The sequence below is a fragment of the Oryctolagus cuniculus genome, chromosome 17 (assembly GCF_964237555.1).
Source record: "Oryctolagus cuniculus chromosome 17, mOryCun1.1, whole genome shotgun sequence".
Lineage (NCBI taxonomy): Eukaryota > Metazoa > Chordata > Mammalia > Lagomorpha > Leporidae > Oryctolagus > Oryctolagus cuniculus.
The window spans coordinates 32,586,016-32,728,759 of NC_091448.1; the positions used below are offsets into that span (position 1 = coordinate 32,586,016).

The window sequence follows — 142,744 nt, forward strand, 5'->3', positions numbered from 1 at the left end:
GCCTAACGGTTACTCCAAACACCTACCTCTACCCAAAGCATTGCCACATTTTAAGATTAATGTTTAGGACTTTTTTTTTTTTTAAAGGCTTTATAATTTTTTTTTAATATGAGAGACAGAGAGGGGGCTACCATTCATTAGTTTACTCCCCAAATGCCCACAATGACCACTGCCTTGATACTGGGAGCCAGGAACTCAGTCCAGCTCTCCGATGTGGGTGGCAGGGTCCCAAGTACTTGAGCTCTCACCTGCTGCCCCCAGGTTGTACGTTAGCAGGAGGCTGGAATCGGGAGCAGAGCCAGGACTGGAACCCAGGCACTTTGATATCCCAAGCAGTATCTTATCCACGAAACAAAACACTGCCCCTGCAGTCAGTCCTGGTAAATCACCAAATCAAGCCCTGAATTCCAGCACAAACTGGATTCCCAGGTGCACTGGGAGCGCTCTCTTCTGTTGGGAGGAAATGTGATTCTGGGCATTGAGATGGGTCATAAGGGCAGTCTGCAGTGAAGCTGGGGACCGCAAACCCTTCTGGCCACCGGAAGCAGCCCTTTCATCCTGCCTGAGGTCAGTCTTGCCCCAACACCCTATGATTGATTCTTGGACTTGCTCATGAACTCTGTCCCTGCTGTAAGACACTGTCAACCTACACTCATGCCTTCATGGGGAAGATCACTCTTGGGCTTGGCCTACTCTGCACAATGTGCATGTATGTTTCGAGAGTACTCAACTATGGCCCCCAATTCCCACTCTGGGACAGTCCTGAAAGAGGTGAGGGGAAATTCTGTTAGTAAACAGAACCTAGAGCAATGGCTGTTCATTTGGCCTGGAATGGGAGATGGCCAGAATGGGTTTTCACCAAATCATGGTTTGACTGGGTAGTCAGAATTGGGAGAAATATGACTGGGAAATTGAGGACAAAAGTATAAGGATAGACTGCTCTGAAAAGCAGAATACGAACATATTTGCATCTCATGTGAATGCTCACCAAAGGATAAAGGGAGATTTTTTTAAAAAGTTTATTTTATATATTTGAAAGGCAGAATGATAGATCTTCCAATTGCTGGTTCATCCTCCAAAAGCCCTGGCTAGGCCAGGGTGAAGCCAGGAGCTGGGAACTCCATTTGAGTCTCCCACATGCGTGGGCCAGCATTGGCTGCCTCCCAAGTGCGTTAGCAGGAAGCTGGATGGAAGCAGAGTAGCTGGGACTTGAACCGGCTCTTTGAAACGGGATGTGAATGATACAAACAAGGGTCCAATATTAATAATCAGGTGGATAGGATGAACTATCTTTGGACATCAGTCCCTTCCAGCCACTCGTATGGACTCCTGAGCCTTGGAAGCAGGGATGGAGGTTGTGCGTGGGCTCAGCAACATAGATGTCCGCTCTTCAAGACTTACTTAATTCCTCAGTGTGGCTGTGTTGGGAGGTGGTGCCTAGTGGGAGGAGTTTGGGTCATGGGGGAGGAGCCCTCATGAATGGATTAATGTTGTCTGGTAGTATTGAGTGAGGGGTCATTCTGGGACCGGATTAGCTCCACCAGAGGGCGCTACAATAAAGGGAGTGTGGCTTCCAGGGCTTTCTCTCGGGTCTTTCACCATAGGATGCCTGGCACAATGCCCTCACCAGAAGCTGAACAGGTATCAGCACCATGTTCTTGCACCTCCAGAATTATGAGCCAAAAATAGACCTCTTTTCTTTGTAATTGCCCACACTCAGGTATTTTGTTACAACAACAAAAAATAAACTAAGGTAGTTAACAAATACTAGCTGTGATCCCACGCCTTGTCGAAACAAGGACTGTTTCTTCCTGATTTTGATGTGAATCTATTTCAGAAAATATTAACCAAGCATTTTTGCTTTCCTCTCCTTTCCTATTCTGTAATAATCTAAGATGGGCTAAGAGCATACAATTTTCTGTGTAAGCATTCATTTTACAAAATGTCAAGGAGGGATTGTCAATGAATCAAGAAAAGAGTGATCATTGTCCAAAGACGAAAAAAGGAATTCTGGTGCTCTTTTAGGGAGAAGGATAGTTTTAAGAGGGATAGTGGTGGTGCTGGCATTGTGGCAAAGAGAGTTCTGGCTGCTCTGCTTTTGGTCCAGTTCCCTGCTGATGTGCCTGGGACACAGCAGATGATGATTCAAGTAGTTGAGTTCCCTCCACTCATGTGGGAAACCTGCATGGAGCTACAGGCTCTTGGCTTCGGCCTTATCGAGTCCTGACCATTGTGGCTATTTGGGGAGAGAGTCAGCAGATAAAAAGAGCTCTCTCTGTCACTCTGCCTTTCAAATAAATGGGAAAAAATGTATAAAAGGGACAGTAGTATCATGTTAAACAGAAGTGTGACTCTGCTCATAAAATGTGGAGATAAAGTATGGTTTAAGGGGACAGGGATGGTAGCGCATTGACAAGGGGTGAATTGTGGGGTCTTTATCACGTTTCTACTTGCCTCAGCTGAATTACACAGTCCACAATCACCTTTCCTGTATGCTTCTGACTCGGGTGACCCACAGAGGGGTTCCTGTGGGGATGCGGAAGATGGAAGGGAATAGCCCTTTTTAGCTCAGATGAGTTGTCATCTTTCTGCTGGCTCAGCTTGTCAGCAGCCAGGTCTGCACCTGCTCCCTGTTCCCTTGGCTCCTCCTGGGCCAGGTGAGCGTGCTTAGCGCTGTGAAGCAGCGCCAAGACCTGGCACTCGCTTCTGCTTCGTGGACGGTCCCAGGGACTCCGCTCGTGCATGAGAGTCACACTGCACTTGCTCCTTTCCACGTTACATTCACGGTCCCGCCTAACTGCTGGCTCTGTGGACTTCAAGCTCCCACATCTGATTCGGAGATGCCAGCTGTACAAAGACTGCCTAACAGCTTCCACACAGTCAAGTCCCTGTAACACAAACAGCACACATGTGCACACACACACACACACACATTCACTTACAACTTAATTCTACTTCTCTGATCGAATCCTGGTTGATCTCACTATTAAAACCTAATCATTGGCTGGCGCCGCGGCTCACTAGGCTAATCCTCTGCCTTGCGGCGCCAGCACACCAGGTTCTAGTCCTGGTCAGGGCGCCAGATTCTGTCCTGGTTGCCCCTCTTCCAGGCCAGCTCTCTGCTGTGGCCCAGGAAGGCAGTGGAGGATGGCCCAAGTCCTTGGGCCCTGCACCCCATGGGAGACCAGGAGAAGCACCGGGCTCCTGCCATCGGATCAGCGCGGTGCGCTGGCCACGGCGGCCATTGGAGGGTGAACCAACGGCAAAGGAAGACCTTTCTCTCTGTCTCTCTCACTGTCCACTCTGTCAAAAAAAAAAAAAAAAAAAAAAAACCCTAATCATTATTAACAGATTCAAAATTCCCCCCAGATGGAACCTGCTTATTGGGTCGTGCCCTGCTGCTGCCTGCACGCATGAGCAACAACTTGACCTGATCTGGAACCCCGCAGCCACAGCTTTCCTCATGGCTGCATCAAGTGTTGCTGAGAAATTTGAAACCAGCTCGCCTTCCTTTTTGTTTTGTAAACAATCAGTTTATTTTAATATCTGGAAGTTGGGAACGTCTGTGTTTAATCTTGTCACGTGATAACTTCAGGTGGGCACACTGGCGGTTGCAGTTTTTAATTAACTTCGCCTAATATGTGTGAGGTTTTGCTGCTCAGGTTGGCGCTTCGGTTCAGCGATGTTTTCCAGTATACAGACTCAAATGTTGTTTCAGATTGTTCCCCCACTTTTTTGTCTTGCTGCTTTCATTCTGGATAGCTTTTCTCAAGACTGCCAACAACACAGCTATTTCATGTTCAGTAATGTCACGGCCATGCTTTGAGTTTCTCCGGTGCTTTTAAATTCTATAATTACTTTTCTCCTTCATTTATTTTCTCTAGTTACCCCAGCTGCTGTTTCATCTCATCTCCTTTTGTTATTTTATCAACTCCATATTTGCTTTAATTTCCTTGACAGGGAGTAAAGTATTTACTGTTTGCTAGTGCAAATCATCCAAACAATGTTCCTCAACCATTTTTTTTAAAGATTTATTTATTTGAAAGAGTTACAGAGAGAGAGAGGGAGAGAATTTTTCATCCACTGGTTCACTCCCCAAATGGCTGCAATGGCCGAAGCTAGGTCAGTCCGAAGCCAGGAGCCAGGGACTTCTTCTGGGTCTCCCATGTGGGTGCAAGAGCCCTAGCACTTTGGAAATCTTCCACTGCTTTCCCAGGAGCATTAATAGGGAGCTGGATCAGAAGTGGAGCAGCCAGGATTCGAACTGATTCCCATATAGGATGTCTGTGCTGCAGGTGGTGCTTTACCTGTTATGCCACAGTGCTGGCCCCTCAACTAATTCTTTTCAAGATTTATTTATTTACTTGAAAGGTAGAGTTACAGAGAGGCAGAGACAGAAGCAGAGAGAGAGAGAGAGACAGAGGTCTTCCATCCATTGGTTCACTCCCCAAATGACCACAATGGCCAGAATTGGGCCAATCTGAAGCCAGGAACCAGGAGCTTCTGCATGGTCTCCCACACAGGTGCAGGAAGGGGCCCAAGCACTTGGGCCATCTTCTACTGCTTTCCCAGACCATAAGCAGAGAACTGGGTTGGAAGTGGAGCAGCTGGGTCTTGAACCAGCACCAATATGGGATGCTGGCAGTGCAGATGGGGGCCTTACCCACTATGCCACAGCGCTGGCCCCTCACCCGAGGCTCTTGACATGAGCTGCCAAGACTATAGAAGCCTTTTGAGTCCACAAACTCCATCAGTATTTAGACAGGGCCATAAGCAAAGTGGAAATTCTCTCCTCCCTTCAAAGAAAAGTACATCCTTCTTTGATGCCCCCATCTTTCCACTGGGGTCTCACTCACAGACATCCTTCATGTAGATCATTTTTTGCCGCAGTGTCTTGGCTTTCCATGCCTGAAAGCAGCTGGGTCTTGAACCAGTGCCCGTATGGGATGCTGGCACTGCAGGCAGTGGCCTTACCTGCTACACCACACACACAGCGCTGGCCCCTCAACTGTTCTTTCATACCTTGTGTTAATTTCCTCTGTTTTAGATGCAGGTTTTTCTATTTTCATGTTAATGTGTTTGCTTATTTATTTAATTTTTTTACAGGCAGAGTGGATAGTGAGAGAGAGAGAGAGAGACAGAGAGAAAGGTCTTCCTTTTCCGTTGATTCACCCTCCGATGGCCGCTGCGGCCGGGTGTGCTTCGGCCGGCGCACCGCGCTGATCTGAAGCCAGGAGCCCGGTGCTTCTCCTGGTCTCCCATGGGGTGCAGGGCCCAAGCACTTGGGCCATCCTCCACTGCCTTCCTGGGCCACAGCAGAGAGCTGGACTGGAAGAGGGGCAACCAGCACAGAATCCGGCACCCCGATCGGGACTAGAACCTGGTGTGCCAGCGCTGCAAGGTGGAGGATTAGCCTATTGAGCCGTGGCACCGGCCAATGTGTTTACTTTTTAAGGATACTTTTTTTTCAGTTTTAAAAATATTTCATTAGATAGACAGAGACAGAGACAGAGAAAGGTTCTCCCATCCACTGGTTCACTCCCCCAGATGCCCACAATGGCAGGAGGACTGAAACCAGAGTTGGTCTCCCACATTGGAGATAGGAACCCAATCACTTAAGCCATCAGTACTGCCTCCCACAGTCTGCTTTAGCAAGAAGCTAAAGTCAAGAGCAGAACCAGGTATCAAACCCAGGCACAAACCCAGATTCAGAGAGTTTCCAGGTTGGTGAGTACATGGAGGCACTGGGCAGGGGCATATGGAGAAGGCAGGGATGCTCCACACGCTTTCTCCTGTACTTGGTCTGTGCATCTCTTTCATCTGGCTGTCCCTGAGTTGTATGCTTTCATAACCAACTGGTAATTTAGTTAATGAACTCTTTTATTTGTAAAAGTTTATTTATTTATTTATTTGAGTTACAGAGAGGGAGAGAGATAGCTTTTAACCACTGATACACTCCCCAAATGGCTGCAACAGCCAGGGCTGGGCCAAAGCCAGGAGCCAAGAGCTTCAACTGGGGTCTCCTTCATGGGTGACAGGAGCCCAAGCACTTGGGACATCTTCTTCTGCTTTCCAAGGTGCATTAGCAGGGAGCTAGATCAGAAGTGGACCAGCCTGGACTCAAACTGGTGCCCGAATGAGATGGCGGCACTGCAGGCAGTATCTTAACCTGCTGTGCCATAGTGCTAGGCCTATAGTTGCGCACTTTTCCAAAGTTCTGTGAGCTGTTCTAGCAAATGATTGAACACAAGAAGGAGGCCATGGGACCCTCCAGAAATACACATGACCACCTGGACTTTAGAATGGTGCCTCCATGGTCTACTTTATTAGAGACCAGGAAAATGAGGAGCAAGCTAGCAGCAGAGGATAGGCAACAGACCAATCAATGGCTGCTTTACACGGTGATTGCCATCAAGGAGACCCAGCAAGGCCAGTGCACCCCAAACGGCACCTGTTGCTAATATAAGGAGCCAGGGCATTGGGCAAGCAGCTGTCGTGACAGCAAATGCCTTCTGTCAGCCCTGCCAAGAGCACGGCCACTGGACACGGAACTGCCCTGGGTGTCGAAGGACTCCTGGTTCAGAACCACTGACCCTGTGGCCCCGAGCTAAAAAGCCTTTGGCTCTGCCCAGCCTCTGCCCAGCTTCCAGTTCCAGCCACTGCTATTGAGGGGATGGCCTAGGGTCAGTGAAACGCAAGTTGCCTATTTCCATCAGCCTCCTATTCAGCTCTCCTCCTAGTCCATCCATGTAATGCAAGTCAACAGGGTGCCTCCCTTAAAGGAGATTTGCATCTCTTTCAATTCTCTTCCAGCACCCCATGGATAGGTCTGGGCCTCTCACACCCAGCCAGGCCTTCAAAGTCTATCCAATAACATTAAGCTTAGAAAGCCCTCCCTGCCAGTTCCTAAAAACAGGGCTTTCGGTAACAGCTAACTCACATAGCCCTACACCGATTTGGACAGGTCCTCACTGAGAACTTAAAGGGCCTATCTCTTGAGGGGGGGGGGGGTGCACAATAATCCATAATATAAATGGTTAAATGTAAATAATTCATTAGTCTGTCCTTTTCCCAGCCTGAGACTCTAGTCTTGTACATTGGCTTAACTTCCTAGTAAAACTGGCTACTAAAAACCAAAAAAAAAAAAAAAAAAAAAAAAAAATTGTCTCTGGGTCAATCAGACTAGACAGGCACAAACCCAAATTTGTACTTTTCCTGGAAAAAGCCAAACAGCTCCAGGACCAGGCCAAGCAGGGCTGGGATTTCTGGCCTGCCATCTGGTCACGGAAATCCTGACTATTTCCTCTCCTTGGCCCACTAACTTCTGCAATCTTGATGCTTCTCTTTGCACCGTGTGTTTTTAATGCCCTTGTTCGTTTTGTCTCTAACAGACTAAAAACTGTTGAACTCCAAATGGTCATCAGGCAAGACTTCCAGCCCATTCCACTGGACGACTTGAGCAGCCCTCTGGACCGAGCAGCACAGTCTTTCCAAGGCCACTGTTGCACACCATAAGACAGGTAGCAAGAGGAAATACCCAAATCCCCCTTGACACCCACATGCCAGCTTCGAAGAAGTTACAGAAAACGGAACTCCATCCATAATCCCAAAGAAGAATTTTGGGTATTACCTCTTGAGGGGAAAATATTAGGCAGAAAGTCAGTTATGAGCTTATGTGTGTGTGACATAAAGGCCTAATGTGTCCAGCATATGCATCTGCATCTCAGTCATCCTGACAATGTTTCACGGGCAGCCTGGCCTTCACATCCTGCCTTGCCCCTTCTACCTGATAACCTGCCAGGTGGAGGTCCCCGCCCCTTCTGCCTGAGAAATCTTCCACAATCTCCCAGATGCAGCCCAGTATCTGCATTTCAGTATTACAGAACAGGTGGGGGTTAAATCTCATTTTCATGGTGGGGGGGGGGGTTATGCACGGCCCTAAAAAAAAAAATTGTTGTCTTTATGCCGACTAAACTGGGGTGGTTAAAAACTTCATGGCCAAACTCAGAAAATGACTGAAAAAAATGGCAACGGGAGAGGGGAACTCAACAGGGATGATTTGAGTCATGGTTCGGCCAATCCCCATGGCTTACTACTCTACTGTCAGCCCTAACAGGACCCTTAATTGTTCTACTCCTAATTGTAACCATAGGACCTTGTGTGTTAAATAGACTCATCACCTTCGTGCAGGAACAAGTTAAAAATGTTAAACTCATGGTCATAAGACAACAATATGTCACATTAAAAAAAAAAAACAAATAATCTCTAAGATTAGAGATCCTCACAACAAGGAGTGGGGAATGAAGAGTTAAAATTGTATATGTGTGGGTGTAAAAAGTTAAGCTTAAGCTTACAGGTTTAAACCTTCCTGGTGCAGCTGTGAAAATAAAACAGAGTGAAGTAGCACCTTGACAGTAGGGACTCCATTTTGGAGCACTTGAGACTGCATTCTGGGAAAGCAACCCCCCCACCGTGAGACTCTGGTCTGAAACTATGATCTCAAATAGTCGGACAATAGCAGTGCACTACATCACCCTTGGCAACGCACAAAACCCCCCTAGCATGATTGCTCAAGCTTAAAAGTAGAAAGGTTGCACCTGGGTTACCTGGGCTAATAATGAAGATGTGATTTGTCTATGTCTTAAGATCATAATTGCTGATTGTAAGATATTAGCAACTGCTTAGCAACTGTGTATTCTCTCCCCCCTCCCGATTTTGCAGTTTTTGTCTTTATAAACCCTAACCTTTAGTTATTCGGGGCTGCTCTGCTCATGATGATCAGACAGCCCCAGCATGCTGGATAATCAATAAAACTTCCCCGTGCTGTTTGCATAAGAGACGTGTCTCTTGGTGACGTTTTTCGGGCGGTCGACTCTAACAGGGTCAGTTTTGTGGGACTAAGCACTTTATCTGTGGGGTCTGTACTAACTCCATGTAGAGAATGTCAGAATTGAACTGGATTAATTGTAGCACACCCAGCTGATGTCTACAGAGGACTGGAATAATTGCTTTGTATGGTAAACAAAACCCCACACATCTGGTGCCAGAAGCATTGAATGTTTTTCTTTTGTTGGTGTACAGGAGGAAATAATTTTTTCTATATACTTTCTGTTGGCTGTTGTTGAAAAAAACATAGGAATCTGATCAGTTCATCAAAAAATACTTTCAGTTTTTTATAAAGCTAAAAATATTATTTTTTTTATAAGAGAGTTTTATCTTGAAACAGTTTATTCAATCCAGGTCTCACACAGGTCTCAGCAGTTACCTGAACCCAGGCACATTTCTCCCCACCCCCGCCTTCTGCCAATCAGGTAAACAAGCCAATTAAGCCCACCTGGGAAGCTATGTGACCTTGAAGCTGATTGGATAGGCATATTGGCACCAGTGTCCATTCTGCCCTATGGTCAGCGTTCTCCAGAACTGGTTACGCCCCTTTTTCCTGCCCTTTATAATGTACGTGCTTGTGAATAAACATGGACGTGTTCACAGAAGCCTGTCCTCAGTGACTTTGTGGAGGAAAAGACACCGCTGCCTAGCAGGACTAAACAGCAACACATGGATGACAGGAACCCAACTATGTGAGCCATCCCTGCTGCCTCCCAGGGTGTGCATTAGCACGAAGCTGGAATCATACCCATGCCAGGTCTGAAACTCAGGCACTCCCATATGGGATGTGGTGTCCCTAGTGACCTCTTTAACTGCTGCCCCAAATGCTCAGCCCAAGAAAAGGTATTTTTGAGAATCAAAAAGATCTTGAGGGACCAGGTTGTGGTGCAGTGGGTTAACCCTCTGCCTGCCACACTGGCATCCCATTTGAGCACCAGTTTGAGTCCTGGCTGCTCTGCTTCTGATCCAACTTCCTGCTAATGCACCTGGGAAAGCAGTGGATGATGGTCCAAATACTTGGACTTCTGTCACCCATGTGGGAGAGCAGGGGGGTAGTTCCAGGCTCCTGGCTTTGAACTGGCCCAGCCCCAGCCACTGAAGCTATTTGGGGAATGAAGCAATGAACGGAAGATCTCTCACTCTGTCTCTTTCCCCCACTCTATGTAATTCTATTTTCAAATAAATGAAATAAATCTTTTTTTAAAAAAAAAAAGCCATGAAAGAAAAGGGCAGTGGATGTATTATTTATTTTTTAAAAAAGATTTATTTATTTATTATTTGAAAGGCAGAGCTATAGAGAGGCAGAGGCAGAGAGAAAGAGAGAGAGGCAGAGAAAGAAAGAGAGGCAGAGAGAGAGAGAGAGCAAGATCTTCAATCCGCTAGTTCACTCCTCAAATGTTCCCAATGGCCAGAGCTGGGTCGATCCAAAGCCAGGAGCCAGGAGCTTCTTCCAGGTCTCCCACACAGGTGCAGGGGCCCAAGAACTTGAGCCATCCTCTACTGCTCTCCCAGGCCATAGCAGAGAGCTGGATCAGAAGTGGAGCAGCCAGGACTCAAACCAGGGCCCATAAGTGATGCCAGCACTGCAGGCGGCTTTACCCACCACACCACAGTGCCAGCCCCTGGATGTATTTTTTAACGATCACTGATGTCAACAATAAACAAAGCTGAGCAGTAACATGGTGAGGATCGATCCAATTCAGTAATACTATTGCAATATGGAAAAGAAATTTTTCCTAGCCGGAAATGAACTGAAGTTTGATTTGTCCAGAGATGACAGGGAATTTTGACAAGAGAATGAGGGACTTGGAAGGGAAAATAATGGCAGAGGTTTGAGCAGAGCCAGGCAATCTGAAATTCACAAAAAGAGGGAAGAGGGGGTTGACTGGCACATAACCGGGGAAGTGACAAACTTCTTGGATTCTTATGACAAGAGACAGAGCTCACACAAAGTAGGATAAGACCTGCCCACCAGCTGGGAGCCAGAGCCAAAGCCAGAGCGGGAACCTTGGAAGTTTACATTTCACAGAGACAGCTCTGGGCAGTAAAATTACATCTTCAGGGGGCAGAGAAGGGATTTATAACAAGCTCTCTAAAGGAACTGCTCTAAGAGGGCATTTGGGGCCTCTCACCAGGTTTGGTCAGGAGCAAACAGTGAATCTGTAACAGAGGCGACCTCTATACCATTTTGAGGGTTCAAAGGCCTGAGTGACGAGATCTGACCCAGGACTCTCTACCCACTCTTTGGCTGATGATTCTGTCTGCATTTCCCTGAAACCTGGGCACTGATGACCTCATCACAAGGTAAGGACTGGAATGTCCTGATCACAAGGACCCAGCTAGTAATGGAATTATGGCAGACGTCACCCCTACACAGCTCTTACTTTTGTAGTCATTTAGCTAAATTTGTGTTTCCCTACCCAAACCCTGTTTTCCACTTTCCTTTGGTTGACAGGTTAAACGTTAAGGCATGGGCCTGCCACCTTCCTGGTTGTCAGCTTCCTAAATAAACTTCCTCCCTTCCTTTTCCTGAAATCCTTGTCCTGAGTCATTTGCTTCTCTAGCAATGAGTGTCTGATTTCAGATTCAGTAACAAATTCCCAGGTAGGCACTTATAAGGGGGCTGAGATCATCCGAGGGATATGACTTTAAGCTTTTGGAAACTTCCAGTGTTTATTCAAGTCTCAGTGCATATGTTGGGATGGGTGGAAGGGAGGGATGGAGAATGGAGGAAGGCAGAAGTGTAGAGTCTGCTCTCTGCTTATGGCAGTGGAAGATAGCCCAAGTACTGGGGCCCCTTGCACCCTTGTGGGAGACCTGGAGGAAGCTCTTGGCTCCTGGCTCCTGGCTTCAGATCCACGCAGCTCTGGCCATTGGGACCATTTGGAGAGTGAACCAGTGGATGGAAGACCTCTCTCTCTCTCTCTCTCTCTCTCTCCCTCTCTCTGTCTCTAATTCTACCTGTCAAATAAATAAAGATTTAAAAAAAAAAGATATAGGGAATAACAAATTTCATTTAAAAAAAAAAAAAGAAGAAGAGTCTTTGTCAGTAGGAAAGAGCATGATGGAGACTCAGGCTGTACGGCCCCAGAACCAATCAATGAGGCCAACTGGGATGGGGGAAGCTGGTTGGCACATGACCTTGAGGGATGTTAGTGTGGCTTAGCATTAAGACAGACTCTGGAAGGCTCCTGGGAGGAGGCTCGAAGTCAGTACTGAGGAGCCACCATGCATCTTCAGTTGAGCCCCAGCAGGGTGAAGCCCTATGGGAGCAAACCCATTGCCCCTCAACCAGTGTCTGTTCTCTGTGCCCTGGGGCCATGAATGTTCCCATAACTCTATGGTGGGGGTCCTCTACTGACTGCTGCTTGTGATGTGCTGGCACTGGGGAGATGACATCAACTGACAGACAAGATCTGATGCCTACCACCACGGTGAGTACACAGAGAGATAGCACACATCCAGGAGTACACTTACAACCGAGATGAACATCATGAATATCTGCATAGGGGGCATGATGCCACCAGAGCACTGAGAGGGGGACCATGGGAAGAAGATGGTGCTGGAGGCAAAGAGTGCAACAGCATAAAATTATATAGAATTTGCATTGGAGTCACTAGAGGGAATGGCAAGTAAGCAGTTAGATACACAAATGTGGAGCTTGGAGATATTTGAGATGAGATACAGTTACAAACGTGGGATCAATAGTGTGTAAACAGGATGTTGATTGCTCATGCAATAGCTCTCTTCTATCAGAGCGTTACATTTGTTCCAGGAGGGCAAGGTGCCAGCAGAAGGTACCTTCCTTAACTCCCTGAGTGCTAGGAGGGACCAGTTCCAGCTGATGAGCAGTTAAGTAGAAGTAGGAGTTCCAGGAACTTTTATTTTATTTTATATTACTTTATTTTATTTTATTTTATTTTATTTATTTTTTGACAGGCAGAGTGGACAGTGAGAGAGAGAGACAGAGAGAAAGGTCTTCCTTTGCCATTGGTTCACTCTCCAATGGCCGCTGTGGCTGGTGCGCTACGGCCAGCGCACCACGCTGATCCGATGGCAGGAGCCAGGTACTTCTCCTGGTCTTCTGGTCTCCCATGGGGTGCAGGGCCCAAGGACTTGGGCCATCCTCCACTGCACTCCCGGGCCACAGCAGAGAGCTGGCCTGGAAGAGGGGCAACCGGGACAGAATCTGGCGCCCCGACCGGGACTAGAACCCGGTGTGCCGGCGCTGCAAGGCAGAGGATTAGCCTATTGAGCCGCGGCGCCGGCTCCAGGAACTTTTAAAAACAGATAGATTAGGCTCACATGCATTTTTCTTATTACTCAGCTTCTTGCCTGCAATATGAACTTGAGGCTAGAGAAGAACCATCCAACATGTTACATGAAGTTAAAACAAAGCCCGAGAACGAAAACTACACACACAGGCTGGTGGTGAGGGATACACCAGGGGTCCTAGGATGGTGATGACTGAAGAGTTGCTGTGCCAGCAACAGACCACATATTTTTCATCTTGCTAGAAAAATAAGCACCTGTTTGGCTAGGCTAGCACAGTCACTTTTTTTCTGGCGTATGTATTCCAGTGCAATCCTGATAACTGATAGCAGCGGAACCCAAGGGCCCTATGAAATTGCCTTGGGAGAGTCTAGACTGAGAGAAGAAAGGAGGGCCTAGGGCAAATCCCATGGGAACTTGTAATTCTTAATGGCCAGGTGGAGGAGTTTCCAGAAGGAAGAAATCTGAAACCAGAGTTGGAGGAGAAAAACTTGGAAACAGCTTCATGAAGCAGAGAGTTTAAAAGGACCAACTCTGTAGCCAGATTCCTTGGGGGCAATCAATCCTGGCTCAGGTCACTACTAGCCAGGTGGCCCTCGGCAACTGACTTAACTGTTTTGTGCTTCAGCTTACTCTTTGTTAAGTGGAGAGGGATAATAATGGGGTTATTGTGCTAATTAATTTTTTTTTGACAGGCAGAGTGGACAGTGAGAGAGAGAGACAGAGAGAAAGGTCTTCCTTTGCCGTTGGTTCACCCTCCAATGGCCACCGCAGCCGGTGCGCTGCACCGCGCTGATCCGAAGGCAGGAGCCAGGTGCTTATCCTGGTCTCCCATGGGGTGCAGGGCCCAAGGACTTGGGCCATCCTCCACTGCACTCCCGGGCCACAGCAGAGAGCTGGCCTGGAAGAGGGGCAACTGGGACAGAATCTGGCACCCCGACCAGGACTAGAACCCGGTGTGTCGGCACCGCAAGGTGGAGGATTAGCCTAGTGAGCCGCGGCGCCGGCCTTATTGTGCTAATTAATATGAAGGACTCCCTCAGTCAAAGTTTGCTGTTTGTTTGTTGTTGTGGGTTTTTTTGGTAGGTTTGTTTTTTTTTTTGTTTTTTTTTTTTTTTTTTTTGTAAAGGCTAATCCTTTGGGAAGCTGGCAAATGGTTTTATCCTCCATGGGATGAGAGATGTTAGTCACCAGATGGGCTAATGAAAGACAGTCCTCCCTGGGGTATCACAGCTCCTCTGAGCCTGGCTGGCTGGTCTTGTAGTCTTGCACCTGTAAGTGTTTCCCATTCAAAGAAGTATTCATTGAACCCAATGCACGTGCAAGGACTGTGTTGACTGATGGTAGAATAAAAAGATGAAAACAAAATGGGCAATAGTGTGTGTGTATGTGTGTGTGTTACAAAGAGAGAGAGACAGAGACAGAGTGAGACAAAGAGAGAGAAATCAAACTCCCCTGAGGCACCAAACAGCAACTGCTACCCTCTTGTATCTGCTGAGCTTGAAATCAAAAATTTTAAAATAACTTTTAGAAAATAACCATACTATCATTATCACCCTCCACCTTCATCCAAAATTATAAAAAATTCCTTAATATCTTTAAACATCTAAAGCTCAAGAAACTCTGCAAAACTGCTCCCTCCACCCTTAGTCCAGGCCCTGAGCAGGTGCGTTTGCCTTTGCAGTGGGTCTCAGCCACAGACCTGTACAGTGCCTTCCAAGGAGCACTGAGAAGTAAGGGCTAACTCTCTTACAGAGGATTCCCCTGGATACTGGCAAGCAAAGGGGTGACTTTCTGTAACAGGAGGTATTGACAGTAATGGGGGAGAGAGGACAGGATAAACTATTGGACAGAAGGTGCAAACTGAGCCTTATGAGATGAGTAGGATATCTTTTTATTTTTAAAAATCATCTTTATTTACTTGAGAAGCAGGGAGACAGATGAAGAAAGATAGTGAGACAGAGAGAGAACAAATTCTTATCCATTGGTTCACTACCCAAAATGCCCACAATAGCTGGAACTGGGCTGAGGCCAGAGTCAGGAGTCAGGAATGCAATCCCAGGTCTCCCACTTGGGTGGCAGGAACCATATTATTTGAACCATCACTATTGCCTCCCAAGGTCTGCATTAGCAGGAAGCTAGAGTTAGGAGAGGAACTGAGTGTGGAACCCAGGTACTTCAATAATATGGGATGCAGGTATACTAAGACTAAGAGAGGCCAAACTCCACCTCATGTTTCTATTTCTAATAAAAATAGTAAGTGTAGGGGCCAGTGTTTTGGTATACTTGGTGAAGCTGCCGCCTGCAATGTCTGCATCCCATATGGGTGCTGGTTAGGGTCCCAGCTGCTCCACTTCTAATCCAGCTCCCTGCTAACGGCCTGAGAGAAGCAGAGGAGGATGTTGCAAGTGCTTGGGCCCTGCTACCCATGTGGGAGACCTGGATGAAGTTCCTGGCTACTGATTCCAGCCTGGCCTAGCCTTACCCAGTTGTGGCCATCTGGGGAGTGAACCAGGGGATGGAAGATCTCTCTGTCTCTCTCTCTCTCTCTCTGTATATGTCTCTATCTCTGTATCTCCCTCTCTGTAACTCTGACTTTCAAATAAAATAAAGACATCTTTAAAAAATTAGTAAGTGTGGGGCCAGTGCTGTGGTGTAGTTGGTAAAGCCACTGCCTGCAGCGCTAGCAATCCCATATGGGTTCTGGTTTCAGTCCCAGTGCTCTACTTCTCATTCAACTCTCTACTAATGTGCCTGGGAAAGCAGTGGAGGATGGCCTAAGTGTTTGGGCCCCTGTACCCACATTGGAAGCCTGGAAGAAGCTCCTGGCTCCTGGCTTTGGCCTGGCCCAGCCACAGCTGTTGTGGCCATTTGGAGAGGGGCCAGTGGAAGGAAGATCAATCTCTGTCTCTCCCTCTCTCTGTGTAACTCTGTCTTTCAAATAAATAAAATAAATATTTAAAAAAGTGTAATGGTAAAAATATTTAGGAAATGAAGAAGTCTAGAAAATTAAAATTAAAACTGTCATTATCCAAAAAAAAAATGTCATTGAGGTTTACTTTGCAGTGCTATTTCTCTTTCTCCCCTATATTCCTATATTTTAACTTAACAGAAAATTATAAGAACTTATCTATGTTCCTGTGGACATTTATTAACAGATGCATAATATTCCAATAAGAAAATGTCTGACAGTTTATTTGACCAGTTCCCCATATTTTAAAATTTATTCTGAGGCCGGCACCGTGGCTCAATAGGCTAATCCTCCGCCTTGTGGCACTGGCACACCGGGTTCTAGTCCCGGTCGGGGCGCCGGATTCTGTCCCAGTTGCCCCTCTTCCAGGCCAGCTCTCTGCTGTGGCCAGGGAGTGCAGTGGAGGATGGCCCAAGTGCTTGGGCCCTGCACCCCACGGGAGACCAGGATAAGCACCTGGCTCCTGCCTTTGGATCAGCGCGGTGCGCCAGCCGCAGCGTGCCAGGGGCAGCGGCCATTGGAGGGTGAACCAACAGTAAAGGAAGACCTTTCTCCCTGTCTCTCTCTCTCACTGTCCACTCTGCCTGTAAAAAAAAAATTTTATTCTGGTTCTCTTTTCTCCGATTAAAAAATGACTATACCTTTTTTCTGATTTTAGAGTTATTTAATTAGTATGGACTATCAAAAGCAAAATTATTGGTAATAATTTTGAATATTATAAAGGATGAGACATTTCCAATTTCTTATTTTATACTACCTTATACTGTTATTCAATAATAGCAAGAGATGCTTTAAAAGTCTCAAGGTAAAATTGATAAAAATTGGTGAACTTTAGGGGGCCAGTGTTGGGGCATAGCAGATACAGCAACCACCTGCAGTGCCAGCATCCCATATAAACACCAGTTCGAGTCCAGGCTGCTCCACTTCTGATCCAACTCCCTGCTAATGTGCCTGGGAGAAGCACGGGAAGATGGCCCAAGTGTGTGGGGCCCTGCACCTACATGGGAGACCTGGAAGAAGCTCCTGGCTCCTGCCTCCAACCGGGCCCACCCCTGGCCATTGTGGCCATTTGGGGAACCAGCAGATGGGTGATCTTTTTCTCTCTCTCTCCATCTCTCCTTCTCTCTCTTTCTTTGTAACTCTGCCCTTCACATAAATGAATCTTCAAAAAAAGAAAATGGTGAATTCTAAGAACATAGGCCATAGAGTATATGGCATGGAATAGAATTTTTTAAAACAAAGATTGATTTGAAAGGCAGAGTAACAGATCGAGAGAGAGAGAAAGGGAGAGAGAGAGAATTTCCATCTGTTGGTTCATTCCCCAAATGGCCACAATGGCCAACGCTGGGATAAGCCGAAGCCAGGAGCCTGGAATTCCACCTGGGTCTCCCATGTGGGTGGAAGGGGCCCAAGCACTTGGGCCATCCTCTCTTGCTTTCCCAAACACATTAGCCAGGAGCTGGATCAGAAGCAGAGTAGCCAGGACTCAAACCAGTGCTCCAATAGGGATGCTCGCATCCCAAGTGGCAGCTTAACCTGCTGGACCACAACGCCTGTTCCATAGCTAGAATACACAGCAAAGAAAACATACTACATTGTCCAACCTCCTAGCAGTTATGTGTGACCACGTGCCAAATGCTGACCCAGCTGATATGAGCAGAAATGTCTTCCTGGTAGCAGCTGGAAGGCCTCCCCAGTGCGTGTCTTCTAACTTCTCTTCTCCCTCCTTTCCTTCATTTTATGAGCTAGACTGTGGATGTATCATCAGGGACCCTGAGCGGATCACAAGACCATATCATTGCGGTAGGGGTTGGGAGATCTGCTGAGGATTTCAGCACCCTCATTGTACCTTTTCACCACTTTCCTCTCTGTTCTTAGGAGAGAAGTAACTGCCTATCTTAATGCCACAGTTGCTTTGGGTTTTTAACATTTACAGCCAAGCCTAATTCTATCTAAATACAATGTGGTTTAGAAACTAGGGAAGGTGTGGCCACATTGTTATACATTGTTACATTCTTCTTTAACTCAGAGAAGTGGAGAATTACTGCCTTGGGAATAAATGGATTTGGAGACTGGGTCAGGTGGTTTGATGCTATCAAAAAAGAAAATAGTAATGGTAGTAGCAGGAAATTACAAGTAAAACTACAGGATTCATTACATTCAACTTCCAATTTAGATGCCTCGAGTGTAAAGGAATAAAAGGGAGTTGGGGGGAGCCAATCCTCTCAGTTTGTCTTGATTCCAAGGATTATGGCCCCTATTCCAGGAGCTAGTAAAAGGCCCTCTTGAGAGAACTGCAACCAAAAATAAAGTAGTGCTGGCCTCTCTCTGGGAACATGTTTAACTCTGCTCCTAGATGCATAACCTGTTTTAATTTGCTAAAGCCCAAGTCAAGTCCTGTTTTCATTTGGACTAGGAATAAGAAACCACTGAAAAGACATTCTTAAAATTAAAAAATGCTCATCTAAAAAAAGAAAAGCAAAACCAACCAAACAAAAGCTCCTCAAATCCAAAGAAGTTGTGTTAGAGTGAACTTGGTCACAGTCAACCCAGTGTGATGAAAACGCGGACGCTCTGGTGCTCAGATCTGCCCCATGTTAGGATTGCAGAATCAGGTTCTTTTGTTCTTCAAAAAATGTGGTCACTTGGGGGCAGTCAAGGGAATGCAATATTTTGCTGAGCTATTTGCAAGCAACCTTGACATCTGACCTTGTCTGTCATTAGAAGTTGCTAGCAGTGCCAGCGCCACAGCTCACTAGGCTAACCCTCTGCCTTGCGGCGCCAGCACACCGGGTGCTAGTCCCTGTCGGGGCACCAGATTCTGTCCCGGTTGCTCCTCTTCCAGCCCAGCTCTCTGCTGTGGCCCGGGAGGGCAGTGGAGGATGGCCCAAGTCCTTGGGCCCTGTACCCGCATGGGAGACCAGGAGGAAGCACCTGGCTCCTGGCTTTGGATCGGTGCAGCACCGGCCGAAGCGGCCATTTGGGGGGTGAACCAACAGAAGGAAGACCTTTCTCTCTGTCTCTCTCTCTCTCACTGTCTAACTCTGTCTGTCAAAAAAAGAGAATTTGTCAGCAGTGAAAATCAGATTCAAACTCAAAAGCAAGAAGAGCCCCCAGTAAATGCTCTCCAGAATCAAACCATGTCATCAGCGACAGTATTTAGTTTGGTGTTCTCTGGTGTGCAGAGTTCACTCTAGACCAGGCTGCCCCTCCCATGCTCCCCCCTTTCAAGCCACACTGGGTGTGTCTGGTCATTTTCTGTAAGATTCCCTCTTTCCCCAAACTGCCTCTGGATTGAAGCATCAGGTCTTGTATGGTCACCTTCCAACCCGGCAGAAGAGGAGCCATCCGCTTTGTGGTGACAAGCCAGCTTCCTCCTGCCGGCCTACACACCTTGGAATATTTCAGTCAGTTGCTTTTCACCTGGGGAAAGCAGACAAAGTTGAGTGTTGTTTTGGGCAAAACCTAAGAGAGGCTGTACCTCTGTTTCCAAAGAAATGGAAATCGCATAATGCATCTGACGCCAACGTGACAAGAAAGACGCATGCAACCATCATTGGCTGTTTTGCTCCAGCAGTGATTAACCTGCAGCTGGTTGAATGAGCCATTTAAGCACAGACTTCAGAGGCCGGCGCTGTGCCACAGTGTGTTAAGCCTCCATCTGCAGCATTGGCATCCCCCATAGGTGCTGGTTCAAGTCCCAGTTGCTCTACTTCCACTGTAGTTCCCTGCTAATGCAGCTGGGAAAAGAGAAAATGGCCCAAGGGCTTGGGTCCCTGCAACCCAGAAGAAATGCTTGGCTCCTGGCTTCAGCCTGGCCCAGCTCTGGCTGTTGTGGCCATTTGGGGAGTGAACCAGCAGATGGAAGCTCGCTCTCTCTCTCTCTCTCTCTGTTTCTCCTCTCTCTCTCTCTCTCTCTCTCTCTGTAACTCTTTCAAATAAATAAATACATCTTTTAAAAAATAACTACAGACTTCAGGATGTTTCTGATGTAAGTTGTTTTTGGTTGTAGAACTTGGCAATGAAATCTATACTGTCTTGGGGGGCAAGGGTGTGGGGAGAGTCCTATATTTAATCAGTGATCTGTGTTTCTACAATGGACTCTACATGATATTCCTGTGGGTTCCACCGGGGCAGCACCTAGCACAGCTTCTTTGTAAGCCACCTGGCTGCTGCCACAGCTCCTGAAGGCACCCCGTTCCTTGCTTGTGGTCCCTTTAAGAGTGGTGAGTGTTTTAGCTGGTGAAGCTCCAAGTGCCCTCTGGACTCATTGGCACAACGTGGGAATTTTCCAACTTGGATGAGAAACAGCCTGTTCTCCAGGGAAGGCTCTTCAAGGTGATTGCTCTCTGAGAGGTTCCTGCCACTACCTCTGGCAACCTTCAGAGACCAATCCCTCTTGCTCTTAGGAGGAGCTAGAAAGCCACAGAGTCGTGTGCACAGACTGTCTCAGGACAGACGTGCCGAGACCTCTGAGACCAGTGACATTTGGAAACAGAGAAAGTGGGACAGAGGCAGCTGGCCTGGACCTTCCCTTCTGAGATCAGCGCCATGGCTCTGGCTGTAACGGGCATTTCTGTTGTCTTCGTTTTCCAAAGGACTTCAGTGAAGGGTGATTGGCTGAGGAAGCTCTTTGCAGGGGAGACGGCCACTTATTTGGAAGAAACACTTCAACAAACCACCTGGGTCGGAGGGAGGCAGCCTGGGGTGTGCTGCACAAGGAAAGAAGATAGCAAGGCACCCAGACGAACTGGTGTGTGTTCCAGGGTGGGGCACAGACCTGGGGGACGAGGTGACAAGCAAATGTGTGTACACTGGAGAGAAGCAAAACTAACGATGAAATTGCTGTTTCCAGCAGGACACTTTAAAAGCCTCCGTCAGGAGTAGGTTGTTCACTGTTGGTGTAAGGATGGGTGGGAGCGTCCTTTCCAGGGAAACTGAGGAGCGGCTGTAGCTGTTGGGCAGGAAGAGGAAGGAGGAGAGCCCCAGTGGGGTTGTGGCATGTTTGTTCCGCTGCATATTCATGTCACAATCCTGGCAGATGGCAGAAAAGAGAGAACAGCACTGGTGTTTTGTCTGGAGGCTGAGCTGAGGGGCAGCCATCATCATGAGGTTGCCAGGCTAGGTGTGAATCAAGGGGTACCTGACTCCAGAGCTTGTGCCTTAATTGTCTGGGCAGGCACCTCCCTCCTTCTGCCACTGGACAGGGCTTTAGCACAGCGGGATGAGTGCCCAAGAGCAGCTGCGTCTTATTTCTAGTAGGAGCAGCACAGCACAGGGCACAAATACATGGTGTTTGGTGCAAGACTCCGGGTTTGAGTCCTAGCTCTGCCATTTACTAGTGGTGTGACCTTGGACATGCTCTTCAGATTCTCTGTACCCTGAGCTCCTCAGCTGCAACACAAGACAATAGGGGCAGGTGTTGTGGCGCAGTGGGTTAAGCTGCCATCTGGGACATCCACATCCCATATCAGAATGTAAGCTTTGTGTTCCAGCTACCCTGCTTCTGATCCAGCTCCTCCTTGCCCTTGTACCTGAGAAGGCAGCAGATGATGGCCCAAGAACCTGGGCTCCTGCCACCCACGTGGGAGACTAGGATGGAGTTCCAGGCTCCTGGCTTCAACCTGTCCCCTTCTCCCACCCACAGCTATCGCAGGGGAGAGAGCCAGAGGATGGAAGATCCCTTTCTGTGTGTCTTTTCCTCTCTCTGTGTCACTCTGTCTTTCCAATAAAACATTTCTTTAAAGCAAGACAATACCAGTACCTTCTTTGTATGGTTATTAGGGGGGAGAAAATGAAATGGTACACATGGTTTTTAAAAAATTATTTATTTATTTATTTATTTATTTGAAAGGCAGAGTCAGGCACAGGGTTCTAGTCCCAGTTGCTCCTCTTCCAGTCCAGCTCTCTGCTGTGGCCCAGGAGGGCAGTGGAGGATGCCCCAAGTCCTTGGGTCCCTGCACCCACATGGAAGACCAGGAAGAAGCACCTGGCTCCTGGCTTCGGATCGGCACAGCTCCAGCCATAGCGGCCATTTGCGGGGTGAACCAATGGAAGGAAGACCTTTCTCTCTCTCTCTCTCTCTCTCTCTCTCAGTCTAACTCTGTCAAAAAAAAAAAAAAGAGCAGAGTGACACGGAGGGAGGGAGACAGACACAGAGAGAGACAGGTACAGAGAAAGAGAGAGAGAGAATCTTCCATCTGTTGGTTCACTCCCCAAATGGACAGAACAGCAGAGGCTGGACAAGGCTAAGCCAGGAGCCTGGAAATCCATCTTGGTCTCCCACATGGGTGGCAGAGGCCCATATACTTGGGCCATCTTCCACTGCTTTCCCAGGTGCATTAGCCATGATGCTGGCCCATACACATAGGTATTTGAGCATGGTACAATGTTAGTATTCTTATTTGATATCAGCAGCACGAAGCTGTGCAATGCGCAGCCCTGTAGCTCAGCAGTGCTGCTGTTTCTGTTTGTCCATCTTTCTGATCTCCAGAGACTTCAGGCCCTGGAAGTCAGACTCCGTTCCCACTGCAGCTCTGCCTTTTCCTGTCTGTGTGGCTCTGGGAAGATTATTTAGCCTCTTTGTGAAAGAAGTATCTAACACCTCACCAGTGGGGTTGAGAGAGCGAATGAACAGCGCAAGTGCCTGGTGGAGTCCTGTCCACTAGGCCTGACCATGAGATGGCCTGGTGGCTCCCCTGCCCTGCGCCACTAGATGCATTTGTATTCTGAACAGTTTTCGGGTCTCCTAGGAACACTGGTCTTTTCCCACATTCAGTGAAGTTTGGCTGAATTAAATGAAGTCGGTGGGAAGTGTTCCCTGTGTTACCTGGTAGCTGGGTGACCTCACCATGGCTACAATGGAATAAACAATGTCAAATTTATTTATTATGAACTCAAGGTTTCCCTTTTCTCTCTAGCATTGGGTGGATCTCCATGTGAGCAGACCCTCCCCATCCCCAGGGGCCTGCCCAAGACTTTTGCCACTGATGCTGTCATGTGTAACATTCCTCCTTCTGGGATGCCAAACCCCATTTCAGACCCTCCAGGAGTCCCAGTCACTGTCACACCCTCTCTCATCCCTATGACAGATATGGGCACAGCTGCCAGAAGGAAACACAGTGACAGAGCAGGTGTGGGTTCTTGCCTGTTCAACTGCCATAGGAAAGTCGTAGTGAGAGGACAGCAGTGCTCACTACCATGGCAAGGTTAATGGCAGCTGTCCTGATTCTGTGCATGCCAAATGCCACACTGTTCAGAGTGCTTTGTGGTTGTCCATTTACTTAATCATCCATCTACAAGCTGGGACTGTTATTATACCATTTTACAGATGGGAAACGTGAGGCAAAACAAGTTTAAATAATTTTCCCAAGATGACACAGTTAAACAGTGGCAGTTATGAGATCTGAACCTGTGTAGTCTGTGGCCAGGGCCCGCATTCTTGCCCATTAAGTGCAAAATGGAGCACATATGTGAAATTACCTTAAAAATTCTAAAGTGCTTTGGAAACAGATCAGAGTATATGTTTCATCAACAATAGACAGTAGCATTATATTTTCGAAATCACTACAGGGGACATTTGGCCTAGAGGTTAAGCCACTGATTAGTATGCCTGCGTCCTATAGCCAAGTGCTTAGATTTACATCCTGGGTTTGTCTCGCAAGTCCAGCTGTTTCTTAAGGCAGACTCTGGGAGACAGCAGAGGATTGCTCAAGTAGTTGGGTCCCTGCCACTCAGGAGGAAGGCTTGGACTGAGTTTCCAGCTCTCACCATTGGCCTGGCCCAGTCCTGGCTGTTGTGAGCATTTGGGGAGTGACCACTGGATGAAAGCTCTCTCTGCATCTCTTTCTTTGCCTTTCAGGTAAGTAAAGAAATACAATTGAAAAACAAAATAAAGTCACTACAATTTTTTTAGAGTCACTTCACCCACTGGCTCTGAAAAATTCTATCCTCTTGGATGTCTCAGAAACTCAGTATTTCTAAAAATGCTTAACTATTCTTCCCATAGTATCTTCCAATCTGTTCCTTTTCTTTTGAACCACAGGGTCGCCATGGCTCTGTCCAGGCACCCACGTCACGAACCTAAGGATCTGCTTAGGCTGGATGTCCCCCTGCCCCTTCCTCCTGCAGTCAACCAATCACCAAATCCTATTGATTGCAGGCTCTCAGTTTGTCTGCCCCCTCCCTGGGCTCCTTCCGTGGCTGTGTGTTCCCTCAGATCTGCCCTGGATCCCTCTAACTCCCAAAGCTGGCGGCTCTCCTTCCAGGCTTGCCCTCCCAGCCATGGTCTGTGCTGAGGCCACAGAGGTCGATCTGGAGCGAGTCTATTCCTGATGCTCCCCTTACAGCCATGCACAGCGCCCGAGCACTGCTCCTCCCTTCCCAACTCTCAGTACCCAGAAGGCAGCAGCTCTCAGTGCTGACCTCTGTCTCACCCCTCCCTCTCTGCCTATGCTCTTGACCTTTCTGAAGGGCGGACTTCTCCCACAGGCCCAGTGGGTTCAGTGCCTAGGGCCCCAGCTTGGCCCAATCCCAAACATGTCTTAATTCGTAGAGCTCCCCAAACAGGTTTTAATTTCTTTAAAGTCAGAAAGAAACAACAGATTTTAAATCAAGGACAGTTGTGTAATCTATAATAGTAATACATATGTCTATACAATGCAGTCATAAATACTAGTTTTAATATATTCTTTTAAAGGAAGGATCCTGCAAAGGGTCCACTCTGATGTTTTGATTTCATTTCTGCTGTCTCCTCTCTCCTGCCATCTCTCTTCTCTACCAGTCCTGGTCTTCATTTATAAATCTCAGCCACCCAGGAAATTTTTTTTTTTTTGGTGGAGGGGAAGTGTTTACTTTCTTTTACTATTTATTTTATTTTGTTATGTATTTGAAAGAGAGAGAAAACGCCCCCATCTACTGACTCACTCTTGCAAATGCCTTTAACAGCCGGGATTGGGCCAAAGCTGGGGGCCGGGAACTCAGTCCAGGTCTCCCACACCAGTGAGTGGCAGGAACCCAAACCCTTGAGCCACCACCTCTGCCTCCCATGGTCTGCACCAGCAGGATGCTGTAGTCAGGAGCTGGAGGTAGGCGTCAAACCCAGGCTCTCCAGTATGGGACAGGGACACCTTAACCATTAGACCTAATGCCTGCCCCAGAAGTCTTGTTTAACCCACAAATTGGACTAAGCATGACTATAACTGCTCCCAGGATCCCCACAGCACGTATGGCCAAGGATGGTGCTTATCCTTGTTATTAGAAACTCCTTGACAGCAGGCTTGTGTCTGGCTCATCCGCAAGGTGTATACAGTAACTGCTGAGTGAATACACAGCTGGCAGAAGCTTAATACGGATGACAACCTTCCCGAGGGCAACTTGGCCATGGGTTTGAAACCTTCCAGTATACATACTCCTCACAATTTTACCTGTAAGGAAAGGCAGTGTAGCAAAGGTAGACAATGGCCTCCAGGAGGGCTGCCAGCCTTTTGGGGGGGGGGGGATCTCTGCCAACTGTACCTACACAACCTGGAGCAAATTACTGACTTTCCCTCCAGTTTTCTTAGGTGTAATGTAGGGGTAGTCATGGTGCCTAACCTCATAGGACCCAAGAAAAATGAAATGAGTTAATATTTTCAAGGTCCTTAGAACAATGCCCAATACATAGTGAGTGCTTATAGAATGACTGAAAATTTGCCATAAGGAGATATTGAGGGGTCTGGATTATGTTTAAGTTCTTTGGCCAACTGACTTCTCCAAATGTCCAGAGACAACTTTTCCAAGTGTTCCTCCACTTTTCCTGCTCCCTCACTGTAATCTAAGGTTGGTTTGCTCTCCTCTCTCCTTGTGAAGAGCAGTTGCTGGGCCAACAGTTAGTAGGGTCTAGAGACTTCCCCTTCTACCTCCAAGGGGAGACATCTGTTCTGGGGAATGATGGGGAGAGAGGAGAGATGATAGAGGCAGGAGAGAATGAGGAGGAGGAATCCAAGCCCCAAAGGACTCTACGGAGGAGCAACTTCCATTGCATGATGGAGCAGTGAGAAAAGAGTGAGAAAAGCACCCAGCTCCCCACTGCTGCCTTGTCTGTTGGCAGCCCAACAAGCTCAGGACTTTTGCAAGTCCCCCTGTCTGGAACACTAGACTTAGCCTGAGGGAAGCTTCCACCACCTTCATGAGGTAAACTGGGACAGAAATACCTGGGAGTTTCTTTCTGAGTCATAACAGCTCTGGGCATGTCACTACAACTCTCATTACAAGGATGTTTGTTAAAGTATTATTTATTACAGTTAAAAAAATGAAAGCAAGTTAATGTCTAATAATATGGGATCAGTTAAATAGATAATGGTATTTTCCTACAATAATAGAATATTAAGCAAGCATCTAAAATAAAGGAAGAGAAAAATATATAAGGATATTTAGATGAAAAGGGGCAAATAGCATATACCATTAAAACATTAAAATATTTTATATATATGTTAATATATATAAATACATGGATATTTTTTAAAAATCACAAAAATGAAATCAAAAGATGTTTATTTGGGAGGCAGGCATTTAGCCTCATGGTTAAATGCTGGCTGAGACTCTTACATCCCATATGGGGGTGCCTGGGCTCTCCTCCTGATCCTAGCTTCCTCTGAATGAGCACCCTCAGAGGCAATAGGGATGGCTTAAGCAGTTGAATCTCTGGGGTTGGCATTGTGGTGCAGTAGATTAAGCCACTGCCTGCAATGCGGGCATCCCACATGCACATCAGTTCAACTGCCAACTGTCCACTTCCAATCCAAGTCCCTGCTAATGGACCTGGGAAAGCAGCAGATGATGACCTGAGAGCTTGGGCTCTGCCCTGCCACACACATAGGAGTTCCCAAGCTCCTAGCTTTGGCTTGGCCCAGCCTTGGCCATTGAGGCCATTTGGGGAGTGAACCAAATAGTGCATGGAAGATCTTTCTCTCTCTCTCTCTTTTTTTTTTTTTTTTTTTTTTTTTTTTTTTTTTTTTTTTGACAGGCAGAGTGAACAGTGAGAGAGAGAGACAGAGAGAAAGGTCTTCCTTTGCCATTGGTTCATCCTCCAATGGCAGCCGCGGCCAGCGCGCTGCGGCCGGCGCACCGCGCTGATCCAATGGCAGGAGCCAGGTACTTATCCTGGTCTCCCATGGGGTGCAGGGCCCAAGCACTTGGGCCATCCTCCACTGCACTCCCTGGCCATAGCAGAGAGCTGGCCTGGAAGAGGAGCAACCAGGACAGAATCTGGCGCCCTGACCGGGACTAGAACCCGGTGTGCCGGCGCCGCAAGGCGGAGGATTAGCCAAGTGAGCCACGGTGCCGGCCTCTCTCTCTCTAACTCTGCCTTTCAAACAAATAAAATATAATCTTTAAATAAATAACAACAACAACAAAAACCCAGTTAAATGAAACCTTTGGAAAAACAAAAAAACAAGTAGTTGGATTCCTGTCACCCACACAGGAGTCCTGGATTGGTCATTGTAGGCATCTGCCGAGTGAGCCAGCAAATGGAAGCTCTCAAAAGATATTTGTTTTGATGCAAAAACAAAAACAAAAAAAATGGAATATATGCAGTTTTTAAAAAAGATTTATTTATTTATTTATTTATTTGAAAGGCAGAGTGACAGAGAGGGAGAGGGACACACAAACACACACACAGACACAGACACAGACACAGACACAGACACAGAAACAGAGAGAGAGAGAGAGAGAGAGAGATTTTCCATATGCTGGTTCACTCCCTAAATGGCGTTGACAGCTAGGGTTGGGCCAGACTGAACTCCATCCAGGTCTCCCACATGGGTGGCAGGACCCAAGTACTTGATCCATTATCTGCTGCCTTCCCAGTGTGTTAACAAGAAGCTGGGTTGAAAACAGCAGCCAGGACGGATACACAGCACTCCAATAAGGGATGCTGGTGTAGCAAGTGGCAGCTTAACCTCCTATGCCATAATGCTGGCTCCTATGCAGCTTTTCATAACACATTTCCCATGCATAGTTTTTTCTTTTTTCTATTTTTTTTTTTTTTTGACAGGCAGAGTGGACAGTGAGAGAGAGAAAGGTCTTCCTTTTCCATTGGTTCACCCTGCAATGGCCGCTGCGGCCGGCGCGCTGCAGCTGGTGCACTGCAGCCGGCGCACCGCCCTGATCCAAAGCCAGGAGCCAGGTGCTTCTCCTGGTCTCCCATGGGGTGCAGGGCCCAAGCACTTGGGCCATCCTCCACTGAACTCCCGGGCCACAGCAGAGAGCTGGCCTGGAAGAGGAGCAACCGGGACAGAATCCGGCGCCCCGACCGGGACTAGAACCCGGTGTGCCGGCGCCGCAGGTGGAGGATTAGCCTATTGAGCCACGGCACCGGCCCCATGCATAGTTTTTTCATAATAGACATTTTCCTTGAATTTTTTGTACACATGGATATCAAAGTTTTTAATACCAGAATAAATTTATCTTCTAGTTCCATTTTCCATGACTGTTTGAAATGTTCCTGTATATTTACATGTATGCTCTGTATCTATAGATAGATATAGATATAATATCCTCTGAACCATTTGAATTTGCTCTGGATTGCAGGGGAGGGAAGGAAGAATATAGTTTTACTGCCCTGCCTTCTCATTACTGGGTAAATAAACTCTTCTTCACATATTTAGTCTGGAGAACCTAGAGAAGAACTAGTATCAAGCTCTGATTTTAAATCACAGCTGAGTGTGCGTTTGTTTCTTTGTGTTCAGTGGGAGGTTAACTCAGCAAGTTAGAGGTGTTCAACTCTGCAGATTTCAAAGTTCTGGCCCTGGAAAGGTTGCTATGAGACATCCTCCGAGCCCCCGGAATACGCTGCCTGATCCAAGCATCTTTGTGGATCTGGGTCCTGCTCACCTGATGGGTTATGCTAACAATGGGATTTGTAGCAGGGACCCTAGGCCAGGCTGTATTGGTCTGAACTCTGGAGGGGCTGGGGACTGTGTGAACACCCAGGTGAGCTGGCAGGTTGACAATGCATCATTTGGGCTGTTACACACTCTTGCTGGGAACATCATGCAAGGCCTGCACAAAGCACTGGGAAAGTGCAGGAGGGGCCTGATGATCCTGGCCGTGCCCTAGGTACCCTTTGCCTCTGCTGATTTTAATCTGATTCCTTTTGATAAGAGAAAAATTCTACAATGTTCTTAATTTAATTATGCCCTGGAGGATGGAAGGGAGAAGAAGGGAAGTTAATCAGTGAACACTTCCTGAGCAAACCAACAGGAGACATTCCTGAATGCATGCTGAAACCTTGACTCAAAACCTCAGGTGACCAACTCCCTGGGCGCTGTTGTCTGCACCAAGTGCTACCTGTGGACTGTCCAAATTGTACCCTGCTTTCTTCTGATCTGGCCTCTTATCTCTAGTCAATGTAGATTCAATGTAAACAACTCTTGCATTACTTCTCCAAACACCTGTAATGAAAATGTTGTTAGCTCTACAGCCAGCAGACATATTTCCAACTGCTCTCTGGAGTTAGGATGGGGTCTCCTTCCATAAGCCCACACTCCAGTAAAGAATCTGTTGCCCATTTTGTGTTGGTGGGCCTTGGGTTAGAGGACTTCTGGGGATGAAGGAGAGAAAGACAAAGTAGAAGATGCAGGCAGAATGCAAAGAGAGAAGACAGCATCTTTGGGAAGTGAATGTGGCAATTCAGATGCACTAGAATTGGAAAGCTACCAGGAGGCCAGTGCTGCAGCTCACTAGGCTAATCCTCCACCTAGCGGCGCCGGCACACCGGGTTCTAGTCCCAGTCGGGGCGCCAGATTCTTTCCCGGTTGCCCCTCTTCCAGGCCAGCTCTCTGCTGTGGCCCAGGAAGGCGGTGGAGGATGGCCCAAGTGCTTGGGCCCTGCACGCCATGGGAGACCAGGAGAAGCACCTGGCTCCTGGCTTTGGATCAGCGCGGTGTGCCGGCCACAGCGCGCCAGCCGTGGCGGCCATTGGAGGGTGAACCAACAGCAAAAGGAAGACCTTTCTCTCTCTCTCTCACTGTCCACTCTGCCTGTCAAAAAAAAAAAAAAAAAAAAAAAAAAGGAAAGCTATCAGGAGAAAGCAAGACCCAGTGAGAATGCAAGGAGATGCCAGACAGGACATATGATGTCCCAAGCATGTTGCACGGAGACCAAGACATTTTATTTGTCTGTTACAGAGAGGGCAACCACAGAGAGTTGCAGGACTTTGGGTGTACATGTCCTAACATCTATGTGGAGAGAGATGCATTGAAATCACGTTAGAAAAATATGTCTGAATGCAAATGGAGGCTATCTCTAAATGTGGAATGGGAGCCGCAGTTGTGGTTCAGCAGGTTAAGCTACCTGCCACCTGTGATACCATCATCCCATACGAGCATTGGTTCAGGTACTGGCTGCTCCACTTCTGCTCCAGCTCCTGGCTAATGTGCTGGAAAAGCAACTGAAGATAACCCAAGTGGTTGGGCCTCAGTCAACCACGTGGGAGACCTGCATGAAGTTCTAGGCCTGTGGCTTTGGCCTGGCCAGCTCTGGCCATTGCGGCCATTTGGCAAGTGAACCAGAAGGTGATGATATCTCTCCCTCTCTCTATGTAACTCAGCCTTTTCAAAAAAATAAATATCTTTTTTTAAGATTTTTTTTTTATTTGAAAGGCAGAGTTACAGAGAGGCAGAGGCAGAGAGAGAGAGAGTTCTTCCATCTACTGGTTTACTCCCTAAATGGCCTCAACAGCCAGAGCTGAGCCAATCTCAAGCCAGGAGCTTCCTCCAGGTCTCCCATACAGGTGCAGGGGCCCAAGGACTTCGGCCATGCTCTACTGTTTCCCAGGCCACAGCAGAGAGCTGGATCAGAAGTGGAGCAGCCAGGTCTTGAACTGGTGCCCATATGGGATGCCAGCACTGCAGGTAGTGGCTTCACCCACTACACCACAGTGCTAGCCCCAGTAAATCTTTATTTAAAAAAATAGTTTAATTAATTTTAATTTTTTATTTATAATTGTGTATCTAATATTTTCTACAATGACAATGTATGGCTTCTGCAGTAGGAAAAAATAACAATGATAAAAGTAATATTCTCAGCTAGAACATTCATTAGGCAGATATTAAACAAGGAGGCCAATATTAGGGTTGGCACTGGAGGAGGAAGAGATAAGACCCCTGCACTCAAAGGAACCATAGCAACCTAAGGGGAGCCATCACTAAGCTAACTGACATGCAAGGGAGGCAGAGAAGTCTGAAACTAATGGGAGGCTGCTTGTGAAGGAACCTGTAGGAGGAGAGGGTTAGCAAAGGCCTCCCTGTGGAGGGGATGCTTATTCTCAGACCTGAAAGAGAAAAGGAGTGGGAGCAGGAGGGTTCCAGCAGCCCAAGGCAAGAGTGAGGTTGGGGGGTGTGTGTGTGCGGAGGAGACCTGGGGAGGCGCAGAAGCCAGTGTGGGGCCTCAGCAGTTCAGATGAAGAGGGTAGCCTTCACTCCACATGCAAGGAGAAGCTGCCAGAGAGTTTTGAATTGTGCAAGCCCACACTCTTGTTTGCTTAATTGATTGATTTAATTCATATTTTGTTCAAGAGGTTGAAAGAGAGCTTCCACCCGCTAGCTCACATGGGGCCAAAGCTGGGAGCCAGGAGTTCAACCCAGGTATCTTACATGGATGGCAGGGAACCAATCACTTGAGCCCCATCACCTACTGCCTCCCAGGTCTACACTGGCAGGAAGTTAGAAACAGGAGCTGGAAATAGGAGTCAAACCCAGGCTCTCCAATGCAGGACATGATGTGGGATACAGGCATCATAGTTGGTATCCCAACTGCTAGGCAAAACACCCACCACTCATTTACATTTTATTTTATTTTTAAATATTCATTTATTTATTTGAAAGAGTTACACACAGAGAGAAGGAGAGGCGGGGTGGGGGATCTTCCATCCATTGGTTCACTCCCCAGTTGGCCTCAACAATCCAAAGCCAGGAGTCAGAAGCTTCTTCCAGGTCTCCCACTTGGGTGCAGAGGCCCAAGAACTTGGGCCATCTTCTGCTTTCCCAGGCCATAGCAGAGAGCTGGATTGGAAGTGGAGCAGCCAGGAATCGAAGGGGCACCCATATGGGATTCCGGCACTACAGGTGGCAGTTTTACCCACAGTGTGGGCCCCCATTAGCATTTTAAAAAGATCTCTCTAGCTGGTCTGTAGGGACCAGAAGGAGGGTCAGTTGGGAAACTCTTAAAGGAAGAGAGCCTGGGGAGGTACTGGGGATGAAAAGAGGTGAAGGATTCAAGGTGTTTGAAGGGAGAACAGGTCAGATGCTGAGCTGGACTGGAGATGGTTGGGGATGAAAGCGAGAGCAACCTACCATAGGTGGCTCTCCATTTTCTGGGGCTTGAAATTATCCACCAAGGAGAGGCAGACCATGAGAGGAGCAGGTTTGGATCTGTTCAGTTCCCCACATCTGTGTTTATTAAAAAGGTAGCTCAGTCTTCTCAAGTGATCAAGTCCAAGGCACACAAAAGAAACAGTTCACCAAGCTGCTTTAGCGTGATGCCAGCCACCCTAATTTTAACAGCTTTATAAAGGTTTTGGTCCTTATGTATAGAGCTGTCAAGGACCTAAAGGAGTCACGTGAAATCCTGAGTTGTACTTTATTCATTTTATGGGTAACAACATGAGCTATGGTGGTGTTTGGAGGCTTGAAGTTTCACAGAGGTAACGGAGAATCCACCTGAGTGTCAAAGACCGATAATCAACATAATAGACAATGTATTGAGCAAATTTCCAATAAAAATTGGGACATGACAAGGGGTTAATTGCTGTGTTGCCCTGGATACTTAATGATTGTCCTTTAGAACTTACTGTGTGCTGGGCTTTCTGTTATGCATTTGATAAATATCTCATTTCAGTTCCAACATCATTTGCTATCTATTTTACATGGGAGGAAAGTAAGGCTCAGAAGAGTTAAGTAACTTGCTCAGGGTCATAGGACCAGCCACGTGGAGTGTGTACTTGGATTCAGATCTGGGCTAACTAGAAAGCTTGGGTTTCTTCTTCTTCTTCTTCTTCTTCTTCTCCTTCTCTTTCTCTTTCTCTTCTCCTTCTTCCTCATCCTCTTGTTCTTCTTTTTCCTCCTCTTCTTCTTTTTCCTCTTCCTCTTCTTCTTCTTCCTCCTCCTTTTCTTCTTCTTCCTCTTTTTAAAGATTTATTGATTTATTTGAAAGGCAGAGTTAAAGAGAGGCAGAGGCAGAGACAGAGAGAGAGGTCTTCCATGCACTGGTTTACTCACCAGATGGCTGCAACAGCGAGAGCTGTGCTGATCCAAAGCCAGGAGCCATGGGGCTGGCGCCGTGGCTCACTTGGTTAATCTCCCACCTGTGGTGCCAGCACCCCATATGGGTGCCAGGTTCTAGTCCTGGTTGCTCCTCTTCTAGTCCAGCTCTCTGCTATGGCCTGGGAGGGCAGTGGAGGATGACCCAGGTGCTTGGGCCCCTGCACCTGCGTGGGAGACCAGGAAGAAGCACCTGACTCCTGGCTTCAGATCAATGCAGTGCTGGCCATTGCGGCCATTTGGGGAGTGAACCAATGGAAGGAATATCTTTTTCTAGTCTCTCTCTCTCTCACTAGCTATAACTCTACCTGTCAAATAATAATAATAATAACACAAATCCAGAAGCCAGGAGCTTCTTCTGGGTCTCTCACGTGGGTGCAGGGGCCCAAGGACTTGGGCCATCTCCTACTGTTTTCCTAGGCCATAGCAAAAAGCTGGATTGGAAGTAGAGCAGCCAGGACTCAAACCAGGGTCCTTATGGGATGCCAGCACTGCAGGCAGCAGGTTCACTGGCTATGCCACTCCACTGGCCCCTTCTTCTGTTTTTAAAGATTTATTTATTTGAAAGGTAGAGTGACAGAGAGAGAGAGAGAGAATATCTTTCACCTTCTGATTTACTCCCTGAATGGCTGCTACCATCAGGTACAATCAGGGCTGGGCCAGGCTGAAATCAGGAGCCAGGAATTCCATTCAGGTCTCCCATGTGGGTGGCAGAGGCCCAAGTGCTTGGGCCATCTTCTGCTGCCTTCTTAGGTGTGTTAGCAAGGAGCTGTATTGGAAGCAGAGCAGCCAGGACTGGAACTGACACTCATATTAGATCATGGTGTTGCAAGCCGTCCCTCAACTGCTGGACCACAACATCGGCCCTGAAAGCAGATGATGTGGTCTTCACTTGCAGAATGGGTTCTCTAGGAAGCAGAGGCCAGGATGGGGCTTGAAATGAGAAAGACTTATTAGGGAGCAACACTCACAGAAGAAAACCCCAAGGCAGACCTGACCAAGTCTGCCAGCCTACCACAGAGCTCTGAAGCAAAGACTACACACAGATGGAGTCCAGCGTGTGGCAGAGATGGTCAGGCCCTCACACTACTACCTTGCTCAGCACTGGCTAGGGAGAGTGCCCCAAGAAGAGCATTAGCTCAACTTGAAAGCTGATGTGGACCCTGGAGGCTGTCACTTAGCTGAGCTCCTTGCAGTTGGGCAGTGAGTCCATCCTTAAGTGGGGATCTGAACAATGCATCTCCGTGTCTGACACATTCTCTAAAGACTGCCAGCACTCTTCACCCAAGGGGAGGCAGCTACTTGGTTATCTATGGCTGTTTTACAAATTGCCCCAAAATGTAGCAGCTCAAAGCAGACGTAGGCATTTGGTGCAGTGGTTAGGGTGTCACTTGCAATGCTGTGTCCCATGTTGGAGTGCCTGGGTTTGAGTCTTGGCTTCATTTCTGACCCAGCTTCCTGCTGGTGTGACTATTTGGGAGGTGAATCTGGGGTCAAGCATTTGGAGCTCTACCTCCCATGTGGGAGACCTGGATGGAGTTCTGGTCTCTGGGCTTCAGTCTGGCTATTGCAGCCATTTGAGAAGTAAACCAGCTGATGGAAAAGCCTCTGTTTCCATCACCCTGTCTTTCAAATAAAATTGAAAACAACACCAATATTAGTCATCTCACAGTTTCTGTGGTCAGGAACCTTGGCATGGCTGGGCTGAGTGTCACCAGCTGCAGGTCTCCCATGAGGTCACAGTCAAGCTGTCAGCTGGGACTGCATTAGGAGGCTCAACAAGATGGAGAATCGACTTCCAGACTCCCTTATGTGCGTGTTGGCAGGCCTTAGCCCTTCATCTCATGGGCCTCTCCAGGCAGCTGGCTTCCTCCAAGGGGAGCAATCCAAAAAATAGCAAGAGGACCCCAGATGGGTGCTACAGTCTTTTTACGCAATCTTGGAAATCACATCCTATGCTGTTGTCTGAAAGCGTCCCCCAGATTTATGTGTTGAAGACTTGATCTCCCATGCAGTGAGCTGAGAGGCATTTAGGTCTTGAGAGTTCACTTGGCCTTCAGGGGTGGATTCTTGCCACTAGAAAAAGAGCTTGTGGAGAGGTTCTCTCTTTCCTGCTCTTCTACTATGTGGGCACACAACATTCATCCCCCTCTTGCCCTTCTGTCTTCTGCTGTGTGAGGGCTCTACCTAAAAGCCCTCATCACATGCCTATGTCTTTTTTTTTTTAACTTTTATTTAATGAATATAAATTTCCAAAGTACAGCTTATGGATTACAATGGCTTCCCCCCATAACGTCCCTCCCACCCGCAACCCTCCCCTTTCCCACTCCCTCTCCCCTTCCATTCACATCAAGATTCATTTTCGTTTCTCTTTATATACAGAAGATCAGTTTAGCCACATGCCTATGTCTTGATCATGGCCTTCTTAGCCACCAAAACTCTGGAAAATAATTTCTTCAGTCTCAAGTATACTTTTATAGCCACATGAAACAGACTAAGACATTCTCTCTCTTCTGCTGCATTCTATTTGTTAGAAGTATGCCAGTAAGTCCAATTTATGCTCAAGGGACATAGAAATACAAGGGAACAGGGGCAGGGCTACTGGCAGCCAGTTTAGAGGCTGCCTACCATAGGCAGGTACATATTCAAATAAACAATGCCAGGGACAATCACCATATTAGCTCCCACGTATTGAACACCTGCCATGAATCTGGTATGGTGTAGGGCCCTTACTTGTACTGTCTTACACAACTCCTTTATTCACTCAAGATCCATCAAACACAGGGCACTTGCATTGCTAAGGACAAAATGACAAATGAGACACATGTCTCCCCTGGGAGGTGCTTGTGTCCAGAGGCACACTGTCCCAATTTTACAAAGGAGGGAAAGAGCAGTCACAAAGTTGGTATGTGGCTGGGCTAGGAGACCAAGGCTAGCCAATGTGACTTCAAGGCCAGAGCAGACTCATAGATTCACAGCCTGAAAAGGTCGCTGGGCACCCAAGTGTCTAAGAATGGTTGTGAGGAAGAAGCAAATCATGGAGAATATGTACACTATAATTCCATTTATATGTAGGTCACAAACAGGTGCTTGTTTAGCAGGGCACACCTAGCAGTGACACCAAAGAGCAAAGCACAGAGATGATTTCCACAAGTTGGCCACAGTGGCCACCTTGGGGAAGAGAAGTGGATGTGAGGAGGGAGGCCCAGGGTCTTCCAGGAGGCTGAGTATTATTTAGACTTGGTGGTGGGAACATGGTGCTCAAGTTAACATGCATTCCTCTACACACATATGTCTCATTTGATCCTGTGTCAAGGACCTATCTCATGGTAAATAAAAGCAATCAGAACAACTGTGTTGAGTGGGCAGCTATTTTCCAGGAGCAGACACCTGCGATGGCAGGTAACAAGATCTTTTTCTCAAAGACACTGGGTACATAAGGTCATCACACCTCTGTCAAATTCCCCCACAGATGGATTCGCAGCCTGGCTTACCCCTGCGTCCTTCACTGCGTTGCCGGATGAGATCACTTCGCATGTGACTCAACAGGTCTGAGCAAGTCCCAGTTTTTTCCACTCCTAAAAGGGCTGCCAAGGAGTGAAACTTGATTCACATGGTAACAATAACTTCAGAGAGCTTCCCTAAGCAGAGAGCAACCTTGTATACCAGTGCAGAGGAAAGCTCACTCCCGGGATTCCTTGGATGATTTCCACTTTGTGGATTCCATTTCAGAACCTGTCAGCCAGACAGGTGGCTTAGAGGTTGTGCTCTGAGACAGTGAAGCCAGACCTGCCGAAAAGAAGAGGAACCTCTTCAGAAGCCAGTCTAGGGGTGGAGGAAAGGGGGACCAGAAGGAAACTCTCAAATGTCCTTGCTCTTTGGGGCATTTTCAGCTGGTCTTAGCCAGATCCACTGTGGTCAGATAGACCTTTGCTTTCTGAATTTCTAGCCCCCAGCCGCCCTGGACCCATGGCAAGTCAGGGTGATTACCTGGGCAGTGGTGAGGGTCACAGGGAGCTGGGGGATGTTTCAGGGTCCAGAACAGCATTTTCTACTATCAATAGAGTGAGGAGTTGGGAGGTAAGGCAGCCACATAATGTACTGGCCTCCTGTTAAATCTGAATTTAGGATTAACAATGAATTTTTTTTCAAAGCACACACACACACACACACATACACACACATCTCCCATCTGCTAGTTCATTTCCCAACTGCCTGTAACAGCTGGGCTAGGGTCTGGAACTCCATCATTTCCCACTTGAGCGGCACAGAGCCCAGTACTTGAACCATCATCTGCTGCCTTCCAGGGTGTGCATTAGCAGGAAGCTGGACTCTGAAGCAGTGCCAGGACTCAAAACCAGGCACTCCCATCAGCCCAAATGGCATCAAATGCCCATTCCAACACTTTCTGAAAAACAAGTATATCCTGAGGTAGGAGTGGTGGTGCAAGGGTCAAGCAGCTGCTTGGAATGCCCTCATCCAAAATCAGAGTGCTGGGTTGAGTCCTGGCTGTTCCACTTCCAATCCAGCTTCCAGCTAAAGTGCCTAGGAAGCAGTAGATGATGGCTCAAATGCTTGAGTCCTGGCCACCCAATGGGAAAACTTGGATGGAGTTCCTGGCACCTGGCTGCAGTTTGACCTAGTCTCAGCTGATGCAGCCATTTGGGGAGTGAACCAGCAGAAGTCTCCCCCTGTCTTCTTTTGTCTATCACCCTATTTTCCAAACAAATAAATAAACAAATAAAAAAAAAGGGAATGACCTAAGTTTGCATTGTATATACTTATACTAAAAAAGTGGTTATTGCTCATCTGCAATTCAAACTCCACTGAGCACCCTATATTTTTATTTGCTAAATCTGTCACCCTGGGTTGGGGGTGAGAGGTACTTGGCATTTAGCAAAGGGAGCCTCTGCTGGGCTCTGCACAGCTAGCAGGGGATACCGCTGGATGTGCTCACCATCCATTTCTCCTCCTTTCCCCCTCCCCAGCCCCACATAGCTGCTTCCATCTGGTGTGCTGCTGTCTGCAGAGCGGCTCTGCACTGGAGATCTGATAATATCAAGGAATTGTTAACCATGTTGTCGTGGCTGGATTGTGGCTGTTTTTTAAAGGAGTTCTTACCTCATAGAGATGTATACTGAAGAATTTGTAGATGAAGTGATATCACAAAAGTTAACTAGAAATGGATCAAGACTTCAATGTAACAGCTAACACTGCAGACCTCAGAAGAAAACACAGAGCAAAGGCTCTATGATGCTGGATTTGGCAATGACTTTTGGGATATGACTGTATGATCCAGGAATTCCCCTTCTGGGTGCATACCCAAAATAACTGAAAAAATCTTGAAGAAAGCTTTGCACTCCCATGTCCACAGCAGCATTATTCACAACGCTGAAACGTGGCTGCAACCTAAGTGTCCGTCGAGAGATGCCTCAATAAGCAAAGTGCAGCGCACACGTACCAGTCAGCCTTCAACAGAAGGAAATTCTGATATATGCTACAGCACAGATGAACCCTGAGGGCATTTTCCTAAGTGAAATAAGCCAGTCAACAACAAGGCAAATGTGAGGGGTCTTCAAAAATCTCATGACAAATTAGCATTCTGAAAAAAAAAAAAACAAAACTATGCCTGGATTTCAATTTTTTTACACCAAAAACCCAATTTTTATATGTTTTTCCACAAACATTTTGAACTACTCTCATACTGCATGATTCAGCTTATACGAAGTACTTAGAGTAGTCAAAATCATAGAGGAAGTAAAAATGGAGTTTGCCATGGGCTGGGGAGAAAGGGAGAATGGAAGTTACTGTTTAATGGGTACAGAGTCTCACTTGCACATAATGAAGACTTCTTGAGGTGGATCGTGGTGATAGTACCACCACATTATGAATGCATTATCAGGCCGGCGCTGCGGCTCACTAGGCTAATCCTCCACCTGCAGCGCCAGCACACGGGGTTCTAGTCCCGGTTGGGGTGCCAGATTCTGTCCCGGTCGGGGTGCCAGATTATGTCCTGGTCGCTCCTCTTCCTGTGCAGCTCTCTACTGTGGCCCAGGAGTGCAATGCAGGATGGCCCTGGTCCTTGGGCCCTGCATCCCCATGGGAGACCAAAAGCACCTGGTTCCTGGATTTGGATCAGTGTGATGCGCTGGCCGGGGGGTGAACCAACGGAAAAGGAAGACCTTTCTCTCTCTCTCTCTTTCTCACTGTCCACTCTGCCTGTCAAAAAAAAATGAATGCATTACCACTAAACCACACATTTAAACATGGGTAAGAGAGCCAGCCCTAGGTTATGTGCATTTTATCACTACCACCACAACAAAGAAAAGAAAAGAAAAGAAAGAAGAAAAAAAAGAGAACTGAGCCATCAAGCCAGGGAAAGACAGGAAGTTTAAATGAACATTGCCAAATCAAAGAGGCCTGCTAAAATGATGCATATTATATGTTTCTAACCACATGATATCCAGAGAAAAGGCAACACTACAGTGATGGTAGAAAGCTCAGTGATGGACATGGACTGGGGAGAAGTGGGGATGAAGGGGAGTTAGGGGATTTTAGACAGTGAAATCATTCTGACAGTGTATATGATGACATCACACATTTGTCAAAACTCGTGGAACCATGCAGAGTGAACCCTAAGGGAAATGAAAACCTCAGCTGAACAGCAGTGTATCAGTACTGATTCTTAAGTTCTAACAGATGTAGCACACTAAGGCACGATGCTAATAACAGGGGATGCCCTGAGCCAGGAGAGAGACGTGTAGGGGCCTCTGGACTTTTTGCTTAATTTTCCTGTCAACCTAAAAATGCTCTAAAAACAAAGCCTGCTAATTTTAAAAAAGATAAAAAGAAAATAAGATCTACATTACATGTTTTGGAATTTCTCAAAAAGGGCTAGTTGCTTGAAATTAGATTTGGTTGAGATAACTAGAAATGAGTGGAAGAAAATGGTCGCCATCTAGGACTGTGTATTCAGATGTCCTCTGGCTCCACATTCTCACTGCACATTAGTGGAAGAAAAAAAAAAAGGAAAGCCCTAAAAAAATGAAAAGACAGACAAAAATACACAATCATGTGACTGCAAATGTGCCCTGCAATCTCTGTGTCCTGACTCAGCTGAGCAGCGCTTCTGCAGTTTTCGTCCTGTGTCTGTGGCCTTGGTTTTCTGATCCGCAGGACGGCGACCACGTGTGGGTGTGCAGGGAGGCTGTCAGCAAATGGGATGGGAGGGGGACTTTGGAGTATTAATCCAGCCATCTTTATAAAGGCTGCTCCTGTGGCTGGGAATCGCCCCCACGGAGGCGGGAGTGGCTGGGCTGCCAGCAGCCCTCTGGCTGCAGGAGTGGCCCCAGCTTTATTGCTTATAACTGCTGGGAACCAGCTCTCCACCGTGTGTCTGGCCAAACACGGGGCATGTGAAAGTGAAAGGTTCTGCCTGTTCTGCTAGCTGGGATCCCAAGCATCTGGCAGGAGGAAGGACAGGCCTGCCCTAACTCAAGGGTGCTCCCAAGCGGCTGTGGGCTTGCAGCAGCCCCCAGCAGGGAGAGGGGGTGAGTTTGGAGGACAGAGACATCCTGGACACAGAATCCCGTGCTTTTCCTTTTGGTCTCTTGAGTTTGTAGCATTGATCTGTTTTTTTTTTTAATTAGAAATATTTAATTGGCAAATAAAAATTGTACATATTCAGTGTTGCCAGGATTTGATAGACCACAGACATTGTGTAATAGTCACCACAACCCAATTAATGACCGCATCCCTTACTGCCCACAGTTACTATATTGTGTGTGGGGGAGGAAGGAGGGTGAGGACAATTTATAATCTGGTGTTCTATAATTGCAAGTAAACAATACAGTGTTATTAACTATGGTGACCCTGTTATACATTGGATCCCAGAATATATTCATCTTGTAGCTGAAAATGTGCTCCCTGGACGAACATCTCCCTGTTTCCTCCTCTCCCTACCACTGGCAACTACTGTTCTACTCTGCTTCTGTGAGTTCAACTGTTTCAGAATTCACTTACTGGAATCATGCAATATTTGTCTCTTTGTCCCTGGCTTATTTCAGTTTTACTTAGCATGAGGTTCTCTGTGATCTTCCATGTTGCAGCAGGATTTCCTTCTTTTTAAAAGCCAAGTAATATTCCATTGTCTTTGCATGCCATATTTTCTCTATCCATTCACCGCTTGATGCGCGTCTTGGCTATTGTGAATAGTGCTGTAAAGAGATCTCTTCAAGAACTTGTTCTTACTTCCTTTGGTTCAGTACCCAGAGGGAGGGTGGATGGATCATATGGCAGTTCTATTTTATGACAGGAAATTATGGGCTGTAACTTCCACTAGTCAGTTAGAAGTGCCAGTATCCCAGTGTAAACCATGAGCTTAGAACAAGCAGGCACTAACAAATGATAACTAATAACATTTTTTCAGCACTTACTCAGTGCCAGGCCTCAGGCTAAGTGTTAGGTGAAGAATCTCATCTTCATGACAACCTTAAGAAGCAGGTGCCATCTGTATTCCCATCTTACAGATGAGGAGCTGGTGGCCCAGAGAAATTAATTCACTTGCTAGTATGTGGCTGAGTTGGGAGTTGAGTGTGCTGTGCTGGACTCCAGAGCTTGTCCCCTTGGATATCACACCAGGGAATAAGAAGGCAAAGGGTTAGAAAAAGCAGGTGTTTGTTTTGTGGCCAGGATGCCTGTCAGCCACTACTGCTGAGTTCAATGCCCAGCTCTGCTTCTCATTCTAGTTTTCTGATAATGCAGACCCCGGGAGGCTGCTCAAGTACCTGTGTCCCTGCCACCTATGGGGAGACCTTGGTGGATTCCTGGCTCCTATTTTTGGTGCTGTCCAGCCCTAGCCATTGCAAGCATCTGGGCAAAGAACTAGAGGGTGGGATTCTCTGTCTCTCTTTGCCTCTCAAATAAATAAGTGTGGTAAAAACCCCACTATCTTATTACCTTAACAATATTTATTTCTCACTTATGATACTTGCTCATAGCAAGTCAGCTAGGGGCTCTCCCATCACTTCAACCTGGAATTGAAGAGATACTATCTATAGTATTGCTGGTTTCTATGGTAGAAAGAAAGTGACAGGAGCAAGTACTATGACATAGTGGGTTAAGCCACCACTTGGGATGCATCTAATATGAGCTTCAAGTCTCGGCTCCTCTGTGCTTCTGATCCAGTTTCCTGCTAATGTGGCTGGGAGGTGGTGGATGATGACACAAGTTCTTGGGTTCCTGCTCCCCATGTGGCAGACCTGGATGGAGTTCCTGGCTCCTGGCTTTGAGTTGCCATAGCCCTGTCTCTTGCAAGAATTTGGGGAATGAACCAGCAAATGGAAGATCTAGCTTTTCTTTCCCCCTATGTCACTCTGCCTTTCAAATAAATGAATTAATCATTAAAGAAAGAAGTGGGGCTGGCATTGTGGTGTAGTAGGTTAAGCCTCTGCCTGCGATGTAGGCAACCCATATGGGCACCAGTTCAAGTCCCAAATGCTCCACTTCCCATCCAGCTCCCTGCTAATGCAATTGAGAAAGCAGCAGAAGAAGTGTTTGGGCCCCTGTATCCATGTGGGAGATCTGGAGGAAGCTCCTTGCTCCTGGCTTCAGCCTGGCCCAGCCCTGGCCATTGTGGCCATTTGAGGAGTGAACCAGTGGATGGAAAATCTCTCCCTTTCTGTCTCTCCTCCTCTCTCTGTAGCTCTGCCTTTTAAGTAAATAAAAAAATAAATCTTAAAAAAAGGAAGGAAGGAAGGAAGGAAGGAAGGAAGGAAGGAAGGAAGGAAGGAAGGAGAAGAAGAAGAAGGAAGGAAGGAAGGAAGAAGAAGAAGAAGAAGGAAGGAAGGAAGGAAGGAAGAGAGAGAGAGAGAGAGAGAGAGAGAGAGAGAGAGAAAGAAAGAAAGAAAGAAAGAAAGAAAGAAAGAAAGAAAGAAAGAAAGAAAGAAAGAAGTAACGGATCATGCACTGGCTAAAATGCCTGCTCACATGTCATCAGTCAAAGCAGACCCCATGGCTATACCTCACTTCAAAGACAGTTTGAGGTGCATTCCTATCTCGTGTCTGGAAAAAAGGGAAGACTATCCGTGAAAAGCTCTTTGAATACTCAGGCCTCACTCATTTGGAAATGAGAGCAATTACACTGGAACTGACCTGGGCAGAAAAGGAATTTCTTGGCTCACCTACGTCTAGGGGTTGTTGGGTCCAGAGCCAGTTGGGTCCAGGTGCTCACAGTCATGCAGCTCTCTTTTGTCTGGCTCCATTCTCAGCTAGTATCTCCTCAAGTTACCATATCAATGTCCTTCCACAGTTTCTTATTTTCCACCAACTATTAAAGGAGAGTACCTTTCCTGTTGCTTTCTAACCAAAGTCTCTGAGATGATTTCCTTTGATTTAGACTGAGTCACATGACCATTCCTGATGCACTCTCTCTGACTCTGATGAGTCCAGCTTTTTCATGTAGTACCTGGGAAGTAAATCTTGAAACAGAAATGCATCCTCCCCACTTAGAAAACACGGACTGACAATGGGAGGGGGATGTTTTCCCCTAATGAAGAGATAGTTCCACTCCTAGAAGAAGGGACACTAACCAGGCCAAAACAAAAGACATAACCAGATTCTCTCTTTCCTTTGTGTAGTGGGTTGGACACACCCGGTATGGAACACTGCTGGAATCTGTTGACTCTGGTCATATACCTGATGCCACCTTTACTTTATGATCAAATGGCTAAGGCTTACTTCTTTCAGCAAGGTTTGGTTAGGAGGGCATACTTAGAAGTGGGCCAAGGAAGGGGAATAATAAAAGATAAGTTATACTGGAGCCTGGGAGGCTAGGAGAAAAATAACGTCATCAACAGAAACAGAGGGATGAGGAAGGAGAACCAATTTTGGAGGGGAGAGTTGAGCCTTGCATCTTTAATTTGAGATGACTGCAACATGCAGGTAGAGCAAGCCACTGGGATTTAGCTGCAGAAACAGCTCTGGGTGAGGCAGAGACACACATAGATTTGAACATATCTAAAGACAACAACAGGTAGAGAAATCTCGTGGCCTAGAACCTAAGAAAATGGAAGACAAGAGCATGGACTTCCACAAGGAAGTCCACTACATCCCAGGTAGAGGGCAGGATAAGGAAAGTGAGCCTCTAAAGGTGGCCAAGGAAACACTGGCAGTGAAGGTGAGGAAGAAAAGGAAGTAGAGTATAGTTCTGACTTCTCAGAGATAGCCACACTCTTGCAGGGAGAGAATGAAAAGTACTCTCATGACATACTTAGTGGGAGAGTGGGTCATTTAACCATTACAATATGTAATGAATGGAAAAAATAAAGATATTGCATTTTAATGGTAATATTATTAAAACAGGACAGTGTGCTCCTGGCCATATATAATTATAATTATTATAATTAAATAAATTGAAGATACATTCCAGGTGGGGGTCTGGCCAGCAGTAAAGATACCTGCATCTCATGTAAGTGTGCCTGGGTTTCAGTCCCAGCTCCAACTCCTGATTGCACTGTCCTGCTGATGCAGACCCTGGGAGGCAGTGGTGATGGCACAAGTAGTGGGGTTCTTGCCACCCATGTGGGAGACTTGGCTTGAATCGTTGGCTCTTGGCCTCAGCCAGGTGCAGTCCCAGCTGCTGTGGGCATTTGGGGAGTAAATCAGTGGATGGAACATGTTTCTGTCTCTGTATCTCTCCCTCTCTGTTATTTTGCCTTTCAAGTAAACAAATTATTAAAAAAAAAAAAAAAAACACTATGATTCTGCTTTCTCTGCTGCCTCCTCCTGTGAGCTTTACTCTTCCCTACATGTAGAAAGGCTGATCAGCCCAGCTTATGTCATGCGTCTACCACCTGGACCAATCCCAGGCCACAGAAATGAGGCATTACAAATAGACCCAACCTCAGTCACATGCTCACCTCCATGACTTTGGGTGAATCTATTACCAGGAAAAAAAAAGTGGCAAAATTCTATTGAGAGAAGTTTTGAGCCAGGAGATACCTCCACTTACATTTGCTACACTCCATTTAGTAAAATTAAGCTGGGCAATTTTGAGCACAACAAAAACCCTTCTTAACCAAGGTATTCAAATGGATATCTAGTGTTTGGGAGACATAAATAAGTTCACCGAATCTGGTGATGCACAAATATGCTTTGCACTTTGCTAGAGACCTCGGAAATGAATACCGTGTTATTTTCAGGAAGCTTTAGACAGAACACCTACATGTGTCACTAGAGGCTTGCTAAGAGGCAAAAGACACCTGACAATTTATTTTCAGACATTACAAGAAACATGGGACTGAAAGGGTAAGCTGGGTTGTATTAAACATGACAAGGAAGCAAGCAAAGTAAAAGATGGAGACTGCTGGAAGGTGGAGGCTGTGATGTCCTTAACACATTGTCTCTCCAAATGCACAAATATGATCCCCCAACTTATTTAGAAACACTTCTATGTCTTTCAGTAACGACACTACATTTTCTGTATAAATATTTTGAACATACTTTAATTAGACTTATTCTCAAACACCCTGTAGATGTGGGTTCTATTGGAAGTGGTATTTTTATATATTACTTTCTAATTATTATCTACATATAAGAAAGCAATTCTTTATTTTTAAAGATTTATCTATTATTTATTTAATAGAAAAGCAGAGTGACAGACGCATACATACACACACACACACACACACACACACACACAGAGCTTCCATCTGCTGGTTCATTCTGCAAATGTCCGGAAAGGCAGGAGCTGGACCAGGCCGAAGCCAGGAACACAGAACTCCATCCTGGTCTCCCACATAGGTGGCAGGGACCCAAAACTTGGGTCTTCCACTGTTTTCCCAGGTGCATTGGCAGGAAGCTGGACTGGAAGTAGGGCAGCTGGAACTTGAACCAGCACTCTGGCATGGGATGCTGGCCCCACTGTGCCATAATGCTGGCCCCCAATTTTTTTCTTTTCTATTTTTTTGCAAGTATATTATGCCCAGAAACTTTAGTGACTTTCTCATTGATTCTATGATTTGGGGTTTTTCTGGAGAGGCTTTTGAATTTTCTACATATTTTCACATGAAAATTAATATTCTTTAGGTGAAAAACCTAAATGAACCAATATAAATCTAGGACTATAATAGCTTATATTAATTTTCTATGATTTAACAATTAACAGTTAATTAACTCTTATTGGAAATCATATTGGTCTATGCAAGTGTTTTGCAAACTGTATACCATCAGCTAAGAGGTTTTCATATTCCAATCAACATTCTTGATTTTAATTAATTAATTACTTTGAGAGGCAGAGATATGGAAAGAGAGAGAGAGAGCTCTCCCATTTGCTGGTTCACTCCCCAAATGCCCACAATGTCTGAGAGGCTGAATCTGTGAGCTAGGAACCCAATTCAGGTCTCCCATGTGGGGAGCAGGAAGCCAACTACTTGAACCACCATCTGCTGCCTTCTAGAATCTGCATTAGCAGGAAGCTGGAATCAGACACCAGAGACAGAAATCAAACCCAGGTGCTGATGCAGGATGTAGGCATCCTAACCAGCATTTTAATCATGAGGCCAAACACTCAACCTTCATACTACATTCTTTTCATGGAGATTCACAAAGGCCCTGAGAAACGCTGCAAAGAAACCTCTCAAACTTGGATAGACCCTGCATTCCAAACCTCCTTCATCATGGAACCTCTTTTCAAACAATACCTACAATCCAGTCTTCTGAGAAATTGCTTTGTACAAAGAACATAAAGCAAGTTACCATGAAAATTGGTTAAGCCTAGGATTTTCTCAAAGAATCTACTGTTTCTTTCATTATATTCTACAGAGGCTGAACTGGGTAGAGCAAGGATCAGTTTGGATTTTTCCTTTTCTACTCTTACAGTTGTTATAAAAACTTATAAAAATTATTTAGTTTCATTTTATTTAAAAGGCAGAGACAGACACAAACAGAGATTGATTTTCCATCCACTGCCTACAACAGCCAGAGCCAGGCCAGAGCAAAACCAGAAGCCCGGAACTCAACCTACAGGGACCCCAGTACTTGAGCCATCATCTGCTGTCTCCCAGGGTATGACTTAGCAGGAAGCTGTATTGGAAGTGGAATAGTCAGGACTCAAACCAGGTGCTCTCATGTGGAATGTGGATGTCCCAAGGTACAACCTAACCACTATGCCACAGCAGCCCAACTCTCAAGTCTTTAACAATAATTTCCTATGGGTTAATGCCAACATTAGAAAAGATAGAAAAATATGCATATTAAATCTCATAAGACTACCCAGGACTTCCAGTCCTCAAGAAAGAGCCACAGCTGGTCACAGCAGGAGATTGTCCTTGTAATTCCCATCCATAGCTTTTGATGAATATAGAAATAACATTTTGTCTGCTTCTAATTCTTTCCCTGCTAAACTCCAGGCCATCAGCTTTAATGCCACAGTTTTTTGTTTTTTTTTTAATATTGTACAGAACCACATGTGTTTATCAAAAGCTGTCCTCACCGTGCTCTGGATTATGTACAAAGGCTACAAATTTGTCAGAGTACAACTAAGTAGATGTAAGAGTAAAAGCCCCACAAGCAGGAACATATTTTATTCAGGGGAAAGTATTCTAATTATGTGAGTTTTGCTTGTATTGCTATTGCTGATCAGACAATGCATTTATCAGATTATTTGGAAGGATAATCACAAGTGTCTGTCTCAGGGGGTCTCACCCTGGTGTACAGCAAACTTATTAGACTTATGACCAAATAGAGGATTTACCCCACCAGGGACCCTCTGAATTAGAATCCCCAGGAAGAACCTTATGAATGTACATTCTTAAAAGCTCTGCATTGCATTCTCTGGCATTTATTATGTCACTTTTCTTTTTTTTCATAATTGATTTGTCAATATGACCTTGCCTAAATTTGTTTCTGATTTTGATTTAAAATGACAAGAAAGCATATATATATATACACACACACACACACACACACACACATATATATATATTAAAATCAATTCCCAAACACAAACAAATGCTTTTCCCATGTCTATCTCTGATTCTTATTTATGCAAAAAATCTTTTAAATCCTGAATTTGTCACTTGGCATTTTACTTCTTACTTTCTTTTTTTAAAAAATATTTATCTTATTTATTTGAAAGGCAGAGTGACACACACACACACAGAGAGAGAGAGAGAGAGAGAGAGAGAGGTCTTCCATTTGCTGGTTCACTCCCCAAATAACCCCCATGGCTGGGAGCAAGCCAGCCAGATGCCAGGAATTATATCTGGGTCTCTCATGTGGCTGGTGGGGTCCAAGCACTGGGCCATCTTTTACTGCCTTTCTAGGCACATCAGCTGGGAGCTGGGTCAGAAGAGGAGTGCACAGCAGACTCATAGAATGACAATCACTTTAAATAACACTGACCTCAGAATCAGCCCTTAAGGCATTTTGGTCTGGCTGAAAAGCCCATGAGAGCATTTCAGGCATGAAAAGCCAAGACACTGTGGCAAAAAATATCCTACATGAAGGATCTCTGTGAGAGAGACCCCAGTGGAAAGAAATGGCCATCAAAGAAGAATATACTTTTCTCTGAAGGGAGGAGAGAACTTCCACTTTGCTTATAGCCTTATCCAAATATTGACAGAGATTGTGGATTCAAAAGGCTTCCGTAGCCTTGGTAGCTCATGTCAAGAGCCTCAGGTGATCACTGACATCATACATATGAGTATTAATTGTTAAATTAACAACAGGAGTCACTGTGCACTTACTTCCTATACAGAACTTATGTCCTCAATGAGTTCTATTATGAAAATTAACTATAAAACTTGTTCTCAGTTTTTTTTGTGTGTGTGGGTGCAAATTGTTGAAATCTTTATTTACTATAGAGTTGGTCTTCTGTATATAAAGTTAATTGAAAATGAATCTTAATGGAGAATGGGATTGGGGATGGGAGAGGGAGGAAAACATGGGGTGGGGGTGGGAGCGGGGGTGGGAAGACAGGTATGGTGAGAAGAATCACTATATTCCTAAAGTTGTACTTATGAAATTTGTACTCATTAAATAAAAGGTTTCTTTGGGAAAAAAAAAGTGGATTGGCCAGGACTTGAACCCACACTCTGATATGGGATACTAGTGTTGCAGAAGGCAGCTGTTGGCATTTTATTTTTTAAATTTTCTACACTACCATATAGTGATAATAATGGTCATTTTCACAATGGCTAATATTTCAGCAAATACTGATTTGCATCAAAATTTAGCTAACCATCCCCTTGCTATTAGACATTGAAGATGCTTCTCTATTTCAGCTGCCCCAAAGAAAATGGCAACAGGAGCTTGATGGGTATAAATTTTACTTTTCTTTTGAATCCATTCCCTTCAGATAATTTTCTGGAAATTTGGTTATTGGGTAAAAATGTATGAACTTTTTTTTAATGACTCACTGATAATTACTAAGTTGCTTCCCTAAAGGTTGAACAAATTCTCAAAGCCATGCCCCATGGTATAACTGCTGAGCCTTTCAGGCAGGAGCAAGCAATGCTTTGGGTCTGTTCGGTTTTCCTAGGACAGAAGAAACCGAATCCAAATGCATGCCTCATATTACCTCACTTAAGAAGAAAGGCAGGAAACCTGACCCCATCAGTATCATGGCACTGTTCAACTGTCTCACCTACCAAGGGCCAGCACTCTCCTTGCGTTGGCTTCAATGCTCAGAATAACCTGGGAAGTTAGATCTTACAGCCCTCATCCTATACACAAGAAAGGAGTAGGAAGAGAGGCTGAATAATATGCCCAAGGGGCTTACAGTGAGTAAGTACTAAAATCTGGATTTGAACCTATATGGCATGGCATTGTACACCACTGGTTCCTAAAGCAGTACTGGATTCCCAACAGTTAGGAACTTCCAAAGTCATATACTGGCTGTAAAACGGAAAGTGGTGTAATAAATGTGCTAAGGGAAAGGTGTCCACAGCTTGAGAAACTTGCTCAATACCATAACTCCAGGTCATCTATTATTAGAAAAATACGTAGCACAATTGTGGCCACTGGGAGAACTGTATGCCAGGGAGCTACCACCATGTACTTCTACTGTACTCGATTTAGTCAAATTAAATTGGGCAATTGTTGATACACAACAAAAGACTTTCCTAGTTAAGGTTATGTCCTGCTGCTTCCTTCATGGAGAGCTGGAGTCTACAGACCCTCCTTTGAATCTCGGCTAGCCTGGTGACTTTATTTTTCTTTTTAACTCATTTATTTATTTGAAAGGCAGAGTGACAGAGAGACAGGGAAAGACAGAGAAAGAGTGAGAGAGATCTTCCATCCTCTAGTTCACTCCATAAATGCCCCCAACAAGCAGAGCTGGGACAGATCAAAGTCCAGAGCCTGGAACTCCATCTAGGTCTCCTATGTGGGTGGCAGGGACCCAAGTATTTTGGCCATCATCTGCTGCCTTCCCAGGCACATTAGCAGGGAGCTGGATCGAAGCAAAGTAGCTAGGACTTGAACCCAGGCACTCCTCTGTGAGATGCTGGCTTTGCAAGCTTAACCTGCTGGGTAACAATGCCTGCCTCTGGTGACTTTTTTTTTTTTTTTGACTGATAAGACTGAAGCACAAGTTCTGGGCCTGGGTATTAAGAGGCCTAGCAGCATCAGCTTTTATCCTCTTGGAGACTTGAGCCACTATGTAAAGAGACTCAGTACCCCTTCTAGAGAGACCATAAGAAGAAAGAAATGCCTGCCAGCTCCCCTGCCTTTCTGGCCATCAGAGCTGAGGGCACTAGACATGTGAATGTTTTGTCTTGGATCCTCCATCTGCAGTCCAGCCACCCAGGTGACAACATGTAGAGCACAGATATCTCTGATGAGCTAACAAACAATTGATGTTGTTTTAAAAGCCATTCAGTGTTAAGGTTATTATGCAACAAAGATAACTGAGGCAATCATATTTTTAGTGGTGAGTACCAAATGCAGAGACAGACCACCAACAATATGTTCAGTCCTTCCTTGCCCCCACCAAACAGAACGAAACCCGCTGCCTCTTACCCTCTCTTGCTGCCTAGGGTTCCCCGTCACAGTCAGAGCCACTGCACTTGGCCTTCCCTCCTGTGTGTCTCTGCCTTCCCAGCAGACTGGGCGTAATTCACCTTGGCAACCATAGCCTCTTGCACAAGGCCTGGCACAAAGCAGGTGTCTAATAAATATTTGTTGGGTAAATTTTAACTTGCTTTGATTCATTGGTGAAAGCATTTGAAAGAGAGTAAAAGGATTTATTTACTCAGCACTGTCCAAAGTATTTTACATAGATTATCTCATTTAATCTCCACAACAACCCCATGAGTAGGTCTTACTATCCTTGTGTACCAATGAGGAAGCTGAGAAGTTACGTAACTTGCTTGAGATTACACTGCCATGGGGCAGCAGATTCAACCAGGAGCAGTCTGATGACAAAAGCCTCACTTTACAAAGAGAAAAAATTTTATTGTGTAACACTTCAACCACACAAATAACCATAGAGATGTAGCTGTTTCTTACCTTTGTATACCTGCTTCCCTCAGTCTTCACTTTTCATATTTGCTTCAAATTTTATACTGTCTTTAAAGGAATAAAAAATACAGCTTCAGTAGAAGTCCCCTGTACACTCTGACAAATATGTATATATACATTTATACATGTCATGTTACATATGTATATATTTATGTATGTATACATATATGTATGTATCATTCATATGTCATATATGTATATGTATATATATGTATATGTATATATCCCTTGGTATCCCGGGGCACTCATTCCAGGACTACCCATAGTTATCAAATTCTGCAGCTGCCCAGGTCTCTTATACAAAATGGCATAGTAGGGAGGGTATTTTGCACAGTGGTTAAATCAGCACTTGGGAAACTCCCATTACAAATCAGAGTGCCTGGGTCTGTGTCTTGGCTTTGCTTCCCATTCAAGCTTCTTGTCATGTGCACCCTGGGAGGCAGAAGGTGACAGCTCAAGTATTTGGGTCTCTGTCATCTATGTGGGAGACTTGGATTCAGTTCTGGGCTCCTGGCTTAAGCCTGACTCAGACATAACTATTGCAGGCATTTGAACAGTGAACCAGTGGATTACAGATATCTGTTTGAATCTCTATTTCTCTACTTCTCAAGTAAAATTAAAAAATAGATTTTTATAGTATTGTACATAGCATTCTAATGTAGAAATATGCCATACTGTAGTCATTCATCCATTGATGGACATTAAATTGTTTCCAAAAATTTATTTTATTTATTTTTGTTATTTATTTTTTGCAAAGATTTATTTATTTATTTATTTGAAAGGCAGAGATACAGAGAGAGAGAAGGAGAGAGAGACAGAGAGTGAGATCCTCCATCCACTGGTTTACTTCCCACATGGCTGCAATGGTTGGGGCTGGGCCAGGCTGAATCCAAGAGCCAGGAGCTTCTTCTGGGTCTCCCACTTGTGCAATGGCCCAAGTACTGAGGCCATTTTTCACTGCTTTCTCAGGTGCATTAGCAGGGAGCTGGATCAGAAGTGGAGCATCCAGGACTTGAACTGGTACACCTATGGGATGCTGGCACTGTAGGTAGAGGCTTAACTATCTATGCCACAGCGCTGACCCCCAAAATTATATTCTTGCTATCATAAACATTCCAATGGATATCTGAATGCAATTCCCCTAAGGCAGATCTATAACATGTATATCCTTAACTGTACTAGATTTTATCAATTTGCAGTTCAAAGTGGTTGGATTAATTCATATGCCCAGATTTCTTTATCTGAGACAGAGTTACAGAGAGAGAGGAGAGACACAGAGAGAGAAATCTTTCATCTGCTGGTTCACTCCCCAAGTGGTTGCAATGGCTGGGGCTGGGCCAGGCTAAAGCTAGGAGCCAGGGGCTTCCTCAAGTTCTCCCACATGGGTGCAGGGGCCCAAGGATTTGGGCCATCTGCTACTTGTTTCCCAGATGCATCAGCAGGGAGCTGGATCAGAAATGGAACAGCTGGGAATTGAACTGGCACCCACATGGGATGCTGGCTCTGTAGACAGCAGCTCAGCCTGCTGCACCACAGTGCTGGCCCTCAGAGTCCACTTTCTTAACCAATATGCAATTGGCCTGCTATAAGTTCTAGGGTTATCACCAAGCAATTTTGTATCTGTGCTGGACAAGGCAATACCTTAGGCTTTGGAAAAGTCATTGCTGTGTGGTGCACTAAATCCTAAGAGGTCTGCTTGGTTGGCTGAGTCATGGTAGACAGCACTAGCTCTGCTGGGACTCATTCTCCACTGCTGGAATGCAGAGAGTGGTACAGATTGTGCCCTGCATGTGGGCATCCAACCCGGGGAAGTGGACCCTGAAATCCAGGCTGTGCTACCACACTTTGCTCACCAACGGGGCTGCCACAGCACTGTGCTTATCTGGGGTAAGAGACACTTGCTGCCTAATTTGAATATTGGCACTGCGTGGGCTAGTGACAGTCCTAAGTGGAGTATACTAGTCTGTGGGAAACTGATATGTCTGATCAAACAGAAGACAGAGGTTACTAAGAGACTTAGTGTGGTGTAGCAGTAAAGTTGATGCTTGGGACACCTGCATCCCACATTGGAGTGCCTGGTGTAAGTCTTGGATGCTCCACTTCTGACCCAACTTCCTGTTAATGCATACCTTGAGAGGTAGCAGCAATGGCTCAAGTACTTGGTTCTCTGCCACCCACACAGAGCCATGGTTTGAGTCCAGGCTCCTGGCTTCAGTCTGGCCCAGCCCTAACTGTTGTGGGCACTTGGGGAGTGAACCAACAAATGGAAAATCTCTTTGTCTGTCTATCTCTCTGCCTTTCCAACAGTAGAAAGAAATAAAAGAGAAAGGAAACAGGAAGGAAGGGTGGAGGAAGGAACAAAGGAGGGAAGGAGGGAGGGAGGGAGAAAGACATTTTACAGGTTTTAGAAAGGTAGGGCAAAAAATGGTTTCAGAAAATTGGTCCTCTGTGTGTGTGTGCATGTGTGTGTGTGCATGTATGTGTGTGTGTGTTGGGGACAATGGAAAATTTTGGTGGTGCAATGTCTGAGCTCACATATTGCTATGTACTCAGTGCCATTACTCCTAGGGGTAGGTCACTTTGTCCAAATGTCTTATCCCCAGGGACAAGACTTCTGGATCTTGCTCTTTCCATCTATTTCAACTGCAGTGGTTTATAGAAAGGTAAGTGAGCTAACAAATAAATATGGCACACCCACATATAAACAAATAAATCTCACCCACAGAAGGCTCACAACAGTTCTAGATTTAACTGCCACAGGAAGAAGCTTGGGCAAGTGGAAGGGCTTTGGGAAATGGCTCGCCATATCCTGCCAGCCACCCACTGAACAGAGTCAGAATTAAGATCTTTTTATTTTCATTTTTTATTTATTTGAAAGACAGAGTTACAGAGAGAGGCAGAGACAGAGAGATAGGTCTTCCATCTGCTGGTTCACTCCCCAGATGGCCGCAACAGCCAGAGCTGCACTGATCCGAAGCCAGGAGCCAGGAGATTCTTCCGGGTCTCCCACATGGGTGCAGGGGCCCAAGGACTTGGGCCATCCTCCACTGCTATCCCAGGCCATAGCAGAGAGCTGGATCGGAAGAGGAGCAGCCAGGGCTAGAACCGGCACCCATATGGGATGCCGGCGCTTCAGGTCAGGGCATTAACCCAGTGCGCCTACATCGCCGGCCCCCAGAATTAAGATCTTAAACCTACAGCTAAAAGGGTAGATGTTGTGGCATAGCAGGTTAAGCAGCTGCTTGGGATGCCCATAAACCATATAGGAATGCCTGATTCCAGTCCCAGCTTCTCTGCTTCTGATCCAGCTCCCAGCCAGTGTACCTGGGAGGCTGCAGATGATGGCCTAAGTACTTGGGTCCCTGCCATCCACATAGGAGACCTATATGAAGTTCCAGGCTCCTGGTTTTGACCTGGTCCAGTCCTGGCTGTTGCAGCCATCTGGGGAGTGAACCAGCAGATGGACGATTTCTCGTTTGCTCTGTCTCTCCTTCTGTCTCTGGCTTTCAAATAAACATATGTTAAATACACACACACACACACACACACACACATATGTATTTGAAACAAACTCTAAGAAGTATGTGGTGGTAATGCTGCCAAAGCCTGGGTAGTAGGTATTCAAGGCTCCTTCATTATGGCCACTTGGTTGGGCCCCTAACCTGTCCAGCCATAGACTTTGGGTCCAGAGGAGAGACAGGAGGTATCCCCTTTTATCATCTCCTGAATGACATCATGTTCCCACTGACCAACTGCCCATGGTCTAAGGGCACAATGTCAGTTTCCTAGGACTGCTGTGACAAAGTTCTACAAGCAGGGTGAGCAAAACAACAGGAACTAATTGTCTCTGCTCTGGAGGGAAGAAGTCCAAAGTCAAGGTGTTAGCAGGGCCATGTTCCCTCTGAAATCTGTAGGGTAATCTTCAATGCCTCTTCCCAGCTTCTGGTTGTTGGCTGGAAATTATTGGCATTCCTTGGCTGTAGATGCATCAGTCCAACTCTCTCTGTGTCTCCCTGTCTTCACATGAGTATCTCTCTCTCTTTCTCTTTTTAAATTGATTTTATTTATTTGAAAGGCAGAGTTACAGAGGGAGAGCGGGTAAGACATAGACAGAAAGATCTTCTATTGGCTGGTTCACTCTCCAAATTGGCCACCAAGGCCAGGTATGGGCCAGGCTGAAACCAGGAGCCTGGAACTCCATCAGGGCTTCTCACATGTATACCAGGGGCCCAAGTGCCTGGGCCATCTTTGGCTGCTTTCCCAGGTAATTTAGCAGGGAGCTGAATCAGAAGCAGAGCAGCCGGGGCTGGAGCAGGCATGCATATGGGATGCTGGGTCAGTGTCGCAGGCAGCAGCTTAATGTGCTGTGCCACAAGGCCAGCTGTCACCACCATGTATCAGGGACACAGCTAGCACTACAAGAGAAGATGTGGCCATCAAATAGGGAAAAGCAGAGAGGCTATGACCAAGTTCTTCCACCCTCATCTCCCTTCTCATTCCTCTACTTTCTGACCTTATTATAGGGTCACCTTTATGAACTGCCCTGACCTTGTAGCCACTCCTTCAGCCACAGATACTTGGTTGAGCTCTGGCTGTGATTACATATACTTAATCCTGTTTTCTCCACAATTCCACTTTGATTTGTATCTCCCACTTCCCCAAGTATACCAGCCAACCCACTCATTCTTTCTCCTGGCAGGCCTTGCCAATGTTCCCTGTGTGTTGTACATGGCTGGTCTCACTGACCTCCGCTCTGCATCCTTTCTTCTCATAACCATATTACAAGACTCATTTTCCTTCTCTCCTCCCTCCCTCTCTCCGAATTTCTTTTCTACCAATGCTTCCAGAGTTTAACCCTGTGAGTATCATTTTCTCCATTTCTTCTCTTCCCTACCTTCACCACCACCAAGCATTGTCTTTCTTTCAAATGTTGCTTCTTACATGATTTTTAATATATATTTGTATTTCACACCCAGACTACTCCCCTGAGCTCCAGGTTCATAGTGTTCTCTGCCCCTTCCCCCTTCTAGGTAAACTGTACCCAGGTTCATACAGGAGCTCAAGCCAGAGGAATCCTCGCTCATTGTTACCTTCTCCTTACCCCAGCAACACAGGTGACTTCTGTTGCTCTTTTTCCAAAATATATCTTGAGTCGCAAGCAGTCTCTTCGTGGCCAGGCCATTGCCCTTAGCTCAGGTCAGCTTCCTTTCTCTGACTTGGTCTCCCTGCCTCTATGCTGCTCTCCTAGTAATTCATTCTTCCCATGGCAGCTGCAGCTTGCTTCTAAAAACAGAAACTCTATTGTGTCATCTCTATTTAACTTTTATTAACTCTTCATGTCCCATCAGCCTATAAATAGGACACCTACGAAAATTTAAGTTGAGCAATGACTATACCACTTGTAACTTTCAAATATGTTTTTAAGACTTCTATTCTTTTGAGAAAAGTAGTAGGTGAAAGAGTAGAGTGGCTGAAAATATTTTTAAATTCAATATAAAGATGGCATAAACTTTACTGCAAAAAGTACTTTTACTAAATATTCCACTAAAGATCATGTGCATAACTGATATGTAATATAAGAAATACATTCATGAAAATTGTTTGTAGGACTAGGTTGCTTTTTATTTCAAGGAATGCACTGTGTTTCAAATTATCAATGTTTGAATAAATAGGACGCTGGGCAATGTATACTGGCTGCACAGTCATGTGTAGCATCCTGCACTGCTATCTGACAAACTCTAACATGTTGCTACTTGTGAGTTTTTTGTTGGCAAGCTGTGACCTGTGCTTGGGAGTAAGATAGTTCTACAAATGCTTAAATAGTCACACTATTTTTTCCAACAATCTATTCACTGGTTTGACTTGTTGGTACATCTTTGAATACTAGATTCCAGACTACAGGCAACATGAGGGAAAACAGACTAAATCAGTGCCCTGGGAAACCAAGAACAATGATGAGGAAACAAGCAGGAGGGGCGTATGATTAGATTTGACACAAACAATGAAATTCTCATTATAAAAGGGTTAGATAATAAATGTGTCATTGTTGTAGTGAACTACCGTATAGGGGAACCATTTGACTACGTTCAAAGGCAGAAAAAAGAAATAAAGAGGAGAACCAAGGTGCTTCAAACAAAGGTACTGGGCATCCTTAACAATTTCAGTGGCAGTGTGGATAAACATGATTGGTTGGTTTCCAAATATTCCATTTTATTTAAAGGCAAAAAATGGTATTGGCCTTAGCTAACCGGAATAATTGATATGTGTACTGTAAATGCATTTATTATTCACAAATTTGTGAACAAAGGCAAGAAAGAGCTCATACATTTGTTGGATTTCAAAAGAGACATCTGCTTGGTTTACCTAAAATGATGCAATGAAAAACCATCAGGAGAAGAAAACATGAATACTCCTGGACCCACAACTGTCCAAGGTGATAGCAGATCTGACACGAGAGGCCACAGTATTCTCACACGCTAAGAACAATTTCAAAACAAGTTATGCCACACTAAACCAACAATGTATTGTCAAACCCTTTGTTCAAAGTGTTCTGTTCCTCTCCACCAAAAATAATTGTTGAACAAGTCATGAAAATTACTTCTTTGTATATATTGTGTATGTGCACTATTCCCCCAATGTCCTATTTTTTTTTAAAAGATTTTATTTATTTATTTGAGAGGTAGAGTTACAGTGAGAAAGAAACAGAGAGAAAGGTCCTCCCTCCGTTCGTTCACCCCCAAAATGGCCACTACAGCCGGAACTACCCCCCCACCGCCCTGTCTCCCACGCGGGTGCAGGCAGGCACCCAAGCACCTGGGCCATCCTCGACTGCCTTCCCGGGCCACAGCAGAGAGCTAGACTGGAAGGGGAGCAGCCGGGACTAGAACCCGGCACCCATACGGGATGCTGGCGCCGCAGGTGGAGGATTAACCAAGTGAGCCACGGCGCCGGCCCCCCCAATGTCCTATTTATAGGACAGCATAGCTATGTTAAAGATCCTATATTGTGCCAGTGTCCTATTTATAGGGCAATCTGTATTTTCATTCTTAATGATATGAAAGTTCTAGAATATGATTTCCAACTTATTTTTAACGTACCTGTGTCAATGTCATTGCAACATTCACAGAATTAAAAACTTGTGACATAATGGGTTAATGGCTTCCCATTCATTCACTAAACACATTTTTACGGAGCATCCTCTTATGTACCAGACCCTCAATATCCCTGCCCTCATAAAATAAATTAAGTATAAAAGAGATAATGATATTGGCTATGAAGACAAAGAAAGGGTGAGGGCTGGAGTGTGTGTGTGTGTGTGTGCGCGCGTGCGTGTGTGTGTGGTTATAATTTTAGAGAATTCAGGGAAGGCTTCCCCGAGACTTGAAACATGAGGGAGTGGGGCCGGCACCATAGCACAGTAGGTTAATCCTCCGCCTGTGGCACCGGCAGCCCATATGGGCGCCGGTTCTAGTCCCAGCTGCTCCTCTTCTGATCCAGCTCTCTGCTACGGCCTGGGAAGGCAGTAGAAGATGGCCCAAGTGCTTGGGCCCCTGCACCCATGTAGGAGACCGGAAGAAGCTCTTGGCTCCTGGCTCCAGAGCGGCACAGCTCTGGCCATTGCAGCCATTTGGGAAGTGAACCATCGGACAGAAGACCTTTCTGTCTCTCTCTCTCACTGTAACTCTACCTCTCAAATAAATAAATAAAATCTTAAAAAAAAAAAAAAAGAAAAGAAAAGAAAACATGAGGGAGTAAGCTCTGTGGACTGTTCCAGCAAGTCCGAAGGCCCTGAGGTGGAATCATGACTGGCTTTGGAGGCAGAGGGGAGATATTAGAATCCAAGCCCTCCTATGGTTTATAAGGTGGACCAGGCTCCACCTACTACATAAAAAGAAATCCAAAAATGAAAGAAAACCAAACCACCACAAAAATAACACTGTGGGTCAGCGCCGCGGCTCACTAGGCTAATCCTCCACCTAGCTGCCCCGGCACATGGGGTTCTAGTCCCGGTCGGGGCGCCGGATTCTGTCCCGGTTGCCCCTCTTCCAGGCCAGCTCTCTGCTGTGGCCAGGGAGTGCAGTGGAGGATGGCCCAGGTGCTTGGGCCCTGCACCCCATGGGAGACCAGGAGAAGCACCTGGCTCCTGGCTCCTGCCATCGGATCAGCGCGGTGCACCGGCCGCAGCGCGCCGGCCAGGGCAGCCATTGGAGGGTGAACCAACGGCAAAGGAAGACCTTTCTCTCTCTATCTCACTGTCCACTCTGCCTGTCAAAACAAACAAACAACACTGTGTCTAGCACGAACCCCTCGCTGTAACCCATCCACACTGAACTTCCAGTTCACCAGGAGCTGTTTCTTGCATTTGCCTGTGTTGTGCCTCTGTCAGCAACAGTCCCTCAACTCTGTCCATAGTCTTCTGTGAGGACAATTGGCAAGGCTGGCTTCACCTGCTCTAATGGGCTTTTTCTAACCACAGGACTTAAAACAGGACCTTGGTTATTTCTCTATTTCAGCTTCCTGCTTGCTTTCTCATTGGCACCTATCACACCAAGCAAGTGGCATTCATACATCTGAATTCATATTAACACTCCAGAGGTGTTATGCTACTTCTAGAGATACCATTGAGGCTCATTGTCATTTCAATTTGCATTTGCTCACTACGGAAGAGCAGCACCTCCCCAAGGAACGGTTAGCTCCTAGCAAGATCTCTTTTCTAAATGTCGCCCAGTGGAAGGCTCACTGAAAGTCCCTTTGTCCTAAAGACAAGAGCCCTGCTGGTCAGGCAGGACTCCGCCCTATTCCCTAGTCTGAGGCGAATTCTTTGCCCAATTTCCCGGTGGGGCCAGTGACTCATGGTGGCTATCTCGTGGTAGGAATCTTTCCAAAACCCAAATCCATTTGGAGGAAAGTATTTCACTTCGACATCATCAAATTGCGAAAATCGGCAAGAAAGTTGCATTAGAGTGGTACCCTTAAGCAGTTATTATTGAGCAATTATGAACAGCTACCTAATCATGCATTACCGAAGCAAAGGGACCCCGGCCCCCTCCGTCTTCCCGATGAGAGGAGGTCTCCGTGCCCCAAGGCTGGAGGTGGCCTAGCCCACCCCTCGAAAGAGAGAGAGCCAGAGCGGGACAAGCCACCCTGCGCTAAAGCTGCACAGCCTAGAGCTTCCGCGGGTTCTAAGCGCCCCAGCCCCACCCCCTCTCCGCGTTCCGCCGGGATTACAGCTCCTCTCGCGAGAGCACCAGCGAGAACCAGCTCCGGGCGGCGGCGGGATGTTCATCGAGCGCGCCAGACCGCGCCCCCTCTGGCGCAGCTGGGAGACGCGCGGAGAGGCCCGGGCGCGAGCGGCCGGCGGCGCGCACGCGCAGGTGAGCGAGCGGGCCTGGCGGGAGCGAGGGCGCGGGGGCACGAGGGCGAGGGGCGGGGCTTGCGTCGCGCCGCGGGCACGTCGCTGCGCGTCCTCAGTATTTAATGTCTCTGTGTTCCACCGGCCTGTGCGAGCACGTGGGGGAGCGGCCCGAGCGGAGCGCTGAGGGGCTGCACCGCGGGGCGAGACGGGGGAGGGGGGGCCTCAGGGCAGCGGCGGTGCGAGGACTCTGCACCCCGACGGTGACCGAGGACTGGTAAGTTAGGGCCGCCTGAGGCTGCTGGCCCGGGGCCCCCTGCCAGAGTGCTGAAGGGGACGCCGTCGGGGTGAAGGGGAAGCCCAGCGTCAGGTGCAGGGTGCCACGCGCGCTCCGGGGGCCCAGGGAGCACCGACTCCGGACGCCACCCGCTGTCAGGCAGGCCCTTCTTCCCCTCGCCCGCCACCCGCGCGGGGTTGCCTGCCCGCGGGCTCCTGCTGACAGATCGCGTGTGCACGGCTCGGGGCCGTCCTGCGCGCGTCCCCGACCTCGCGGGCAGGGGACGAGGAGGCGACGTCCGAGGCGCCCCTCTGCGCCTTAACTTTCCCCGAGCGTGCACAGCCGGCGGCGAGGCAGAGGCGGGCGCGTCCCACCCAAGGTCGCCCGGCCCCAGACGCGTTTACTTTTCAAAGGTCGTGTGTACCCAGTCCGAGAGCTGCGGGAGGCGACGGCGGGGCGGGCCGTGGGCAGGGCCTCGGAAGGGCGGGCTGGTCCCCGAGCCCCGCAGGGACCCCGTGCCCGCCCTGGGGGACGGGACTGAAATGGGTCACTTCTGGAGCCTCGCCCGGCCCGTTGCGCCCCCCGGCCGCCTCTGAGTGGGCGCCCCAGCAGGCCGGGCGGCGGCGGCTGCGGCGAGCCAGGTCCCGAGGGCAAGTGTTGAGGGCTCGGCTGACCCGGCGGCGGGACGGCTGTGATCGGAGCCGAGTTCCGGGCTGAGGGACCGCCAGAACCGAGGGCCCGGGTGTCCCTCGAAGGGGGCTGGCACTTGCGGCCCCTTTGAGCGTGTCGAGAGAGGTGGAGGCTGCCCGGCCCCGAGTGCCGGCCGACTTGGCGCCCGCGTCACCTGTCCCGCCCCGCGCGCCGGCTCGGCGCTCGGGACCGGCCATGCACGCTTCCGGGGGCCGTGGGCTAAGATGTGCGTGGGGGGGCCGTGGGCCGGACGCCTGTTTTTTGGACGGGCTTTCGGGTGTTGAACTGTTCTGTGCCCTAGGTGACGCTACTTGCGAAGGGACCCAGGGCCGGGTGGTGGGCGGTGCAGGACTGGCCCTGGGCCACAGGTGGGCGATCCGGGATCTTGCTCTTCCGGGGGATGCCCAGGGCGGCAGGCGCCTTCTTGCACCTCGGCCACCGTTAACGCAAACCCGGTGGACTTCGCTCCAGGTGCGCTCAGAGGCCTCTTAGGCCGGGTAGGGCGTATGCCAGGGCAATTAGTGAGCAGAAACTGGCTGCCTCCCCCCTCCTGAAGTGCGGGCTGCTTGGCGTTTAAATTGATCTCCTGCAGTGAAACCCCGGCCGCTGGACCTGGGGCCACTCTGTTATCTGTTAGTTGGTTTGCTGCCTCGCCTCCCCATCTCGCAAACCGCGCAATTACTGAGCAAGGAACTCCCTTCACAGAAAGCTATTAATTCTGGCAACGAATAACCTTACATGCTCGTGTAACTGCTGAATCCTTCCCAAATTAGTGCCTTTAAAAAAAAGACACTTCGGCTTTATTTAGAAGGCAAAGCTTGGACTCTGAACACCGCCCATGCGCTTTGCTCTTAAAGGTATAGAAAGCACCTTTTAAATGAGGGGGAAGCGTGGCTTGATCGTTTATCTGATTCCTCTGTTCTTGATGTTCTGGTAGGTCACCTGCTGACTATTTAAGACCCTGGAGTGGTTATGTTTTGGGAGCTTTTTGATTAGAGTTGAACATTTCCTCTCTCATTTTTAACTAGTTCTGTGGGTTCAGGATAATTCCTGGTGTCTTGTCAGGAAATAGAGCTAGGTTCGAGAAGGTCCTTGGGATCCTATGGGTTTGCAACCCACTGAAGCTTCAGTCACTGGGCTCTGTCATCATGTGTCTCGTCAGGTGCTGGCAACGGATCTGAGCCAGGGAGCCAGGTCTGATGGATTTATGACTAAGTGAAGGCCCTTGTAGGAATAGCTCTCCCATCCATGAGGCTGTTTCTAGGCACTTGGTCACTGCAGGGTGGAGGTGTCTTGTGAATGGCCTACCTGATGACCCAAATTCTTGGACTTTGGGTCTATGCTGGGTCATAGCCATGTTTTTGGGGGAAGGCTGGTTTTAGCCTCCACAAGGCTCCTTTTCCTTGTTCTCAAGACTAAATAATTGAGTTCATATTTGTGAGGCTTGAGAATGCCTGATACTTGATAGGTGCTTAAACATTGTCTCCTTCCCTCACTCCTCAAAGAAGTCCTGAGACTGATTTCAAGTTTCACTTGAATAACTTGAGTGCCTTGATGTTTTTTTTAAGTCTGATTTATTTGAAAGACAGGGCGACAAAGAAAGGGAAAGAGAGCTCCATCTGTTGGTTCACTCCCCAGATGGTCCCAACAGCCAAGGCTGAGCTGTGCCATAGTAGGAGCCAGGAACTCCATTTGGCTCTCTCACATTGAGAGACCCAGGAGTATTGGCAGGAAGCTGGAGTGGAAGTGGAGCAGCCGGATCTCAAACTACCTCTCCCATATGGGGGTGGGGGTATACTCCGGAATGAGTTGCCAGTGTTGTAAGCAGTGGCTTAATCTGCTTGCGTTGCAAGTGTCAGCCCTGGATTTTAGTAAAAGTGCCCCTATCCCCCTTAGCCTCTGACCTAGAAACTTTGTTGGAAGAAAAAGAGAGAAATTGGTTTTACAGCACTGTGCCATTTAGCCCCCTGGCTCTGGCCTGCGGCAACATGACTTGATAGTGAGGGTATTTCAGGGCTTTGAAGAAGTAGCTTATAGCCCCTGTACCTGGAGAGCTGGCCTGTTTTCCTCCCACTCAGCTCCTTCCTAATCTTCCCTCTGAGTCTAGAGTGATTGGGCTTCTCTGCTGATCTGTTTGCCTGTTGTAGGGAAGTCTACAGTTCCTAGTATGAGTTAATATCTTTGGCTTGTTCTGAGAGTTTTCCTCTGCTGTTGGGGAGGTGGTAGAGCCCGCTTGTCTCACTGAAATCATTTCATCCACTTTGAGAGTTGCTAATCTCTATAGTGGACTGTGTTTTAGGCCTAAGCCTTGCTTCCTAGAGCAAGTTCTGTTTCTCCCACATTCCTTCCTGGTGTAATAGCTCACACAGGTTCCATTTCCGTGAACATTTAACCTCAAATACCCACTGTGTATGGCACCTTACTGAGTGAACCTGCTAGCCTTGGTGCCTAATCTTAAACCTGAGCCACATAGAAGCATGGTCAGTGAGCAGATCTGGAGTAGGACAGTGCCTGACTGGAGAAGTAGCTGGTGAGGGCTGAAGTTTAGAGGATGTGTCTTCCCTGACTGTTAACCATGTGTGCTAGGGGGAGTTACAAGCAAACACCTTGTTAATCCTTTAATCCTCACACCTCTGAGTACAACTGAGGGTGAAACTGTAGGTCACCATGGATTGTTTCAGGCACACTAATTGAGAGGTAGAGAATCTAACAAGTGTGGGTTTGAACTTAAGCTAGCTCCTCTGCAGGGTTTTTGTAAGAACGATTAAGGACTATTAAATCCTCAGGCTTTGCCCCTAATCTTTCTGCTGCCTCCTAAGCAGCAGAAGGGGGTATGTGTTTTCATTCAGCATGTTGAGAACTTACTCTTCAGTAACAGGCAGCTTTCAAGGTGTCTGTAACTCTGCTTTCCTCCTCCCGAGTGGTGGCGCACCATCTTCATCCTGTCTAGGTCCTGGCCATCTGGACATTCGCAGGGCTTGATTTGATGGTTCGCAGCTGTCAGTAGTAAACATTTTGCTCCTGATCCTTTAGAGCTGGCTGACTGTGTTCACTTAGCAGCATGTCACTGAGGCTCATTTGCACTTGGGAACAAAGCAGGGCCCTCAGGGGGAGTCGGAAAGGAAAGGTATGTGCAGCTCAGGCTGGCAAGGCTTGCGTTACCATCCAGCTGAGGTGGCAAGAGCCCTGGACTCTGCAGCTCTCAAGGCTGTGATTTCAAGCGGACCCCTTGGCCTTCTGCTTCAACTGTCTCTGGTGGGTGAGGAAACTGAGACCCTGGGGTGGGTAAGAAGATTGCAAGACACAGTGAGGCTGACCTAGCTGTGGACCTGGATCCCTCTCACCCCTAACACTTCCCCCTGTGCTTAGAGATTCTTATTTACTGCCCCATTATCACTCCATCCCCATCCACGAAAGTAAACTGGGTTTATGCAAGATTAAGACCATTTATTCCACACACTGAATCTGTTAGAGTTTTGAGTTGTTTTGGTTTCATGGCAACCCTGTAAGGGAGGGATGTTTGTCCCATTTTAGAGGACATTTTCATTTTACAGTTCATGTTCCTGTTCTTTAACTCTTCTGCTTTCTAGAGGTATATTTTGTCATCAGATTAGGTGCACTTTTGAAATGCACAAGTGACAGCCCACAGCAAATTAAAAGCCTCACAGACTAGGGAGCTGTGCCTTGAGGCCTGAGAAATTGCCCTGGAGGCTGAACTGGTTGAAAAGACAACCTTGAAGTCACTCATTCCCCAGCTAATAATAACATGGCCTGTCAGACCTCACAAGCAGGTCACGAGGCCATCTCTGTCCCTCAACAGGCTGTCACCCAAGACTAGCTTGGTCCTGTTGGAGGAAGCAGCACGATCTGTACATGTACAGTCCCTGCCCTTTCTTCTCCAGCCTTGGCCTGGCTATGCCTTTGTGAGGTCCAGGCAGCAACAGATATAAAGAGCAAATCAGTCTTCTTGTGCCTGCTTCCTGTCCTTCCGGAGAGAAGGGAGCAGGAGTCAGCCTCACCTCCATGAGCTGCCTTGGAAGAAAACCAGTGCTTGGATGAGCCTTGTGCTGTCTCTGGAGAAGGTGGTACTGAGAATAACCTCCGTGCTTTGTCCTTTGCCGCGGCTCAGAGGCCAAGCATGTGCTTGTGCTATTTTTAGCAGATGGCAGCCTTCAGGAGGGCCAAGTGCATGTGGCTGCCATGTATGGGACAGGCCCTGGTGCCTGCTGAAGCTACTGCTGCCTCCTCAGGGAAGGAGGAGGATAAAGCCACCTTAGAGACTGTCGTGGTGTGTGGAAGGAGAAGCTGGGGCTGCCGTTTGCAATCTGGATCTGTGGTCGGGGCCAATCCCTGCCTCCTAGGCCAGGTGGGCACATGACGGAGGTAGCACAGTGGGCTGGGAAACTAAGGGTCAGGGCTGCTGCCCCAGGGAATGGAATGAGGACCTCTTTTGGGCCAGCAGCCAATTTCTCAGGAAACCACATAACCCCATGTTTCTTGTGAAGTTGCCCAACCTAAAGGCTGACAACTGAATGGACACCAAGAACTCAAGCTATGGGTTGACTGGCAGTCTGATTACTGATGTCCTCTGGCTTAAACTGAAATACAAACACAAGAGGAGGCAAAACCACAGCTGCTTGTTGGAATTCTTTGCCAGGAAGCCATTGAGGCTGAAGAAGGCTGAGAAAGTTTGACAAACAAGTTTGCCTGATGTCGGCGCTGTCCTTTCTTTCATGGTCCCTCCTTCTCTCGAACTTGGAACTGCCAACTCCAGCCCATCTATCTGTTTCTGATTAAGAAAGCTTCAAGCCATATAAGGCCCTCTGTTGCCTATGGTTTATGTTGGCTGGAGAGCAAGGTTGTTTTCGCAAAGTCTGATTCAAAGAATTGGCAAGAGTATGCGTGAGTGTGTGTGTGTGTGTGTGTGTGTGTCCCTCCCTGCCTCCTGGGCTGGACTGCCTTGCTGGAAAAGACTCATTTAAGGATGAGGGGGTGAGGGTAGGTCCAGCAATGGCTGCCAAGTGTGAATGTAAACAAACCTGTGGAGTATACTGTCATATTCCCAGCCTCCCAGGCTTTCTGCTTCTGGAATAGACTAGGGAAGCAGCTTCTGTTTGAAGTAGAAACCAAGCCCCTTAGCTCTTTGGGCAGTGGGACTCCCCTCTGGAGGACGTCCGGTGAACCTAGTTCTCCCCGGGTTTTTGCAATCCTGATCTACCATTAGCACTGCTGCTGCCTGTGATGCTGGGGTGCCATGTGTCTGCTGCAGTGCTCCGACCTCATTTTGGCCTCCCCTTTTTGCTGTCTCTTGAGTCAGCCAAGCATGGTCCTGTCGTAAGACTTTGGCACATGTGTTCTACACTCCCCCTAGACCTGGAGCTTTCTCCTCCTCCCCCCCAGATCATGGCACAGCTCCTCACTGCCTGGCTCTGGTGCCATCTCTTCTGAGCGCATTCCCTCACCATCCTGTCTCAGGCTTCCTTCCCAAACAGTCTGCCCAGCCTTTCTCATCTAAACCAGCACACACAGCAAAGGCCTGTTTCTCAGCCCTGGTTACTCTACTTCTGCATGCACAGGAGCACACTTAATTCATCACAGGCAGGTGACACCTTAGGACTTGTCTCCCAAATAGTTGAGAAGTTGCAGGTCAATTTCATTAAGTTGCTAGATCTTTGCAGTCTCTTATTATCTGCAGTTTGACTCCTCGCCCTCCACCATTGCTTCCCACAGTGCATGGTTTTTAAAATCTTTATTCAGTGACCAGCTGGAGGGTCCTGCTACCTGAAGCTGTCTTGCTCTCTGTAAGGTGAGGAGACCATGGTCTTGGTTTCCAAAGGGTCTATCAATATACATGTTGTTTTTGGTGATTGCTATTGCATCAGCATTGCAGTTGGGGGTATCTGATGCAAAGTTGTCTTTGATTATTAAGGGGAAATAAACCACTATCAGTTTTTAAACAGATAAACTGATACTAATGCATATTATTATGATGGTTAACAAAAAACACACAAAACTGGATAGGAATAGACCATCAATTGCTACTTGGTATTGCTTAAGAATTAATTTTCAAAGATTTATTTTATTTATTTGAAAGAGGGAGAGACAGGGCTCTTCCATCTCCTGGTTCACTCCCTCAGATGGCTGCAACAATCAGGACTGAGCCAAACCAAAGCCAGGAGCTTCATGTAGGTCTCATGTGGGTGGCAGGGGCCCAAGCACTTGGGCCATCTTCCTCTGCTTTTCCCAGGCCATTAGCAGGGAGCTGGATCAGAAGTAGAGCAGCCAGGACAAGAACCAGCACCCATATGGAATGCCGGCATCCCAGGCTGTGGCTTTAACTTTTACGCCACAATGCTGGCCCCCTACTACTACTACTACTACTACTACTACTACTACTACTTCTTCTTCTTTTTTTTTTTTTTTTTTTTTGTTAAAGATTTTATTTATTTATTTGAGAGGTAGAGTAACAGAGAGAGGAAGAGACAAAGGTCTTGCATCCCCTGGTTTACTCCCCAAATGACCACAGCTGCTGGAGCTGAGCTGATCTGAAGCCAGGAGCTGGAGCCTCTTCTGGGCTTCCCACGTGGGTGCAGGGGCCCAAGGACTTGGGCCATCTTCTACTGCTTTCCCAGGCCATAGCAGAGAGCTTCATTAGAAGAGGAGCAGCCACAACTTGAATGTAAGGGATGCTGCTGCCGCACATATAGGCTTAGCATACTAAGCCACAGTGTTGGTGCTGGCCCTCTACTTCTGATTTTGGGCAAGGTTTGAGAGGAGAGACTTCAGCCTTGAGTACACTGCTTTCCCCATACTGTTCCCTTTCAGCCACAGCTGCCCTCAGTCCTTCCAGCTGCTCTCCATGCCACTCACATCTGTTTTTAAATAGTCTACTTTCTCTTTAAAATAATAGGGGCTGGCATTGTGGTGTAGCAGGTAAAGCCACCACCTGCGATGCTGGCATCCCATGTAGGTGCCAGTTCAAGTCCCAGCTGCTTCACTCCTGATTCAGCTCCCAGCAAATGGCCTGGGAAAGCAATGGAGGATGACTGAAGTCATTGTCCCCTATCACCCAAGTGGGAGACCTGGAAGAAGTTCCTGGCTTTGGCCTGGCCCAGTTCTGGCTGTTGTGGTCATTTGGGCATTTGAGGAGTGAACCAGTGAACAGAAGATCTGTCTCTCCTTTTCTTTCTGCACTCTGCCTTTCAAATAAATGAATAAATCTTTTTTTAAGATTTTTTTAAAATTTATTTGAAAGAGTTACAGAGAGAGAAGAGGAGAGACAGAGAGAGAGGTCTTCCACCCGTTGGTTCACTCACCAGATGGCCGTAATGGCCAGAGCTGCGCCGATCCGGAGCCAGGAGCTTCCTCCGGGTCTCCCACACAGGTGCAGGGGCCCAAGGACCTGGGCCATCTTCCACTGCTATCCCAGGCCACAGCAGAGAGCTGGATCGGAAGAGGAGCAGCCGGTCTAAAACCGGCGCCTGTTTGGGATCTTAAAAAAGAAATATTAGCTGATCTGTTTTCCTACTAAGGGAACTGGAGACTTTGCTCATTCCTATACTTTTTCCTTTCTTCATCTTCCCAGGGTAGAGGTAATATGAATTTTGGTCAAATTGTTATTTAGAGTTTGAGAGCACATTATTATAATATAAGCATTGTTTATGCCTGCAAAGTTCTTAGTTTTCCATGTTTCTGTACATGTCGTTGGTCTTCCTTCCATTGGTTCACCCCTCCAAATGGCTGCTACGGCCGGCACACTGTGCCAATCCGAAGCCAGGAGCCAGGTGCCTCCTCCTGGTCTCCCATGCAGGTATAGGGTTCAAGCACCTTGGCCATCCTCCACTGCCTTCCTGGGCCACAGCAGAGAGCTGGACTGGAAGAGGAGCAACTGGGACAGAATCCGGCACCTCAACCAGGACTAGAACCTGGGGTGCTGGCACCGCAGGCGGAGGATTAGCCTAGTGAGCCACGGCGCCGGCCAGAGCTCCTAGTTCTGGTCTGTTTTCCATCTTGGATATAGAGGGCCTCACTGAGCAGGTCTTTCCCACACGCATTGGGTTAAGCCTCCACTTGCCTTAGGTAAAGTGGGCTGAGAAAGTGTCCTATGACTTTCTGATAGCTGCTCTACCTGGAAGGGCGGGAGCTCCACCAGGGCCTTGCTGGCTGCCCACTGTAGCTTACCTACTACTCTGTGAGGCTCTCACAATGGAGGGTGTGGAGAGGTCTTGGGTAGGACCTCACAGTCCTACTGTGAGCTAATATGGAATCTTCAGGATGCCCTCTTGAGTCACCACTCAGGCCCCCAACGATGAAGGTAACACCAGGGCTGGGCTGAGGACAACATACCTGAGGCATGGCTCCAGCGCTCTGATTCCTGGCCCCAGCCATGCTGCTGAGGGCAAGTGGCCCAAGCTTACCATCGCCCTCCACCCTCAGTGGCCAGCCTGAGCACTGCCCAGCAAGGTAGGCATTGGTCATGGCACCATTTATCTAATCCTCATATTGCTGGGGTCTTCTAGGCAGACCCTCTAGAAATGCCTTATACTGTTCAATAGGGAGCTGCCAACTGTGGGTAGTGATTTAGATTAACAGTGAAGTTAGAAGTTGAGTTCCTCCATCACACTTTTCACATTTTGCTGCTCAGTGACTTACCCACTGTGACTGTGACTAAGTGACTGCCAATATTGGACAGTAGTTACCTCTTAGGAATCCCCAGGCCTTTGCCTCTGGTGACCTGTTCCACTATGGCCATGTCGCAAGATTCCCATTGACTTGGATGGAGAGGTTAAACTTCTTTTGTATGAGTCCTTACTGGCTCACTGGCTCTACTCTGCCTCTCCTTTTCTTTCCCAACAGCACTAGAACTTTAATTTGTGCCATTTCCCCTCCCCACTGTACCCTATGGAAACTCTGGCCCTCCTGAAAGGAGCCTTTCTGGCCTCTCTGCCTGCTTCTCAGCTTGGCTTCTTGTGATGCAGAAGTGAGTGTGAATGAGTGAGTGAGACGGGTTCTTCCTCAGGACGGTGAGCTTCCAGTAGCAACTTATGCTTGTTTGAATGTGTGAGTACTGATAAGGAATATGGCAGACAAATCATATACAAACCAAGAGGCACTCATGAGGTGTGATCTTCTCCTCCAAATGCCTGTGAGGGGAGTCACCTTGGCCTGGCCTGCAGCCAGAGTCCCTGCTCTTAGGGATTCCCTGCAAGGGGAAGAGTCCCTTGGCAAAAACTTGCTGTGCAGAGCACTGGGGAGGTGGAGCATCCAGGACAGATGTATTCTGGTTAATGACCCCAGGGATGATTTTTGGCAGTGTAGACACTGGCATATTAGAAGAAATATTCAAATTCCAATTTGGAGAATGTGTAAATGTCCATTCAGAACACACTGTGAATGTGGCTGCACTATCCAGACTCAAGTCCAGAGTGGACTTGTTGGACTCTTGGCTCAAAGCTGGTTTGTGTTTTTTTCAATTGATTTTTCCTGTCACTTATGCAGCTTTTTTCGTACTGCTGCCAAATGGGCTTAGTCAACACTGTGCTGTTCCCAGAGATGTTTTCTTGTTCAGAAGGCTGTAGACCACAGTCACAGCTTCATCAGCTCTGATGGGAATGGGGCCCCTGCTTCTCCAAGGGCTGTGCTTCCAGAGGAAGCCTGGAGTAAGCATTGAAGACTCAGGCCTTGTGGCTGGGGCACGTGCCTGCCTTCAGCTCTGTGTGACCGTTTGGCACCCTGCCAATGTGCATTTATTCCTGGGCAAATGGACCTGCTAAAAATAAGCAGGTGGAGTTTCATTCCAACAGAATCAAAATAAGCGTTGTCCCTGGCACCCGAGGGCAGGGTGCTGCCGCATCCTTCTGGGAGGCTTTTCCCTCACTGCAGGCAGGCCTGCCTCAAGTGCCCTGGCCTCAGGGGAGGGGGCGGCCTCAGTTAGCTTGTGACTCTGTAGGCTTTGGGACCTACAGGGCTCAATGCCACCTAAAATTTTTTTTTAAGTTTTTAAGCTTTTTATTCGGTGGGAGAAATGTGCAGGAGAATGAGGGCTTTATTTAGGGGAGAAAGAGAGGTCTAGAAGCTAAGTTGGGTCCATACCAATTAGAGAGCAGGCCGGGTGCCATGTGGAGCAAGCATGTAGGCAGGAAATCAGAGAGCAGGTTGGGCCACCTGCCCACGGGCCGCAGGGGCAACAAAGGCAGTAAGGGGAGGGCCCACCGTGGTCCAGGCTTTTAGTTTACTCCCAAAGAGGGAGTGGTTACATAGTCTGATTGGCAGGTAGGCATAGGATCAGGTAGGGGCATGAGATCACACAGTGGGCATGGTCTTACAGCTCACAAATCTAATTGATTTTATCCTACCTGCCTGCATGCATCATTTCCCCCTCAGAGAGATTCCAGATCTTAATCCTAAGGGTTGCTGAAGGGCATAGAAGCATCATATCTTCTATAGCTGCTTCCTGCTTATGAGGGGGCACAGCACAGGCTCTGCCTGTGCCACTTAAACTTTGAGAGGATCAGGTTAAAAAAACAAACACACCCAGGCAAGAGAGCCCTGAGTCTATGCTCAGGGAAGCAAGGAAGGTAGCAGAAACCCTTCTAAGGCTGAAGTTGTGTGTGGGTGTGAAGAAGGTTTGTGTGTAGATTTAGAAAAAAATCATCCCACACTACCTCTTATAGGCTTATCAGACCATGTAAGTCAGGGGAAATGACATCTTACCAGTCCCTAAGAAGTCTGCCTGAGGTCAGATTGGCTCACGGGTGAGGAAGTGAGGGGTGTTTTTAAATTATTTATTTGAAAGGCAGACAGATCGATTGATTGTCCTCATTCCCTGGTTCACTCTGCAAATGCCTGCCACAGCCAGGATCCAGGAACTCAATCCAGGTCTCCCACATGGGTGGCAGGGACTCAAGGATCACCTGGTGCCCCCCCCCCCCCCCAGGAGTGCATTAGTAGGAAGCTGGAATTAGGAGTAGAGCAGGAACTTGAACCCAAGCACTCTGATATGGGATGTGGACATCTCAAGTGTTGTCTTAATTGTACACTGTGGGTCTGCCTGGCCCCTAGCTGTTTTCTTCATTGCTGGAAAGCAGGGGTTGGTGGAAAGGCATCAATCACTCACCTCAGGAGCTTGGTGGGCACCCTCAGTGAGACCCAGCTAGGCTCAGCGAGTTGCAGCCAAGGCCTGAGGTGGAGCAGCTGCTGATTCCAGGGGATTCTTCATAGAGGGGATGGTTCATATCTGTAACCACAGACCTCTGGTAGCAAGGGAAATATAAACCCAATTTTCTTCTCAACTCTGGGGATCTCATGCCTAGGTTCTGGAGTGGTGGTGGAGGCCTCTGGTAGGCAGTTTCTGTTCCTAGAAGCAGTCACAGAGAGAAGGGCTTTGTCCTGAGCACTCACAGCATGGCAACAGTGGCACCTGGTTCCTCAGTAGCAGGTCTCTGGCTGTAGTCCAGAGTGGGTGGTGGGGGTTGGGCAGTGGCTGGCACTGAGAATCCAAGTGAGAAATTCAGGATCCTGTGGATGAGTATTCAGCCCTAGAGCAGCTGACTTGGAAATGTTGCAGGCACTGTGCTTCCTGAGCAGTAATTCTCCACTGCAGAGCTCCAGCTGACTGTTGGGGGCTAGAGATGGTGGGGTTGGGACTTAGTGCCTGAGTCTTCAGGGACCAAGCAGAACTAGTAGCACCTGAGTCTCCAGGGACCAAGCAGAACTGGTAGGCATGGCTGGGTAAGTACAGTGATGTCCTTACCATTGAGCTACAGGGCATCAGACAGGGGTACTGCTGCCTGCATTCTATGTGAGCCAGGACTGCAACCAGCAGCTGGAGTGGGGAGTACTTGGTGGGCTGGATACTGGGTTTCTGTGGGACTCACCTGGGTTGCAGACCAAAGCAGACTGGAATGTGGGTTTCATTTTTGGGTCCCTTCCTGGGTGAGTGTAGCCAACTTCTGGCATGTTGGGATGCTGAGTGGGTTAATTAGCAACTGCTGGAGAGGCGGGACCCCTGGGACCAATGTTTAGTTCCAAAGGGGCGGCACTTCTTCCAGCATATGGTGTCACAGACAGCAGTCCCTCCCTCACACACACCAATGTGAGTCTGTGGCCTGGGACCCTGGTGTGTAAAATGGGAAGACTGCTTTCTGTGGGGTGCTGGATAGGATTCTTCTTTCTTCCTACCCTGGCACATTTCATCTTTTTCCTGAGATCAGAGAACTGCGAGAATGCAGGGGAAATCACAGCTATAAATCCTGCTGTAAAGGGATTGCCTTGTTAACCTGGATTTCACCAGGTGAAAACCTCAGTGTAGACTCCAGCTGCACCTCCTGTTAGCATGTGCTGGTTAGGTAGGAACTGATCTGACAGCCATGGATGTCTGCCTGTCCTAACCACACCCTTCTTCCTCTTTCTCTTCTCAGATTCTTCTCACTGTTTTATATGACATTGAACATGAAGCCAGTACAAAGCGAATCTCCTGAAATTTGTTAATTTTTAAGGAAAAAAATATTTATTTGAAGGCAGAATGTCAGAGAAAGAGGGAGAGGAGACAAAAAGATCTTCCTCCCACTGATTCATTCCAAATTGCCACAATGGCTGGGGCTGGTCTAGTCCAAAGCAAGGACCTAGAAACTGTCCAGGTTTCCCATGTTGCTGGCAGGGGCCTAACGACCCAGGCTATCTTCTGCTGCTTTCTCATGCACATTAACAGGGAGTTGGATCAGAAGTTGGGATTGAACTGGCACTCTGACATGGGATGCCATCATCTCAAGCAGTGGTTTTAACCATTGCATCGTAATACTGGCCCTATGAAATTTGCTGTGTGTGTGTGTGTGAGAGAGAGAGAGAGAGAGAGAGAGAGAGAGAGAACGAACAAGAGATTCTCAAAACTCTACCCACATTGGAATCACCTGGGTTTAAAAAACCCTCTTACCCAGGTTTCCCCCTCAGGATGCCCTGTTGGCCTTAAGCTACTGGAAACTTCCCACATGATGATAATGTAAAGCCAAGTTGGAGAACCATGTTAGAAAAATTAGAACTCTTCTCCACAACTGTAGAGCCTTCTGTATTGGAAGTTTAGAAGTGCCAAGGAGGGGCCTGCACTGTGGTGCAGCGGCTTAACACCCTGGCCTGAAGCTCCCGCATCCCATATGGGCACTGATTCTAGTCCCAGCTGCTACTCTTCTGATCCAGCTCTCTGCTATGGCCTGGGAAAGCAGTAGAAGATGGTTCAAGTCCTTGGGCCCCTGCACCCACATAGGAGACCCTGAAGAAGCTCCTGGCTTTGGATCGGCCCAGCTCCGGCTGTTGCGGCCATCTGGGGAGTGAACCAGTGGATTGAAGACCTCTCTCTCTGTCTGTACCTCTCTCTGTAACTCTTTCAAATAAATAAAATAAATCTTAAAAAAAAAAAAAAAAGAAATGCCAAGGAACCTATTAAACACTCTTAGCACTGTTAAATGAGTACAGCCAGTTTCTAGGATATGAGGCCAGTGTGTGGAAGTTTCCCCTCTTCCACAATTGGATGGTTTGGTTATGCTGTTTGTTCCCAGTTTTTCTATGGGGTTATAAGGATATAGAATCACATGCATGATTTCTAGCTTCAGTTTTCTATGTCACGGTGCTTTTTCCCTGGCAGTACATTGAGTTGGCTTCTTTCTTTATCATTGGTATGTGCACAGACTCGATGTCAGCGACTCTCCTGACAGGTTAATCTTGGTTTTATTTCACATGATTTCCCAGTGGGCATTATTATGTAGAACTCAGCCTATGCTGAGGTGTGTGGTGTTTTGTTTTAAGATTCTAGGTGTGGGATTTCTGGGTAATAGGGTATGGTCATAAAGTTTTAAACAACATTATTAAAGCTCTCCAAAAAGATAATGTGAACTTTTATTGGCCCATATTGCCTCTTCCTCACAGATCTACCTATTTGTGGATTCTAGATTTAATGTGGACTAAAATTTGAGTTTCTGTGTCTTGGTTCCACAACCTTGAGTAGTCCTAACCTTTAGATAGGAATACTTGTAGAACCAGGTGGATACAAAAGCAAAGCATCTAGCAAGAGTGGGTTGTGTGGCCGGCGCCGCGGCTCAATAGGCTAATCCTCCACCTCTGGCGCCGGCACACCAGGTTCTAGTTCCAGTCGGGGCGCCGGATTCTGTCCCGGTTGCCCCTCTTCCAGACCAGCTCTCTGCTATGGCCCGGGAGTGCAGTGGATGATGGCCCAGGTGCTTGGGCCCTGCACCCCATGGGAGACCAGGAGAAGCACCTGGCTCCTGGCTTCGGATCCGTGCAATGCACTGGCTGCGGCAGCCACTGGAGGGTGAACCAATGCCAAAAAGGAAGACCTTTCACTCTCTCTCTCACTGTCCACTCTGCCTGTCAGAAAAAACAAAAACAACAACAAAAAAAAACAGGTTGTGTGGGTTGGATACATTGTCACTTTCTGCCTGGAGAGGTTGCTACAAAGTTAACCCTGGACATTGCTTAGCTCTGCCCTGTACTTTAAAGCTAATTGCCTCATCTTCGAATATTAGCAAGAACATTTGTCTTTAACGGAGGAGGAATTTAGGCTCTCCTACCCCCATCACTGTGGGAGCAGAGTACCTCTAGCATTGCTTCACAGACTGTTATGTGCCTATGAGTTCCCTGGGGGAGGGCTTGTTAAGATGCAGATCTGGTCCTGTTTGCTGTAACTCGTGTCTAGCAGGTTCCTGGTCATGTTCAGCACTGTTGTGGATGGCACTGTTCTGAAGCGGCAGTTCCCAGTCTATTCTGCAGGACAATAGAACCATGTGGGGAGCTGGTGAAAGAACTGATGCCCTCGTTTTGCTGGAGAACCAGTAAAAGCTGTTAGAGCGTTTGCATTTATAATCTCTACAACACTCCAACCCAAATAAGGTGTGATTCACCATATCAGTTGGAAGATTTTTGGTTTTAGGAAGACATAATTTTTGCAAACTAATATAAAATCTGCTGGTCAGGGAGGTACTAGATATAAATTAAACTATTCAATGCCTTTAATGAGAGCTAACCCTGCTTTGCAGAGCACTTAATGTACATATCTCAGCTTATCCTTAGGGCAGCCATTAAGAGTTGGGTCCCTCGTGTCCCTCTCTTATGGAAGAAAACTGAGTTTCCTATCACCTTTACACATCTGCTGCCTTCCTGGGCCCTTTCCATTTCTCCTTGCTTGATCTGTGTTATCCTGCCCTGGAGTCACCTTCTGGAAACAGTTTGGTACGTGCTTTGCATATCTGTGCTGGTTCTGCTGTCTACAGGATAAACCCACACTACACTGGAGTCCTAGGACACCCTCATCAGTGCTGATAAACGTGAATTCTGCCCATGTCACGTGGATCTTACCATGACTGTGTGTGGTGTTGTTCCCTCACCTTACCTTCTGGCCATCTATTGCTGTGTAACGGACCACTGTTTCGTTGACTTGTGATTTTTTGGAGACCTGTTGTGGGAATTGAGAACTAAGCCACACTAAGCCTAACCAGTCCTTTTGGAGAGACATAGGGAGAAAATGGCATTGTGAAGTGGTGAAGGGAGGGGTTTGGGCTAAAGAAGAGAGTGCTTAGTTTGTTTCAAAGGAGTGTGTGTGAATGAAAGCAGAGTGGGGATGCATTTCCTGGCCACTCACCCCAGGGGATCACCAAAGGGTGTGAGTGGGTGCAAGAGTAGACCTCCCTGACTTGGGCCAGGGATGGAGAGAACGAGATAGCTGGGCTTCACATGCAGTCATGAGTATCCTCTTACTTGGCTCCTGTAACATCCCTTCTCCCCCTCTCCCCTGCTCTTCCCAGGTTTAATTATCTCCAGCCTCCAGGATGGCAATCCAGTTGCGCTCACTCTTCCCCTTGGCGTTGCCTGGGATGCTGGCACTCCTCGGCTGGTGGTGGTTTTTCTCTCGTAAAAAAGAGCAAGTCAGCAGCCATGATAGGCAGGCAGAGGCTGGTGCTGTGGAGCTGAGGGCTGACCCTGCCATCCAGGAGCCGCTCCCCATGGAAGAGGCCTGTCCCAGAGTTGTGTCCACATCCCCCAGTGTCACTCTGCCGCCGGAAAAGGAACTGAGTAAACCTGTGGAGCCCCCAGCCTTGCTGCGGACGCACCCAACCAGGCGTCGATCAGAGTCCTCGGGCAGCCTTCCGAACGCCACAGATGCCATATCTCAGCCAGGAACCTGCAAAGGTGACGGTGCAAAGGTGGAACTCGCCCTAATGGGTGATGAGGCCAAATCGATTCCTCCAGAATGTCCTCTTCCATCCCCAAAGGGTGTGCAGTTCCCCCATGAAGCAGCTGAGGTGTGTAAACGGGAGTCCGTTCTCAGCAAGGCACCTGGGAAGGGCTGGCCTGACCAATCTATGGCCTCCACAGAAAAGCATGGGCCTGGGGAGAGGGCCAGAGAAACAGGTGGGACCGAAGGGACCGGTGATGCAGTGTTGGGGGAAAATGTTCTGGAAGAAGGCCTGCTGTCTCACGAGCACGTCTCCGAGTTGGAGAGCTGCAAGGCCCCCGGCCTGGCCCTCTTAGGAGGAGGCGGGGAGAAGGGGAAGAGCAGCCTGCCCCAGGTGCTTGTGCCCCTGGAAAAGGAAGAATGCGCAGCAGGGAAGTTGTTAAGTAGCTTCGTGGAGTCAGCTCCCATGGAGCTGGGCAAGGATGATGAGATGCCAGCATCCCGGGTCAGAGGTGGCAAAGTCTGGGACCGAGACCTCATGGGAGAACTGGGCAAAGAGGAGACTGAGGATAAAAATGAGAAGATTGAGCAGGCTGCCTTCCAGATAATCTCCCAAGTGATCTTGGAAGCAACTGAAGAGGTGCTGGCCACCACGGTGGGCAAGATTGCAGATCGCATTTATCAGGCCTCGGCCGCTCAGCTCCAGGGGCAAAAGGAGGAGGGCTGTGCTCCTGTCAGCCAGAAAACTGTCCTAGGGCAAGAGGCTGCAGAGCCCACCCTGGCCTCAGTGGAGGCAGCTGCCGAACCATCAGACACTGCGTTGCCCTTGCCAGGCCTGCCAGCTGAAGACTTGCCAACCCCAAAGACCTATGTGAGCTGCCTGAGCAGCCCTCTGTCCAGCCCCAGCAAGGATGGCAAGCCAAAGAACTCTGCACACCACATCTCCCTGGCCCCCTGCCCAACACTGGCTGCCTCCCTGGGAGGGGTGCAGGATGATGCCTGCATCCTGGTGGAAGATACTGTGTGTGACACCTGCATGTCGGATGATGGCCAGGGCTGTTCAGTGGCTTCAGTGACTTCTTCGGGGCAGTGCTCAGAGTCTGTCAGCACTTCTGGGCTCGGAGACTCTTGCACAGAGACCACCTCCAGCCCCAGGGACAAAGCCATCACCCCACCGCTGAAAGAAAGTACTGTGCCCTTCAGCAATGGGGTGCTGAAGGGGGAGTTGTCAGACTTGGGGGCTGAGGATGGATGGACCATGGATGCAGAAGCAGATCATTCGGGAGGTAGGAGGGTCTTGGGTGATCACTTAGAGGATCGGGGGTCTCCCTTTGTTTGTTAGGGAACGGCTGCTGGTCCACCTCTCTCTTCTGCCACTTCTACATAAGGTAAGGGCACTCTTCTACCCTGAATCCCAGCCAGCCTGCAGAGTCAGGCACTGCAGAGCACTGGCGGGTAACTGAGGAGTTAGCTGCCCTGTGACCCACAAAGCCATGGGAACTATCACTTGGTAGTTCACCAGTGACCCTCTCCAGGCGTCGGCCTATCAGAAGGAACCAGCTCAAGGTTGGGTTCATTGATCCACCTTACTGTGCCTCTAGTACGCACTGACCTCTCTATTGAAGAGGCCTGCTTAGGGTCATTCCCCTTGAGCACCAAGGATAGGTGTGTGCTTTGTTACAGTTGTTCTCCTTTTAATCATGTGCTTGTTCCCATGTCTTCACCCACTTTCCTCCTCCAGAAGCTCATTCAGGGTAAGTGCCCAGAGAAAGCTTGGGGTACTTGTGGGAGGCTCAAGTTTTTCTGAGTGATTGCTGGTACTATTCCTTTGCAGAGAGCCTCTGCCATTTTCTGCGCAGCTGGGAAAGTGGGGGCACCTTGGTAATGAAGCGTCTGCTAGGTTTTTCGGGTGCTGACTCCAGTGTAGACAGTTCAGAGAGCTCACAGACAGATCAGCAGCTGTGACCCTACTTTGCAGCCACCCTGGAGTGTTCTGATTTCTCGGGAAAGGCCGGGGTGACCCTACAGAGCTCTTGGACTTATTGGTCTTGGATCCTTCTCTCCCACTTCAACAAAGAAGGTTGGAGATCTATCTTGGGAGTTTTACTACTTTTGACAGCACTTGGAGTGTACTCCATGGTACATTTTGTCACCTCTAAGAAGCTATAGATTAAGGTGTTGTTTTATCTAAAAGAAAAAACTGCCAATCATGATTATAGAAGACCAATACTGTAAGATGCATCCTAACGTCAGGGATGTTTTAAAAAAAATTGCATCTTAAAATGGGTAGAGAAAACTTTAAGGAATAAAGGTGTTTTCCTTTGTCTGCTGCCCCTCAGCGTTATCAACAAGCCCTTAGCCTTGCATCCTGACTCTAGGGTGACTGTGGAAGCAACTCAGATGGCTTGAAGGCTTCTGAGTTTAGGCTTTGCCGAAGGGAGGCTGTAACTGAGGCTAAATGATGGGCAAGGGAGGCTTAGGAGTGGTCAATCAGAGCCTGGTATGGTATCCACTGAGCTGAGCCCCAGGCTTATGCCCCACATGCATTCTCACAATAGCCCTGCTCTGTGCAGAAGGACCAGAGAGGGATGCAAGATTTGCGTGGCCAAGTTGGAAACTGACCTTTGAATGCAGCCTACTGAAGTGCTGGTGTGGTTCAGAGCCTCTCCTGGGTACCTGCAGAGTGGCTGGTCTTGGCTAGGCCTGTCCTGTTGGACAGAGTCTGGAGTTGTATAGGAGAGAGTCCCCTTAGTCTGTTCTGCATCTGGCAGGCTTGCCGTGCTGTCTTCTTGTTCAAGGGGTAGCTTTCCCTGCATGGGCTGTCCTGATCTCCTAGTGTTGAGAGATCACTTGGATCTGACTCTTTAGCTGGGAGCAGAATCTGCTTAAGCCTTAGTCCTCTATGTCCAGATTGTGCATGGATTGTTTGGCAAAGGATTAGGCCTAGGGTTTGGGAAAACCATGTGGAAGAGAAACTAATTAACAGATACTCAGGAGTGATTTGTTTCTGGTGATTGAGCTGTCCATATTTAAGTCAGAGCTGCTTCTCTTGGGGGCGGGGCGTCTCTGGACCCCTGCTGTGGTCCCTTAGGCAATCTCTTGAACAAAAAGGAACAAAGGTTGGTGCTTCCCACTGTCTTTTTGGGAATGAACTTTAGTGCGGCCTTTTGACCAGGGGGTATTGGAGCAAGCCTCAAAGAGTATTCAGATTTGCACAAGTCTGGCCTAAGACAAGGGCAAGAAAGCCCACTCTCCTTCATCTGGCTGGCCACTGAGCAGAGCCTTGGGCAGGGATAAGCATGGGCCCCTGAGGCACTGAGGACTTGCTCTGCTTGGCATTTGGGAGCCCCTATGTCTTGGAAAAACAACCCTGGGTTTGAGGGGCTGGGAAAATTGAAAGTGTTGTAAGAATGGGCCAACTTTTGGGACAGTACTGACCTCTGAACCACTCCCTCCTTGTCCTTTGGACTCCCCTCCATGGGCCTGGAGGCCGCTTCTTCCCAGTTCACCACTTGTGTCTGCTCCGGCAGCTGTGGCTGGGCGTGGCTGCCAACTGAGCAAGTGGGACTGTAAGACACAGGCTAAAATTAGGTGTCTGGACACCCCCAGTCCTCTTTCATTGGGGTGGTTCTGAGCCTTCTAGACTGAGTTGACAGTCACCTGCCAAGTTTTGTTGGGTTGGGACTCTGGGCTTGAGAATTCTGGGAGGTTCTGAGGCATTGGCTGCTCTGAGCTGGGCTGTGCGTGTGCGTGTGCTGCTTCCTTCGCGCAGGTTCTGACGGGAACAGCATGGATTCAGCTGATAGCTGCTGCAGCCTCCAGAGGACTGACAGTTCGCACAACGCCCAGGCAGGCTGCAACCCTAACAAAGTTGACCTCATCGTCTGGGAGATCGAGGTGCCAAAGGTAAGGGTGCGGCATCCCTGTAGGCTGAGTTGGGACAGACTCAGTTCCCTGGCCTAGGGCCACCAGACTTTGGAGGAGGTGGCGGCAGGGCCTGTCAGAAGGAGTCCCTGAGGGAGCCAGAGGTGAAGGGAGAGGGAACACTGCACTTTGCCCAGGATCCGGGAGCAGCCTGCTGGAGCCCCTTACTCTTGTACCCCTGAGATTTGCAGCCTGCTCTCTCCCCTGGGACCCTGTGAGTTCTGGGGCTCAGATGTGTTTGGAAACACATACTAGCAAAGATCCAGGCTGAGGACATGGGACCCCAACCCCTTCACTGTGCTCTGGCCAATCTCTAGTGCAAAGTGTGTTATAATGCAGCGAAGCATAAATCCATATTTTAAAGGGCTTGAAAAGAGTAGAAATATATGAAGAAAATAAGAACTGGTTCTAATCCCACCCCCTGAGAGTGACTATGAAGACTTTTATTTCTTTCTTATCTTGCACCCTGTGGTTTTTAAACAAAACTGAGATTATGTTGCTTTAATTAATACTTTTAAATATTTAACAATTTAATTTTCCAGTTATTCTTTGAAAATGTAATTTTAACTGCATTATTCATTGTGTGAATGTCAGTTTGCTTCACTAGTCCCCAATTCCAGAGCTCTTAAATGGTTGCTAGCTTCTTGCCGTTCTAAAGGCACAACTTACTACTTTGGTTTGATGTTTATCTCTGGGGCTCAGGAGTAATGGGCAGCCTGCATTCTCCTGGGGCACTTGTCTCCTGGGTCAGGATGGCTGTTTGGACCTTGGGCTGCTGTCTCTCTTGGTGGTTTCCTCCTCTGCTGACCCTGTTAGCAACCCTGTCCTCTTCTCTCCCAGTGCTTACCAAGGGCTCAAGGAAACTCCTTTGGGTGAGGAGGGAATGGTGTCCTTAGGAGCTTTGCTGAGGTGGGAGCTTTCTTACATCATGGCTGAGTTTGGCTGCTGCTGGCTGTCTTGCCCTGTAGCTGTGCCCTGTGCGTGCCTCCGGCTGTGAAGGCCCCAGCCTGATACCCATGGGCAGCGGGAGCCCAAGGGTGCCTCTTCAGCTGAGCCCCTGTATCTTTGGACCTGACTAGGCTCGGAGGAGGGCTAGGAGGAATTGCACTCAACCCTTGTGATGTTAAAACTTCTCAGTGTGGATTTTGGAGAAGAGACACTGCCTTGCAACTTTCTGGGTCTGGGCCATGTTTTTAGGGGTGAAGTGAGAACTGCTTTGTTGAAGTGCTGATCAGCTTTTTGACCTTGGGTAGGTTCTGTAGCCTCTCAGGGCTATAAAGTTATGTTTCTAAATTCTGACACGTGAACAGTTAACATGTTTGAGCTTGACCTCCTGTAAAGCAAGAGCAGGTCTCTAGGAGTAAAGGGAATTGGTTAACCCTCTCATCTCTCAACTCTTTCTCTCTTTCTGGAAGCACTTAGTTGGCCGACTAATTGGCAAGCAGGGGCGTTATGTGAGTTTCCTGAAGCAAACATCTGGTGCCAAAATCTACATCTCCACCCTGCCCTACACTCAGAACATCCAGATCTGCCACATAGAAGGTCAGTGGTAGCTGCTGCCGTTTTCTTACCTGCAATGTAAGCAAATGGAAATGTTGCAGTCCCAACTACGCTCCTTTTGGAATCTGAGTCCCTACATAGAAACCCCTGCCCCTCATCCCTGGTCAAAGGACCCCTGGTGTTTTCTCTCAGCCCCTTCCCCAGTTCAGGGGCTTCAGTGACTTAGGTCCTTTCCCAACAGATCTCTAGTTGATGAGGGCCAGGCCTTTTTCTATTTGCCAGCCTCCAGTTGCATTCAAAGCAGGACTGAAACAGCAGAGGTGTGTCTTTTTTTTTTTTTTTTTTTTTTTTAATGAAGTCAAGGACATGTTAGACAGTGAGAGAGAGACACAGAGAAAAGTCTTCCTTCCGTTGGTTCACCCCCCACAATGGCTGCTATGGCCAGCGCGCTGCGCCGATCCAAAGCCAGGTGCCAGGTGCTTATCCTGGTCTCCCATGGGGTACAGGGCCCAAGCACTTGGGCCATCCTCCACTGCACTCCCGGGCCACAGCAGAGAGCTGGACTGGAAGAGGAGCAACCGGGACAGAATCCGGCGCCCCAACCGGAACTAGAACCCAGGGTGCGGGCGCTGCAGGTGGAGGATTAGCCTAGTGAGCCGCGGCACCGGCCAAGAGGTGTATCATTTGAGATGTGAATGAGTTTGGGGGCCTTTCTTCCTTAAAGATGCCCTTGAGTTCAGAAGTCCTGTGTGCCTTTGTTTCTGTTGTGATTTTCCTCTTACCTGCAGAGGTCATGTGTCCCACCTCCACCTCCCTCTAGGTTCTCAGCATCATGTTGACAAAGCATTGAACTTGATTGGAAAGAAGTTCAAGGAACTGAACCTCACCAATATCTACGCTCCCCCATTGCCTTCTCTTGCACTACCTTCTCTACCAGTGACGTCTTGGGTAAGCATCTCCTAGGGGGGCAGAACTTTGCCTGCCCCCTCTCTCTACAGAACTCCATATAAGAAACTTTCCCAGTTGGAGCCCAGAAGGCCCAGGGTAAAATTACTTCCTCTGACCAACCCATGTTCTCTTGGTAGGGGGCCAAGTGCTGACAGGAAGCCAGAGGCCTCTTGATCTCTATGTAGGAGGACCACTCTGCCCTGGCACTGCCACCTGGACACCTTGTGGGTCATGTAGGCATTAGCCTAGAAAGGGTCATGGTTCAGCCAGGAGACTGGTCTGAAGCTCCTTGAAGATGGTATTTTATCATTGCTCACCACCTGAGGCCTGGGTTGCACCTGCTGTGGATTTGGATGGGGCTGTGCTAAGTCCTTTGCTCCTTTCTCCTAGTTGAGTTTAGTAGTAGCCCTGGTTCTTCCCTCTCCCTGGCTAATTAGATTATATTTCATAAATAAGAGGGTACTTCAAATAGTTCATGGGAAAATGGAAGTAAAAGATGAGTTTAGGGATGAGTGTTGTGGTGCAGCTATTAAGCTTCTTTGGAGATCTGCCTCCTGAGTTGTGTTTTTGTTTTTGTTTAAAGATTTTTATTTATTTGAGAGACAGAGTTCAGACAGAGAGGGAAAGACAGAGAAAGGTCTTCCTTCCATTGGTTCACTCCCCAAATGGCCGTAACAGCTGGAGTTGTGCTGATCCAAAGCTAGGAGCCAGGTGCTTCTTCCTGGTCTCCCAAACGGGTGCAGGGGCCCAAGCACTTGGGCCATCCTCCACTGCCCTCCCAGGCCACAGCCGAGAGCTGGATTGGAAGAAGAGCAGCTGGGACTAGAACTGGCACCCATATGGGATGTTGGCACCTCAGGCAGAGGATTAACCCACTGCACCACAGCACCGGCCCCCTAGAGTATCAGAGTTTGAGTTCTGTCTTCACTTTGGGGTCAGCTTTGTGCCAGTGTGCACCCTGAGGGGCAGCAGGTGATGGCTTAAGTATTTGTTTCCCTGCCACCCACAAGGGTGTCACAGATAGTTTGGCTCCAGGCTTTCTACTGGCACAGCCCTGGCTGTTTTGGGAATTTGGAGAGAGAACCAGCTGATGGAAAATCTCTCACTCCTATTGCTCTGCCTTTCAGATAAATGGAAGAAAAAATTTTAAGTTTGGTACAAAAATGTTTAAATCTACACAGGTAAGGGATCTCCAAACATTTGTGAAATTGCTAATTGAAAAAGAACTAAATATGGACTTCAGACTTTTTTCTGCATGAAATAATCATTTTTCTTTGTGTTGCTGAGAACCTTTTGAAGTACCCTCAGAGTTCTCCCTCAGGCCCAGAAGCTGGGTCGCTCTATAGCGTTGACCTGGGAGCGTGGCAGGAACAGGGGCCTGCATCTTGAGGGCCCCTGCGTGCTGGTGCTGCGGGATGTTTGGGGCCTGTCATCTCATCTGGCCCCGGTCCAGCCCCTCTCACTGAGAAGTGCAGCGTTCTATGGGCCAAAGATTGTTTCCTGCAGTTCTCTAAAATGGGCTAGGCCTGCTGCTCCAAGAAGACCTCCCCTGGGTTTGGTATAGGCTGAGACATGGCAGTTCTGTCTTCCTCTAGGAAGACCCTTGTGCTGTAGGGAAGGGATAGGGAACCCTTTTTGCTTTCTGGGAGTATTTGCTCCATGCTTTATTCTCAAGTCACAGTTTTGTTTCCAGGAGGCCTGGCTCAAACCTTCATATTAAGTAACGAAGGGTTTTGTGTAGTCTTCCTTCCCTTCCTGCTCCCTCACTGTGGAGGTCATCTCGAGACATGCACTTCCAGAGCCTTGAGCTGACAGAGGAGCATGGAGGCCAGGACTCTTTGCTGGGAGCTTCTCTTGTTGTAGACAGCTGGCTGGAAGGTAGAACAGACTCTCTGTTGGCCCAAGCACCCCACATGTTGTCTGTAGCTGGGCATGGGGAAAACTGCTGTTGAGGAATAAGGCTTTTAGAGACGATGTGGGGGTTCCTCCAGGGCCTTAATATAGGATGTGCCTGCTGAGTCCCAAAGTGACAGTGAGCTGAGGAATGTCTGGAATGTAGGGAAGACAAGAAGCTGCAGAAAGAGCAACTAGGACTCAGACCCTGAAAGTGGACCTGTCATTAGGAATGCAGACTAGAGACTGTCAGGCCCTGGGCTTCTAGGGTCAGCTGCTGGTCCTGAGGGGCCTGGGCTGGCTGCCTTTTATCCCCCGGCACCTCGTTCTCATCATTGCTTCATTCTGTTTACCTCCCTGAGTCTTAGAGACTCATCAAGGAGGTGGGAGGGAGGGAAACCTCTGGCAGAAAGATTCTATCGAGACCTGTGTGAGGCCCAGTACCACATTCACAGTGGGCTATTGGATGCCCAGAACCTCCCTGCACTGCCTTGGGGTGACACTCCTCCTAAAGGCCACTCTTGGTATTGCAGGACAGTGGGCCTCTGGCTAACTAGCTCATGGTGGCTGCCATCTGGGTGCTGTGTTGTCTTGGGTTGCTCTACCTTTCAAGGATGTGCCAATTCAGAGACTTGTCCTGGGGCCTCGGGGCTTAAAGGTTGTCACAGTGCCTGCTGCCCCTCCCCTTTACAGCTCATGCTGCCTGATGGTGTCACTGTGGAGGTCATCGTGGTCAACCAGGTCAACGCGGGGCACCTGTTTGTGCAGCAGCACACACACCCTACTTTCCATGCACTGCGCAGTCTGGACCAGCAGATGTACCTCTGCTACTCTCAGCCTGGGATCCCTACCCTGCCCACCCCGGTGGAAAGTAAGTGCTGTCCTGGGGCCTGGCAGGGGGGATCTCAGGCTCTGGCCAGGCCATGGGGGAATCCTTGAGGGCTGCATGTCTTGTCCTTGTTCTTGGTGAGGAGGAAGTTATTCTGAGACCCATCGTGGGCAGGGCATCCCTGAATTCTTGCCAATGTTATGGAGTGGTGCTGGGCTGAGTTTCCTCCACCTAGCTAATGGCCAGCAGGCCAAGCTGCTGTTTCCATTGGTTGAGCAGTGTTTTGATGCATGGATTCAAATCTCAGTCTTGCCACTTAGAATCTGTTAAATGGGTGTAACTACTTGTTCTGGGAATTAAGGTTGGCCACTCTGTGTTATACAAAAAACACTTGATGCATATACTGGTTTCTTTAAAAGATCCTCAGCCCAACAAGCCTGTGTGGTAGCTTGGGTCATGTCCATTTAGCATGTGAGGACACTAAGCCTCTGCAATCCAGTGACTTGCCCAGGTGACATTGGAGCAGGAGCTGGGATCCAAAACTAGTCCGACTCCTAAGCCTGTCCTTTGTCACCTGTCCTTTATCATCCTGTCTGCGGGTTTTGAACATCTCTCCACCCACCCTCATCAAGGTTCCTATCCTGGGTCTCCCAGTGGGCTTCAAGGCATCAGGGAACCTTTTGAAATTATAGCATTTTTTTGTGGTTTTTCCCTTTTGGAAGCATAAGGATTTAGTTTTTATCAGAAAACTTAAAATTGGTTCAACTTAGCAGTAAAGACTGAACCAGAGTCCAAGAGGCATCTGTATTAAGGGCTCCCTTGATGGGGTAGGACCCAGTGTAGCCAGCTCCATGTCCCAGATCCTCATCCCTGATGTCCCAGAGCAGTTGCAAGGGGTGCACTGGGGACTCTTACCCATGGTTGCCCCAGGGTAGGGGTGTGTGGCCCTGTGACACACAGCCTTATGCTCTGAGCACCGTCCTGAGGCAAAGACTTCTTAGAAGACCTGGCTGTCACTGGCCTGAGAGTCCCTTGAGTCTCTCCATTGAGATCTATACTCAGGAATGTAAGTCAGGGTCTGGCATCTGAGTTCTGTATTTCCTTGGTTTGTTCTGGCTAATCTGTGTCCCATTTCAGAGCAGTGGGTCTAGACGGAAATGCTTTTCCAGCTACACACACAGCTGGGCACACAGCTAGGCTGAGTTCCTATGTCTGGTTCTTCCTTGGATCATCTTGGCTGTGGGGAGACTTTGTTGGAGGTACATTGCCATTCCTGCCCCTCCCCATGGAGTGCAGGCCTCTGAATAAGAGCTCAGGGAGGTGGTCAGCAGTGGTTGGGGCGGACCAGCTTTGGGCCAAGTGGGTTCATACCCTCCTTCCTCCTGCCCTGCAGTAACAGTCATCTGTGCGGCCCCGGGCCTAGATGGGGCCTGGTGGCGAGCCCAGGTGGTCGCCTCCTACGAGGAGACCAATGAAGTCGAGATTCGCTACGTGGACTATGGTGGCTATAAGAGAGTGAAAGTGGACGTGCTCCGGCAAATCAGGTGAGTGCAGACTCCCCAGTCAGGCACGTGCCCTGCTTGTTGGAGGATCTGTGGCTTGGGACACACTCATCCTGCTGCCCTACTACTTTAGCAGAACTCTTAAAAAACAAACTCCATTTCTTGCCTCAGCCAAGGTGGGCTAGATGGTCTGTCCCATGACAGAATCCCCCCAGGTATACATTAAAAGTGAGGTGGGATCTAATTTGGGAGTTTAATACAGGAAGTCCTGGGAGGCCAGGGTTGCTTAGGGCTGGCTGCCTGCACTAAGGTATCCAGTATGCTGTGGACTGCCATGTCATGTGCAACCTCCACTGGGTGACATTGCAGGTGTCACTGTGCTAGCAAAAGGTAAATGAACACTGGCTTGGAGTGGAGTCAGCCATCAGGTCTGTGTTAATCTCATTGCTTTCTTGCCTGTCCAGGTCTGACTTTGTGACCCTGCCATTCCAGGGAGCAGAAGTCCTTCTGGACAGCGTGATGCCCCTGTCAGGTAAAAGCTGGGGCTTCTGGCCTGGGGTGGGCCTTGGGAATAGGGCTTTTTAAGAGCCCTCCTCCTTTCCCAGACAGCTTGTGCAAACACAAGTTGTTGTCACTGTCAGAGTTTCTGATGAAATAGGCCTGGCCGGAGGCCTGAAAGCTTGAGTGAGGACGATGCTGCTGATTCATTCCTGGGGTCCACCGCTCTTGGCAAAGACCCTTCCCAGGACACTGTCCAGGCCCAAAGTTGTAGGTTTGCCGTTGAGGGCAGACACTGAGGCCAGCAGCGCTGCTCAGCTGGTGACACTGCTTGGTGGCACTGTGGTGACGGTGTTTTCTAGGGTCTTAGAACATTGCCTAAGGGAAGAGGCCTAGCAAAGGGATCTTGGGCAAATAACTTGGCCCTGATTTTCCCCTCCAGAAAATAGGGATGGCCCCCATTTTTCAGGGTGGCTTTAAGAATTACATAAGACTAAGACAGGTGAGTGGTAGGTGGTCCCATGGCTATTTGTGGCTGAGCACTTCATATTTGTAGGTGATGGTCGGCTCAGTCCGTCCTTGCTCCCCAGCTGTGCCCTGTCTGGTCTTGTTCTTACTTCTCTAAAGCAGTAAGACATGCTGATAGACATGCTATAGCCCACTTGGAGTGGCTGCAGGCAGAGCACGGGGGCAGCACTTCCTTTCCTCTCTTGCTTTGCCCAGCTGCCCTCTGCATTTCTATCCACTTGGATAGTCCGCCTAACACAGCTGAAATGCTGCTTCTTTCTTTCTTTCTTTAATATTTATTTTATTTATTTGAAAGAGTTAGGGAGAGGTAGAGACAGAGAGGTCTTCCATCCGCTAATTCACTCCCCAGATGGCCATAATGGCTGGAGCTGCACCAGTCCAAAGCTAGGAGCCAGGAGCTTCCTCTGGATCTCCCACGTGGGTGCAGGAGGAGCCCAAGGACTTGGGCCCTCCTCTACTGCTTTCCCAGGCCATAGCAGAGAGCTGGACTGGAAGAGGAGCAGCCAGGACTAGAACTGGCGCCCATATGGGATGCCGGTGCTTCAGGCCAGGGCTTTAACCTGCTGTGCCACAGCGCCAGCCTGTTCCTTCCTTCTTAAGACCTTCATAAATACCACCTGTCTCCCATACTTACTTACTGCCTCTTGCCTTGGGTGTGTTCTCATACATAGTTCTTATAATCCAGCCGGGCAAAGTGCTGCTTCAGTGCCTGCCTTTTGTAGAGTGACTGCCCTGTCCATATCCAGCGGGCTGCCTGGCTTTGAATTCCGCCCATGCCACCCTCAGAGCTGGTTGGCCTGTGGCAGTCACCCTTTGCCTCAGTGCAGTGTCTTCTCTTAGGTCTCACTGATTTGGTGGAAGGACACGTACAGGATACTCAGCACAGTTGGCACTCGGATGAGTGCTGCTAGTGCTGATGTTTCCAAGGAAGGTGGTTTCTGTCTTTGGAGGGTGGCTGGTGGCAGGGACCCCATGTTTTTCCAGATGAGGTCATATGGAGGCCTAGACTGTGTACCTGATGTGATGGCTCTTGCAAGTGCAGTTCTTGATTCTCATGCCACATCTGGAACATTCTACATGGGATATACCTGCAATGACTGTGTAAGTGACAAGTGTCTTGAAGGTGGGAGTCTAAATGCTGCTTTTCCTTCTCCTTCCAAAGATGATGACCATTTTTCACCTGAAGCAGATGCAGCTATGAGTGAGATGACAGGAAATACAGCACTGCTGGCTCAGGTATGTGGTGGGAGGTGGGACAGGGGCTCTCTGAGGAGTCTCTCACCTCACTTAATAGTGTCTGGGCTTCTTGCGAGCTAACCTTTAAGTTCCTTTCTTTCTGTGTCTTGGGCATGGGCTGAGCAGCAGGATAAGGATATAGGTGTGTTCTCCCCTTGTAGGTGACAAGTTATAGTCCAACTGGCCTTCCACTGATCCAGCTCTGGAGCGTGGCTGGAGATGAGGTAAGTTCTGCCCTTGGTTTCCATTCGAGTCTCTGGCCAGCAGCAGTGGACTGATTTGGAGCTGGTCCTGGCGGTGCTTCCTCCTGAACTCATAAGAGAATATAACTGGAGAGCAGCACTCCCCAAGGGAGACTTTGGGTGCCATGATGGGGGATAGTAGGGTGGAGTAGACGGAGGCCAGGGCTATCACCAAGGTCCTCCAATGCCCACGACAGCCCCTGTCCATGGTGCTGAGGTGAGAAACCCTGCTCCAGACCTTTGGGGACCTTCTGTCCGTTGGGTTTCCTTCTCCTTCGTCTGTGCTATTAAAGCCCAGATTCCTTCAGCATATTAAAAGCCTGTCCTTTTGCCAAAGTGGCCAATACAACATTTCAGTGAATGCCACTATTCCCCCATCCTCCACATGCCATTCCTGTCATCTGGGATGTGGAAGGGAGGGCCCATGGACCCAGGGTGCCGTGATGAGCAAAGTTCTCAAGGGAACTTTCTTTTCTAGGTGGTGTTGATAAACCGGTCGCTGGTGGAGCGAGGCCTTGCTCAGTGGGTGGACAGCTACTACGCAAACCTTTGACCCTGGGCCCCTACAGCCCTCTCTTGAGTCTTTTTTGCACTGTTAAATTGGGCTTGGCCCTCAAGGCAAAGGTTTAACATCAGAATAATAATTCTTGTCCTCCAGAAAGTCCTTTTCTCCCTCCCCTCCTGTAGTCCTGTTGGGAAGATGTTTAGTCTGAGAAGAAAGGGTGGAAGTGTGGGTGCTGTGCGAAGCCATGGAGTGATGTGTAACAAGCCAGTTGCCTTAGCCTGGCTGTAAGCTGTTTGGGGGAAAAACAAACAAAAAAGGGAGAAAAGTCGTCTTATCCAAGTTGTCGGCCCACCCTGACCCCGCCCCTATTCCATTACCCCTTTCCTCCTTCCCCTCTTCTTCCCCACCACAAGCCAGACAGGCCACAGCAAGCTGGCCAAGGCTTTGTGTGTTGCTTGCTTGATAGGATTTCTTCTACTTCTCAATCTTTCTTCAGGGAGCAAGACGTGAACTGACGGTTGGGTATCAATTACTTGTACAGCTCACATAAATTAATTGATGGCATCACCAGTTTTTATACACTTTTTCTAGGGCACTAGGTACCCAGACTTTTTAAAATGCAGTCATCAGTGTGAAGTGCTGGTCATGGCTCCAGCCTTGATCACTGAGGGGTGGGCAACCAATATCTTGCCAAGCCTGATTGTCATTTATAACCATTTTCTATTTGTGCAAACTCTGTAAATATGTTTAAAAAAGTGTAATATTTTGTACGCGATACACTGGAGAACAAAGGGAACACAAGACTTTCCCATATGGTGTCATCTGGAAGTGCAAGTTAATTCTGTGGGGTGCAGCTGCCCATCCTGGCTCCTCCAGCCAGGGCTGCCCTGGCTTCCTGCACACTGGAGGGGGTGACTGTAGTGGGGACAGACAGTCCTCTGGGGATTTCTTGCTGTATAAACTTGTTAAAAAAAAAAAAAAAGATTCATTGATAACATTGCAGTGTGGTGTGTTCAATTCTTTTTTAGACTGGCAGTGTTGTGAAAATAAATGACTTGAATAACTTAAACTTACATAAATCTTGAATTGTATAAACCATAGCTTGAGTCTTTTTTTTTTTGTAGTGAAAAAGGCTGAGAGAGCTGGGGAGTAACAAGGGTGGTTATGAGTGTGGTGGGTTGGGGGTTCAACCATGGGCCTCCCACAATCTATACAAAGAAGAGCTGAGTTCTTTGCAGACTGTTTGGCTTCTGCCTAGCTTTTCCCTCTTGCCGGTGGGCAGCCCAGTTCCTCTGGCTTCCCCCTGAATGTCTAAATAGCTGAACTTAAGTTTAAAGCCCTGGTTTCAGGGCGGGCATTGTGGCCTTGTGATGTCAGTATCCCATTATCAGAGTGCCTGGTTTGAGTCCCAGCTGCTCCATACTCTGATTCAGCTTCCTGCTAATGTGCCTGGGAGGCAGAAGATGATGCACACGTACTTGGGTTTCTGCCAAGTGGGAGATTCAAGTAGAGTTCCTGGCCCCTGGCTTTGGCCTGGCCCAGTCTCAGCTGTTATGGGTATTTGGGGAGTGAACCAACAGTTGGATGATTCTCTGCCTTTCAAATAATCTTTAAATAAAAGAAAAAAATCACTGGTTTCCAAATTCAACTGTGCATTCTTAATGGATCTATGAAATTATTTAACCTGATAAGAATGATATAAAAATACATACATCCAAGTGATGCCCCTCTGAAAGGTGCTGTGGCCCTGGGTACACCTGCGGTTGGTCCACGTGCTAAAAATTTTGTCCCCCTCCCCTTCTGTACTTCTAGTCCTGAGAGGCGGCAGGGTGGCGCATGTCACCAAGCCTGGATGCAGGGAGTTCCAGCCACAGGGTTCCCCTGTGCATCGTCTTCCTGACATGGGGTAGGTTCTGTAAAGGAAGGGTGGGTTAGGTGAACCCTGATGTGCTGCCAGGCTCGACTGCTGTCTCGTCTCTGCAGATGCAGCCCTTCCTTCCTGCTAATTCCCCTTCATGAGGCTGACTTGTATTTCTACAAAGCAAATGCTCTAGGCTGTTTCTTGCTGGGAATAGGTGCAGCTGGCGTCTGGTGGGGACAGAGGCATTGGAGAGGCCCTGATGCCCTGGGCAGGGAAGGTGGGTGCCTCTCTGCTGGAGGGAGGGAAGGGTTCTGGCCTTGCCCCTGCCTCCCTGGCTTGGGGACAGGCAGGAGCTCCAACTGCTCCCACTAATGTCTTTCCTCATACTGCCTACAGAGCCTCATGTGAGGGTAAACCCTGAGCCTATACGAATTGGGCAGTTGGGCCCATGGATCTGCACGCACAGCATGTGCCTCTTCCCTCTCTCACGGAATGCTGGTAACCGCGAGTGAGACAAAGGCTCAGAGGTAGCAGAGGCAGGGCTTGAACCCGGGCCTCTGGGCTCCAGACTCCATGTAGTGCTTTGCACACAGTGCCTCTGCTTCTCTTTAGCTGTGTGGACTAAGCACCCCTGTACTGGCAGGAGGGAGCCCTGCAGGAGACAGTGTCCACAAACCTTGAAGGAAGAGAAGGCAGAGGAAAGTTGTGCGGAGGGTGAGAGGGCACATGGCCAAGGGCATTGCCAGGCCTGCAGGCAGTCTGCCACTGAGATGGGGCCAGGACTATAGGTCTTGTTCGTGGGCACTTGGAAAATGAGATTGCCATGAGGCTGGCTATATGCAGATACACCATTAACAGAAGGCCTGCCTTCTTGCAGGCATAATCCACGATTCCAGAGATTTGTGGGGATAACTGTTGAGAAGGAATCTTCCAGGGTCTCCCAGACTCACTTCCTCTGCTGTGTTGCTTATGTTTCCTACCAGAGAGTTGATCCCTCCTAACTCTACATAGTGATAACATCATAGGCCAAGGGTCATAGTCTAGGCCTCTTAAAGTTTTATTGGGGCCAGCATTGTGGTGGAGTGAGTTAAGCCACCTCCTGTGATGCTGCCATCCCAAATGGGTGCCAGTTCCCTTCTAATGTGCCTGTCTAGGAAAGCAGTGGAAGATGGCCCAAATGCTTGGACCCCTGCACCCACGTGGGAGACCTTGATGAAGCTCCTGGCTTTAGCCTGGCCCAGTCCTGGCTTGTTGCAGCCTTCTGGGGAGTGAACCAGTAGATGGAGGACTCTGTTTCTCTCACTCTCACGCTCACTCTTGACTTTAAATAAATCTTAGAAAAACCTTTTTAAAAATATTTTTTAAAACATAGCCGTGACCACTTGTTCGCATTTTGTCTGTAGCTCCATTTTGTGCAGCAACTGCAGGTCTGAGTGCCTGCAAATGAGCCCCTGAGCCCTGCAAGCCCCCAGTGCTGGTCTTTTACAGACAACCCCCATGGTAAGTATCCTGTGCTGGTTCACCACCTATGTTTTTAAAATTTATTTTCATTTTATTTTAAGGCAGAGCTCTTCCATCCACTTGTTTACTCCCCAAATGCCTGGAACAGCAGGGCTGGGCCAAAGCAAAACCAGGACCCCAGACCTCCATCCAGGTCTTCAACATGGGTGGAAGGGACCCAGGCATTTGAGCCATCGCTTGATGCCAGCAGGAAGCTGGATCAAAAGCAGAGGAGCTGGGACTCGGACCTGTCACTCGGATGTGGGTTCAGGTGTCTGAAGTGGTAACTCAACACCTGCCTCCCCTGTATGATCCAACTAAAAGGCAACCTTAGTATTTTCTGCTGCTTTTCCTCCATGAGTCCTTTAGGCTTAGAAAATTATCGAGCTTCAAGTTCCCCACACCTCCCTGTAGTGGACAGCTCCACCTTGTAGCTCTCCCTCCTGGTAGAGCAGCCAGGTACAGCACTGTCTGCTTCCAGAGGGTGGCACGTTACCTGGGATAGGCCTGGAAGCCTGCCGCAGTGGAGACAGCTGGGAGCAGAATCTCAGTTCTGCCCTGTTGAACCCTTAACTCTGTTTGAGTGACTTGCAGGTGGTTCACATGCAATTTGAAGTTGGTGCACTGATCCAGAGCAGTGGTGTCCAACTTGGCTGCACATTTGCTGTGGTTTGGACAGGATTTGACTGCTGAACTCATGTGGGACTTCAAACCCCAAAGACATCAGTTAATGGTACTGACAGGGGAGACACTTCAAATACAGTGTTTAAGAGGTGGGCTGAGTGGAGGTCCTTAGGTCGCTGGGGGCGTGCCCTTGGAAGGTAGTGCTCAAGAGGGGTTGGCCCAGCAGCTGCTCCGCCTCCTGGCTCACCTCGGGTTGCTTCCTCTGCACCAGTCCTGCTTCTTCCTCACCAGATTCTTACCAATGGGGCCACCCGAACTTGGACTGGAACTTCCAGAACTGTGCGCTAAATAAGCCTTATCTGTTGAGTTGGTGGCCTCAGGTATTTCATTACTGTGATGAAAAGCTGATGGATACCATATCAGACTTGCTTTGAAAGCCACTGACACCTGAGACCTAGCCTCAGCCATGCAGATTTCACTGGTTTGGGTTGCAGCCTGGGTATTGAGAGAGATTTTTTAAAATTACTGCCTTTGGAACATGACACACAAGGGTACGTTTCTAGAATTGTAGGAGTTTTCCTTCACCCTTGTCTAGTCAATATCCTCTCAGAGAACTGTTGTTATTTTATGGCCGTGAGATTCGTTTTGCCTGTTCTGGAACTCCATGGTGACAAGAACGTCCGGTTCTCACCCTTGGATCTTGCTGCTCCCACCCACCTCTCTGTGTGAGATGGCCCGTGTCTCCCCTGTTCTCTGTTGGATGAGATGCTCTTATGGATAGACTATAGTCCATGTGCCCACAATTGGCTCATGTTCTCGGCTTCCCCTCTTAGCCTGCGGTGCACCCAGTGCTGTGACTCATGCTTGTGTATTCATTTCCCTCGGGCACACACCTCTATGGAGAAGTCTGGATCCTGGAGTGGGCAGCTGTGGTCGCTTCCTGCTGCTGCTCTGTGAGCTTCCCCGGGAGCCTTTGGGTCAATCCGTCATGTGTTTCCGTTGCTGCCGCGAGCCCAAGCCCGCCAGACCTGTAGGTCTAGTCCTCCCCCAGACCTTCTGTTGAGGGCTTACATCTCCTCCTCATCCCTGTTAATCGGTTGCATTTGCCCTGGTCGGAGCCTTCAGTGCTGGGCTGCAGGCTGGCGCAGGCTCCTGATACAGCTCTTCTGTGCCCTCTGGGTTGTGCTGAGCAATCCAGTGGCAGGGGTTGTGGACGACTCACAGCCTCCTCTGTATCTTGAGCTTACTAACACAGGCTGATAGGCTGAAATGGTATAAGGCACGGGAAGTCCTTAGCACAGGCCCTGGAGCTTAGAGAGCACTCAGTAAATGACGCCTAAATGCAGGGACTAGAACATAATCATTGTCACACAAAATACTGCTACATCTGGAGCTGCGCCTTCCGATATGGTAGCTATTGGCCACGTAGGGCCAATGAGCCCTTGAAATGTGACTTGTCCGAGTTTAGGTGTGTTGTAAAATATGCACTTAGAAGGAAAAGTATGGTGACCTGCTGAAGTATTTTGGGCATTGTGGATTAAATAAAAGATAATTCATTATACATTTTTTTCTTTTAAAATTTTTATTTTCATTTTATTTGAAAGGGAGAGAGAGAGAGAGGAGCCAGGCAGAGAGATCTTCCATCTACTGGTTCACACCAGCCAGGATTGGGCCGGGCCAAAGCCAGGAGCCTGGATTTTCATCTGGGCCCAAGCACTTGAGCCGTCATATGTTGTCTCGCTGGGTGCACAAGCGGCAGGAAGCTGAATTGGAAGCAGAGTAGCCAGGACTTGAACCAGCACTCCAATAAGGGATGTAGGCATCCCAAGTGGTGAGTTAACTAACCATTGTGCCAAAGATGCATGTCTGTCTTTACCTTTGAGAGTGGCTAGTGGACATGCTATGATCACACATGTGGTTCCTTGTTTCTGTCGGACAGGGGATTATACCCTGTCAGTGCTTTTGAAATTAGGAAGCTCAAACCATTTGCTTCAGCCCTTACCCAGGTGCCCTTGTTAAAAATGCAGGTTGCTGGGGTTCACATGTGACTTAGCAGGTTTGCTACCCATCTCAGCTCTTTTTGGAGTACCTGGATTTGAGTCCCAGCTCCAGTTCCTGAGTCCAGCTTCCTGTTAACACAGGCCCTGGGAGGCAGCAGGTTCTGGCTCAAATAGTTGAGTTTCTGCCTCTCTGTGGGTGATCAGGATTGTGTTCCCAGCTCCTGACTTCAGACTGCCCCAGCCCCAGCTGTTGTAATATTTGGGAAGTGGGCCAGCGCCGCGGCTCACTAGGCTAATCCTCCACCTAGCGGCGCCGGCACACCGGGTTCTAGTCCCGGTCGGGGCGCCGGATTCTGTCCCGGTTGCCCCTCTTCCAGGCCAGCTCTCTGCTGTGGCCTGGGAAGGCAGTGGAGGATGGCCCAAGTGTTTGGGCCCTGCACCCCATGGGAGACCAGGAGAAGCACCTGGCTCCTGTCATCGGATCAGTGCGGTACGCCAGCTGTGGCGGCCATTGGAGGGTGAACCAATGGCAAAAGGAAGACCTTTCTCTGTCTCTCTCTCTCACTGTCCACTCTGCCTGTCAAAAAAAAAAAATTTTTTTTTGGGAAGTGAACCAGTGGACAGGAGCTCTGTCTCTGACTCTTTAATAATAAGTAAATGAAATAAAATGCTAATCTGGATCCTACTCCAGTCTCAGAATCAGAAACTCTGAGGAACAGTCCTGGGAATCTGCATTTTCAGTAAATCTCCTACCCCCACTGAGCTAACCTGAAGCCCTCAAAGTTTGGGAACCACTGCACTCGGGGCGATCTGACCTTTCTCCTAGGCAGATGTGCTGGCACTGTTCTCAACTGACTGGGCTGCTAGGAAGTGTTCAGAACCAAGTTTTGGATTACATGAGGGTTGAATTAATGCACTGCCTGAGTGGGTGTTTTGCTGTCACTAATGCCTTAGAGTTGTCCAGCCTTAGTTTTGAAGTGTCTGCAGGACAAGAGCCAAGGTCTGCCTGTGCAGTTGACTTTCTGGCTCCCAGAACCCATGTCCTCTATTGTCAGATCTGCTACTGGAAAACTCTGGGCAGGACGCAGTCTATAATGATGTCTGTCCTCCTGTGGTTGTTCAAAGGATGGAATGAGGTCTTTTTAACTTTAATAAAAACTTCTCATGATAAGGCAAACGCCCTGTGAAGTCCATGGTGCACAGCACAGATGGCTGCCACTATCATTGAGGACCACTAGATGGCGCCACAGCACCAACTACTGGAAATATTCCCGCCACTTCCTCCCCACCACCAGGCATCTGAGAACAGCGGTTCTCCAAACCTGTTAGAACTTGTCAGAAATGCGAATTCTCAAACCCTGCTGCAGATCTACTGAATCAGAAACCGTTTTAGCACCCCGTGCAGATGGTTGTGTTGCACATTTAACGTTTGAGAATCACCATCCTAGAAGCAGAGAGGAGCTTGCTGGAGGGGGCAGAGGGTAGGGAGATGCGGGGGGTGGGGTGGGGTGAAGGTCATAGGGGCTCATCTAAATCAGGGAGCAGTTAAGGCATCGCGACTGGACGGTGATTTTGTGTTTTTCTGTTTAAATATCCTGTGATATTGGCTGGAGAAGGGCCACTAGGGGACCCCCACTTTAGCTGAAAGCACTTGGCTGGCTGGGTCCCTCAGGGGCTGTGACTGTGTCTCTCTGCCTGTTCTGAAATTTCACCCACCCACCACTGTGCTAATGGACTGGAATCTCACAACCTCCCAAGACATCTAGGAAAATGGAAGCTCAGAAGTCAGAAGCTTGAGAGTGGGTGGAAAAATCACTAGTGAATTAAAACCTCATTTCTGTCTTTCCAGTCCCATCTGTATCCTAAGGGGAGGCCAATGCCAGAATGAATTCCTCTCTCTCTCCTCTCTTTTTTGACACTGACAAAAATTCCTTTTGCAGGTTACTCCTGAGGCTTCCGGGGGGACAATGTATCATGCAAATAATTTTTTTCGGCTGTGACGTGTACAGTTTAGTTTGATTTATTTTTGATGTCAGAAACAAAATGGAAAGTTAGCACTTTAAAAATGAGTGTGGCTGGCTGAATAAATAAATAATCCGCTCTTGGCCAGAGTCTGCCAGTGCCTCCTTAATTGCTCATTGATTCTTTAATTCTCTGCACTTTAACATCTGTGGAAATTAAGAGCCCACAGAGCATGTGATATCTTGATGTCTTTTGTTAAACAAATTAAGGAAACAGGGGTTTGTAAGGTGGGGTGCTTCCTGAGGCCTCGCCCTGCTGATTGGAGATGGGAGGCGAAGTTCCCAAGGACCCAAGCTGGGTGCCCTGGTTGGTTTCCTCTGGCACCAGGTACTGTTGTCACCTTGCTTCTGCAGCTGTGCGCGATCATGATGCACTCCAGGGCTGAGAACACAGAACTCCAAAAGCTGCAGACACCCCCTTCCCACCCCGCCCTGTTCTGCGTCTCCATTGGATCCTGGGGTGTCCAGAGGTGACCTGGCGAGACCCCCTCTCTGGAAGAAGCAGGTGCCTGTTTGGATCCTCATGGCTTAGACTTGGTTAAAGGTCCCAGAAGCCTCATCCATGTCAGGCAGGTTGGGGGGCACTGGCCATTCTCACTGCCGGCAGCAGAGGCCCCTGGGGCCCGCCAGGGGTCTTTCCAAACACTGCAGTCCCCTCCACCCTCAGCACCACTTCTAGTTCCCTCTCCACATGCCCTTGCTCAGGCTGTCACCTGTCTCCTCCTCCTCCCACCAACACACCCCTCCTCTTTATTTTAATTTACTTGAAAGGCAGAGACAGAGACAGAGAGCTTCCCTCTGCTGGTTCACTCTCCAGATGCTCACACATGGGTCAGGGCGAAGCCAGGAACTCCATCCAGGTCTTCCATGTGGGTGGCAGGGGTCCAAGCACTTGAGCCATCACCTGCTGCCTCCCAGGGTGCAACAGTAGGCAGCAGGATTAGAAGCAGAGCAGTAGGGACTCAAACCAAGCATTCTGGTATGGGACATGGGTGTCCCAAGGGGCAGCTTAGCTCCTTGAACCACAACTCCCGCCCCCACACACTCCTCTTTAAGGCTCTTCCCTGTGGTTCTGTCCTTTAGGAAGAATTTTTGAGCCCTCACATCAGGTTCCCCACTGGTGTGGGAAGGAGGCTCTGTGGTGACCAAGAGCACGCTGAGTGTCCTATTGCCAAGATCATCAGCTCCTAGAGCAGGGTTCGAGTCTCTTCTCCTGTTAACTCCTACATGGAAAACAATGCAGTCATGAAAGGCCCCCAAAATATTGGGTGGAACACATTAACAACTGAGTGCATTTGCCCCCAGGCGGATACTACAGCTAGATCCCCAGTTGACAGAAGACAAAATGTTGAAATGTGTTTTAGCATCTCACACTCTTTGGAAGTCCTTCTTTATATCTCCCTGCGAGCCTGCCACAGTTTTTCCACGTAATGTCTAATGAGGTTAAATGAGACCACGTGCAGAACGCTGGGTAGGTGGCTCATGCCGTGGGAGCAACCCTCCTTGTAGGAGACGTGGCACAGGTAATGCCACCTTAGCCTCTGGTGGGGCCAGGTTTTGTGCAGCGGCAGGGGTGGGTGGTGGTGTGGAAAAAAGCCTTGCTCCTGTTGGGCCTCAGACCCTTGAAGGAGGAGGCAGGGCCTGAATCCTGAGGACCTGGGCATATGGGCCAGGGAATGGGAGAGGGGACCCCACGGGGTAGCCGGGAAGCTCTGGCCATGCATCTCTGGCCACACATATGTCGCTCGGGGGAAGCTCGCCGACCTGCAAAGGCAGTTCCACACAGCTGGCAACTCTGGGCTAGCCGTGCTGGTTAGGAGCTGTGTGAGCTTGGGGAAGTTACTTAGCCTCTCTGAGCCTCAGTTTGCTCATCGTTAGTAATAGTGCCACCTGAAATGACTGTAGGAGTTAAACACGAAGCCCCTAGCATCCTGGAGGCATTTGATAGATTTATCATTTACGCTCCTCAGCCGCTGCATAGGGCAGGCGTGTGGGCAACATCTGTGGAATGCTGCTCTCTAGAGAAGAAATTGGTCGTCTTTTGTCAGCTTTCATGAGTCTTTCTGGGGTGGTGCTATCCTCTCTGAGTCTGGAAGGACCCCCAATTCCTCTACCCTGGAAACTCAGCTCCTGGTCCCAGCTGGACCCACTGTGAATGCGTTTGTGGATGTGATTCTGGCTGCAGGACCAAGGTGCCATTGGAACACCTGCTGCTGTCGCCTCTGCTCCCAGCAGCTGTCTCCTCGCCAGCCTGGCTGGGGGCAAGGCTGGGACCCTCCCAGGCAGACACAGTGATCTGTGGCTTGAGCACCCCTCACGGGCCCCTCCTCTCAGCCTGTTCCACTTTCCACCAGCATCCTGGTTACATTAGCATTCTCGCCCTCCTCCTTATCAAGTCAGCATCACGCCCGCCTGACCACATCCCCACTTCTGTGTCTTCTTGCAACCGAGTGCGGCGGCCACCCCTCTCTCTGGCAATTATGATTCCTTCCCCAGCTCACGTCCAAAGTCTTTGTTCTTTTCCCTGAACGTTCAAGTTAATTTCTACTATTTATTCAGCCTTTGTACTGGCTGGCTTGCTACTTAGGAAATGCAGCCCTCAGAGGCAGAGTGGGGACAGCAGAACAACAGTTTAGGACAGGAAGGAAAGACTCTTCACTGAAGGAGGAGGAGGCAGGGCCTGAATCCTGAGGGCCTGTGCACATGGGCCAGGGGACGGGAGAGGGGACCTCATGGGGTAGCTTGGCAGCTCTCGGGCTCTGCTTCCAGGGTGAGCAAGTTGTTCTTGCTCCTTCCATGGGCAGTGTGTGCACAGGTGCACATCATCTTGTACACACGTGCAGGTGCAAACCTGTGTATGGAGGAGGCAGGAAAAATCACAATTAGCAGTCATAGCTCTCTCTGTTCGCCTTTTGTTCTGTCTGGCTCTTGTGAGTTTGGGCAAGTGGAATTGCCCTGCTCTGAGAAGAGAAACATTTGGAGTAGAGGTGGAGAAAGGGGAGTAGGGGCAGGAAGTGAGGCTAGCGTGGTGAGGTGCCTCTAGGCTTTGTGAAGCATCTGTTCCTTGGGTATCAGCCTTGAGTTTGGAGTTGGTTGGGCTAGAAGACATCTCCTTTGTGAACTAATGCCAGGGTGGGGATAAAGCCAGTCAGGAGCTGCAGGGCTGAGAGCAGGACTCGGGGGAGCTGGAAGCCAAGAGCTTCAGTCCCCTGGGCGTTTGGAGAACTCCTGGGCAGAGCTTTGGATGGTGGAACTAGGGAATTGAACCAATGTTATCTCCTGGGGCCAGGGCTGACCTCTAGTATTCTCTGTATAAACACATGTGCATGCATACACACACAAACATGACAGTATATTCATAGCACTTACAATGTTTAAAAGCAGGGGCAGGCATTTGACCTGGCGGTTAAGAAGCCAGTTGGGATGACTGGATCCCATATCAGAGTGCCTGGATTTGAGTCTCAGCTTTATTCCTGATTCCAGCTTCCTGCTAACGCAGACTCTGGGAGGCGGCAGGTGATGGCTCAGGTGACCGGGTTCCTGTTACCAACATGAGAGGTATGGATTAGGTTCCTGCTCTCAGCTGTGGCCTTGGCCCAACCTGACCACTGCTGGAATTTAAGGAGTAATCCAGCAGATGGGAGGGAGCTCTGTCTCTCAAATGCATAAAAAATTCTTAAAGTATAAAAGGAAAGTTATGTATGACAGACCACATGAGGAATGCGCCCATATGTAAGATCTTATAGAAGAGGTAAAAAATACAGCACATTAAAATCAAATATATTTATATAATATAAATATATATTATCTTAAAGTATGAATAACTTATGTATATTATATACAGGTAGAATACACAATTATGTTCTAACATATATGATATAGAAAATAAATTATCTTGTGATAAAAAATAAGGTCATTTTTCTCCCATTGTGACAATGGGGAAAGTGGCTAGCCCATGGGTGTTTCTCCATGTTCTTGATGTGTAAGTGGCTTACAATAGACCACACGTGTTTAAAGTGTACACCTTGCTAACTTTGGGCATACGTGCGTGTGGATTCATTACCACAGTCAAGACCGTGACCTCCCACCCCTAAAAGTTCCCTAAGGTCCCTTTGTGATCCTTCCTGTCCTTTACCAACTCCCTCCCATGTCCAGACAGCTGGTTATGGCACTGTGGGTTCACTTGCTTTTTCTGGAGTTTTATATAAAAGGAATCATGCAGTGTGGAACCTCTGCCTGGCTTCTTTCATTCAGCCTGACGTGCTGTGGCAGGTTAAGTACCACCGCCTGTGACGCTGGCATCCATATCAGGACACTGGTTAGAGTCCCTGCTGCTGAGCTTCCCATCCAGCTCCCTGCTAATGCACTTGGGAAGGCAGCAGAAGATGGTCCAAGTCCTTGGGAGCTGGAGTGGAAACACAGCAGCCAGGACTCGGACTGGCATCCAGTAGATGATATAGGCCAGCACTCTTTCTCATGTGCTTTTTAAATTTTTTTTTAAAGATTTATTTATTTATTTGAGAGACAGAGTTACAGAGAGAAGGAAAGACAGAGAGAGAGGTCTTCCATCTGCTGGTTCACACCCAAATGGCCACAACAACCAGAGCTGAGCCAATCTGAAGCCAGGAGCTTCTTCCAGATCTCCCACATGGATACAGGGGCCCAGGCACTTGGGTCATCTTCCACTGCTTTCCCAGGTACATTATCAGGGAGCTGAATCGGAAGTAGAACAGCCAGGACTTGAACCGGCATCCTTATGGGATGCTGGCATCACAGACTGTGGCTTAACCACTGTGCTACAACACTGGCCCCAGAGGCTGTTGTTCTTTAGGGAGCTGGTCGGACTCAAGGCTATAGGAGCCTTTGAGCCCAGCACCCAGGCCAACCCTACTCTACCAGTTTACTCCTAGTTTAGAGTGCCTGTAGACTCCATCCAGGCAAACTCTGGGTCTCCCAGGGTGTGCAGGTGGTTGTACTACAATCACTCGTATCTGCTGCTAACCTAAAGCCTCAGGGCTGCCCCACGAGACTCCCAGGTATTTCTGGGAAGCTCTTCTCAATGCAATCTCCCCTAGCCTCCAACTGGCCTCTCCCTCCCCCTCAATCTAGAGCCACACTGGCCCCTCACTGCTCCCCAAGCACAAGGGTGCATGCCGGCCTCAGGACCCTTGCACTTACATTCCCCTCTGTCTAGAATGCTTCCCCCACCCCCAGACCACTGCTCCTGCATTTCCTTTAGGCTTTGACTCAGAAGTCATCTTCTCAGGGCAGGTATCTGGCACAACAGGTCAGATGTCATTCGGGACACTTGCATCCTCTCTCTCAGTGCCTGGGACAGAGTCCCAGCCCTGTTTCATTCCGGCTTCCTGCTAAATGTGCACCCTGGGAGGCACCTCAGGCACCTGGATTCCTGCCAGGCACCTGCAAGTTCCAGACTGATTCCCAGGCTCCTGGCTGTGGCCGGACCCAGCCCTGGCTGGTGCTGGCATTTGAGGAGTGAACCGGCGGATGGAAAATCTCACTTTCTCTGCCTGTCTGCTTTCCAAGTAAAAATAAGTAAACAAATCAATAAATAAAATTGTAAAAAGCCGCTTTTTCAGAGAAGCCTGCCCTGGGCACCAAAGTTTCACTTCCTGCCAGCCACTCTTCCCTTCCCCTTCTCTGCTGATTTTTCTCCTAGGCATGCGCCTCTGTGTACCACCCCACATTGTTTACTGCTCTCTGTCTTCCCTTCTGGAATGTGAGCCCCGGGAGGGCAGAAATTCATCTGCTTTATCACCATTTCCTGCTCCTAGAGTGCCTGGCACACAGTAGGTGCTTAAATATTTCGTGAAAGAACAAATGGGTAAATGAACACCTGGCTCATGTCTATGCAGTTAGGAAAGGGAGGATGAATGGCCAAAGGCGATTTGAACTTGAAAAGGCCTGCGATTTCCAGACAGGGGACTGAACATGCTTAGCTCCCTTGTGTATGCCTGTTGTACTCTACCCCTGTGCAGGTGCCCAGAGTCCCAAGGGGCTGTCAGAGTTACACTGACACCTTACTGCACCTTAAGAAATAGATCTTCCAGTGGTTTGTAAGCATTTTTTTAAAAAAACTGTACATCTCTCTTTTTTTCACCCAAAGAAATCCTCCTCGAATTTCATTATACAAAACAGATAAAATTAATATTTTATTTTTATTAATATAGACAACATTAATATTAATGCTTTATTAATATTTTATCTGAGATAAAACCACATGCTTACACTGATAGAATTTACTTATTAAATGGAGACATTAAGATTGATGAAGATACAAATTTGACTGAACGCAAGGTGGTTTCTCAGATTGGGTCCTGGATTAGAAAAAGGACGTTCATGGGAAAGCTGGTGAAATCAGAACCAAATGTAGTGCTTAATTAATAGTCATGTGTGGGGAGCAATCCGGACTAGACTAGGTTACTCGAATTAAGACTTATTCTATGCATCTGCTCTCCCACAATATGGCGCTGGGAGAGAAGTAAACAGCTTCCGCACAGCTGCCTCCAGTTCAACTAATAAACTGTAGGACTTGCTCCTGATTGGAGGAGAGCAGCGTACTCGGCGTGTGGGCAGCCGAGTTGGGATTGGCGGAGGAGGACTATAAAGGAGGAGAGAGACGGCATGCACCAGGAACATCTATGGGGAACATCTAGCTGAAGGAACACCCGAGCAGCCCCCGAGAGAACCGGCCGGCGGTGTGCCGCTCCCCTGCGGAAGTGGGGAATGTGGCCAGGGGGAACTGCCCTTCCACGGAGGTGGAAGGGATAGTAGCCAACCCGGGAAGAACCAGCAGCAAACCCGGGGAGGGCCGAGCAGACAGAAAGAACAGCGCAGGGTCCTGTGTCGTTCCCCCACGAAGAGGGGGAGCGACAGTCATGGACCCATGTTGGTTTCTTAGTTTTGACAAACGACGGTCTTTGCACCAAAAGAAACTTATCTTTCCATATTTTCTGCCAACTTTTTGAAGTACCCTTATATTATTAAATGAATTATTATATTATTAAAATGAAATTGGGTGAAGAGTACTCAGAAACTGATAGTACTATTTTTGCAAGTTTTCTGCGAATAGAAATTATCCCCAAAGAAAAAGTTGACTATAGAACTTTCATTGCATTAGTAAATAAAATGTAGCGATGGTGGAGGACATAACCAATGATTATTTTTACAACACGCAAACCACGGCTCTTTTGCTTTGCTCACACAAACTGGAGAAAAGCTGTCCTCTCTCAGTGGAGAAAGTGGCAACAGTCTCAGGACGCCTCCAGTTAAACTGAGAAGGCAGAAGAGACTCATTTTGGGTTTCCCAGGAGGACAGGGGAAGTGGCCACTGCACATTAGTGCAGGCTCATCTCCAGTGGGTTAATGTGTCGTACAGAGCCCATAAGAGTGTGTGTGGTTTTCTGAGGTTTTAAGACACTTAGGATATTTTTGCAAGACAGCATTTGAATCAAACCTTTGCAGAACCTGTGAAGCATCTCTGAGGTTTGCCAAACACAGTTGGAAAACCGTGGGGCTGATACAAGTCACCACGCCAGCTGAGGCTGGAGAAGGCAGGGACCCTGAATGACCCATGGCAAGGCGAGGATGAGCCCGGGTGGTGACTTTCCAGATGTGAGGGTAGTTCCCACAGGTGGATGTCTTCCCAGTGCTGGGTGGGAGGCCAGGGAATGCTTCAGTCTTCTGTCTTCCTCTTGTTGGCCATGCAGCTGTTTCCATTTTTCAAAGTTTCACTGAAGTGTCTTGAGTAAATCTCCTTGTTTACAGGCCTGGGCTAACACCCTAAGCCTGCAGGTGCTGGGCTGGCGGGTGTGCATGTACCCTCAGCTTCACCAGTGACTGCCGGTTTCTCTCCAAGGGCTTGGTAGAATCAGCTCCTCCCTCTGAAGTGAGCACGGCTTCCCAGGGCTCCTCATCCTCCCCAGGACTGGGACCCTCAGGATGGAAGGAACCCTTGATGGTCTTGGGACCGGGGTTCCAGCCCTGGGTTTACCCTTAGTCACCGTGTGACATGGGATGAACTTACGTCTCCTCATCTGTGTCATGAAGCTCAGAGGTTCGTAATTTGAGTGTTTCCAGTCAAAACTAAAATTTGCAAACCGCCTTCATAATAGATAATGTACTTGTAGTATTTGTTGACTGAGAAAATACTATGTGATCTTAGGCGACTACAAATTCTGCAGTAATTTACATTTTGTCAAACACTATAACTTGTGATACATTTGGAAATGGCCATACATGTGCCTGTGATCAAGATTCACTTAGTTTGGTCACAATGTGTGTTACACACACAGATGCATGCTCCATCCCCCACGCTGGGTCACAGCTCCTTGTCCACCCTGCAAAGTCACAACTCAAGGTTGGAAATGACAGCCCTTGAGAATGTCAATGAAGGGGGAAGACAGCTCTGTGGTTTCAGAAAGCCCTGGATTTGAATCCTGCTTTTGCCACTAGTTAGCTAATGACCTCGGGCAAGTTGCTTTACTTCCCTGGATGCTTGGGTTCTCTTCTGCATGCACACATGCACTGGGCCCTGTTTTAAGTGGCTTACACATATCAACACTATACGCCTAGAACTGTCCCTGGCACTTAAATGTTCTCTAAATGTTAGCTCAATTAATCCCCCCAGTAATCCTACAGGAGAGTGGTCATTCATTTGTTTATTCAATCAATACTTATTGAACATGACCCTATTCCAGGCATTGATTGGACACCAACTGGGCGTATATCAGTGGACAAAAGAATCAAAACCGACTTCCTGCAGGAAGTACAACGTTATCTCCATTTTACATTTGAGGATGCGCTGAGATTTTAAGTGCCTTCTCCAAATGACACAGTAGAAAAAGAGAAAAAGCGTTCTGGTTGCTTTGGCTGAAGACACTTCCCTCCCTGGCATCTGGAAGGGCCCCTCCCCACACCTATGCCATCCCTCTGAGTCCTGCAGCCCCTGCTCTGCTCTCTTATGACCCTGCTCATGACCCCCGAACCAAAGAGAAGATGTCAAATCCATTCCATAGAGTTTGGGGAGCAGAGAACACGCAACCCCAGGAAATGGAAGGTATAAGAGGTGAGGCTTGGGAGTCGTTGGCTGCCATGTTTTCTTCCGTTTGGATAAGGTCAGGCTGGAGGGGAGAGAGGACAGAGCCAAGGCCCAGAGAGCAGCCGAGCCTTGAGAGGACATAGAGGTCCTCTGTGCTCCTCTCTGTGGTTACGGCCACGCTGAGACCCAGCCCCATCCTCTCCTTGAGTTCCCAGAGATGCCTGGTCTCCTGACAGCAAGCTCCTCCTTTTGTTTAAACTTGCAACCCAAGGAATCCTGGACCGTACACGCAAGCACTCCAAGAGCAGCGGCTCTGAGGGTCTCTGATTCCTGCCACACCCCAGACTTGTCTTTTGGCAGCAGAGCTGAGAGCATCCTGTTCTTAGATAACTTTGCAATGGATTTCCTACTCTCCGAGCATGTGGCTGCAACCCAACTGTTCATAAATCAGACGGGAGCGTTCTGCATGGGAAAGAGGCGCTGCCATACATCATTTTTGTTTTCCTCTTGGGGAGAGCAACTATGCTACAGCAATAACCTGCCACGTATATGTCTCAAGCCCTATTTATAGAGCCATGTGGATAAATATATATAAATAGGACCCTGGAATAAGAGATTAAGGGGTCTGCTCATCCATGGAAGACGTATGGGGCTTTTAGGACCTAATGGCGGCCTGATTCAGTAAGAAAAATGGGTCTCCAGTAGGATGTGGCCAAGAATTAGATGCGCCTTTGCCTGATGGAAAGCCCACTGGGAGTGGGGCGAGCAGTGGGAGGGACCAGCGGCTCTGACAGAATGAGCAGGGCAGGGCTATACCAAGTCAGGAGCTGTCCGTCTTCCCAGTTCAGCCCCTTTGCTGTGTAACCCTGGGCAGATCACTCGCCTTTCTGAGCCTCAGTTCTTCATCTATAAATGGGGAATGTGGACTTGCTGACCTCTAAGGTCGGTCCTTAATAGGACATGAAAATGACGCTGATTCTATGGCCACTGTCCTCAGGGCAGGGAAGGTTGAGAGGGCCTCAATGAGCTTGTCCATCCCTGGTGCTGCTCAAGGGTCTCCTGCCTTCTAGAGGCTTCCTGCTGAAGGGATCCGCAGTCAGATCCAAAGGTCCTGGGGCAGCCTAAATAACCACAACAGGGGTCGGCACTGAGGTGTAGCAGGTAAAGCTGCCACCTGCCGTGCCGGCATCCCACATGGGCGCTGAAGTCCTGGCTACTCCACTTCCAATCCAGCTCTCTGCTATGGCCTGGGAAAGCAGTAAAAGATGGCCCAAATCCTTAGGCCCTGCACCTGTATGGGAGACCCGGAAGAAGCTCCTGGCTCCTGGCTTCCGATTGGTGCAGCTCCGGCCATTGCGGCCAATTGAGGAGTGAACCAGCGGATGGAAGACCTCTCTCTCTCTGCCTCTGCCTCGCTGTAACTCGGCCTTTCAATTCTTTAAAAGAAAAGAAATTAATAACCACAACAGCTGTGACTACTATTTCTCCCGTTCTGTGTGGCTGTCACTGGGCACTTTATGTTCATGATCTGCAGCTAACACTTATTGAGTACTTACTAGATGTCAGCCATCTCTCTCTCTCCCTCTCTCCTTCTCTCCCTCTCTCTCAAAGTTATTTATGTATTTTAAGGCAGGGAGAGAGAAAGAGAGACCTTCCATCTGCTAGTTCACTCTCCAAATGACCACAAAAACCAGGGGTGGGCCAGGCCAAAGCCAAGAGCCTGGAGCTCCAACCGGGTCTCCCATGTGGGTGGCAGGGGCCCAAATACTTGGGCCACCTTCTGCTGCTTTCCCAGGTACATTATCAGGGTACTAGATTGAAAGTGGAGCTCCCGGGATTTGAACAAACACTTTGATATGGGATACGGGCATCACAAGTGGCAGCTTAACCCGCTGCACCACGACACTAGCCCCACATATATTGTTTTTAGTTTGTCTTCACAACAACCCCAGGAGGTGGGTGCCATCATTGTGCCCATTTAGAGATGATGAAACAGAAGCACAAAGAAGCCAGCTGTGTCCCAGGCCACCCACCTATAGTGGTGGTGCGAGGACACCCGGGGAGTCTGGCCCCAGCATCTGGACTCCTGATCCCCACGATCCCATTCGTAAGAGCAGAAACCGAGGCTGCTGGAGGGTAGCTGGTGCGCCATCAGTCGGGATCCTTGGAGTTCTCAGAGCTGGCAGTTTTGTGGGAAGGGGTGTAGAGACAAAGTTCTCCTTCCTGCTTCTGTTTCTTTCCAAGTCAAGTGTGTTTTTTTTTTGTGTGTGTGTTTTTTTTTTTTTTTTTTTTTTTTTAAGTCTATTTACTGAGAAGACTTACAGCACCCGAGATAACCACATGGTAGCCATGCTTCAGTGAACTCCCAAATCAAAGATGGACGGGATAACGTGTTCCTGCTGCTCTTGGCTTTCGCGGCTCTGTGGCTCGCGCTTTGTTCCCTCCGCGGGCTGAGACCAGGCTTTTGTAGCCTGATGAGGACACGTTTCTCCCGGGGTGTCAAAATGCAGCTGGGCTGAGACCTGATGCTGAAGAGGGGACATTTGCTATTTTGGAAGAGTTAATCCTAAAGCTTGTCTCTCTGGCTCCTGCCTCTACAAAAGGCATTTCTGAGGCAGGGCCAGGCAAGACTGCTGCCTCTGTAATCCGCCCGCAATCATCTTAACGCCAATCACCGAGAACTTCACTGAGCACTTGTGATGGGCCAGGCCCGGGGCTGCAGGCTGCGTGGCTTCTCTCAGCCCTGTGAGAGCGGGAATGGCTGCTGCCCCCATGGTACAGAGGAGACACTGAGGCATGGAGGCCAGCAGCTTGGCCAGAATGCCCTTGCTTAGCAAGACTGGACCTCGAGCCCCGCAGACCCCAGACTCAAGGCTGTGACCGCCAAGCTCTGCCCTCCATGGGACTGGCTGTCCCGTGGTGGGGGCAGTGAGAAGGCAGGGGCCCTGCACAACAATTATTAAGGCTTTAAGACAGGGCCCACAGAGTCTTCATCAGGGAGGGGGTTCCATGTGGCTGCACGGGACACATGCCCAGGAAGTGGCCTCTGACCACTGTGGGCACCCCCCAGGCCTCTTCCAGAGCTGTGTTCTCATGGAGGGACAAAGCACCATGGCCTGGCAGTGTATCTCAGAGTACCCTGACAGCCAGGAAAGGACCAGCCCTGCTGGGCTTCAGAAAGCCGAGGCACCTGCTGGTTCCTTCCAGGTGGAGGTGGAGAGAGCCCACGCTCCTGCCTCCTTACTGCCCCCCATTGCTGGCACCTGGCCAAACCCCAGCCATCGCCAGGCTGAGCCGTGGAGTCCTTAGTGCACTGCTGTCTCCTGTCTGTCTCCACTCAGCCTGTGGCTGAGTCTGTGTCCTTGATGGTGCCTCTCAGAGGTCCAGAGAGGGCCAGGCCATGCCTGTAAGCTCGGGTTCATACAACAGTGAAGAAATGTCAAAACGGGTTGAAAACGTGGCAGTATGTTTCAGATGTCTACATGTTTAAAATTAAGGCCATTAGCATAGAAACCAACATCATGTAATTATAAATGTGCAGGCCGGCGCCGCGGCTCACTAGGCTAATCCTCCGCCTAGCGGCGCCGGCACACCGGGTTCTAGTCCCGGTCGGGGCGCCGGATTCTGTCCCGGTTGCCCCTCTTCCAGGCCAGCCCTCTGCTGTGGCCAGGGAGTGCAGTGGAGGATGGCCCAGGTGCTCGGGCCCTGCACCCCATGGGAGACCAGGAAAAGCACCTGGCTCCTGGCTCCTGCCATCGGATCAGCGCGGTGCGCCGGCCGCAGCGCGCCGACCGCGGCGGCCATTGGAGGGTGAACCAACGGCAAAGGAAGACCTTTCTCTCTGTCTCTCTCTCTCACTGTCCACTCTGCCTGTCCAAAAAAAAAAAAAAAAAAAAAAGTGCATTTCCCAAGACACTGCATATATTCATTCCTGGGACACACAGTAAACATTATGTATTTTTTCATTTGTATTGAGGTGTAACACACATGGCAGAGTGTGTGAGAAGTGCACAAATGTTGGGATTCACCTGGATGGTTTCTACATATGTCTACACCCAGTAACCAACAGCAGGTCAGGGTTTCACAGCACCCACCTCACCTCTCTAACATCAGTACCCCCATGGGGTAACCACCATGGTAACTTCTATCACCATTGTTTAGTCTTGCCAGTTCTTGAATTTCATATAAAAGGAATCATACAGGCTGTATTCTCTCTCTCTCTCTCTCTCTCTCTCTCTCTTATTTATTTGACAGGCAGAGTTACAGACAGTGAGAGAGAGAGAGACAAAGAGAAAGATCTTCCTTCCGCTGGTTCACCCCCCAAATGGCCGCCACAGCCGGCGATGCGCCAATCAGAAGCCAGGAGCCAGGTCCTTCTTCCTGGTCTCCCATGTTGGTGCAGGGGCCCAAGCACTTGGGCCATCCTCCACTGCCTTCCCAGGCCACAGCAGAGAGCTGGGCTGGAAGAGGAGTAACTGGGACTAGAACCTGGCGCCCATATGGGATGCTGGCACCGCAGGAGGAGGATTAACCAAGGGGGCCATGGCGCCGGCCTGCAGGCTGTACTCTCTTCTGCCTAGTTTCTGCTGCTGAGCACAGTGCCTGTGAAATCACCCATGTTTTTGCCTGGAGCTGTGTTTTCTTGCTGTAGTGTTGCATCCCTTTGTGTGGACACACATGATGTATTTGTCCATTCACTTGCTGAGATGGGCATCTGGGTTGTTTCCCGTCTGGGCTGTTATGAAGGAAGCACCAAGGACGTTCTTGTGTGTGCATTTTTTGGGCAGATTTCTCTTGGCCAGAGCATGCATGTGTTCAGCTTTGAAGATCCTGCCAAGCAGTTTTCTGAAATAGTTGTACCATCTGTCACGCCCGCGGTAGCCTCCTGAGGGTATGCGACCTACATTTGAAGTCGTGGGTCAATGCCTTCTTTTAGTCCTTCCCGTGCCGCTCTGCGAATGTGGCATCTTGGAGTGATGCCAGAGTTTAAGAGGATTCTTGGGGGCTGGGCAGTCCCCAAGTGGCCCCTGGGATAGAAAGCCCCAGAGAGGCACTGCCATGTCTCAGGAGCTGCCCACCCCCGCCCCTGCCTCATCCTCACCCAGGTGCCCAGGCTGTGTGTGTGTCAGGGGTTGCTGTCCCCCAGCCCTGCCATTCTGTAGTGAGGTCAAGAGCTGGAGAGGAGAAAAGAGGGCAAACCCACGTGACCACTGCTCACTGTGGGGTCTTGGGGAGGCCTGCACGCCCCTCAACAGCTCTCTCTCTCTCTCTCTCTCTCTCTCTCTTTGACAGGCAGAGTTAGACAGTGAGAGAGAGAGACAGAGAGAAAGGTCTTCCTTCCGCTGGTTCACCCCCCAAATGGCCGCTATGGCCGGCGCTGTGCTGATCCGAAGCCAGGAGCAGGTTCTTCCTCCTGGTCTCCCATGCGGGTGCAGGGCCCAAGCACTTGGGCCATCCTCCACTGCCCTCCCAGGCCACAGCAGAGAGCTGGACTGGAAGAGGAGCAACCAGGACAGAATCCAGTGCTCCAACCGGGACTAGAACCTGGGGTGCTGGCGCCACAGGCGGAGGATTAGCCAAGTGAGCCGTGGCGCCGGCCCACAACAGCTTTTAGTGGGCGCTTTCTGGGCAGCTCCCAGGTGCACTTGCCTGTCTTGTGACCCATTGCCCTATGTCAGGTGCCTCGTTCGCATTCACTCTCTCATCTTCCCAACTGCTGCACGCACAAAAGAAAACAAGAGCAGAGGAAGGGGGAGCTCACGCAGCTTCCCGGGTCTGGGAGGTGCTGCACAGGTGAGCCACACTCTGCCGGGTCCCATGGGGTCTCAACAAGCAGAGACCTCTGTTACTGGAAGTGATATGCCTGGGCAATGTGTGCATGTGTGTGCCTACATACAGGTATGTGTGTGCATGTGCATGTGTGTGTGTGTGTGGTGTGTGTGTGTGAATGACACCTCCAGCCACAGGCATTGCTGGTGGGAAACTAAGCACAAGGAGATGTTTATTAGTTGAAGTGCCTTGTTTAAAAAAAAAAAAAAGCCTAAAAGGAGATGTAGGGTGAGACATTGGCAGATATGGCCCTATCTTTTTTGGGTCAGTCTATACATTTTTGAGGCTGGGTCTTGCTTAAAGCAGGAGCTACATGGACCCATCCCCCTGCCATCCCTGGTTCATGTGTGCATGGCAAGAAGCTCAGTGTGCCATCTTGGTTTGCAGGGACCCTAAGTGGACAAGGCCCCCGACTCTGGCTCTCTGCTATCCTTGGGTGGAGGTAGGAGGTGTCCACAGCCCGCAGGATTCAGGGTTTGTATGGGGAGCGGATCTTGTTCTCTCCCTGCCCCGACTCCAGCCTCCGTATGGATGTATATCCATGGAGGGCCAATCATTCCTGCCAGGTCTGTTGGCTTCAGCATCTGTGAGGCCAAGGTATACAGTTACTAATGTGATAGAAGGTGATGCTTTCTGGTTCCAAAAGTAATTTTAAAATACTTGTTTATTTATTTCAAAGGCAGAATGACCGAGAGAGGAAGAGAGCTTCCATTTGCTGGTTCACCCCCAAAATGGTTATAGCAGGCAGTGCTGGGCCAGGCTGAAGCCAGGATCCTGGAACTCCATCCAGGTTTCCCATGCAGGTTGCAGGGGCCCAAGTACTTCTGCTGCTTCCCAGACACATTAGCTGGATCAGAAACAGTAGCCAGGACTTAAACTGGCTATGGGATACAGGCGTTCCAAGCAGTGGCTCAACCCACTGTGTCACAACGCCAGGCCCAGGTCTGCATTTTTAGTAGGAGGTTCAAGGCGAGCTCAATGAGAAGGTGATCTTTGAGCAAAACCATGGCAGAGCTGAGGAGGTCACCCTGGGCTCCTGGGGGAAGCACGAGCCAGGTGACCTGGGGCATGCATGGCTGATGAGCTTGGGGCTGGGAAGAAGTGTGGCCATAATGATGCCACTTTCCATGTGTCCCCGAGCCTCCAGTCCTCACCCCCCTTCTCCTTTATCCCAACTCATGGTGGCTGCCTGGAGAGGCAGTGTGGGACAGGCCTCCAGTGAAGGAACAGGACAAACGAGGGGATGTTTCTCCCAAAGGCAACCGTGCCCTCGCAGAGAAGACCCGGGGACCCAGGGTTCTGCAGTTCCTCTTTGGATTGAGTTACCTGAAAATGCCGCTTCTTGCAGAACAGATCCAGCCTCGTCAGGGACCTGAGGCTCCCTGGCCACGGTGCTTCACGCGGCATTCTTACTTGGTGCGTGGCAGCCCCTGAGGGCAGATCAGGGACACTTTCATTAGGTTTCAAGGATGCGTGGAGCTCCACAAATGAACACAGGAAGCTTCAGGACTCACTCTACCCCGGGGGCAGCAAGTCTGAAGGTTTCCTCAAAATCTCAGGCCAAAGTCACCCAGCATGAAGTCCCAGAAGAAACATAGGCACAGTGGCAGAAGGGACTCGCCCTTCTCTTGGTAAGTGTTGCTGCCTTGGGGGCCTTGGTTGACCCACACCCTGGGGAGGGCTCCCGAGCTCCCATTCGTCTCTCTTCGTTTATGACTGTGTTCCTCTTCCCAGCGCTGGGCGGGGTCTGTACCTCACTCCAAGGAGGGATGATGAGGACTTGGGCTCTACTAAAGGTATAGGTTGGACAGATGGGGTCCAGGGTTTACGTGGTGGATGCTGGGGAAGCTGAATGGATGGTGAGTTCCAGGTTAGCCCACATGTAACACATAGCCAACATGTGTCAGTTCTGTGTCAGATCTCACAGTGAGTGTGCTATGTGTGTTGCTGCTTGCCTCAGGTCTTGGGGTTCTTTAGGTGGTGGATTTGGGATGAACACCCAAGCCTAACTTGAATACCTGACCTCGTGTGGTTCTCAAGCTTTCGCATGTGTCTCAATCACCAGGAACACTTGTGTTTTAAAGATTATTTATTTATTTGAGAGAGAGAGAGCATGCTCCCATCTGCTGGTTTATTCCCCAAGTACCTGCAGTGGCCCAGGCTGGGCCAGGACACAACTGGGAGCCAGGAACTCAATCCAGAGTCCCAACGACTTGAGCCAATCACCTGCTGCCTCCTGGGGTGTTCATTAGCAGGCAGCTGGAATCCCGATCAGAGAGCCAGGACTTGACTGGCTCTGATGTAGAATGTGGGCGCCCAACCAGCATCTCAAAGGCCAGTCCCAACTCCTGCCCCTGGAACATTGTTTCCTGCCTTTCCCCGACCCCTCAAAAGTTCTGGTTCAGTAGGTCTGGGTCGGGGACCAAGTTCACAGGTGATGCTGATGCGATTGACTCCAGGTCCACACTTTGGGGAGCATTGCATTCCAATAAACCCAGAGCTCTCAGGCCTGGCAGCTCATTGGAATCACTTGAGCTCTTAAAAACTTCAGATCCCAGCTGCTTCTCCTCTCTGAAAGTCTGACTGAATTGGTCTGCACTGGTGCCTGGACACTGAAATTCTTTGGAAGTCTCCTGGGTGTTTCCACTGTGCAGCCAGGGATGAGGACCACTGCCCTGGAGTGCATCAGTAGGGACGATAGGCGCTGGAGCAGGCTCCCAAAGGAAAATAATGTTCCCTTCCCCTAATATGCAGAAACATAATGACTTCTGCTTTCAAGCTCAAAATCCTCGGCGTTGCGAGCCAATCTGCTCAGCCCCAGCTAGATGCTAATTGAGTTTCCTCTTTGGGCTGGCTGTTTGTTCTGTGTAGCTTTTCCAGCGACCTGAGTGTGGGCTGATTGGGGCCAACCAGTTGGTGGGAAATGACAAGATGGAAATCCTTTGAGGAACCGATGACAGGTCTACCTTGCAAGTGAGTGTTTTTCTTACAAATAATAATCTGTGGTGATTTCACTTAAGTTTGCAGCAGCATGTTTTATGAGCAAGGTTCTTGCATAATTATGCAACGGAAATGTATTTGAAATTGCTTAAATGGTTACATATAGGTAGGATTTGCTCAAGCATTTGATGGACTTTTGAAAAGTCCACATTCAGTTGGATTGCCTTTGAAACGTGATTTTGAAATTGGAGTTTGGTGTTCCCAGCTCATTGCTGAGAAAGAGAGTGCTCTGTAAAACCCAAAAGCAATAGTGCTTTTTAGAAGGCTGGCATTAATTGCTTCTAAGGATGATTAAATCTTACCTGGTGATTCATGGTTTAGGAAATAAGCAAGGGAGGTGGTGTTGTGGCACAGTGGGGTCAAGCCACCACTTGCCATGCCAACATCCCATATTGGAGCAGTGGTTCAAGTCCCAGCCACTCTCTTTCCAATCCAGCTCTCTGTCCATGCATCTGGGGAGGCGGGGAAAGATGGCCCTAGTGTTTGGGCCCTTGCCGCCTAGGGACTAGTGGATAGAAGGTCTTGCTCTCTGTTGTTACTTCTCACTCTCTCATTCTGCCTTTCAAATAAACAAATAATCTTTTTAAAGAAGGGAAATAAACAGGGAGGCTTGTGGCTATTGCCTTAAAATACAAGGGGCCGGCGCCGCGGCTCACTAGGCTAATCCTCTGCCTTGCGGCGCCGGCACACCGGGTTCTAGTCCCGGTCGGGGCGCCGGATTCTGTCCCGGTTGCCCGTCTTCCAGGCCAGCTCTCTGCTGTGGCCAGGGAGTACAGTGGAGGATGGCCCAAGTGCTTGGGCCCTGCACCCCATGGGAGACCAGATAAGTACCTGGCTCCTGCCATCGGATCAGCGTGGTGCGCCGGCCGCAGCGTGCCAGCCATGGTGGCCATTGGAGGATGAACCAACAGCAAAAGGAAGACCTTTCTCTCTGTCTCTCTGCTGTCAAAAGAAAAAAAAAAAAAAACACCAAGGAAAGTATAGAAACACAAAAATCTCTCAGTTCATTCGCTCTCAGAAAGTTTTTTTTTTTTTTTAAGATTATTTATTTGAAAGAGTTACACAGAGAAAGGAGAGGTGGAGAGAGAGAGAGAGGTCTTCCATCCAATGGTTCACTCCCCAGATGGCTGCAATGGCCAGAGCTGTGCCGATCCGAAGCCAGGAGCCAGGAGCTTCTTCCGGGTCTCCCACATGAGTGCAGGGGCCCAAGGACTTGGGCCATCTTCTACTGCTTTCCTGGGCCACAGCACAGAGCTGAACAGGAAGTGGAGCAACCGGGTCTTGAACTAGCGCCCATATGGAATGCCAGAGCTTCAGGCCAGGGCGTTAACCCACTGTGCCACAGTGCCGGCCCCTGTGTGTGTGGTTGGTTTTTTTTTTTTTTTTTTTTTTTATGGTGGCGATGTTGAGAAGATAAAGGAGGGGGAAGAGAAAATGGAATCGTGGAGACAGAAGCTTGGACTTGGAGCTGGGGAAGGCGTCTGATCAGGGCTCAAGTCCAGTGCCTACAGACATCTAAATGAGCAAGGGTCCAGCATGTGTCCTATCTGTGGGCTGGGGACAGCTGATTATTTCATCAATGAGGGTGGGCCTGATGCTGCCAAACCACCTGAGTTTTCAAGAGAAGACAGAACTTGAGATGTTAACATAAACTTTCCCATTTAAAAGTGCTTGCTCAAATAAAATAAACACTGTGTGGGCCAGAGTTCTGTGTGCTATTTGGATGACATAAATGATCGCATCCAACCTGGTTATTTTATAAAGGAGGAAATGCACCCTAAAGGGCTTATCAATTTAAATAAATGCAATTAATTCAGAACCCCTTAGCCTGCAAGGTGTGCACAGCTAGGGTGGGGACAGAGGCAGGAAACAGGGTGGGCTAGGATGCAGTGGTCCCCAGGAGGCTGAGAATGGAGAAAGGGTGGTCTTGTCCAACCTGGGCATGGGGAAGGACTTCCCTCCAGAGGAAATGTCTCTGCTGGGTCTTGACAGAGAAATAGGAGTTGGCTGATTAGAACAGCAATGCTTCAGCAAAGAGCCAGGGACGTGAGTCGCCGGAGAACTGCTTGGAGCTCTAAGACTAAACCCAGGTACAAAGCTGCAAGGTCACAGGCTGAACCTGAAAGAGACTCTGATATGGCTGTAACTGTAACCCACACCCAAGACATGATTTCACTGTGGTGCTAGGAAAAGGTGAGTTAAGAGTCTGAGAATCTGTGAGTGGGGCTTAGCCAAGCCTGGGGAGGAGGGTGACATGTCAGGTGATGAAGCACAGTTCTGGCTGTTGGGTTTTTCCTACTTGCTCTGAAATGAGCATTCCAAGCTCTGTCATCATCAGTGCTGAGCGGCTGCCTGATTCCTCCACGGAAATGGCCCTTCTGATGCACCAGCTCTCGGTGTTCCGAGTGGATGGAGCTGCACATCTCAGCAATCAACGTGATTTCCCTTTGGTAACCTTGGCATTCACTGCACCTGACCGGAGATGTTTTCTTCTTCAGGACAGGAGGAAGAAGTGGGGATTCAGATGGATTGTTTTTTTGGACTAGCATGCGTTCGGGGGCAGGGTTTTTTTTTTTTTTTTTTTCTGTTTTTATCACTACTCTGAGGGAACACTAGATTTGGACAGGAAGAAAGATTATCCCATTTTCTCCCAAGGTCAGTTGTTGACAGTTATCTCTGTGGCTTATCAAAGTGTAAAAAATTTTATTGGTTTATTTTCATTTTATTTGGGGCAGTGGAGGGAGAGAGAGAGAGACTGGACTTGCCATATGCACACAACAGCCAGGGCTAGACCAGGCTGAAGTCAGGAGTCCATAATTCCAACTGGGTCTCCCACATGAGTGACAGGGACTAAAGTACTTGGGCCATTGCCTGCTGCCACCCAGTGTGCACAGTAGCAGGAAGCTGGATTAGAAGCATAGTAGCTGGGACTTGAACCAGACTCTCTAAAATGGGATGCAGCTGTCCCAAGTGGTGACCGTCCTGCTGTGTGCCCCATGCCTGCTCCGTTATCTATGTTCTGATGGCCTTGTTTTCAGTATTCCCTTGGCAGTTTGATAGATTACTGGGACCCAGATTCTGAGCCTAACTGTGAAGCTTTCCAGTCTTGGGAAGAGACAGCTGTGGGTGACTGAAGTCATGACAGGGTCAAAAACAAGGGCTTGTGATCCACATGACAAGGGAGGCGAGAAGAGTTGGAATCCTCTTATTGTTGGGGAAAATGATTCCACTAGCAGACAACCATTTTTATTTATTTATTTATTTATTTGAAGGGCAGAGTTACAGAGAGGCAGAGGCAGAGAGGGAGAGAGAGGTCTTCCATCTGCTGGTTCACTCCCCAAACGGCCGCAATGGCTGGAGTTGTGCCGATCGGAAGCCAGGAGCCAGGAGATTCTTCAACATCTCCCATGCAGGTGCAGGAGCTCAAGCCCTTAGGCCATCCTCCCCTGATTTTCCAGGCTGTAGCAGAGAGCTGGATCAGAAATGGAGCAGCCAGGACTCGAACCAGTGCCCATATGGGATGCTGGCACTGCAGGTGGCAGCTTTACTCGCTATTCCACAGTGCAGGCCCCCAAACAACCATTTTTTAAAAATCTCTCCTCAATTAAACAGAAGAAATTGAGGAAAAATTAACTGGACATAAAATTTACCGTTTTAACCACTTTCAAGTTCAGTAATTCAATGATTTTTTTTTTTTTTTGACAGGCAGAGTGGACAGTGAGAGAGAGAGACAGAGAGAGAAAGGTCTTCCTTTGCCGTTGGTTCACCCTCCAATGGCTGCCGCGGCAGGCACACTGCAGCCGGCGCACTGCGCTGATCCGATGGCAGGAGCCAGGTGCTTCTCCTGGTCTCCCATGGGGTGCAGGGCCCAAGCACTTGAGCCATCCTCCACTGCACTCCTTGGCCACAGCAGAGAGCTGGCCTGGAAGAGGGGCAACTGGGACAGAATCCGACACCCCAACTGGGACTAGAACCCGGTGTGCCGGCGCCGCAAGGCAGAGGATTAGCCCAGTGAGCCGCGCCGCCGGCCTCAATGATTTTTAATAACAATGTCACTCAGACATCATCACTATCTGACTCTGGTAAAATTCCATCACCCCCTCCTCCCTAAAGAAATCTCATGCCCAATAAACAGCCATTTCCTACTTACCTTCCCCCTAGCCCCTGGCAAACATGTGTTTGTTTACTTTCTGTCTCTGTGGGTTTGGCTATTTTGGACATTTCATACAAATGAAATCATACCTTCTAGGGTCTTTCCTGTTTGGCCTCTTCACATGCCATGTTTCAAGGTTCATCCATGTTGTTGTATGTACCAGTATTTCATTGCTTTTTATGGCTGAAAAATATTCCAGGGTAGGGAGATGGCACACTGGATAATTCACTCATCACTCCCTGGACATGTGGGTTGTTTCTGCCTCTTAGGAATAGGACTGCTATTGGACAGATGTTGTCAGTCTTTCTGGGTATATACCTTGGGGTTGAATTTCTGGGTCATATGATAATTCTGTGTTTAACTTTTTGAGGAACTGTCAGATTGTTTTACACAATAGTGAACCATTTTACATTTCCACTAGCAAATGTACAAGCATCCCAATTCTACATCCTCACCAGCACTTGCTATTATTTGTCTTTTTTACCACAGCTGTTCTAGTGTGCATGACGTAGCATCTCATCATAGTTTTGGTTTTCTTTTTCTTGATGCTGTGTACCTTATATCATGCCCGAGAGTGCTTGTGTGTGTTCTCAGGGAAATGTCTATTCAAGGCCTTCGTTCATTTTGGGGGGGGGGGGTGTTTGTTTTGTTGTTGAGTAGTAAGAAGTGTCTATAGATTCTGGATACTTTATATTTTCTGACTCCTTCTCAGACATATGATTCGAAAATGTCTTTTTAAATTCCTTAATAGTGATTTAAAAAAAAAGATTTGTTTATTTATTTGAAAGAATTGCAGAGAGAGGAGAGAGAGAGAGGCAAATCTTCCATCGACTGGTTCACTCCCCAGATGGCCACAATGGCCAGGGCTGGGCTAATGCCTGGACCATCCTCCACAGCCTTCCTAGGCACATTAGCAGGGGCCTGGATCAGAAGTAGAGCAGCTGGAACTTGACCGGCACCCTCATGGGACGCCAGCATTGCAGTTGGCAGCTTTACCTGCTATGCCTCAATGCCAGTCCCTTGAATTCATGAGATGGAGATCCAAATTCATTTGTTTGTGTATGGATATCCGGTTGTCTTAGCAACATTTGTTGAAACGACAATTTTTTTCACAATTGTATGATCATGACACACACATCAAAAAATCAGTTGAAGAGCCGGCATTGTAGTATAGCGGATTAAGCCACCACCTGCAATGCCAGCATCCCATGTTGGCACCAGCTCATACCCCAGCTGCTCTACTTCCAATCCAGCTAATGCATCTGGGAAAGTAGTGGAAGATGGCTCCCACATCTGGGCTCTTGAATCCCCATGGGAGGAGATTTGGAAGAAATTCTGGGCTCCTGGCTTCAGTCTGGCCCAGCCCTAGTCTTTGTGGCCATTTGAGGAGTAAACCAGCACATGGAAGATCTCCCTCTCTGTCTCTCTGTCTCTGTCTCTGTCTCTATCTCCTTTCTGTAACTCTTTCAAATAAATAAATAAATCTTTAAAAAAAGAAACAACAGGCTCCTATTTAAACAAATCAAATGCCAATTCTATTCCATTGATATATATTTTTATCCTTAAGCCAATACCACACTGTTTGGATGACTATTGCTTTATAGTAAGGTTTGACATTGGAAAGTATGAGTCCTCCAATTTCTTTTTTTCAATACTGTTTGGGCTAGAATCCCTTGAAGTTCCATATAATTTTTCAGATAAGTTTGTCCACGTCTAATTGATAGAGATGGCTCTGAGACCACAGACCAGTTTGGAGAATATTGTCATCTTCCAGTCCATGAACACAAACTATCTTTCCAACTCTTTAGGTTTTCTTTGATTTATTTTAACAACATTTTGTACAGATTTGTGCTTCCTTAGTGAAATGTGTTCTTAAGTGTTTTGTTCTTCTTGGTGCTAATATGAATGGAAGAGAATTTTTTTTGTTGTTTCCTTTATTGGATCATTCATTGCTAGGGTATAGAAATACTATTAATTTTTGTGAATTGATGATGTAACCTGGCTGAACTCACGTACTAACTCTTGAAGTTTTTTTAAAAAAAAAAGTGACTTTTTTTAAGATTTATTTTCTTTTTACTTGAGAGTCAGAGTTACACAGTGAGAAGAGAGGCAGATAGAGAGAGAGAGGTCTTCCATCTGTTGGTTCACTTCCCACAATGGCCAGAGCTGTGCCGATCTGAAGCCAGGAGCCAGGAGCCCCTTCCAGGTCTCCTATGCGGGTGCAGGGCCCTAAGGACTTGGGCCATCTTCCACTGCTATCCCAGGCCATAGCAGAGAACTGGATAGGAAGTGGAGCAGCCAGGACAAGAACCGGCACCCATATGGGAGGCTGGCGCTTCAGGCCAGGGCGTTAACCCACTGTGCCACCGTGCTGGCCCCAATGTGTGACTTCTTTAGAATTGTTTACATGAAAGGCCATTTTATCTATGAATAGAGATTGTTTTACCTGATTCTTTCTGATCTGGATGTCTTTTTCCCTCTTGCCTAATGACCATGGCTAAAAGTACTAGTACAGTGCTAAGCACAGATGGCAAGGGTGAACAGCCTTGTCTAGCTCCTCATCTTAGTGGGAAGGCATTTGGTTTTCATAGATAGCCTTATAAAGGTTGAGGCTCGTTCCCTTCTACTTCTAGTTGGTTGCATGCTTTTATCATTCCAGGGTGCTGGATTTTTTAAATTGATTTTTCTGTATGTATTGAGATAGTCATAGAGCTTTTCCTTTATTCTATTTACATGAGATGTTTATCTTCCAGACACTAAATACATGCTGTTTTTTCCAACACTTCTTGAATTCTTTGACACCAACTGTAGGACTAATGATTCGATTCAATTCTGATACTAACTACCCAAAGTTAGTTCAGACCACACAAATTAGGGGCTCAGACACTTAAGACTGCCTGCACTTCAGAACCAGTCATCAGTGAGGTGCCCAGGCTACCCACACTTCTGCCTAACTGACTACCAATTTGGGGGTTCCTACATGCTCTCTCCTCACATTTGATAATTTAATAGAATGACTCACAGAACTCATAAAAGCACTTTATTTACTATTTCTAGTTTATTATACAGGATCTGACTTAGGAACAGCCAAACGTAAGCTGTCCATTGGGATAGGCCCGTGACTAGCGTTCAGTAAATATTGCATTAATGATACAACTGCTGCAGCCCTAAGGACAGCAGGTTGGTATTGCTGACTGCTTTCAGTGCGCATGCATGGTGATTTTTGCTGGTATTTCTGTAGCATCAAAGTTGATTGCCCCCAGTCATTGCATTTCTCTGTTTCAGTGGCCCTCTGACTCCTAGCAACCTCTTGACATGGCTGTCCAGGGGTTCCCATGGTTGAGCCTCCTCTGGAGTCAAACCAGAGTTGACAGCAATCCTATGATCCTGACGGCTTTAACATTAGGACAAGCTAAACCAGACAAGAGACCTTTACCTTCCAAAGACCTGCTAATGTCAACTCCTAGGTGCATTGTGCATTAGAAAGCTATAAAGGGTTAATTCCAAGAAGCCATTCCTATTAATCTTGGCATCTGGATAAAAACTAAATTTGGGACCTCAATTACCTGATGGAGTCCCACGTAGACTTAGCCGGCAGTAATATTGATGAGGGCAGCAATCATTTCTCCCACTTGGAGACCCAATTGCAATCCCATCCTAAGCAATCTGTCCTTCAAGTGCATCAGGAAGTGGGTATTATTTTCTCTTTTGTTCTGCTGTAGAGAGAGTTTCTGGTTCCTGAATCTTTAACCCTCCATGTGCCACAGCACAGCCCTACTTGAATGGGGAAGGCAAATGATACCATTAACCTTTGCCTTTCTTTGACAGTTTACTAAGTGCTATCTTCCCCACTCCATGCACATCATTGCTCTGCTGGTCCACTGGGCCATGCACGCTCATCGGATGAGGCAACTGAGGTTCAGAGAGGCTAAGTCACTCACCTGTGTCCCCCAGCGGGTAAGCAATAGAGATGGGGCTCAGGAACTTGACTTTCCAGTGTAGGTTATGCTTGGCCCTCTAATCTTTTAGGTTACAAAGGACTCCATAAAACAGATCCAGATGTTTTCAAAGGGCCACAGACACAAAAGGCCAACTTCTCTTCGATTCATGGTTTCTGGAGGGTGATAAACAGTCAAGTCTGATCAACAGACTGTGAAGGGAAGAGAGGCGGAGTTTGAAGAGGGGCTAGAATGGGGACTTTGAGCAGAAGCGTGACACTGCTGTCCGAAGGGAACCTCCCAGCCTCTCCAGCGGCAGTTTGTGTTGCTGGTCTCCATTTATCCATAGCGCCCGTACTCTGACCTTTGTCACTTATCACCCTGCTGAGTTATTGGCGGCGTGTTTCTGACGCCAAATCGCCTGATGCACATCCGGTCACCTACCTATGTGGTCAGAGGGCGTGAATTCCTCTGAGTAGGTGTCTAAACAATGTGAGTCGTGGAAGCCAGTTCTTGTCAAAAACTAGTCAAGCAGCAGCGGGAAAGGCCGTGCACCCCAGGAAAGACGAAGAGCCTTCTGAAAGCCCTGTGCCTGTCGTGAGCACCAGTGGCAGTGTGCCCTGTGTGAGGACGAGAGAGCAGAGCTCTGTGAAGAGAGCAGCCTCGTGCTTCCTCTCCTCGCTTGCTTTTTGTCAGCGAATGAAGGCAGAGAGGATGGGACTGGAAATCCATCCACTTATTCCTTTGCATTGCACCCTACCCCCGTCACTTATAACTATGTGTTAAGAGGGGCTGGTATTGTGGACAGTGGGTGAAGCCATCACCTGAGTGAGACACTGGCGTCCCATTTGAGTACTGATTCCAGTCCTGGCTGTTCCATTTCTGATCCAGCACCCTGTTAATGTATCTGAGAAAGCAGAGGAAGATGGCCCAAGTGCTTGGGCCCCTGCCACCCATGTGGGAGACCCAGGTGGAATTCCTGGCTCCTAGCTTCAGCCTAGTCCAGCCCCAACCACTACAGCCATTTGGGGAGTGAACCAGTGAATGAAAGATTCCCTCTCTCTCTCACTCCCTCTTCTTCTCCCTCTCCCTCTCTCTTTGTTTCCTTGTGACTCTGCCTGTAAAATAAAATAAGTAAATCCTGGTTTTTAAATGTGGAAAGCATCTGCTGTGTCTCGGGACCTGTGCTGGGTACTGGGGGAAACCACAGGAGCAAGCCAGAAACCATCCTTGTCTTCACACAGCCTGGAGTCCAGGAGAAGAAGAAAAATAAAATTAAAGAAACAAATAAATGATAAAAATCAAGGTAAAGAGCTGAGAGAAAAATATACAGAACCACTCCACCAGAGAATAAGTAAAAGGGAGAGACTTAACTGGAGTCCATGGTCACGAAGACCCCTTTCTGAGGACATGTCATGTGAGTCTGTTTTAAAGGTGAAACCCATTTGGAAGTGGGGGAAGCATTGAAGAGAAAAAAACTTCCATGCAAAGCATAAAGAACAGCACATGCAAAGACCCTGAGGTGGCAGGGATTAGGGCCCTCAAGGAAATGAAAGAAACCCAACGTGGCTCATGTTTGAGAGCTAGGAGGAGAATAGTGGGAAATAGATAAGAGAGGTCAGCAGCAGCCAGGTCAGGCAGCTCTTGTCCCTCATTGTCCAGTGAGACTCTGGAAGAATGTATCTAATGGGGGCTGGTCATTGCCAATGGAAATGGGACAGAGGAAGTAAGCAGCAGACAGAGTGAATAATTGGTCCTGAGTTTTCATCCTCCTCTATTCCACACCTGTTCTACTACATGTGCTACTACACATGTGCTACGTTCTACTACACATGTGCTAGTGAGTTTGAGAATGTCCCCTTGTGCCCCTGCTTTTTGGCATTGAAAGAACAAAGCCTCTGGAAGTCCAAAGATGATAAGAACTGTCTGGAGCAGCGCTGGTTCCAGCCTGAAACTCTCCGATCCCAGCTGAAGGTAGCATGTCCTTGGGGGTCTTTGTTTTTTTTTTTTTTTTTTTTTTTCATTGAGTTTGGAGATGTTTGTTACACGGCATTATTCTGGCAATTGCTGACTAATACAAGCAAGGCAGTGAGCATTTTCCAGAGGGATGATGGACAAAGACAGGCTATTTAGTCTGAGGAAAAGAAGAAAGAAAAGGAAGGAATGTGGGGCACATGACAAGGATGAGATTTGTTCCATAGGGTCCTGAAGAACACACCTGAGCTCACTGAGTGGATCTACAAGGAAGCAGGCTTGGCTATACCTGAGGAAGATCTCTGAGATGAGAATTAGCTTCTAGATGGGAGTGTTGGGACTAGAGACAAGAGGAGAAACTTGCTGATGTGTCTGTAGCCAGTAAGTTGCAGACATAGCATTTGTACCTAGGTTAAGCGATAGAAATACAGTCCTGCTGTTCCAGAAGCCATGTCCCAGATATGATTTCTAGAGGGTGTGGTACCCAAAGCCTGGTGCCTGTTCTGGGAGGAAGTTTTCTCTAGGATTTGGCAAGTTTTCACTCCTAGGGAGGCAGATGAGTTAGAGGGGGAAAAGCAGAGATGTAGTAAGTTTTTCATAAAGCTAAATTTATCCAACTTACATAGCTTTCCTTGATTCTGACATTCCAGCTTTTCAATTATCTGTTCCTTTTTTGAATTGTTGTTGAATATTTATTTATTTTGAAAGTCAGAATCACAGAGATGGAGAGAGAGAATCTCCCGTCCGCTAGTTTACTCCCCAAATGGCCATACAGGCCTGAGCTGGGCCAGGCCAAAGCCAGGAGCTTCTTCAGGGTCTCTCTCACATGGATGGTGGAGGCCCAAGTAGTTGAGCCATCTTCCACTGCTCTCCTAGGAGCATTAGCAGGGAGCTGATCTGAAGTGGAGCAGCCGCCACTTGAAACAGTGCCCGTATGGGATGCCACACTGCAGTAGGCGGCTTAACTCACTATGCCACAGCGCCAGCCCTGTTTCTTTTTTTAAATCAAGTAATGATGTAAGTTTTAAAAGCTGTCTTCATTGAGGCAATTAAAAATTGCCATCTCCATCCCTCTTACCTGGTGTTGTGAAGTGAGGGAGGCTGTGGAATTGTAAAGTCTTGAAGCCTGTCTCTAGATGACCTGCCGGGACTTTGCCAGCCTGAACTTTTGTGACTTTTTAAAAACTCTAAAGGTCAAATAGCAGTCTCTATGGGCCTCAGGAATCTGCCTTGGCCTGAGATTGCCTCCTGCCTGAGAAAGGGCTGCAAGCCTGGCCGCCATCTCCCCAAAGTCTCATAAATTGTGCTATCCCTGGGAGCCGGGAGCCAGGGGCTGGGGGCGGGGGCTGGGGGTGGGGGGCGGAGGCCAGGGGCCAACTGCCTTCTCTCCTGCCACCCACTGAGCTGAGTCAGTGGCAGTAGGGCAGGCACATCCCATTCATAATGATCTCTGTGACAATGGTGTGATGGAGAGGCCGTCCAGGTGCCCACTGCAGGTGACCTGTTGGGCCGCTGAGAAAACCTCACACCCACTCCCTCATCACTCAAGGCACAGAGAGCCCAGTGTTTTCCTCCAGGGATACCTGAGGGCAAGGAGGAGAATGGGAGAAGACAGGTGAGAGGGGCAGGCAGCAGCCAGGCCATGCAACACCTATTCCTTCCTCCCCAGTGACAGTCTTGACATGGGGACCAACAAGGGGCAGGGATCCGCCTCTAGCTTCAGGTGGAGGTGATTAGAAGGAACCTCCGGGGGACCACGATCCCATCTGCCTTTTTGAAAACAGATTTCTCCTGTTTTGATGCCACTGTGCATGCCTTCCTGCCTCTGCTCCTGAGAGGGGCCCCAGGTGGCTTGGTCTTCGCCATGATGGGAACTTCCTTCACAGCTGGAGCCCTCAGAAGGATGCCTGGACTCCTGAGAAGTTGGAAAATGCTGTAACTCTAGAGACCTCTCCATGCTTCTAAGACCAACAATGAATAGAACTCCATCACTGTGAAATGAGTCAGGAGGGGGCCAGCACTGGGGTGCGGTGGATTGAGCTTCACCTGTGATGCCAGAATTCTATCTGTGCACCTGTTCCAGCCCTGGCTGCTCTGCTTCCCACCCGGCTCCCTGCTCACGAGCCTGGGAAAGCAGCAGAGGACAACCCAAGGACTTGGACCCCTGGCATCCACAGGGGAGATCTGGATGGAGTACCAGACATCTGGTTTCAGTTTGGCCCAGACCCAGCCATTGTGGGCATTTGGGGAGTGACCTGGCAGGTAGAGGAGCTCTCTCTCTCTCTCTCTGCTTTTGAAATAAATAAATCTTTAAAAAATAAAAATGGATTTCTTGATACACAACTTACATAGCAGATAATCCATCTATTTAAAACTATAGGATCCAAGGATTTTCAGTATTTTCACAGGTATGCACAACTGTCAACACACTCAATTCTGGAACATTTTTATCATCTCAGAAAGAAACCTTGTACCTTTTATCTATTACTTCCAGCCCCTCACCCCACACGCTCTCACTCTAGACAACCACTAAGCTCATGTCTGTAGATTTTCCTGTTCCAGACATTTCATATAAACGGAACAATGCACTATGTGGCCTTTTGCGATTGGCTGTTTTCACAAAGTTTAATAGGTTCAGAATTTATCTGTGTTGTAGCATCTGCCAATACTTCATTCCATTTTTTAGTTTTTTTTTTAAACCAGTTTTAGGTTCACAGTAGAACTGAGCAGAAAATATGGAGAATTCCTGGCCCCTACTCCACCTACTCATCCTCTTTCCCATGCACAGCCTTCCCCGCCGTCAGCATCTGGCCCCACAGTGTACGTTTGTTCCAATTGATGGATCTCCATGGATCACTGTCACCCGAAGTCCTTGGTTTACATTAGGGTTCACTCCTGCTGTCATACAGTCTGTGGATTTTGACAAATGTATAATGACATGGATCTACACAATAGCATCACATGGCAAGGTGTCACTGCCCAGAAAATCTCCTGTTTCTCCTGCTCATCCATCCCTCTCTAGCCACCACTGATTTTTTTCTTTAATTTTTACAAATTTGTTGGAGAGGCAGAGACAGACAAATGAACGAAGAGCTCACATCCATTGGTTCACTCCCCAAATGTCCACAATGGCCGGGGCTTGACAGAGGCCTAAACCAGGAACTGAGAACTCAACCCAGGTCTTTGACATGGGTGGCAAGGATCCAAGCACCTGAGCTATCACCTGCTGCCTCCCGGAGTCTGCATCAGCAGCCGCTGGAATCGGAAGCCCGGGCTGAGTAGAGGCCCTGCATTATGGGACACAGGCTTAACCCCTACGCTGAATGCCCACCCCAACCATTGAGATCTTTATTTTCTCCCTAGTTCTGCCTTTTCCAGAATGGCATCCGGTTGGAATCCTGCAGTCTGCAGCCTTTTCAGTTTTGCTTCTTCCATTTATCAACACGTCTTTCATGGCTTGCTAGCATATGCCTTTTTTAGCACTTTTGCCAAGCTAAAGGGAATGAGAAGCTTTACCATCAGAAGGAGGTGAGGGAAAACCCAAATCCATCTCCATATTTAAAAGGAGTTCGGGAACTGATGGGCTTAGAGTAAAGGGAGTGTAGCTGGGCAAAACTAAGTGACAGAACATTAAAGGTAAAGAGAAAGGGCGTGTGGGCAGTCCCTGAGTGCATGCGTCATCAAAGCATGCCTTCCCAGGTGTTGCAGCCTCAGAGATGGCTGCTGAAGCCTCTTGGGAGGTGTGGCCCTGACATTGTGACGAACCCTAAGGTAACTCTCGGATCAAACTGAGGCAGTTGGTTCTGTCTGGCTTTATCAAGAACCCGGAAAAGAAAGCAGATTTTAGTAAACACAACTATTATGGGATTGCAGGGTACTATGCAGCAGACAGGCAAATAACTAGTATGGGCTGTTAGTATGTTAGGCAGCTAAGGGAAGCCTGCTGTTAAGCCAGGAGGGGATCCTTTCTTGTCCACAGTTTCAGCACTAAATTATATCCCATTATATGGTTCTACCGATGTTTATTTACCCATTCACCCACTGGAGGACATCTTGGTTGCTTCCAAGTTTGGGCATTGGCAGTAAGCCTGCAATACTGCAATTCCTTTTCCTGCTTGAATACTATTCTATTGTGTGGCTGTACCACATTTATTTTCCCACTTATCTGTTGATGGGCATTTGAGTTGTTCTCCATTTCCAGTTACTGTGGAAAGTGCTGCTGCAAAGATTCCTGTACAAATGGTTTGTTTGAACACGGAACATGCTCTCAGTTCTTTGGGGTTTCTAAGTAGCAGTACATCTGGGTTACATGGTAACTCTATTTTTAACCACATGATGAACTGCCAGACTGTTTACTGAAGCAACTGTATCATGTCATGTTCTCACCAGCAGTACATGGGGGCTCTGATTTCTCTACATCCTCAACACCACTTGTTATTGTCTGATTTTCTAGTCATCTTGGTGTGTGTGAAGTGCTGTCTCACTGTGGTTTTGTTTTGCATTTCCCTGATGACTGATGACAGAAAGCATCTTTTCATATGCTTATTATCTATTTGCATTTCCTCCTTAGAGAAATGTCTGTTCATATTTTTGCCTGTTCTTTTTTTTTTTTTTTAAAGATTTATTTATTTATTTGAAAGGCAGAGTTAAAGAGAATGAGGGAGAGACAGAGAGAAACACAGAGAGTGAGGGAGAGACAGAGAGAGAGAGATATCTTCCATCTGCTGGTTCATTCCCTAAATGCCCACAATGGCCAGGCTAGTCCAGGTTGAAGCCAGGAGCCAGGAACTCCATGTAGGTGGCAGGGGCCCAAACACTTGGGCCATCTTGCACTGATCTCTCAGGTGCATTAACAAGGAGCTAGATTGTAAGTGGAGCAGCTGGGACTTGAACCAGTGCTCACATGGGATGCTGGCATTGCAGAAGTGATATAACCCACTGTGCCACACACTGGCCCCTTTGTCTGTCTTTTAAAAATGTGTTTATTTTTGTATACATGAAAGGTAGAGTGTAGGGTGGTCATTATGGTACAGTGGGTTAGGCACTGCCAGGGATGCCTGCATCCCATATTGGAGTGTCAAGTCAAGTCCCAGCTGGCTTCTACCTAGTGCAGACCAGGCTGGTGCAGATGTTTGGGGAGACTATGCAGATTTTTGGAAAGAGATCGGCTTTGGAGTCAGCTTAACTGGTTTGACTCCTGCCTTTGCCAGGTGACCTTGGGCAGCCTTCCTTACCTCTCTGGGCCCCAGCTTCTCACTTGTAAAGTGGAGTGGTATAGTTCCTTCCTGTGTAGAGGCCTAGCTTGGGGAGAGAATGTGCCCGGTGGTGAGCAACCTCAGGAGAGTGTGGTAGGAGGAGCACTGGATGTGGGAAGCACTTCCCCAAGGAAGGTCTCCACTCTGTCCCATCTGCTGTTTGTATGGTGATTTCTCTGGAACTCAGTTTCCCCATCTATAAAGTGGGGATAATCACTCCTATCCCTTGTTACGTGCTGTGAAGTTGATAAAAAAAAGTTCTGTAAATGAAACAGCCTTATGCAAAAGTGAAATGGAGATTAAAAAATAAATACTTGGCATAATGATGAACTGCAAGCCCAGGGTGCTATGGTTAATTAAAAATGATCTTGCATAATATACAACCATTAAAATGGATAATTATGCAGACAGTGTAGAAACAAGTCACACCATTTATGAGAAGTAGAATGCGTATAAAATGAGACGTACATGAGGATCAGAGCCATTCAGAGACTACACGAGGCCTATGTGACTGCAGTGCATAGGCGTGGGAGTACTGTGAGTGTTTTAAACACGCTCCTTTATAGGCACTGTTGTGCTATTTGGACAAGAAGAATGTGATTGTTTAGGGGCTGGCATTTGGTGCCGTGGTTAAGATGGTGCTTGGGACACCTACCTCACATACTGAGCGTCTGGGTTTGAGTTTCAGCTTTTCTTACAATTCCTTCCAGTTTCCTGATATGTACCCTGGGGGGGGGGGCAGTGGTGATGGCTCAAGGACTTGGGTCCCTGTCACCCACATGGGAAAACTGGATTAAATTTCATGGGGGCATTTGGAGAATAAACCAGTAGATGGAAGGTCTCCCTCTGTCTCTTTGCTTTCCAAAATAAAATGAAATTAAATAAATGTTTTTTAAAAGATATGTGTGAGTTGGGTCTGGGGCTGGGGGCTAGGATGGGAACAGCCTGCATTTGAATTCTGGCCCGGGTAGCACTCTATGGATCAACACCACAGTAAGGGTCTTTTTTTTAAGGATTTATTTTACTTATTTGAAAGAGTTACAGAGAGAGGTAGAGACACAGAGAGAGGTCTTCCATCTGCTGATTCACTCCCCAAATGGCTGCAATGGTCAGAGCTGAGCTGATCCGAAGGAGGAGCCAGGAGCTTTTTCCACGTCTCCCACATGGGTGTAGGGCCTCAAGCACTTGGGCCATCCTCTGTTGCTTTCCCAGGCCATAGCAGAGAGCTGGATCGGAAGTGGAGCAGCCAGGACTCGAACCTGCGCCCATTTGGGATTCAGGCCAAGCCTTTAACTCACTGCATCACAGTGCCAGCCCCACAGTAAGGGTCTTAAGAGGGGACTTGCAGAGTCCTACCTGGCCGCCCCTGGCTGTCCTGCTCTCAGCACCACCTGTCCTCCCCCAATCTTTCCAGCACACACAGACATCAAAGCAAGATGGACCCTGCACCTCTCCCCCCCCCCCACCACCACCACTGCAGAGACTGGACATCCATACTCTGACTATCCTCACTCACCCTCAGGGCGTGGATCCTGCCCTCACATCCCTACCTATGAGGTTATCAGAACGGAATGGGAGACTGGATATGGAAGCACCAAGCCCCCTGAGTTCTCCCCAGGCAAATGTGGGGGTCACTGCCCCCAGCCTCGTGGCAGAGGGAAGAGGGCTTCCCAGCAGCACAGCCAACTGAGGCCTGCTGCCCCCTCAGGCCAGCTGCTGGCTGAGCTTGAGGTCTCCCATTTGTTTATTAAACACTTGGAAAATAGGACATATGAGATATAACTGTGCTTTCACTGAAAATGTTTCTGGTCAAACAACAGAGTCCTTTGTTACACCCAACCCCAGAGCGGCCACCCCTTACCTTCTTACCTGTTCCTTCGAAGTGTTATCTGCCTGTCCCTAAGACAATTCTGCTATACTGCTTTATTTCACATTTCACATTTCACATACAGACTCACTGGCTGCTACATGGGAAAAGGACTTCAGTCTCCCACCTCCTCCTCCTTCTCCCTCTCCTTCTCCTCACACAAATATATTGCTAATTTATCTGCTAGAGTTACCTTCAGAAATGCACTTCCACCTCTTCTCATTCATCCAGGGCAATCTCCTGATGCCCCATACCATGTCTCGTAAGCAGAGGCAGAGGCAGCTGGTGCCTCAGCCTTCATCCCATCTCCCCCTTCCTTCTCTCTCCAAGTGTCTGTCATACACTTGTACAGTCAGCCCTCTGTATCCAGGGATCTGCAACCGTGGAGCCAACCAACAGTGGATAGAAATATTCAGGGAGAAAGCACTGCATCTGTATGGCACATGTACAGCCTTCTTTCCCTTGCCACTTCCCCTGAACAGAGTATAACAGCTATTTCCATATCATTTACATTGTACTGGGTCTTATACATAATCTAGAGATGGGATCAAGTCGACGGAAGGATTGTGTGCAGCTGTAGGCAAACACAACACCACTGTATTTGATTTATTTTTGCTTGAAGGAAAGCTTTAAGGACTTGGGACAAGTAAAAAAGACTGGCAGGTAGGGTTCCAGGCTCCGCCAGCAAGGTTAAGGCTGCATCTGGGATACAGAAAAGGCGGAGCAGGAGGGCCCCTTGCCACTCAGGCAACATGTGTCTTCCTGCACTGTGTGTCTCAGGGTCCGACTCAGACTGGCCCCCTGCAGCTCGCCTTGGTTGCCTGGTGGTCTGCCCCCTCTGAGGATGGCGTTGAGAGATAAGCCTTCCTGGAACTTTATGTGAACAACAAGCTGAAGCCAGTAAACTGTTTTTAGATTCTCCGCTCCTGTCCCACGCCCCCTCTTGCCTGAGTTCTATACTCTTGGTTTTATGCCCTGCCCGATGAGAAGCAGGTGCTCCCCGGCTCCCTGAGGGTGCAGGAGAAGGCGTGGGGCCTGCCCCATCCTCTAGGACCTCAAAAGCAACTACTCTAGGCCATCTCCACCCGGGATGCCTCCTCTCACGCCACGTCCTTTCACCTCCCGTCGTGAGCACGCCACCGTCTACTATGCCACTCAGTGTACAAGGGACTTGAGCAGGAGCTACTGGAACCAATTCCCCATTGATGTGGAAGAAGAACTGAACACTTGCTTTAACATTGTCTTGCTTGCTGACATCCTCATTCTGTTTCATAACTTCCATGCTTTGTTAATGGATTGATTCTAAAATCAACAAGCAACACATCCATGATGGAAGCCATCCACATACAGCTCTTTGCTGGGCCACTGATGGTTGTCCTGTTGTCTTTAGTCCAGAAATTCATAGAGTTTTTGTTTTTTTTCTTGTACAATTTTAATTTGTCATTTTCTTGGTTTCCCCCCACCCACCCAACTTTCCATCCCTGTAGAAGTTCTGTGGTGTTATTGCCCTCCCCTTCTAGAACCTTCTGTCCTCTCTGATTCAGTCTGGACAGTTATCACTGGGCACCTCCCTCCCTACTTTCATGGGTTCCACCTGCACACTCAGGGATTTTGGTGGCCGTCCTTAACTGTTCTTCATTTTGCTGGAGCGTACTATTAAGTAACATCCCACATATAGGTTTGCAATGAGTAACATTTCTGACTCCTTTTTTTTAAAGATTTTATTTATTTATTTGAGAGGTAGAGTTAGAGAGGCAGAGGCAGAGAGAGATGCTTTCCATCCACTCTCCAAATGTTTGCAAAGGCTGGAGCTGAGCCGATCCAAAGCCAGGAGCCAGGAGCTTTTTCTGGGTCTCCCACACAGGTGCGGGGCCCTAAGAACTTGGGCTATCTTTTACTGCTTTCCCAGGCCATAGCAGAGAGCTGGATTGGAAGAGGAGCAGCCGGGACTAGAACCGGCACCCATATGGGATGCCGGCACTGCAGGTGGAAGATTAACCTACTACGCCACAGCGCCAGCCACTCTGTGGTGTTTTGACCTAGGTCATGTGTCCTTCACTCCTGATAAATTTTCCTGTATGATTTCTTTGATAATTTCCCTCTTTTTCTCCTATTTTCAGAAATTCCTATTGATTGGACCGCAGTTTGAGCCTCCATGTCCCTTATCTATCGGCTCATTCCCCTGCCCCCATCTCTTTGTCTTGGTGTTTTCAAACTGAAATATTTAAGTTAGAGAACAATTTATCTTTTCTGGTTGCGATGCAGTCTTACGTGGAAATGTATTTCTTGTTATATTGTTTCTGTAATAACAGAGTGACAGACATTTCAAACAAGTTTCACTTAAGAGTTTAAGAATTACCATAAAAACAGAAACCAAAATTGCCTTTAATGAGTGAGGCTCTGAAAACTTAACTACAAAATGAGAGTCAGGGCTTTTAGAGACATAAAACGCAGGTTGTAGTAACCGTGCTAGGCAAGGCAGGAGCCAGCCAGCCAAACTGAAAGACGTGATCTTAGCAAGTGCTGGCAGGTGCTACCGCAGGCCAACAGGCTCTTGGGGCACGCTGTCCCCTGCTTGAGAAGTGGGTGGGATCTGCCAGTCAAGCAGAAGAGCAGAAAGGGTCACGTCCCAAATCCGAGATGAGATCTTCTCTGGGCAAGGCAGCTGGGCTGAGAATGACAGGGAGACCTGCTGACCACACTCAGACCAAGCGAGGCACTGGGCAGAGGGAAGCAGGGACCAGGCAGACAACTAAAGCATGGAGCCCAGGCCAGGGTCCAGGGCCAGTTGTGAGTAGATGGCAGAACTGGCTAGTAAGTTGACAGAAGATCTGAATGCTGACACGTTGCCCGAGGCCATGTGGGTCAAGACAGGCAGCACTCCCCTGGCCCATGGGGTTGAGGAGACTCTTCCCCAATTTCAAGTTGTCACCTCCACGCGTCCCCTGATGAAATGAGTCAGGGGAATAACAAGGGTTCTTTCTGATTCTCTGGGACCTTGTGTGCATGACTTAACACGTAAGTGAGTTGCATCCTCGGTGCTTGCTATGATGTTGCCCAGGGCTTGGTGTTAAGCACCCTGCAGGAGGCCATCAGTGGTAGTCATGCTTCATGTGAGGAGGAGCTAGAGACAGCACACACGACACATCACCTCCACCAACTCCACCACCACCAGCACCACACCATGATCCTTGCCTACACACACACACACACCACCTCCACATCTCCACCACCACCACCACCATGCCATGATCCATCCCTGCACACACACACACACACACATACCACCTCCACCATCTCCACCACCACCACCACCACCACGCCATGATCCTTGCCTGCACACACACACATACCACCTCCACCATTTCCACCACCACCACCACCACCACGCCATGATCCTTCCCTTCACACACATATACATACCACCTCCATATATCCACCACTCCCACCAGCACCACATCATGATCCTTGCCTACACACACACACACACACACCACCTCCACATCTCCACCTCCACCACCACCACACCATGATCTTTCCCCTTACACACACATACACATACCACCTCCACCATCTCCACCACCACCACCACCACCATGCCATGATCCTTCCCTGCACACACATACACACACATACCACCTCCACTATCTCCACCATCTCCACCACCGCCACCACCACACCATGATCCTTCCCTGCACACACACATACACACACACACACCACCTCCACATCTTCACCACCACCACCACCACCACCACGCCATGATCCTTCCCTGCACACATGGAATTGTTGACATTCTGCCCATTGCCATGCCTACACCAAGCCCTTATGCATACAATTATGGTCATTCTTGTATAAGTCCTCTGTACGTGTGTGTGTGTGTGTGTGTGTGTGTGATTTCTCTTGGAAATATACCTAAGAATGTGCCATATGATGAGTATGCTTATATGTTGAAGTTTATTAAAGACAGCCAAATATTTTATTTTTTTTAATTTGAGAGGCAGAAAGAGAGAATGAGAAAGAGGGAGTATTCCCATCCACTGAGTCACTCCCCCAAATACCCACCACACCAAGGGCTGGCCTGGGGCCAAAGCTGGGAGCTTGGAATCCATCCAGTCCGCGACATGGGAGGCAGGAGTCCAATGACTTGAGCCAGCACTGCTGCCTCCCAGGCTCTGCAATGGCAGAAAGCTGCAGTCCGGAGCGGAGCTGGCAATCAAACCCACGCGCTCTGATGTGGGGGTGGGGGTCTGAATCCCTAGGCTAAACACTGCTCCCTGCCAGGCAGTCTTGATGAAGTACAGTTTATTTTTGTTTTATCATTAGTGCCTTTTGTGTCTTATGAGATCTTTGCTGTCTTCCAGGTGCTATTTGCCTGTTTTATTCTAGAAGACTTATAGTGTTCGTTTTTAGGTTCTTATCCATTTGAGTTCATTTTTCCTGTGTGCTCAGAGGTATGGGTTTCAATTCATTATTTTCCATATGAATATCCAGTTGTCCCAGCAGCATATGTTGAAAAGAATATCTTTTCCTCATAAAATTACCTTTGTAACTTTGTCCAAATTCAGCCAAATCTCTAATATATGTGTTTATCCCTGTCTGGACTCTATTCTGTTCCACTGACTCTTTTTTTTTAAACAAATATATTTTCAAAGATTTATTCATTTATTTGAAAGGCAGGTTTACAGAGAGGCAGAGAGAGAAAGCGAGAGAGAGAGAGGTCTTCCATTCACTAGTTCACTCCCCAAATCGCTGCAACAGCTGGAGCTGCACTGATCTGAAGCCAGGAGTCAGGAGCTTCTTCCAGGTCTCCCATGGGGGTTCAGGGGTCCAAGCACTTGGGACATCTTCTATGCTTTCCCAGGCCATAGCAGAGAGCTGGATTGGAAGAGGAGCAGCTGGGACTCAAACCATTGCCCATATGGGATACTGGCACTGCAGGTGGTGGCTTTACCTGCTATGTCACAGCACTGCCCCTCCCCCACTGACTCGTATGCCTATCCTTATGGCAAAACCATCATAAGTCTTGAAGGCAGGCCATCAATATACGTCTTCCAAGCTTGTTGTTTTCAAAAAAAATTTTTGGCTATTCTAGGTCATTGCATTTCCATATAAATTTTAGAATCAGCAAGTCAGGGCCAGCACTGTGGCACTGTAGGTTAATCCTCTTCCAATCCATCTCTCTGCTATGGCCTGGGAAAGCAGTAGAAGATGGCCCAAGTCCTTGGGCCCTTGCACCCACGTGGGAGACTCGGAAGAAGCTGCCTGGGAAAGCAGTAGAAGGTGGCCCAAGTCCTTGGGCCTCTGCACCCACATAGGAGACCAGGAAGAAGCTCCTGGCTCCTGGCTTTGGATCGGCACAGCTCCAGCCATTGCAGCCATTTGGGGAGTGAACCAACAGATGGAAGACCTCTCTCTCTCTCTCTCTCTCTTTCTCTCTCTCTCTCTTTCCCCCTCTGCCTCTCTTAACTCTTTCAAGTAAAATAAATAAAACTTAAAAAAAGTGAAGCTTTAGGGACTGACCTTGTGGCATAATGGGTTAAGATATTGCCTGTGACACTAGCATCCCATATGAGCACTGATTCAAGTCCTAGTTGCTCTTCTTCTGATCCAGCTCCCTGCTATGGCCTGAGAAAAGTAGTGGAAGATGGCCCAACCCACATGGGAGACCCAGATAAAGCTCCTAGTTCCTGGCTTCGGCCTGTCCGGGCCCTGGCTATTGTGGCCATTAAGGTGTGAATCAGCAGATGGAAGATTCTCTGTAACTTTGTCTTTCAAATAAATAAATATCGTTTTTTTAAAAAAGTAAAACTTTTAAAAGATCTTAATCAGGAATAGATGAAGTGATGGCCACACCCTGTGTGCAGAGCCTGGGATTCTGGTACAGCTCCCTGCTAACGCACCTGGGAGGCAGCAGATGATAGTCCCAGTATTTGGATTCCTGCCATCCTGGCTTCTGGTTGGGGCTTGGCCCAGCACGAGCTGTCACAGGCATTTGCAGAGTGAAACAGTAGATGGAAGCTCTCTTTCTCTCAGTCCCTCAAATTAATTAATTAATTAAGTATTAAAAATAAAAATTTAATGATGTGAAAATATAGAAGCTTTCTGCCCTTAACCTAACACTTTTTTTTTTAAAGATTTATTTTATTATTGGAAAGACGGAGTTACAGAGTGAAGTAGAGACAGAGAGAGAGGTCTTCCATCCAATGGTTCACTCCCCGGATGGCTGCAATGGCCAGAGCTGCACCAATCCGAAGCCAGGAGCCAGGGGCTTCCTCAGGCCTCCCATGTGGGTGCAGGGGCCCAAGGACTTGGGCCATCTTCTACTGCTTTTCTAGGCCATAGCAGAGAGCTGGATCAGAAGAGGAGCAGCTGGGACTAGAGCCGGCGCCCATATGGGATGCCAGCACCTCAGGGCTTTAACACGCTGTACCACAGCGCCAGCCCCTGCCTTAAGTTTAACCTTAACCCTCAACCCAGCACTCTTTACAATTGCCAGAGGGCCTGTCTTTCTTATGGCTTTTCCAGGGACCACTGTGTGACAGAGCTTTGCAGGTGTGAAGAGGCCTTGGTGACTCCCTGTCTCTGTTTCCAGCTATGTAGAGTTTCCTCCCGTTCCTGGCACACTTTGCTTTCCCATGTTCCAGACACCTTTCACTCCTTCTGCAGGAATCCTACCTCCCCCCGTTGATCCTCTTCCCTACCCCTCTTCCAAGCTGGGTTGGTGGACCTGCCCTCCTCTGTGCTTGCCTAGTTAATCCTGTGCGTTCCCAAGTTCACCTCTTGTCACACCACTCTGGGAATTGTCTGTGCCCTCCAGTAGTGAGCTGGAAGGACAGGGGCCATGTTTATGTCCGTCATGACTTTATGCTTTCACCTCCAAAGGCAAGCACTCGGCTTGGAACATGGGAAGTGGCTATTGCACTTGCTGAAGACAAGAATGGAGGGAGGAGAGACGTGTTTCTCCAGCCAGAAACCTTGGGTTCTGCCCTCCACTGCATGCCCTGGCTTACTTGGCTTGTAACTCCTTGTCTCATAAACATGGGGCTTTACAGAGCTAAGGAAAATCTAGAGAAAATTCCCCCAAATGGAAATCTAAGTAGACTGCAGACCCTTGCCCTTCACACAATAGGCTGCCTACAGGTTCCAAGAGAGCTGCTGAGTAAAACTCATCCAGTTCTGTCAGATGTTATTGAAAGATCATTTCCTCCTTTGAGATAAGGTGAGGTTTGATTTTTTTTTCCTCCCCAAACCTATAAACCTCAAAATAGCCACTCTCTCCAGTCCCAGCGATGGCAGAGCTGGTTTTTTTTTTTTAAATTCAGAATTAGAAAAATGCTTTTACCTCCCTAAGAAATAAAAACCTTCAGCTTACAAAATTTCCAAAAGAATAATTAAGGCACACTACTGAGTGTGCAGTGTGTGTTCCTGGCATGAGAACACTACAGGTTGAAAGGCTGACATTGCGCTAGCTGTCTAGCATCCTTCAGAACAGTGGTGCACAAATGAGGCGCCGCATGAATGCATCAGCAGGACACCTGAGCTCCCACGATGTCTTACTCAGGAAGGGCCCAGCCGGGAGACTACGTCCCTGTGTGAGCCA

General features: G+C 48.3%; 1 protein-coding gene and 2 long non-coding RNA genes across 5 annotated transcripts; 2 read left to right on the top strand and 1 right to left on the bottom strand.

Annotated features, from left to right (window-relative positions):
- Nucleotides 1-35,797: 35,797 nt before the first annotated feature.
- On the bottom strand, nucleotides 35,798-57,237 carry LOC127484465 (uncharacterized). Its single transcript, XR_011383524.1, has 4 exons — nucleotides 57,045-57,237; nucleotides 51,943-52,002; nucleotides 38,554-39,651; nucleotides 35,798-37,221 (listed from the first exon to the last, which is right to left on the bottom strand). It is a non-coding gene; the product is annotated as an uncharacterized lncRNA (long non-coding RNA).
- Nucleotides 57,238-61,252: 4,015 nt separating this feature from the next.
- On the top strand, nucleotides 61,253-93,156 carry AKAP1 (A-kinase anchoring protein 1). Of its 3 annotated transcripts, none has more exons than XM_070060917.1 (11): nucleotides 61,253-61,328; nucleotides 78,083-79,739; nucleotides 82,226-82,359; nucleotides 83,793-83,919; nucleotides 84,698-84,825; nucleotides 87,412-87,589; nucleotides 88,941-89,091; nucleotides 89,514-89,581; nucleotides 91,238-91,311; nucleotides 91,473-91,535; nucleotides 92,032-93,156. In XM_070060917.1, exons 2-11 carry the CDS (start codon nucleotides 78,107-78,109, stop codon nucleotides 92,104-92,106), a joined length of 2,631 nt encoding a protein of 876 aa, XP_069917018.1. In that variant the 5' UTR covers nucleotides 61,253-61,328; nucleotides 78,083-78,106; the 3' UTR covers nucleotides 92,107-93,156. The 3 variants fall into 3 exon arrangements, with proteins under 3 accessions (XP_069917018.1, XP_051681440.2, XP_002719322.2); XM_051825480.2 differs by lacking the exon at nucleotides 61,253-61,328 and adding an exon at nucleotides 61,364-61,583; XM_002719276.5 differs by lacking the exon at nucleotides 61,253-61,328 and adding an exon at nucleotides 70,599-70,736.
- Nucleotides 93,157-93,868: 712 nt separating this feature from the next.
- Nucleotides 93,869-106,223, top strand: LOC138846141 (uncharacterized). Its single transcript, XR_011383525.1, has 3 exons — nucleotides 93,869-93,964; nucleotides 95,323-95,419; nucleotides 106,192-106,223. It is a non-coding gene; the product is annotated as an uncharacterized lncRNA (long non-coding RNA).
- Nucleotides 106,224-142,744: the final 36,521 nt, after the last annotated feature.

Bases quoted from the DNA above. Each gene is read 5' to 3' on its own strand.
- AKAP1 (XM_070060917.1), top strand. From the start codon at position 78,107: ATGGCAATCCAGTTGCGCTCACTCTTCCCCTTGGCGTTGCCTGGGATG. The intron at 79,740-82,225 runs GTAGGAGGGTCT...TCCTTCGCGCAG, and splicing joins AGAAGCAGATCATTCGGGAG to GTTCTGACGGGAACAGCATG. The intron at 82,360-83,792 runs GTAAGGGTGCGG...TCTTTCTGGAAG, and splicing joins GGGAGATCGAGGTGCCAAAG to CACTTAGTTGGCCGACTAAT.